Source organism: Ochotona curzoniae, unplaced genomic scaffold (assembly GCF_017591425.1).
Source record: "Ochotona curzoniae isolate NIBS_2020 unplaced genomic scaffold, NIBS_Ocur_1.0 contig_3332, whole genome shotgun sequence".
NCBI classification, from domain to species: Eukaryota; Metazoa; Chordata; class Mammalia; order Lagomorpha; family Ochotonidae; genus Ochotona; species Ochotona curzoniae.
Window position 1 is genome coordinate 578,520 of NW_024465816.1, and position 144,179 is coordinate 722,698.

General features: G+C 41.4%; 1 protein-coding gene across 1 annotated transcript; it reads right to left on the reverse strand.

Annotated features, from left to right (window-relative positions):
- Positions 1 to 12,038: 12,038 nt before the first annotated feature.
- Positions 12,039 to 67,167, reverse strand: KL (klotho). The gene is made up of 5 exons (XM_040979893.1): positions 66,373 to 67,167; positions 20,481 to 20,991; positions 18,775 to 19,043; positions 13,482 to 14,583; positions 12,039 to 12,373 (listed from the first exon to the last, which is right to left on the reverse strand). Exons 1-5 carry the CDS (start codon positions 67,165 to 67,167, stop codon positions 12,039 to 12,041), a joined length of 3,012 nt encoding a protein of 1,003 aa, XP_040835827.1.
- Positions 67,168 to 144,179: the final 77,012 nt, after the last annotated feature.

A 144,179-nucleotide genomic window follows, 5' to 3' on the forward strand; every position in this document is an offset into this window, starting at 1 on the left:
CCTCCCTCCCTCCCTTCCCTCCTTCTCTTCCACATTTTAAATAAATCTTAAACTTCAGAACCTGGTAGGGTAGCCTAAGTGTCTGGGGTCCTCACCTTGTATGAACCAGGATCCCCTGCAGATCCCAGTTAATGAGCTGGCTGCTCTGCTTCCCAATGCAGCTCCCTGCCTGTGGCCTGGAAAAGCAGTGAGGCTGGCCCGAAGCCCTGGGACCATGCACTCATGTAGGAGACCCAGAAGAACCTCCTGGCTTCTGGTTTTGGATAGATCAGCTCAGCTCCAGCTGCTGTGGCCACTTGGGGAGTGAACCAGAAGATGGAAGATCTTTCTCTCTGTCAATCCTCTCTGTAAATCTGCCTTTTCAATAAAAATAAATAAATCTTTAAAAATTGCTTTGAGTATATATTTTCTAAAAGCAAAGATTGAAAATGAAATAAAAAGGTACCACTTGCTCTCTCTCTCTCTCTCCTCTCTCTGCAACTATGGTTTTCAAATACATAATTTAAAAAAAGAAAAGAAAAGAAAGAAAGAAATATATTTGAAGAAGGAAGTGACCTATTCCAGTGGGGTTTAATGTGAACCAAATGGACACAAATCAAAAAAACAGCCAGGTTTTATGGGAAATTTTTCAGCAAAAATTCCCAATAGAATAGTTGCAATAAGTATCCAAACAAAGGGTGGATGTTATATATATTGGAATGGAAAGAATCGGACAAATTAGCGAGAGAATAGTGGGAAAGGAATCACAAAGAAGAAAAATCAGAAGTATTCTCCTTCAAGCATATCTGGCCACAGGCTGGGTAGATTTCTGCCATGAGACACCCACTAGGAATTTAATCAACAACTCCAACCATTCACAGTCATTTTATTATGATACGATCATTGCGTAGCATGCATCCAAAAAGAAACACAGAACTTATATTCCAAGATATTTCGAATAAAGGTATAGATTATTTGCTTTTACATAATATTCTTAAAGGTTTCCCAAAACAGCAGCGCAAATCAGCATTACGTCTCAAATGTCAGACACTTTAAAACATTAGAGGAAAAATGTAAACAGAAGATAAGTTGATTTTGATACAAAAATTGTTCTTGGAAGTTTCAGCATGATTTTTTCACATTAAGTATTTGCCATGAACTCTTTAAAAGCAAGAGTAGTTCTAAGTAGGCTAAGGAGAGCTTTTCCCAGAATTGAATTAATTTTTTTGCAGACTTCAAGCAATTCCCCTTCAAGACTATCTTCATTTTGTCTTCATTCTTTGTGTATTTTAGCTGCATTCTTATGAATGAATGAATGTCCCATTAAATGTAAAACTCTTTGCATGTGTTCATATTGTCTATATTATCAGTAAATGTGAACATAATTTTAGATGATTAGGCTATAGATTTGCCACTTTTCAATCTATTTTATGAACTCATACTGAATGTATGAGGCAATTTTAAAAGTTTCTGTAGAGTTACAATTGTTTGAAATCTATGGAGACGAGGAGAGGCTTCAAGAATTTTGTGGAAAATACATGCAACAAAATTATAGCAGATTAAAACATCTTTACACCAAAATCAACTTCTCTTTGATTTTGTTTTCCACTTTGAAGTCCCACCTACTTTACCAGAAGATGTCTGAGTGTATATGATAAAATGCTAGTATACTGGGAAGTGAAGATACGGTGCAGTGTGCATCTCTGGTCCCAAACAAAAGAAGGATGCCAATTAAACTGTCAGTTACACCTTGACAATAGGATGCTAGACTTTTCTTTGTACTTACAAAGCCATGATGCACTCAAATAGCAGAATATTAAACTTGTAGCTGTTGGGCTGTATTACTGTAATAATATGGGAGAAACGGTAGGAGGGATAAACAGAGAGGGAACTGGAGGAGGCTCTTCGTTCAAAGCCTCAGATCAGCTCAGCTCCAGCCATCGCAGTAGTTTGGGTAGTGAACCAGTGGGGATGGAGAATCTTTCTGTCTCTCCTTGTCTGTGCCTTTTCACTAAAAAGTAATCAATGTGAAAGAAAGAAAGGAAGAAAGAAAGAAAGAAAGAGAGAGAGAGAGAAAGAGAGAAAGAAAGGAAGGAAGGAAGGAAGGAAGGAAGGAAGGAAGGAAGGAAGGAAGGAAGGAAGGAAAGAAGAAGGAAGGAAGGAAGGAAAGGAAGGAAGGAAGGAAGGAAGGAAAGAAGGAAGGAAGGAAGGAAGGAAGGAAAGAAGGAAGGAAGGAAGGAAGGAAGGAAGGAAGGAAGGAAGGAAGGAAGGAAGGAAGGAAGGAAGGAAGGAAGGAAGGAAAAGAAAAAGAAAGAAAGAAAGACGGAGGAAGGAAGGCAGGGAGAATCCCTGTACCTACAAAACAGTGTCACGGAATATAATAAAAATATTTTTCTAAAAAAAGCTCTTGAGTCAATTACTCTTCTATATATATTTTAAGTTTTGGTTCTGGCAGCCTTGAACTAATGAAATCTGTTAGCTTTCTATGGCATGCTGCCCTTTCCTATCATTTGAACAGACTATGTGATTCTTTTCTCGCTCTTGTTATTCCCAAGAGAAAAAACTATGTCCATCCCTCAGTCAAACTGCAGAGGACCCTCCTCACCTTGCTGTTCAAGGTGGTCTGCAGGACAACAGCATAGTGGGCACCCACAGGAGGTTCTTAGAAACCCAAGAACTCAAGTTCATCCCAGATGTATGAGTCCAGAAATGGCATTTTACCTGAGTCCCTGGGGAATTCATACAGACATTATAGTTAGAGAAACGCTGTTTGAGATCATTAGTTCTCCAGTTGGACTTCCAATTGTAAACACCTTACAAACTGAACCCCACACCAGAGAGGCTAGGTTAATTGGTCTGGGAAAATTTTAAAGTTCCCAGGTTTTTCTCACATGCAACCAAACTCAAAATCCACTACTCTTGATGAATTAGCATCCTCTCTGTTTGGACAAGGACAAAAAGACGCAGCGGGTTGCATGTTTCAACATATATAGCACATTTGCAAGCCAATTAGATATGGGAACACCAACGCTGTTGTCTGGATTTGAGGGCTGTCTTCTCTACAGAGGAGGCTTCTTCTTCCAAAATCCAGGTTCTCTGATCCTCTGCTCAGGAGCCAACATGACCCTTGCTCTTTCAAGTTGTTTCTAGTCTCCTGTTCCTCTCCCGTCATAGACCTGCTCTGACTCTTGGACACACTTGAATCCTCCTGAAGCCTCCCTCCACTTTTCTTTCCTCTCTTCATCCACTGGGCCTGCTCTCTTAAGCCCATAATCCATCCTTAGTAGCCTGAGGTAACTCTCCACAGCATCACCACTTCTGACACAGTCTTCCTGATGCAAACTGAAAAAGCTTTACCTCCACGCTCTTGCATTTTGACATTCCAGTTTCTGACTCAGCTTATTGACCGTCCTCATCTTACTGTGTCCACTGAATCTGCTCTTGAGACTCTTCAGTACCACCCTACAGCAATCCATGAACAGGTGCAGCTGCCATTGCCCCAAAAGTGCTTCAGAAAGTAGGAGCTGTGAGAAAAGGCTGGCTCTCTGCACTTTGACAGCAGGTCCCAGGACATCTGTCTGGCTGCTGCTCCATCCCACAGCTCACCCCAGCCTGCAAGCACCCCAGCTCCTTTCTGGTTTCCTTTCTGTCCAGCCCTGCTGGACTCTTGAAGCTCTTCGTCTGATGGTCTACATGACTTCATTCTGCCTGTTACTTGGATCGTTACACACCATGACGGGTTTAGATAAAATAAGGACATTATAGACTGCTACCAATCTGGAATAAAGACTTGCTCATTTTTAATCTCATTGACCTTTACTAATAGGATATTTTCAACTGACCTGTCAATCTTCCCCTAATTATGGTTCCGTTTGCTCCTCTCTGCCTTGCCACTGCTGCCCCCTGTCAACTGAAATGCTTTGAAGCTTTGGGTCTACTTATCAAAGGACCCATGACACCATCCTTTAAAGGGGAAAAGGTGATTTTTAAAACCACATTTCTTACATGCAACGCCATGGCATTGGAAGAATTTGCTATGCAATAACTAAGGTATAAATTAGCCAAAGCAAGCTAAAAAAAAAAAAAAACAAGCTAAGAAATACCTTAGACAACACAATGAGTAAAGTTATAATTAGGTAACAATTGCTATAGTATCAAAGGGAAATAAAATCTTACAAACTAATTGAGAAGATGAAAGGAACAGAAGATCATGCTAGTCTAGCATTTACTGTTTTATAGTTTATATAAAATAGAATCATTTATCATTAACTAGTTTCACCATAACATAAGCATATTGAAAGACTTAGATTAGAAATTCTATCAAAGGTTTTTGAATAATAAATTTAGTTAATGAACCTTCCATTATTTATGAACTAAATAATACATACACAAATTTTAATTTTTTATCCATGTCATTAGATTGTTTCTAATGAGCAGATGGTACAACATAATGATAAAGAAATATCTTCTGCCAAATTATCTTTGGGTTTTTCTCAATTCAACATTTACAAAATCTGAATCCAAGAAAACAATCAAGTATTATTAAGTAAATGTGAGGATTAATTATACTTTTAGTTGAATTGGGTATTCTATGAAAATTCTGCATTCAAACACACAAAGTAATGGGTTTTAGGATGAATCATTTGATTGTCATCGTCCCATGTTTTATGTTAGTGAGCTCTAGATATTTGACTTACGAGAAATCTCACACACATTAAGAGTATGTGAAGTAAGTCTAGAAAAAAATATGTCTAAGTTTGTTACCTTATTATGTTCAGTGCTAAGATCAACAGTATCACTCCCATTTCCAAGATGAGCAGGTGGAGGTAGATTCAGCCAGGATTGAGTTACTCAAAGAGCACACAAATGTGAGAGTACTGGGAACATGGGTCAGGCTGACTAACACTGGGTCAGAAAGAGGGGTGCAGTATTGGCCTCTATGTCCTTTCCAATGGTCATAGGTCATATCATGAAACAGGATTTCAGGATAATTCAGGTTTGCTGGAACTCAGTACAGGCATTTTATCCTTCATTCAAAATCCTTAGTTGTTTTCTTGACCTCATTCTCTGCGATGTGAACAATAGCATTTACTACAAATGTATGAAAAACTAATACCCAGGTAATGTTCTGCAACTATCAAAACTAACAATATTTACTGGCTACAAAAATGGAAAGATGTGGGACCAGTGATGTGGCATAGCAGCAAAGTCACTGCCTGAGATGCTGACATTCCATATGGATGCCAACGCGTGTCCCGGCTGCTTTGTTTCTGATCTAGTTCCCTGCTGATAGCTTAGGAAAAGCAGCAGAAGATGGCCCAAGTACCTGTGCCCTTGCTGCCCACATGGAAGACTAGCACAAAGCTCCTGGCTCCTGGCTGCATTCCGGTTCAGTTCTGGACATTGTGGCCATGTGTGTAATGCACCACTAGATAGAACATCTCTCTGACGCTCCCTCTTTTGCTACAACTATTTAAGTAAATGAACAAATCTTTAAAAAAAAACAATTTTGGATGAAGCCTGTGTTGTGAGGTAGTGGTTAAAGCCACCACTTGCAATGCCCGCATTCCATATGGGCAACTAATTCAAATCCCAGCTGCTCCACTTCAGATTCAGCTCCCTGCTAATGTGCCTGGGGAAGCAGCAGGAGAAGGCCAAGTGCTTGGGCCCCTGTCACCCCCATAGGAACTCCAGATAGAGCTCCTGACCACTGACTTTAGACTGGTCCAGCCCTGACAATTGTGGTCATCTCATGAACCAACAAATAGAAAAATACCCCTTTCTCTCTTAGTTTCTCCTTCTCTCTGGAGCTCTTTGAAACTGACTAAATAAATCTTTTTAAAATAGAAAAAACATAATGGATCTGGAGGAAAAGACTGTATGTTCCAGAAAATTACAAATGTTTGGAGGTGATGTGGGAGGTTCCTCTAGAAATTAGCTCTCTCTTTTTATTTATAAGGAATTTACCAGAGTTGGAAAGAACACTGACTGATTAAGAGCCAACATGAATATAGAAAACTTGCAAATTGCCTCCCTTAGGGATCATTCCAGAGCTAGTAACCATAAACTTTTTTTGCTCCTTATTCTAGAAATGGAGATAATAAAAAGTTACCCTATGTAAGCTTATCATCCCTTGCTCTCACCTAGAATTGAGCCATCTGGCATCTAACACATGTGATTTATTTTTTTTAATTACCAATTTATTTGAAAGACAGATTTCTAGAAAAATAGAAAGAGGAACAAGGAGAGCTTCCATGTTCCAGTTTACTGCCCATTTTGGTCTGGGCCAGACCACAGCCAGGAGCTGGGAGCATCTTCTGGGTCTCCCACATGGGAGCAGAGGGTCAAGTCCTGAGCCCTCTTCTGCTGCTTTTCTAAGTGCATTAGCATGGAGCTGGATGGGAAGTGGAACAGCCAGGACTCAAACTGGTGCCAATGAGATGCCCACACTGCAGGCAGCAGCCTAACCAGCAAAGCCACAGCAGCAATCCCACACTTGCCTATTTATGATGGAGAATTGTCCCTGTGAATTCTGTCTCCCAACAGGGGTAACAGCAATGAGTCAATTCTGTATATTCATTTATTTCTTTGTTAATTCTTGCATGTATGAAGTTAACCAGCAATACTTATTGAAAAATATTATACATAAAACACTGTGCTAAACAATGAAATAAATAAACCTGACCTCAGATTTCCTCTTTAGATCTGTAACCCTGCTGGCCAGGAAAGACAAAATCATCCAGATGACCCTCTTCTTTGGACAGAAATTTCCAGAATCATTGTTCAGTAGGCAATGTTAAATGAAGGTACCATCGAAAATATAATTATTCTACTAATGAACAAGAGGGTTGTGATAAGGTGCAGCCAATTGATAAACTCCCCTTAACAGTGGGCAGATGTGACTCCATCTTGGTTCCTTGATTAAGCTTTGATCATAGCTAACCCCAGCTAGCATGCTTGCCAGCTGGTTGGCACAAGGTGTGGTCTGAACTTAAGCCGATTGGATGGTTTTATTACTCACCAAGTAGAATGTGGTCCACTGATTGGATGGCTTGAGAAAAAATTCCTGCCTGTTCTGTACCAACGTGAGCTTAAAAACCCATGCTCCAGGCCTGGTACAGTGGCCTAGTGGCTAAAGCCCTTGCCTTGTGTGCACCGGGATCCCCTTTGGCCACCGTTTCGTGTCCTGGCAGCCTTACTTCCTATCCATCTCCCTGCTTGTAGCCTGGGAAAGTAGTCGAGGACGGCCCAAAGCCTTGAGACCCTGCACCTGAATGGGAGATGCGGAAGAGGCTCGAGGCTCCTGGCTCCTGGCTTCGGACAGCTTGGCTCTGGCCATAGCAGCCACTTGGGGAGCAAATCAGCAGATGAAAGATCTTCTGTCTCTCTACTATATATATATATATGACTTCCTAATAAAAATAAATACATCTTAAAAAAACACGCTCAGCTGTGCGGTGTGATGCTTGTTGGAGTGTAACAGGAATTAGCCAAGCTGCTGTTGCCAAGCTTGGCTAAAACATTCCTCCTTACATCCTACCCTTGTGTTGGGCGTGATCTCTCTCACTCTCTGTAACAGGGTAATTTGAACTAAGGTCTGAATTTGAGGGGGAAAGAGTATTTCAAAACATTCATGAAAAACTGAATTAAAAGATAGGCTTATTTTGGTAACAAAAAAAAAATTAAGCCAATGCACATAAGGCAAATTCCAAAGGTTCACTGGAAAATGTATATTGTGTGAAAAATTTTAATTTTTCAAAAAAATTTTTGCGCCAAAAAATTCTTATTCAACATCCCCACAACCCTCACATGTAAAAAAAAAAAAATTGAAGCATTTTATTTTGTCTTTGATATGGAAAAAGTAGGTTGCCAAAACGTTCTACCTCACATGGATATTTAAAAACCTTTTAATAGTTTGCCTTAACTATAAACTTACATATGAATTATTTGCATAGATTGTAGATGTTAGGAGATTCTTGAAAAGGAAAAGATGATTGTTCTACTTTGTTAAATGTTTTGGAAGTTTACTTTGGAAGCTCACTGTTAACTTACTTAGCAGACGGGCTGTCCAGTCCCACAGCTGTTGGCAGCATGTGACAACTGACTCCTGATAACGTAGCCACTCCACACTGAGCAAGCAACGTGCTGCGTGTAGAACACACAACAGGTTTCTAGGCCTTTAGCATAAAACAGCACATACACCGTGCCAGTAATTCTTCCACCTGTTCCATGTTGAAATGAGAATATTTTCAAGATATTGGGTGAAATTAAAGAAATCTTAACAAAATAAATTAACTTCACTCGATGCAACAAATCCAAACTGACCGTGATATGTGGGCACTGTGGTACAGCACGTTAAGCCACCGTTTGGGACTGCTGTATTCCATGTGAGACTATGCTTGAATCACAGCTATTCTAAGCTTTTGATCCAACTTCCTGTTAAGGCCCTTTGCGGGCCGCTGGATGGAGTTCCTGCCCCAGATTTAGCCTGGCAGAGTAATTATGTGCTTTAGTAATTACTTTAGTAATTATGTGAAAAGCAAACCGGCACATAGAAGAGTTCTGTGTCTTTCTCTTCTTTGTCAAACAAATAAATAAATAATATCCTTTAATATGAAATGTGTGTCCTGCGTTGTATTTCTGTTGGGCCGCACTGTTATAAATAATGTATAGGATCGTTTCCAAGGCTCTAGTAGATTCCAGTTGTTAAGTGTGGAAGACAAAAGTAAAACAGTAAATATCCCTAGTGAATCAAAATGACCCTTGTAAATCAGGGCACAGTGAACTGGGGCAAAGGGCAAAGGGTCCACTTGGGACCAAGTTAACAAGCTGAGCAGGACAGATGAAAGCATGGGAGGAAATCACCGAGAGGCCTCTGGGAACTGTTGGCTTACCACTCGCAGAGTTGGTCTTCTTGTGTTACACACGGTATAGGCATTCCAGGTCTACCTATGTACAGCCATAGAAGAAACCCTCCAAATTCAGAGAGGAAGGAATTAAAGAAAAGCGCTGGAGTAGAAGGAATGTGGTGCTGATATGACAGGGATGTGTATCAGCCCTTGCTATGTATGTACTCTCCAATCTGCTTGCTGGAAAAGCCAATCCCCAGTAAAGTGTTGATGGAGGAGGGCCTTGGCAAGGTAACTGGGTTAAATGAGAGGTCCCATGGCGATTCCAACGGCTTTAAAAGAAAGAGAAAACAAGCTAACAAACTTGCTGTCTTGCCACGTGATGCCTTCCTTCATGCTACAAAGCATAGGAAGGCCCTCAAAGGGTGCCACCACCTTGATACTGGGTATTTCAGCATCCAAAATTAGGAACCCAATAAGTTTCCATTCTTTACAAATTACTCAGTCCATGATATCCAGTCAGAGCAACAGAAAACAGATTCAGAACCCTCTTGGACCAGAAAGACTGTCATCTTAGCCCTTTCCCACTGCCTCCTGACTTTTCCAGGCCTGATCAAAGAGGCACCTCTCTCCTCTCCTTCAAGATAACCTCCTCCAAGTGTCCACAGGCAGGCACAGTCTACGTGACACTCTTTGTTATCGTTAGCTGAGTAGTGTTGAGATGTCAGTTCTTGTCTATGGCCATACCACCCTGAACGTGCCTGATCTTGTCTGATCTCGGAGGCTAAGCAGGGTCGGGCCTGGTTAGTACCTGGATGGGAGATGTCAGTTCTCTTCTGCACTTTTGCTTCTCTGTTTTGTCCCTTTCAGCTCTTCCTGTTTTGCTCTCCAGCTCAACCTCAAGGACTAATCCAGGGCATTTTTCCTGCCTCCATTCTGTAATCTGGCAGGCCACACTTTCACAGTCCTACCTATTTCTTCACTGCTCCAGCCACATATTACATGTCTTAATCAATTCACACTTAAGACAATTTTTTTTAAATTAGCTAACAATGTATCATCTAATTATAAAAAAAGACAAAGTAGCAGGTAAATTTATTAGCATATTTTACCAAGGGGAATTACTTCTGTCTATACTTAAGAAGGAAAAGTAAGTGCAACAAGAGGATTATTTTGAACAATACTCAATTCACAATAACTAATAAGAAAGTTGCCAAGCAAGTAGAGTACTTAAATAGGGACACATTTCCTGTAGAAGAATTCTCTACAACTAAAAGTCATGCTTTGAAGACAATGATGAGGCAAACCATATAAATAATTTAGAAGTCACATAATTATAGATAGCAGAATCCAATATCAACAATGTAAAATAAAATACACAAAAAATTTTAATAGTGGATACTTCTGGGTTTTTGGATTACAAGTAATTTAAATTTTTTTTTCTTTACATACAGCCTGTATTTTAAATTATTTACAATGAACATATATATTACTCTTATGATCAGAAAAAATATACATAAACTACTGATTTTCTAGTGTCTGATTTTTACAAGTCTCATTTTAAAAATACCACCCAAAATCTTATCTTTCATGGAAAAAAAAATCATACCACCTGTAAAGATGATATATAATACAGTAGGGTGTTTAATCACATGCCATGACCGTATGTCAGTGAGCTCAATTTTGTGTTGGGTTGTTGGTTTATCTGGTTTAACATGAGAGTGGTTTCTCTACAGAACAACTTCAGAGCATAAAGAGGTTTCCCTGTCCAAAACTCAGAAAACATCAGCCAGATTTATTTAAGGGCATTAAAAGACAACTCCTTATTAGCCCTTTTAAGAAATCAGTAGCATGTTTCAGTGCAGAAGCTCAAAGTAAAACTAGTTCAAACCTCTCTCACAGAAGTAGCTATAAAAACATGAAATTTACTTTGAAGACCACAAAGGAAATCCTCCAGGGTGATCAGACATGACTGCTCTTGAGTCTATTAAAAATTAAAAAATAACAGAAAACTAGCATTCAAATAAAATCACAGCCTGGGCTAAAGAATAGAAAGTAGAGTCACGCTTCATGGAGCAAGCCATTACTCCATCCTGATTCTCTCTGGAAATGTCCTTTGATTTACGCCGAGGTCTGCTCACAATAAGTCAGTATAATCAATTAATTACACTGTGATTCCTAACAGTAGGCACTTCGGCCTCCTCTCCTCTGCCTGGAGCCACTGCAATATACTAAGCTTCACAGTGACTTTTACCTTTGAAAGAGCTCAGCATCACACAATTCAATCATTTTTCTGCAAACATTTATCAAAAGTTTCTTCTGATTTGCCCTTGAAAAGGCACCGGTGAAAAAAAGCCCTTCAGGAGCCAGAGTTTAGAGAGCACCTCAAAAGTCACATCAAATGTAAGTTTCTATGATTGGCTCTCTAATTATATTGTGAATCATATATGCAAATTCTTATTAACAGCATGTGGTAGAAACACTACTTTAAAAAGCAACATTTTCACCTCGACCTCCTTTCACCTCTGTTTTCAACTGTCTTCACTTACTCTTGGAAAAATTTCTTCCAAAAAATGTATTAAAAATATTCCTACTCTTGGGGGCTCGTCCTTAGCAAGTGCCAGGATCCCATACAGGTGCAGGCACATAACTTCTGAACCACTTCCAACTCCAAGCGCATGGTCTGGGAAAGCAATGGAGGGTGGCCTACAGCCTGTGGGTCCTGCAGCCATGTGGGAGACCCAAAAGAAGCTCCTGGCTCCTGGCTGCAGATAGGCTCAGCTCAGGTCTGGCCATTGTGGCCATTTGGGGAGTGAACCAGTGGATGGAAGATCTTTCTGTCTTTCCTTTCTGCAAAATCTGCCTTTCCAATGAAAAAATAAATAAGTCTTTTAAAAAATATTCCTATTCTTATAATTCAAAGTTTTGTACAAAGGCTATTGGATATGGTTAGCATTTCCATGCTTTTATTACAGAGTATGTTACAAAAATTGCAGTGCCTGTAAGTTCTTTAATCAGCAAGAAGAGAAGGGATTCAGGCACTACTCTTCACATTAGTCAGTATTTTACAATCACCTAGACCCATCTCAAAACCTCTGTCATATCCCACAAAGGGCTTTTCTATGAAGTGTGCAGTTGGACAACTTTGAGAGGTGCAAATGGTTAACAGCACAATCATCTCCACACACATGAAGAGGAAAACGCTCAAAACTATTTGTAACTTCTGCTTTTCTTTGAGTAGTAAAAAATCAGAGAAAGAGAAATAATAAAAGCTAACAATAGAAAAGCTAGGAAACCCAGTATAGACTTCCGGGTGTGAAAAAAGCCACACTCAGTGCACACAGTGAGTTGTTCTGGACAAAATCTCCCCTGTGCTTCCGAGCCCGGGAAGCCATTGCTGTCGACAATTTTCCTGTAATGTTTCATGGATGGTTTGGCTTCAAACTGGTTTGCAGCGTAACGATAGAGGCCAAACTTGGGAGCCGAGCGGTCGTTAAATGAGTATGCAAAGTACCCGCGAAGATCAATTCCATCCAATATATAGGCTGGAAAACAAAAGGACAGGGAAGGCGTTACTGAAATACCTTGCACACCACACATCACTTTTATGTAGCCTTGCTGCATCAAGGGAAATCTCGGTATCTTTTAATGAAACTCCAGACTCAATTAGATTTCCTCAGAAAAGGCTTCTTTCATGCAAAGACAAATATTGAATTTCCGTTAGCGGTTGGTTCTACATAATTAAGCCTGCTGTGATTCAGTTAGGTTAACCTATGTGCCCATCACGCAGCTCGCATCATTATGGGGCCAGCAAAAGCTGAAGACCAGAGAGCCTGTGCTTTAATAGGTTCAGAGAAGGTGCTAGAGACTTCTGGCCTGCCACTTTCCTTATCCCTGGGGAAATAAGGAGGAGGAGACTTCAAAACATTTATGGAAAATTGAAACAAAGCCAGGTTTAAGGGGCAGGGGGTTGGCACATCAGTTAAGATGGCCATATTCCATATCTGAGTGACTGGGTTCAAGTGCCAGCTCTGCTGGACGCCAGCTGCCTGCATGTGTGCCCTGAAAGGCTGCGGCAATGGCTAAAGTACCAGGACCCTGGCGACCCACAATGGATACTTGAACGGAGTTCCTGGGTCCTGACTACAGCCCAGCCTGCTTTCCAGCCACTGTGAGCATTTGGGAAGTAAACCCACCAAGAGAAATTTTCTCTTTTTTCTCTTGCTTTCCTCCTTGAGCACGTGTGTGTGTGTGTGTGTGTGTGTGTGTGTGTGTGTGTGTGAAAGAGAGAGAGAGAGAGAGAGATGGAAGGAGAAAGAACTGCCTTTCAAATACATAAACTTTTTTCAAGAAAGGGATATGTTTATCTTGTTGCATACAAGCGTTTCCGTCTATAAGACATATTTTAAAAGTCCATAGAAAACACATATCATAAAACATGAATTTTTAGTTCATTTGCATCAAAATAAACTGATTTCTGAATTCCACTTCCCACAGCGCTTTAAGGCACTTCCGTATGGGGTACCCCTGGGGACTGCTGCGCCGTGGCAAGGCGTGCATCGCTCTCGGGTCCAAGCATGAGCGCACGCCAGCAGGCAGATCCGTATCCTGGTGACCCATCTTCAGGAGTTGGCTGCTTGCTGAGCTCCTTACCTTTGAGCGCTTCATTTACATAGTTGCGAATGTAATACATCCTCAGCTGGTCTTGTTCCACGTGCGGGTCATCATCAATCCCGTTAGCAATGATATACACGGGGAGATCTCCGTACTTGAGCTTCAGCCAGTTCAGTATTTTTCTTAAGCCCCAGGGCACCACAGCCACCTGCCCGGGAGAACTGAGCCATGTGATGTCAGTCATTTCCTGCACTTCCAGGTAGTCGTTATATTTTATTGGATCTTCTTTTTCCCAGTCTACAAGGATGGTGGTGTAATGGCTTACAGCCAAAAAGTCAAAGGAACCCTGGATTAGCTGTTTTTCCTCTTCGGTGAAATACGGGAGAAGAAAATTGTTTCTTTGATTCAGCCATTCTCTCATCACGCTGGGATAATCTCCGGAGCCGAAAATGGGCTCGGCTAGCCAGCCAATGTCAAATTCCAGTACTCTCTCGGCCACCTCCTTGTCCTTCTGGGAGAAGGGGCAGGCGGGCTCTATCCAGTCCGCCTGCAGGGCTATGGATATTCTGCCCTTCTGGGCAGGCCTGAACTTCTCATTGTACTCATGCCAGGCCAGTGCGTGCGCCTTGAGCAGGTGGTGCCCTGCCCTGTAGGTCATGTTGCGCGTGTACGGTTCGTTCATGGTGATCCAGAACTTGACACGGTGGCCCAACTCCTGAAAGCACAGCCGGGCATACTCCGCAAAGGCCAGGGCAGTGTGCGGGTTCTCCCAGGCACCCTGCTTGGCTAAGGGAGGCGGCAAGCCCTGGTAGGGTGCCGCAGGTTGCCATAGGGCCACCACGGGCGTAATGTTGGCACGCACCAGCTCGCTGACCACGCAGCGGTAGTAGCGCAGGACCGTGTGGTTCACCTGAGACTGATTGCCCTGGGGGAGGACGAGGGCCCAGTCCAGGGAGAAGTGAAAATGAGTGACATGTATTTCCTGGAGTAAGGCTATCTGGGGCCTGATGGCAGCGAAGTCCACACAGTATGATTTCCTTTTCCTGGTCATAACCCCGTCCAGCTTAATGAGCTTCTTGCTGTGGTGGACATCCCACAGGTAAACATTGGGGTCTGTGAACTGAGACAAGGTTGTGTCTACCTACGAAATGGAAACGTTAGCTGTACTTTCTCTGCAAAAAGTGATTGGATGCAATAATTTCAAGACATCCCGCCAGCAACAAAAGCAAAAGCTACAACTTTTCTGGTGGTGAATTTTGAACTTCCTAGGTTCCAGAGGAGGCAAGCCTTTTGCTTTTTTTGTTTGTTTGTTTTTGTTTTTGTATGTGTTTTAGGTTTACTCAGAGTTCAAACTCTGAGGCTAGTACTTCGGTGTTAATCATCATCATCATCATCATCATCATCATCATCATCATCATCATCAGAGTTAGGTCTCTCTCAGTGCCCACACTCATGATTCATTCACACCTGGCATGTGGTGCACTAGCAAGGTGTCTAAGATAAGAAGTCACACAAGAATCAAACTTTTAACCTAAGAATTAAAAAATAAAGCAAAACAAAAAAACCACTTGACAAAGGCAAAACATGGAACCCGAGTGGGAGTCGGAAAAGGAATGTTTTGGAATCCAGTGTTGATCCATAAACCGTGAATCACATCCTTGGTGATTTTGCTCTAGGTAGTGAAAGTGCTAAATAAGCTTCTTTCCTGCCTCTCATTGCCTTTGGGGTCAATGACAGGATTTAAACCTTCCATCTGGTTGATGGTGGAAACTACAAGAGGGAGGGGCTGGTAGTGTGGTACAGTTGGTTAACATGCTACATGTGGCCCAGGCATCCCATTCGTGTGGGAGACCCGGGGGGTCCCATCTCCCACCCAACCCTAGCCACTGCAGACAGTGGGAAACTAAACTAGGGAACAAAAACACCTATTCTCTCTCTCAAATAAATGAAAAGTTCATGGAGATGTTTATTATGAAAAAAATGCAAATTTCTAATGTTATTTTGGCACCAAAATAAACTTCTCTTTCAGTCCTGTTTTCCACAAGCATTTTGAAGCCTCATCTGTATCCACTCCCCACATGAAAAACAAGTGTTTAAGAAAAGTGGGCAAACTGTAAGAATGAAAGTTTCGGTCCATCTGAAAGCCAGGCCACCTAAGCCAGCTCTAACTTCTTGCAATAATCAGCCTGATGAGGTTCCTAGGCTTGATTCCCTGGTAAGGCAGAAGTCAGGTATATCTTGGGTTTGAAGCTCCAGCGGTTTTGCTGCCCTTGGTGATGGAGGGCACAGTGGAGTGTTGTAAATACACTGCCATTTCTTTGGAGGAATAAACACTGAGTTTATAAAGGAAGCAAGGAATCAGCGTGTCAGAGGGAAATGGCTTTTCCTAAAGAATGGGGCTGTGTAGCTCACCCACGCATGTACTTCCCCTGGTGCTGTGTGAATGCTGGCATGGATATTTTTCCACCGCGATGCAGGCACAAATCATGTTTCCTCAGCCTTGCAAGAGAAAATATTTACATGCTCTTTCAGAGTAAAAGTGGTAGAGCTTGGAGGGATTTTCTGGATTATTTTTATAGAGCTCTAAATTGATTAAATTCATAACTGTTCGGCCATAATTATTCCAAAACAGCGTTTATTCAGCCTATCACAAAACAAACATTCTGAAAAAGATCGGACATTTAGAATTTGCATGGAGGCACATGCTAGCCAACCTCCATTAATCTGTTGACTTAGTTTTTTACTAAGAGTTGGGCCATTTAGAAGGAATGGGCATGGAGCATGTATTTGGTATGTTTTGGAAAGAACTCTGTCTGAACAAGGACTGATGTTAAAGTTCTATGTGCTCAGTTTGTAGTGCATTCTGTGGCTATCTTCACTATGCACACTAGTGGTTATGAGAAAAGAGCCAGCTGGGAAATTAGTAAAATGGCTCTCTACAGATGAACTCAAGGTCAGACTTGACGCAGAGTGTGTCTTAATGGGACATGAGTCTTAAAGTTGTTAAGATGAAATGCATGCTTCAATCAAGATCATTTCAATGGCTTATGAGTCCTCGGGATTCTGATATACAATGTGCTAGAAGTGTAAAGGGACTACTTGTAACTAAAAACACATACCTTGGCACTGACACAGCCAAGGACTCAGGTTGACTAGCCCATGGGTGAGTGAGCTGGGCGGGGGTTGCTGCCCACAGAATACAATGATTGGTGTGAAGACCTCAAAAAGGAAAGCAGCGGGGCAGCCCATTCCACGCAGAGAACTTGCAGAGGAGTACCTGTCCTCATGGGTCTGAGGACAACTTAATTTTGCCCATCCTGAAGGAAACTGGTGAGTCCTGCCAGCTGAGGGACAAAGACGAGGAGCTAAAAGGTTGGGGAAACCTGACAGAGGAGCTCTGGGCTGCTGAGAGACCATCCCTTGATCAGAACCTCAAACCACTTTGGATGGCAAACACAAACCTCCCATTTGATTCAGTTATATATTTCACTTCCTACCAGTCTCTTTTATTCCTCAAGGGAATAGGACATACTGCTAACACTTTCTCCATAACCATCAATTTCCAACGCAAACACATAGCCCCTCGGTTGGGGAGCGGAGGGTAGCATAATGTTTCTCTCTAGCACTTCCCCCTTACCTCTGTGCTCTGCGTCTGAACAGAGGAGCTGGCCCTGAGATGCCTTACACACTAATGAGGAGCCAGGAGCTACCTGCAGATGCAAGCTGCTCTCAGGAGATACAGAGCAGGAACTCCTCAGGGACAAAAAAAAAAAAAAAAAAAAAGACAGACGAACTTCAGCAGGGAGCCACAGCAGGATCAAGAGATGGAACAAGCACCAGAGACCCTCTGACACTTCCTTAGCCCCTGTGTTACTGTTTGGTCTCTGAATTCATGCAGGACTCTAAACCCCTAACTCCTAACTTCTAACAGGCTGGAAATTGAATCCACCATGGTGCCTAGGAAGTAGACCTACACCAAGGTCCTTAGATCATTATGGATGTGCTCGCCCACAGTAGCTCTCCTAAGAGAGTTTATTAAAAAGCCAGCATTTGGGAATAGCTGCTCTCTGCTTCCCAGCCGAGCTTGTAATCACCTATGATACTTGACCATTGCTATCAGCCACTCATGGGAAGCTGAATTACTGCACCTGGCCAATCTTGGACTGGAACATCTTAAACCGTTGAACTAAATAATGCTTTTCTCTCTGTAAAGTAAGCTGCCTCGGCATTTCACATTATGAATGAAAGGCTGATTCATGCATCTAAAAATCGGAAGGAGGAAAGGATTTCAGGTGGTGTCATTTTCCCTTCCTCCTTTCCTCCTGCTCCTCACCAAGCTCACTTTGCCGCCTCTAGGCCTATGTGAACTGTAGATCCCACCTTGGGAAGCAAAAATTAGGAGAAGGTGGCTCCCCTTAGCCCTGGAAGGAGGTGTTGAGACCAGGCATGGAGCAAGCAGGAAAATCTCACACCGAGCCAAAGAGAGCCAAGCCTTTCTGTTGTGCTTAGAAATATTTGCAAACACATTTTATGCCATCGTTTAAATTGAAGCCCAGGACTGTCTCCAAAACAAACTGCATGCTCTGAAAAAGACACAAGAATAATTCAAAAGAAAAATTATTAAGCGTAACGTTGACTTATGTCCTTAGAAATAAAAGACTTCAATGTGATATTTACTAAAAAAAGATTAAACCATTTCAGCTAGAAAACAGTTCTTTAGATCCAAGCACTCTTCTGAAGCTGTGATTTGCAGAAACAATGAATTGGCTAGAAAAACTCAATATGCTAAATCTCACTTTTTAACTACGAATTCTGAACTTGGTCTCTGTTTTGATCGTTGCTTTCACATCCTGCGTTTACTAGCTTCCCCCACCACCACTGCCACCACTAACGACCATCAACAACAACTACATACTCACTTACCATCATTTTCTGCTTGAAGTGCACATGAGTCTATTGAGAGTCAATTATATATATATATACGTATATATATAATTATATATATAATTTTTGTGTCAAAACACAACTACTTTAAGGGAGGTTGAAAGCTATAAAACAAAAAGTGTTTTCTGTTTATTGGTTTTCTATTGAGCATTCCATGTTTAAGATTTATTTCCCTTTGGGATCTAATTTAAGGTACAAGGTGAAGTCTGGAAGATCTTTTGAAAGAAGGGCATTGTATTCCAAATTTGTGCACTTAGAGTGCTTTTAAGGAAGCTGTGTTTGGCTCAAAGAAAGAAGAGTGTGCCATGACAAGAGCCTAATAAGGAAACACTACTTACTAGTGATAGGGCTTGGTGAGACTGAAGATTGGTTTTGTCAGCTGACTTACTTGAATGTAGTTGTCAACAACTCCCCAAGCAAAGTCACAGGAAAATGTCCCTTCTAGGGGTTGATTTTCAGGTAAAGGAGGGAAGCCATTTTTCTCTATCAGGTTTTGGTAGAACAAGGCTGAAGACTTTGGCAGCAACTTCTTGTCCTGGCTCTGAAAATCAACATAGTAGAGTCCGCGTCTGATGCTGTATCCACGGTGCCACTCAAAACCATCCATGAGGGACCACACTGTGTACCCAATGACATCAACCCCATCCAGCCTGAGAGCTGCAAAGGGAAGACAAAACAAGAGCAGCGTGACCTTCAGTGATTACTCACCTTGTGATGGATGTGAAGGGTTCACAACTTAAAAACATGAATTAAGCTTCATGCTTCTTGCTTAAAATGCCAATGATTTTTCTTATGGACTAAAGGTTATCATCAAATCTAGATAATTCCACTAAAAAAGTATTCACAATAATAAGCTATTTTCCAATTTGTTTTTATTGAAATGTCTTAGCATGGAGATGAGACAGTTCCTTGTTTCCAAAGGGTGCTCTGCAAAACTGAGAGACACCTTTCAATTTCTGTCCTAGGCACTTGACATTGTGCCTTATGCAAAAAAATGAAAATTTTCTTTTAATAGTACTTTTGGGGGTGGATAAAACTCTGTATAGCGCACAACACGATAGTGTGGTGGTTAAAGTCCTCGCCTTGAACACACCAGGATCCCATATGGGCACTGGTTCTAATCCCAGCAGCCCCGCTTCCCATTCCTGCTTGTGGCCTGGGAAAGCTGTCAGCCATTGAGGACAGCCCAAAACCTTGGGATTCTGCACCTACGTGGGAGACCTAGAAGAGCTCCTGGCTCCTGGCTTTGGATTGGCTCAGCTCCAGCTGTTGCAGCCGCTTGGGGAGTGAACCATCGGACAGAAGACCTTCCTCTCTGTCTCTCCTTCTCTCTGCATATCTGCCTTTCCAATAAAAAATAAAACAAATCTTAAAAAGAAAACTCCATATATACAGCAAAACTAATAAACAAGTATTTCTTTATTGGATGTTAATGATATCTGCCTTTATCTGTCTGTCTTAGTTAATTCAATATGATACCTTTCAGTTCTAACAATTTAACTGCAAATTGGTTATTATAGCTGAATAATAGTCCAATATATGTATATGTTTATATATGTATTGTACAATATATACTACATATACCTATAAATACATTTTATTTATACACACATAAATATGCCTATTCATCCAATGATGGATTTTTAGGCTGATTCCATATTTTGACTATTGTGAAAGTGCTCCTATAAATATTGCAGGGGAAAATATGTCTCTTAAATACAATGAATTTATGTCTTTTGAGTGAAGTAAATGCTTTTATTTGAGCAAAACAGTAAGGACACAAAAACATGTACAGAGAACTACGGAGCCTGAGATTTGTTGTATGCTTTAGCTTAAAAAGCTAGACTAGCAACCCTGAATGTAACAATAATATCCAGTTTTCAAGTAAAAAAAAAAATGAGTTCTAAGAATTACGTACGTTTTCTGGGGCCGGGAATAAGTCAGGTGTTACATAACTGTATCCCTCCCTTTTCGAAAATGAATTTCTACATTGTGATTAGAAACTATAAATTTACCTAGTTTCCTAAAGATAATCTTATAGCTTATTTTTCCAGGGGACTTCAACAGGAAATATAAATTTTACCCGAATCCTACCTTTTAACGTTTCCATTATGAACTTTTTGAGGTAATACATATACTTGGCATCATCTCTCTTGGTGGTCCCTGAGACAAACCAGCCATTTTCCACAATAAATATCTGAGGGTGATTGTATTCCAGGTCTATCCAGGAAAGCAACTGCCTCAGGCTGGGAGACTCTAGTTGACGGAACTTCATTTGAGGATCCAACAATTGGAAACTCAAAGTTGGTCCAAAGGAAAGAGCAAAAAAATCAGCTGTTCCTTTGATGAGCTTTTTCTCAGATTCAGTAAAATCAGGCAGAAGAGATGAGAGATTCTTCTTCATGCTCTCAGGATAATCTCCATCAATAAATAGGGGCTTGGCAAACCAGCCTAGGACAAAGTCAAGAGACTTTTGACATTCTTGGATGTTGTGATCAGTCATTCTTCGAGGAGTGATCCAGTGGGAGCTGAGGGCGATAGACACCTGGCCTCCCTGGGTTGGGCGGAAAGAAGCATTGTAGAGATGCCAAATTTTGGCATGAGCCTGTGAAGAGAACAGCCATGGTGGATTTAGTTTTGATCGTTAGGGGGAATGTGATACATATTTTCATCGCCAACTCCACTTTTATCTGTTTTTCATAAAACTTAACCGAAGGACTAAACCCAGAATGTGAAAATCAGCTGGAACCAATAAATGATTTTGGATGTGGATCACCTCACACAGAGTTGCTACCATGATTGGACTTGTTTTGCTTGTTTTTCAGCAGTCACTGGAAAAATATGAATATCTTGTGTTGACTGTACAGTTATTACTCATATTTTGAAAAGTAATGAAATTAGAATTTGTTATACTATCTTACTCCTTAATTGATTTTGGATTATGTAATTTTAATTACTGGGCTCCATAAAAAGAACCAATCCCACATCTGGAATCACACCAGGAATTTCTAAATAGGATTATGTTGTTGTTGTTGTTGTTGCTGTTTTAATCCTAAGAGACTGGAAGTTTTTTAACTGACCCAAATTATTGGAGTCGATTTAATATTTCTTATTCATCTATCATGGCTAAAATTTAAAGACTTGTCCCTGTAATCTTTGTTCATCATAAATATTCAGCACAATAAATTAAAGGGTCAATTCTGATTTGTAAGCCACTTTCCAGAATTCTGTCTGGCATAGGGCTGGCTTCCCACACACTGAGACTTAAAGTTCAAGCTAACAGCAAAAATCAACTAAATAGTCTGCAAAGAGATCATAATCAACCAAGAGTTTCCTTCATCCATGAAGAGCTTAGCTTTTATAAAATCAAAGTAATAGTCCCAGCAAATCTCACTGGCTTCCAGTGTTCTTATTTTCATATGTTTCCTTTTGATTGACAAAGTTTTATTCTCCCCTTACCTGTATTAAGTTTCCATTTACTTTTGAATTCTTTGATTTCATTTTCAGTAATTTCTTACAAATTTGAGTGCTATTTATTGGCTTTTTATTTCCATAACATATAATTTTTGAAAACTCTGTTTTAATTCTCTGGCTAACTATGCATATTCCCTAAAATGATCATTCCAATTTTTATTGCATTCCCTGGTTTGAAGAGGCTCTGTTGCTCAGTGATCCAAGTACCCTTTTCATCTTCTCTAAATACATGTCTCATGGTTCATTTCAGCACAGGCGTCCAAGAATGGCCTCATCACCATTCTTATGAGCATTTCAATGGGATAGGGTAGTTTATGTCTAGCTTTGTATTTTTAGTTTCTTAGTGAATATCTACCATGTCTCATTTCTCTGAATATATCCTTTGCTTGACATGAATAGCTAACTCCAAACTAAGAAAGAAATATGGAATAAGATATTGATCAAAACAATGGTTATCGTCTAAGTGATCCAAGAAGCCAGGGACTTAATTATGCCGCACTGCTGTCAGCTCTGTAAGGCCTGCTGCCCTTGGGTATCTTCCTCACCCCCGCAACCTCCACACTACCCATCCCCAATGAAAGGAAAGCTTGTTACACAGGAAGGTGAGGGAGAAGTCCAGGTTGCTACTCAGGAATAATACGTGGTCATGAACAACTCCTTCCAACCTGGAAGACCTGCAGGTGACTCAGAGGAAGATTAGGGAGGAAATGGGGAATGATCTGGACCACCAAGAAAGGTACACACAGTCAGTGATGCCCCCACCATGTCTCAGTTGTAGACCTGACCTCATTTTTTAAGCTAGGAAGGTAAGTTCAACTTTCCTTCTCACAGGGCTACCATGGATAAAATGAGATCATTCAGGTAAAAATCCTAACATCGAGTTTGGGACAGGAGGATCTTCTCATGGGAATGTTTATTCCTTCTCTCACAGGATGACAGAGCAAAAAGGATAAACATGACAGGTAAAGGAAGCACCGCCTGCTAAGGCAGTCAGTCCATGGCAGCGATGCGATGTAGCGACAAGACCTGGGCTTCACACCCTAATTCCTTCCTGTGACCCTCAGTTGTTCCCCTCCACAAGTGAGGATGGCATCTCTCCTCTGTGAAGTTGCTGTGAAAATTAGAGAATGTGATACATGCAACAATGTCTAAGAAGCAGTTGATTATTTTAGAGAAGGATACATGTGCAGCATTGGAAAACAACCTGCATGTCATTAGGTTTAACAATTCATTCCACTCCAAATCCCTATTGGATGGGCTGTGTGACTATGTTGTACAGCAGCCAGACTTGGCCACCCTGTGCACAGCTCTCAAAAATCCCACCCACCCTCCCACTTCCCTTAGGTGTGTGTCCCTTATCTGGATGCTGTCCAAATCTTACACATAGTCGCTCCCATTATTTGCTGCAGGTAATGACACATCCCTCTCCAATCTAAGATCCCAGTGGACTTACTTCCTCACCCTGGCACACATTCGAGCCTATTGTCTGTGAAACTGATTTGAACTCTGAGTCATCGCCTCCTGATGAGGCAGTTCATTCCACTTGCAGATGGTGGATCTGAGAAATCAAATATTAGGAGGCAGGCTGTGGGAGTTAAGATGTTGCAACAACTGAGAATGATTAATGATTAATGAAACGGTTATGGATGGCCTTTCATTCATTTTAAAAATTTATTCCAGGTATGTTAATCTTACAAGCTTATTGTCTTAAGATAGAGATTGAATAAATCTATTAACAAGGGCTCAAGGAAATAATTAACTGAGCAAGAATGTTCACCTTAACATTATTTCTAGTTGGAAAGCAACTGAAATGTCCAGTATTGAAATACATCTCAACCATATGGGAATATTTTAACACATGGAAGTATTACTATTTGAGCATCATAAATGATGCAAACAAACATACAATTGTTTGCACAAAGTGCTTCTAACATACTAATAGGCTCAGGTTACACAATGGTAAGGAAAGTTTAAGAGCATATGTATTAAGAAAAACATGTGCATAAATCTGGGAGGATTTCTAATTTGCTGAAAGGCCTTTTATGGAAAGATTATGTGCCGTATATTTTTCTTCATTTTACCTATCTACATATTTTTTTTTCATTTCCTACCAATACCATGTATTGCTTTGGCAATTAAGACATTAAAATTCAATAAAAGAAAATGGTTCAGAATAGCAGGGTGGCAGGCTGATTTATTAAAAACTCTCTGATTTAGCTGAGTCACCCATTTGCTCCCAAGCTTGACCTCTGGTCTCTGCTTTATAATCCAAGGCCCAGGGAAACCCTACTGAAGTCCTGCAATTCCTAAACCTGCCACACTTCCATTGATGCAGCTCCCAAAAGGTGTGTTTCCCATTCCACCCACCTTCTCCCACACTTGAAATCTCAGCTCAGCTACCACCACCTCCAGGCAGCCTTCCTGGTATTTTCTTTCTCCCCAGTCCTAGCAGCTAAATGTGTCTTAGGCGTTTTTGCACCTGACCTCTTTCAAAGATCATAATCGTATCTTATTGCATTTACGTGACTGTTTAGATTGTAGGCACTTCAAAGACACTGCCTGGGCCAGTTATTGCTCTACACCCAGACTCTCCCTAAGTATCTGGGACAGATATGGAGGAAAGAAGGCTAGCACTAAAGTCAAAGAGATTGAAATAATGGGTACAGGTGAAACATTTTTGTGGGCTGAAGCAGAAAAACTCATATTAGATACTGGCTTTGTTTTATTTTAGAATCCATGAAGGACAACTTTCAGGCACGTTTTTGAAACAAATTAGTGGGAACCTGATATGGAAGCATCTGAGAATGATATTGCATTGTCTCACAGTGTGTTTATGAGCCAGTTGAGGTATAAGTCATTGCTATTTGATGTTCACCTAGCTTCCTTTCCACCCTTGATGTAGAGTTTGAATGCAATTTCTGCAATATCTAGGAAAACTTGGAGATTATATTTCTTTCTACCAATCAGCTAGTGTCTTTAAATAATGGAAATCAAGGAAAATATTCTTCATTTCTGGCACTTATAAACTTTTTATCTCTAGCTAAATGGTAAGCTCACTGTCACTGTTATCCTGCACAGAATCCAACACAAGATTTCACAACCATGTGGTTTCAGAATTGGAGAATGAAGGGTGACATGAGCAGTGAGACTCACATCCAGTCCAACTTTCCACTCTGGGTTGTATTCCAGATCTGGATGACGGAAAAGAAACTACAGCGATTTGCAGCACTACCATCAACTTGAGAAGGGAAAAAAAAATCAAAGGTGAAGGTTGTGGAAGCAAGTCTATATCCTGGAGAAGAGAAACCTGCCCCAGCAAGACCCAGACATTTATTTGTATGCAGATTTTCTGAGTTTTTAGCTGTTACTGCATGAAACAAGATCCCGGGAGGCTTAGAAAAAGGCTGCTACTCCTCTGACAGCTGAAGGACAAATGTTGTGTAGAGCTGAGAACACTGAAATTCCCAGGATAGAAAGATGGATGAACACTTCAAGCATTTAGCAGAAACTCAGAAAACTACACCTGCAGTATAAAGACAGAACTGAAATAGACTAACTAATAAAAGCAGAGGCAAGCCTGACAAGATCAAGTAAACTCTCTTGCGATGTAATTCTCTGGCACAACAAAAAGCCAGCATTCTTTAAAAGAAGACATGAGTTGGACTCTATAATGTGTGATTCACGTTGTCTAGGATATAATAAAAACTACTAGATGTCTGAAAAGAATGGTAGAATGAAATATTTACTTAATAAAGAAATAAAGAATTCAAAATAGTCAAAGCCAAGATGCCACAGATAGTGGAATTAGCTCAATATTTTAAAATAGCTACTATAAATAAGCTTAAGAATTTCAAGGAAAAGAGATAAAGTGAACAAATGAAAAAAAAATAGCACTTAATTGGAAACTGAAACAAAAAAAACCCTGAAAGTTACAGAGCCAATAAAAACTTCAAAATATTTTAAATGTGATTAATGATATTAATTCAAAGAAAGTTTTAAAATAAGGATACATTTATAATGTAATTTCTAAAAATCCACCAAAATATTAAAGGTATATCCAGAAAGCCAATACCTTAAAAAGTGAACTACTAAAAAATACTTTATTTTTCCAAAAAGAATTAAGAAGAAAGATTCAAAAGCCAGATTGGATAAATATCAAGATGCATGAATGAATCCAATCATATCAGTCAACACTCAAATAAATTACACTAAATGTCCCAACTACACAACAGTTGTGTCAAAGCAGATTTTTGAAAAAGTGAACTCTAACTACATTCTACATATATACAGAATATATATAAATATATATTGAGACATTATATATATAAATATATTTGTATATGTTCTATATATTCTATATCTACATTCTCTCTATACATAAAAAACACAATGAACATGAAGTTTCAGTTTGAAAGAGAAAGGACAGAAAGATAAATCATACAAATAGTAAAGTTGGCGTTGGGATAGCCAACTTAAGATGGGTTAAGATGCTACTTGGCATATCCACATCCCGTATGAGAGTATCTGGGTTTAAATACTGGCTCTGCTCCTTTTTCTAGCGCCCTGCTAAGACATCACAGGACATAGTGGACAGTGGCTATGCTCTGTCCAGAGGCATAGTGGACAGTGCTATGTCAAGCACTTTCATCTGCCACCTCTTTGGAAGCCACGTTTTAACTTCTGGGCTCCTGCTCTTAGCCTGGCCCAGTATTAGCTAGTGCAGGTGTTTGGGGAATGAACAAATAAATGGAAGATGTTTCTCTCTCTCTCTTCCCCTCTCGAATTGTCTATCTTCATTTAAATAAAATAAAATAAAACTAACTGGCAGAGCATATCAATAACGAATCAGATTTCAAGACATGTTATGTTGAGATGACATTTCATAATGATGAGTCAATTAATCAATAAGCACACAGATACACACGAACTATAACAATAAAGATATTAGAACTTTAAATTCATATAGCAAAACTTCTTAGGGCTGGGCATGGTGAAGCACCAGGAATTGTGGTTTGAGTCATAGTTACTCGGTTTCCAACACAACTTTGTGCTAATGTACCTGGAATGCAGATAATGTCTCAAGTATTTGACTCCTGCCACCAGTACAAGAATCCTGGGGGTGACTCTTGGTTCCTGTCGTCAGCTTGGTCGCACCTCAATTGTTGTGGTTATTTGAGGCATGAACCAGCAGAGAGATTTTCTCTTTATCACTCTTTCAAATACACAAATGAATCTATCTCTTAAAAGTTCATGGAATTATTTTCAATTGACAATTTGGGTTAGAGATTTTTAACTCTTCTTAGACTGAAGAAGTAGCAAAATAAGTAATAATAATAGCAATACATTTGTAGACTGTCTCAATATTGTCAATCAACCTGAAAGCTTTAGGCCAACACTAAATATTTTTGAAGAGTATTCATATATACCTTCAGAATGATCATGAGGGGCCTGTACAATGGCTCAACTAGCTAATCCTCCCCTTGCAAGCACCAGCATTCCATGTGGTTGCTGCTTCACGCCCAGCTGCTGTATTTCCCATCCAGCTCCTTGCTTGTAGGCTGGGGAAGCAGAGGAAGAAGAACCAAAGCTTGGGACCCTGCAACCTCATGGGAGACCTGGAAGAAGCTCCTGGCTCCAGGCTGTGAATCAGCTCAGCTCTGGCCACTGTGGCCACTAGGGAAGTGAGAAAGCAGGTGCAGGTTCAGGATCTTTCTGTCTTTCTTTCTCTCTGTAAATCTGCCTTTCAAAAAAAAAAAAAAGTAAATAAATCTATACCTGTAAGCAAAGATCATGAATATAGATCACATGTTGGCCCATAAGATGAATTTCAAGAAACAATCAAGACAATAAAACTTACAGAGAAACTTTGATGAGATGCAACTAAATTACAAACAAGAATACACTAGAAAATTCATTAACTGTTTGGAAATCAAACACACATTTCTAAGGAATCTATAACTGAGAGAAAAAAAAATCAAACAGAGAATCAAAAAACATTTGAAACTGAGAGATAAAATACCAATCAAAATTTGTAAAATGAAGCTAGAACTAAAATTTCCAGGGCTTAAATGTTAATGTTACAAAATGAAAATATCTGGGCCTGGCGGCATGGCCTAGCAGCTAAGGTCCTCGCCTTGAACGCGCCAGAATCCCATATGGGTGCCGGTTCTTATCCCGGAAGCTCCACTTTCCATCCAGCTCCCTGCTTGTGGCCCGGGAAAGCAGTCGAGGACGGCCCAAAGCTTTGGGACCCTGCACCCATGTGGGAGACCTGGAGGAGGTTCCTGGCTCCTGGCTTCGGATCAGTGCAGCACCGTCCATTGTGCTCACTTGGGGAGTGAATCATTGGACAGAAGATCTTCCTCTCTATTTCTCTTCCTCTCTGCATATCTGAATTTGTAATAAAAATAAATAAGTCTTTTAAAAAAAGAAGATGGAAATATCTAATAACTAATTATCCAAACTTGCATATTTAGATATTATTAAGTTTAAAATGAGTAAATTTGAACCAAAATAATAGGAATAACAAAATTAAAGCTAAAAATGGTGAAATAAAATGAACAATAGACAAACTTAAAAGCACAAAGGCTGTTTGCTTGAAAATATTTAATGAAACTGACTCATTCTTACTTTAATTAAGGAAAAAACCTAGAAAATTTAAGTAAAACTATAGAAAATAAAGCAGGAGTTATTGCTGTACATTTTAGACATTGACCTGACAAAAATAAATCATGAAAATGTTTTGCCAGGCCCGGCGCGGTGGCGCAAGTGGTTAAAGGTCCTCGCCTTGCACGCCCGGGATCCCATATGGGCACCGGTTCTATCCCGGCAGACCCGCTTCCCTTCCAGCTCCCTGCCTGTGGCCCGGGAAAGCAGTCGAGGACGGCCCAAAGCTTTGGGACCCTGCACTTTCCAATAAAAAAATCTGCCTTTCCAATAAAAAAATAATAAAAATAAATCTTTAAGAAAAAAAAAAAACCTTTTGCCAAGGGCTTGTCAACTTATATAAAATGCATGTTTAAAAAAAAAAAAACATAACTTGTTAAATCTGAAACAAGAACATACAGAAACTTTTCATTGATCTATACCGGGTATATAAACTGAATTTATCATCAAAATTCTAACAAAGAAATCTCTAAGCCCAGATCATTTCCTTGGTGAATTCCATCAAACATTTTAAGAAAATGCAAGTTCCCCAAATGCTGTGTCAGATAAGGGAGACGAGAACACTTCCATCACAATTTTTGAGGTTAGCTTCATATAATTAAATCTAATATGAAAATCTGAAAATAGAATATTATAAACAAATTAAAATCCAATATCCCTAGAGCATATATGCAAAATTAGGAAGTCAAACTCAACCATATATAAAGACAACACAACAAGAAAGACAAAATGTGTATACTGATATTGGACAAAATATAATTTAGGTCAAAAATTGTTAGAAGACACAAGAAAGTACAGAAGAGTTTGGTGAAAGCACTGACCCATATCGAAGATGTAAAATTATGAACACAGAGAACCCCAAAACGTACAAAGAAAAACCTGACAGCACTGGAAGAATAAAATCTACCACTCAAAAATATTTGTTTGAAAATGTAATACCTCACTTTCAATAAAATACCAACAGAAAATACCAACAGAAAAAGTTCTTCAATTTGATTATCTTTCAACGAGAGCTGTTACACATGGAATATTCCGCAGAACAAAAGCAAAACAGGGGCCTGGTGCTATACCTACTGGTTAAAGTCCTCGCCTTGCACACACCAGGATTCCATATGGGCGCTGGTTCCAATCCCAGCTGCCCCACTACCCATCCAGCTCCCTGCTTGAGGCCTGGGAAGCAGTTGTGGATGGCCCAAAGTCTTGGGACCTTGCACCTTCGTGGGAGACCTAGAAGAGGCCTCTGGCTCTTGGCTTCAGATGGCTCAGCTCTGGCCATTGCAGCCTCTTGGGTTTGAATCACTGGACAGAAGATCTTCCTTTGTCTCTCCTCCGGTCTGTATATCTGCCTTTCTAATAAAAAAATAAATAAAATAAATCTTTTTTTTTTAAAAAAAGCAGAAGACACTTCTCTTAAGTCTGTGTGAGACACTGTATATAGATCATGCTAGTTCAGGAAACAAATCTTAATCAATTTTTTAAAAAACTTAACTCATAAAAAGCACTTTTTGTCATTACAGTTTAATGAAACTAAAAATCAACAGCAAAAGGAAAATTGGATAACCGATAAGTATAATTAAATTAAGCAATGTACTCTTGAAAAACCATTAGGTTAAGGGAGAAGGTACAAAAATACTTTCATACATTTTTAAAACTAAACAAGGGAGGGCACTGGGAGGGGTTGGGGGAATCCCAGAGCCTATGAAAGTGTGTCATATAATGCAACTGAATTAATTGAAAGAAAGAAAGAAAGAAAGAAAGAAAGAAAGAAAGAAAGAAAGAAAGAAAGAAAGAAAGAAAGAAAGAAAGAAAGAGAGAAAGAAAGAAAGAGGGAATGTGAGGAGTCGGAGGTCAGACAGGCTAAGGGGCAGTCAGGGTCTCCAGTCCCCGCGAGGTTACCAAGTTACTTTTGTTTGAAGAGCACTTTCTCCTAGTTTCACCTCCAAATGAGGGAGAACAAAGAGACAGAATCAACATACCAGTTCCCGCCCCTTAGAGTGATTGTTATGACAAAAACAAGGAGCCCTAGCCTCAAGCAACTCCCATCTCAGTTACTGAGTCGCACTTTCACCATGCCCTCAGGCTTTTCCTTCCTTGGAGCCCCCTCCTGTCCTTAGGGATAGAGACCTCTTTCACTGTCTTAAGTAAATCTTGCTTTGCATTCCGAAAGAAACGAGTCCAGGATATTTTGCTTCCAATCTAGTTTCCTGGGAAGCAGCCCAGGATGGACCAAGCGCCACGGTCCCCTGCTGCAGGTGTACAACAGGTTTAAGTATCTGGCTCCTTGCGTTAGGATGGCTTAGCCTTGGTGTGGCATTCACTTGAAAAGTGAATCCACTGACAACATTTCCCCGTATTTCCCCCTTTTTCGCTTGGTGCCTCACTCTGCTTTTCAAGCAAGCAAACAAAAAAATCTTTTAAACAAATTGTTATTGATCTTCAGGATGTGTTTAAGTCTTGCAGTACATCCTTGGTTTGTTTGTCTAAAATCAATTTTTAATATCTGCTCTTACTGCTATAAACTTTCATCATAACACTGCTGCTTCTGGGTCCCATCGTTTTTGCTAATTTATATTTTAGCTTTAATTTGTTGCAAGAAATTATTGCGTACTTTTTAATGAACACTTAGTTATCAGAAGGATGATGTTCAAAGTCAATGTGTTTTAAAATTTTATATTTTTACTATTTCTAGTTTTATTTTAAAAGATACATAATTCGATTTTGGTTTGTAAATTTACTTAGACATGACATGCAGTCTAATATGCTCTATTATACAAGATATTTCATCTGCTGATGAGAATCATGTTTACTCCGTAGCTGTTCAGTGAAATGTTTTATAAATGTCTATTAGGCCCATTTGCCCAAGAGTATGGTTGAACCCTCGTGTAGCTTTGACTTTTCTATCAGAATGATCTGCCCATTTACCAGAGTGGGCGCAACCATTGTATTAGGGTCTATCTCTCCCTTCAAGTCCAACATTTGCTTTATTTGGATAATACTGTGTAGGTACACATGTATTTTGACTAGTTATATCTTGCTGAATTAAACGTAAAAAAAAAAAAAAAAAAAAAACAAACTAAATGAACAAGTAAGAGATGTAGCATGCCAGGATTCAGTAAAACCAGTACAGAGGAAATTTTCATCAGTAAATGGCTACACTAAAAATCAATCATTTAATCTTCCCTCTTAAGAAAATAGAGAAAGAAAAACAAATTAAATATACAGCTAGTGGAATAAAGGAGCTGGCAATGATTAGATTGGATTAAAAAAGAGATATTAGAAAAATTACAAAATCAATAAAACCAAATACCAGTTCTTTTAAATTGATAAATCTTTGCCTGAGCTGACTAATCAAAAAAAGAAGACTCAGAAATTTAAAAAATTAAAATTGAAAGTGGAGGCATTCACTACTGACTTTCTTAGTATATTTATTTCTGTAATGAAGATTATGAAAAAATAACATGACTAATTGATATCCATAAATTAGGTAATACAGATGAAATGGACAGGCTTGGAGACAGTTAATATATGGAAATCATAAATGACCACCTCCAGAGCCAACATCCCATATGCTTAGTCTTAGCAACTGAGCTTCTGGTATGACTTCCTGCTCTTATGCTACCCACATAACCCAAGATGGAGGTCTGGGGTCTGGGCTTCACCTTGGCCCATAACTGGCTGTTCTGTTATTTGGGGAATTAACCAACTGATGGAACAGTCACCCTCTTCATCACTCCCTTCAAACTAAACAAATAAATAATAAATATTTTAAAAAAAAAAACTCATGATCATCTCAATACAGAAGACAAAGTCTTTGGCATTTGACAAAATCCACAGGGCTTTCTTTGAAAAAAAAGTTTCAGGAAATTAGAAATAGATGGGAATTTCCTTAAAATGATAAAGTACATTATGAAAAAATGACAACTAAATAGCACTCAACAGAAAGGCTGAAAGCTTCTCTATTGGATCAGAATCAAAAAGGTGATGCCCATTTTCATTATTGCTGTCCTACATTGGGCTTGAAGTCCTAGCCAAAGCAATTAGCCTAGAGGAGACACAGAATCCAAAGCCATGAGAGATTACAAACAAATCCAACAAAATGTCAAAATACAAGATCAACACACAAAACCCAGTTGCATTTCTCTGCAACAAAAATGAGCTAAACAAATACTTAAAAAAACAATTCCATTTATAATATGTTTTTAAAAGGGTGATATGCTTAAGAATAAGTTTGGGGGGTTAAAAAAAGAATAAGTTCAGCTATTCTCATAACTTCTATTCTACTTACATAAACTAAAAAGTAGAGTAAAAAGCAAAGTAGAGAAATAAAAGGCACAATGATGGGGCAGCTGCCCATGGGAAGCATGATTTACTATGTAGATTTCCTAAGAGCTCTTAAAACAGCTATCACAAATAATAAGTGAATTTCACAAGTCTACATAACACAAAAAATACAATATGCAAAAGTCAACCGTATTTATCTACAAACAGCAAATAATTGGAAGACACATTTTGTGCACAATGCCATTTGTAATAGCACCAAAATCTTAAAATAATTAGAAATAATGAACAAAAGATTACAAGATTGCTACAAGGACTTCTACAAAGCATTATCACAAAAGCTAAAGCAAATCTAAGTAAAAAGGAAAATAGCACTTTATAGATCGGAAGATTCGATAACTCTACAGTATTAGTTCTTCCCAATAGACCCATTGATTCAAAGCTAACTTTGTAAAAATTGACAAGTTGATTCTAAAATATGTGGGATAAAGGATACAAAACAGTTAACACAACTGAAAAATGGAAGAACAAAGTGAAACATTCCCCATTGCCTGATTCGAAGACTTACATCACAGTACAATAAGCAATGCAGAGTGATACTGCCAGGAGGATAGACAACTAGGTCAAAATGCGTGTGATGGAGCATGCTCAAAACACAGACATCCTACCAATAACACATGGAATTATCTTTAAGCTATCCATATGAGGTATATATAAACCACTAACGAGTTTCGTGTTTAGATTTGGGACCCATTCTGAAGCTATCTCATACCACGGATGCAAATATTCCAACATCTGAGGAAAAAAATCTGAAATCCAGATACTTTTGGCTCCAAACATTTTAGATATAGGCATCAAGCCAGACTATCATCTTGCTAATCAACAGTAGAGGAGAGATAGATAAAAAATTTGCATGGCCTTTTAGAAGGGAAAGGTCATCAATGGCCAGGAAGCACAAAGCTCAAGGTCAACAACAGGGAAATGCAAATCAAAGTCACGATAGGCAATCAAAGGCACTAAACTACCTACAATTAAAAATACAGGCAAGGCCCAGTGCAGTAGTCTAGGGCTAAAGTCCTCACCTTGCACATACTGGGATCCCATGTTGGTGCCAATTCTAATCTCAACAGCCCTGCTTGCCATCCAGCTCTCTGCTTGTGGACTGGGAAAGCAGTCTAGGATGGCCCAAAGCATTGGGACCCTGCACCCACGTGGGAGACCAGGAAGAGCTTGCTGGCTCCTGGCTTTGGTTCAGTGCAGCTCCAGCCATCGCAATCGCTTGGGGAGTGAATAAGCAGACAAAAGAACTTCCTCTGTCTCTCATCTTCTCTGTATATCTAACTTTCCAATAAAGAATAATAAACCTTTAAGAAAAAATGCAGGCAACAAACTGGTAAGGACATAAGGCAACTAGAATTTTATGCATTGCAGGTGGAGGTATAAATAATTCCTCCACTTTGGAAAACTACTTGACAATTTCTTACAAAGTTAAATGTAGGTCTTCTCCATAATTCTTCAGTTCAATAAAGGTAAATGAGTCCACAAGAAGACTGGGACAATATTAAGATTAGAATGTTTGTAGTGGTTTACTCATAAGGTCCAAAAACTAAATTTGGTACACATGCCCACTACCAGGAAAATGCATCATCAGTATGGTTTATTTATACAATGGAACAGTACTCAGTATAAAAAAATGAACTGTTCTTTTATGGAATGTTATGGATTTTTAAAAAATGCTATAAGGCAGAGAAACATGGCTCAAAGTGTACACTCACAAAATTATATGATCCCATTTACATAACAGCATAAAATTGGCTTATGGTGATAAGACTGTAACATCAGTTGGGCCCGGTAGCATGGCCTAGCAGCTAAAATCCTCACCTTGAACGTGCTGGGATCCCATACGGGCACGGGTTCTAATCCCGGCAGCTCCACTTCCCATCCAGCTCCCTGCTTGTGGCCTGGGAAAGCAGTCAAGCACGGCCCAAGGCCTTTGGACCCTGCACCCATGTGGGAGACCCGGAAGAAGTTCCAGGAAGAAGTTCCTGGCTCCTGGCTTCGGATCGGCATAGCATCGGCCGTTGCACTCACTTGGGGAGTGAATCATCGGATGGAAGATCTTCCTCTCTGTCTCTCCTGCTCTCTGTATATCTGACTTTGTAATAAAAATAAATAAATCTTAAAAAAAAGAAAAGACTGTAACATCAGTCATATAAATAAGTGAGAACTGACCAGATGCCACAACAAGACCTGGCATCATGGTGTGGTGGGTAAAGCTGCTACCTGTGGCACCGGCGTCTCACATAGGGGCTGGTTTGAGTTCTAGCTGCTCCACTTTCAGTCCAGCTCCCTGATAATGTGCCTCGGAAAGCAGCAGAGTGCGATCCAAGGGCTTTTGCACTTGTACCCACATGGGAGACCTGGAAGAGTCTTCTAGCTCCTGGCTTCTGACCAAACCAGATAACAAATGAAAATAAAGCAGAAACAGAGGAAAGTGTCAAGGATGGGAGATGACAGTTTAGACAGATTTGCTTGAGGACGGGCTAAAAATTAAAGGATGCTGAATAAGACTAGGGCAGGTGAGGTCAAGGAAGAGTATTTCATGCCAAGCTGGGCAAGTGGTTAAGAGTATGGACTCTGCTAGACTTCAAATTCTATACCCTTAGTGGTTGTGTAACCTTGGATTTTTTAAATGTATAACTTTTATATCCTGGTGTTTCCTCTTTTTTAAAACATAAATAGCAGCAACACCATATGATCATATACTTATGGGGGTTAAAACTCAATGTATGAAAAGCAGAGAGACTGCTTCACAGCACGTGCCACATAAGGGTTTATTATTCAGATGTAGTAGTCATATATTTTAATTACCATTTTTTTAGGCCACTGGCTATTATGTGAAGAGCAAATTCTAATAGAACAAGCAGCAGAAGATGATATCAGGCAGCTATTGCAATGCTCCAAGCAAACAATGATGGTGGTTTGGGCCAAAGAGCTTATAATGAGAAATGGCCAGACTTAGGCTCTTGTTGAAGGCGGAAGCAGTGGAACTTGCTGATGAATTGGGTGTGACATTGGAGAAGGAACTGAATCAATTACCACAGGAAAAGCAAGAATACACAGGACTGAGGAGGGCACTCAAGTTCTCCTTGTATCATCTTTTTGTTATCTCGACGAATATGTTCTGTAGATTGCTGGATGCGCAACTCTACATGAGAAGATATGGATGGACAGTCATTCACACATATTCCAGGGACAATACTGAAAGGACTGGGTATTTTGTTACCATTTTTCAGATTAAAAAAAAAAAAGCTGAAATGAAATAATTCTTAAGGGATTAATTTAATCCTATAAATAATCTTGATTAAATTCATTGAGACCAGCGGTAAAAGAATTGAAATACAGCCCAAATACAAAAAATTAATTCAAACAGTTCCTTGTATCTACCCCTATCCAGGAAGAGCCCCTCCCCACTCTCCTAATATTGCTTCAGTTCTAAGACAAAGATGCCTTCTTGTAAACAAGTCATGTGAAAAAGGATGGAAAATTTTCATGAATTAACAGAGATGTGTTTGGTTTGGCTTAGCATCCTTTTTTCTTCAACTTCAAGAACAGTATCACAAGTTTGAGGATTTCTCTATAAAAGTCACTGCAGCCCTACACTCTTCTGTAAGTGTGCCAAAACATTTTCAAATTCCACTTTTTATGAGCATATATAAATATTTGTATTTGAGATGACAAGACACAGAGAGAGACACAGGCAGAGTTACCTTCTGCTAGTTCATTCCCCAAATGACCTCAGTAACTAGTGCAGCACTGATGTCAGGAGCTGGGAATGTGATACAAATGGATTCAGATACTTGAGCCATCACCATTGCCTCATAAGGTCTATCTTAGCAGGAATTTGGAGTCAGGCTTCTAACTCAGGCACCCTAAACACTATCTTAACTGCTAGGCTAAACGCCTGTTTCTATTTCCAGGAGTGTCTTTAAACACCTGTGGTAGAACCCCTTTGGAGCCCATCTCTTTTGCAAAGCAGAAAAATTTCTCATTACCCCTCACTCAAGGCTCTATCCATTTTAATGATGACCCACCATCTGTTTCAGACTTTTTTCAAGAAGCACTGTCCAATTCACTCCTAAGATGATCTTCCACATGTATTCAATCGAAAAATTCTTCTGCCAAATTCAACTCAACTCCTATTTCCCCTAGCTATGCTTTTCCCAAACTACGCTGAGCATGTACAGCCCGAGGAAATCGCATGCTTCTTCACAGATCTTCATCAGTTGGTGATGCTTCATCAAGCGTGTACGAGGAGCAGGGCCAGGCATTGTGGTGCAGAAGGTTAAATGGCCCCTTGGGACACCCACATTCCACACCAAAATACTGCCTCTGCTTCTGATCCATCTTCCTTCTAATAAACCCCAAGGCTTGATGACCCAAGCACATGGAAACCTGGGAAAGACTGGGATGGAGTTCCTGGCTCTTGGTTTCGGCCCAGGCCAGTCCCTGCCCTATTTGGGGAGTGATCAAATAGATGAATATGCTCATGTGTGCTCTCTCTCCCCCTCTCTTCCTCCCTGTCATTCTGCTTTTCAAATAAAAAAATTACAAAAAGAAAGAGTACACAAGGGTACTTCAAAAAGTTTGTGTAAAAAAAGAAATCAAGGCTTATTTCAATATATTTTGAAATCCGTGAATACAATGTTGTTCTGAAAAAAAGTCATGGAAAATGAGTTATAAAAAAAGAATGACTGGGCTTCATATAGTCTGCAATAAAGTAAACTTACCTTTTAATTCCATTCCACTAAATTGTTGAAATTCTGATGTTCTGTATGCTAACTACAACTGAGTTGAATGAAGATGACTTAAGTAACCTACAACATGGCATTAGCCAGTCATTACTTCTTCCCATCAGAAACTTAATTAGCAGCTCTATGTGCCAGTAATCATTCTTGCATTACCTGAAACAACTTGGCAACAACAGAGACTAACAAAAATTGGTTAGGAATGAGTAATTAAGTGGAATAAATTACTTGTTACTGGCAAGTTGTTATCATCATTTTATACAGTGTAGGTAACTACAAGTAAATCATATACAGTAGTGGATTATTTATAGAAATATATATACATATACAAAATAAATAGAAGTAGAACAGGATTTTAAATTATTTGTACCATATGTCAATATTTATTATTTATTTTCAGTAAACTATGCAGTTTTTTTACATTCCTCTATAATTTGAGTTTCTGACTTTTATACAATGCACATGAACTTCTTTTCTAATAAGAAATGAAAGAAACAAAATTTAAGGTGTGGAGAATTTTCGAATTATTAACCACATTGTTTTTTCTGTGCTAAGAGTGCCTGCTCTGTTTGTTTAACTATGCTTTCACTTTTTTTCCCACTGGATGGGTGACAGATTATTCTAATTCATTCAACATTTCCACAGTCAACAACTTTCTTATTCATTTTCTGATTCATTTACTAATGCCCTATTTTTATACCTTTCAATTGTTTCAAATCTCATAAATATGGAAGAGTAGCAGTCTCTTACAATATGACCTTTTAATTTCTGCAGAATGTTTAAAAGATTCCTAGAATATCAAAATTATTAATAGTAGTAAATTTTAGTATTTAAGGTATATTCTTTTTTAAAGACTATTTATTGGAAAGTCAGAGTGATAGAGAATAACAGAGTGGGTGAGAGAGGGAGAGGAAGGAATGATGGAAGGAAGGACACAAGGAAGGATGGAAGGAAAGAAGGATAGAAGGGTAGAAGGAAGGAAGGAAGGAAAGAAGGAAGGAAGGGAGGGAGACAGGGAGGGAGGAAGGGAAACTCTTGCATTCACTGGTTTGTGGCCCTAAAAGGCTGAGGCAGCTGAAGCTGGGAGATGAAGATTTCATACTATCTACTACACAGGGGACAGAGACAAAGTACTTAGTCAATCTTTCACTGTTTTTATTATTATTATTATTATTATTATTAATTACATTGCATTATGTGACACAGTTTTATAGGCACTGGGATTTCCCCCATCTCTCCCCTAACCCTCCCCCCACGGTGAATTCCTCCACCTTGTTGCATAACCACAGTTCAAGTTCAGTTAAGATTCTTTCATTGCAAGCAAATACTAAGCATAGAGTCTAGCCTCTTATTGTCCGGATAAGTTCAACAGCTTGTTGTGGAGGCCTTCTCTGGTCTGAAGGTAGAGCCAGCAGAGTATCATCCCGATCAATTAAAAGCCCCAACATAACATCAGCAACAATTTATAATGTTATGGAATTAATTGACATAGTATTGAGTAACCAATAAGTTAAAAAAAATGCAAATTCTGAACCACATCCAGTGACTATTTCACTGTTTTTTCAGGTGCATTAGCATGTAGTGGCATAGGAAGTAGAGCAGCTGGACTTAAGCCACATTCTGATATGAGACACTGGCATAGTAAGCAGTAGTTTGATGAATGGAACCACAACAGCTCCCCCAGGATTGGTTTTTAACCAATAGATCTGGTTGATTCAGTCATGTGTCACCAAATGATTTGTTTTTGGCCAACTTGTATGTCACCAAATCATCAGAAGTGCTTGAAAAAAGTCCAAATAATTAAGCCACACATCTGAGTTCTTTTCTGGTCTGTGCCACAGCTAGATCAGTGCATTTGGAGCAATGTGTCTTTAAAATAGCCCCTCTTGTGAAACTTGGCTGATGCTGAGAGAGAGCAATGGGGAATCTGAGCTTAGCAAAGACACAAGAGATGATCAAAGGATAGCCGGTTTGATAGGGAAAAGAATAAATAGTTTGCGGCTTTGGATAGATAAGTTTACAGAATATGCTTCTAGAATAAGAAATTATTTATAAGTTGTCTTCATTTGATAGAATAGATCGTGATAGATTAGAATAAGTTTGTGAGATAGTGATGATGCAAGGGATATGCCCCAAATCCCTCATTGCAGAATAGATTTCTATGTGAACAGCTGAATGCTGATAACTAAAATGGTGCTGCCAAATCATAGATACAATTAGGGTCCTGGATAAAAGTAATACTCATTGGGAAGTAAAGGAAAAGGAAAATCTGAGAGATAGTTGGAAACATGGAATGGGAAGAACATGGTGAATTAGCTGCATGCTGCTCACACACTCATTCCTGGTGAGCTTGGCTGGGCTCCACTAAGCACGTCCTCTGATCTCATCTGGCTGATCTCCGACGGGTAAGCCGCTAAGCACTATGGCATGTGACTTTCCAACAGACTGGCCTGGGCATTTCCTCACAACAATTTCAGGGCAGCAAAAGAACAAGGAGGAATCCACAGGGTTCTATCACCACATTGGGTGCAACAAGTCACGTAGCTGAGCCCAGACTCCAAATAGGGTTGACTCTGTCTCCAGAGTGGACAGCATTACAAAGCTGCACGATAAAAGGCATGCATACAGTGAACAGACGGGGAAATTGGTGCCTATACTTTAACTAGTCTACATTATACTGCATTCGATCTGGATTATAATGAAGTGTTGAAAGTGACTGTATGTGTCAACCTAAAGAGGCAACCGAAAAAGGAGAGGATATTTGAACTCTAAGGCTATATCTGCAGATTCAGAGATCTTTGCTGATTTTTTCCAAATGACTAATTGGCTAGACAGCTTGGTTTCCATGCCAAGGAATTTAGTCATTTATTTAACAAATACTATTCAACATCTGGTGTATGCCAGACAAATAAGTGCTAGGAACATAAAAACAAACAAAATCCCAGGCTTAAATGTGTGCTATAACTGACTGCATACTTCAATAGAAAAACTGACCCCAGTATTCCTGAAAACATTGATGAAAGCAAAATATCCCAATATTAATATCTTTGCATCTAACCACCCACCCAAAAAAGCATTAATACGGTCCATTTCATAACATTCTCACTTCAAATTTTGTTAAGCTGTTCAAGGTGAAAGCTATATGTACATACAACTGCTACAACCCTTTCTTAATTTCTCCAGAAGAATTCTGTTTGAGATTAGGTGTCCTTTAGAATTACAAGAAATAATAGCACCTGCTATTTTTGAAAAATGAACAGTAAGACAGAGGAACTTCACTCTGGTAAAACGCATAACCAAGTTTTTTCATTTAATAACTGTAAGCGCATAGCTCCATAATTAGTTCACTAAGCATCCATTATGTACTAGATTCTAGAGACACTGAAACTGAGGAAGGCACAATACCTGCTATCAAGATATTTTAGGGTTATCCATTGTTTTTAGAGAAAGCCTTCTCACCCCTTGGAGGTAATGATTACTTGCAAATACAGTTCCGAACATCTGAAGTCCCTGGAGCAATTCCCCAATTCTGTATCCTTCTCGTATAATCTCTTTTCTTCATCAAGTCTGTTGTAAATGGGGTTTGAGAAATGACAAATACAGTAGTACACAAATGCAGTAGAGTTGCAGGTCTAATGTGGATCTGTAAGAACTGGTCAGTGAAAGGCTTGTTCTAAACAAGGTAAAAGCCAATGAAGGTTTCTTAACATTGTATTTTTGTTAAAGTAATTTTGTCTATATTCTTTTCTGAAGTGGGCTACAAAAATGGCCTTATTCATTTCATTTGTTTTTAGAAAGAAATTTTGTCAAATAAGGAGGACTTTGTTAATGCATGTTAGATAAATATACCAATAAGTCAGAGATTAAATTCCTTCATTTATTTATCTATACAGCACTAATAAACAACAGTTAAATTATTATATTTAATTCAAATCACACTGCTATCAAATCCTTGCAAATCATAATGGCAGATTGTTAACAAAATACCCGGCTGTGACCAGAATCCAGTTAGCCCATTACTCACAACGTTATTATTGGAAACACAGAGGCGTTTTAATTCCTGGGGGTTTATCTGTTTTCCTAAAGGCAGCAACATGAAAACCACAAGGAAGCAGGTAAAAAGGCACATGTCTTGATGAAGAAAAGGCACGAGATAAAGAATTCAGACAAGTTTGATCTATTCACAAGATCAGCAAAAACATTCTCAAGTTCATTAGTCAAACAGGTCTTGTCAGTAAACCCCCATTACTATAATCATCAGAGTAATTTAATAATACCCTCATGAAGCGCGACTCTTTCCCAACAAAACTGGGACAAGTGTTTTTCTTCCATAATGCCCATCTTTCTTTCTAAATGTTCCACCTCTGCCTCCTCACTGGACGTTTCTGCTTCGAATTATCGGCCGCACAAGCTAACCAGCTCTCTAAAACTTTAAGCTCATTCACAGGCTGGATTATAGCTCTTTGCTTTTGAATTAACTCCATTCCCTTAGCTGGAAAGAGCCTTTTTTCAACCAAAGAAAAGGTGGCATGTGGATGTCAGAGGGCTCCAGCATCCTCAGGCAGGGTAAGATTATACGGAGATTCAGTATGCACTTTGGAGGAGTAGATGGCAGAAAGCAACCTGCCGGTCCCAATGCTCTTTCCCATCTGCTTTTGGAGTAGCAGGTTCTCCTTGGTCTAAGTTTAAGCCCAAGTTTTCCACACTAGAGGTTGTGCATGTCAGTCCATCCTAGCAGAGCCTCAGACATTCTGCAACTTAAAATTCAGCACATTGGAAGCGATCAGAATGCACTACCTACAGGAAGGACCACCATTGCTTCATGATCTTTTCTATCAGTCGTGTGGATGTCCACCTGCAGAATGCAATTCTTAACGTTACCCAAAGTCAAGCATGTCTAAAAGTCACAGGACATTTTCACTGGAGTATTTATTGAGCGTTTAGTATGTGACTATCACAGGCCCAGAGCACTGGAACCAACAGTGAATGCATCAAACAAAACCCCCTACCCTCAGGGAGCTTCCACTTTAACAGGACGTGGGACCCTCATGAGCAACAAGAGAAATAAAAACTGTAGGTCAAAAAGGATGTTAACAGATGATAAATGCTACAGAAAATAGAGTGAGATAAGAGACTTGGAGTACCAAGGAAAACGGAGGAGTTTTCTTGGTTTTTTGTCTTTCGGTGTTGTTGGTGATCACAAAACCCTTCATTTTCCTTTAATTAAATAGGCATTCATACTTGTCATTTCATTGATATCTACAGGACAGAAGCACATGTGCTTCTATTTCTGTTGGGTAAACATCATTTCCCCTGCTAGCAGCTTCATGCAAGGGAACGCCTGCCCTTAAGGAATATAAATTCTCTAATTCACGGCAAACAGAACAGCAGCACACAGTTCTGCAGCCCTGCTCCTCACCTCAACCCTGGTCCCCCAGAATCACAGTCAGAGAATGGGACCAACCAGGCGGCAGGCCTGCTCAGAGATCTGGGCTCAAAAACGCACCAGTAGCCCTTCTACCTCATCTCTAAGTCAAGGAAAATTTTTTCTTACAATATCCCTTTGTGATCAGAAATAATCTCCACAGATTATTCTTTTTTTTTTTAAAGATTTATTTTTATTATGTTTTTATTGGAAAGACAGATATACAGAGAGCAGGAGAGACAGAGAGGAAGATCTTCCATCCGATGATTCACTCCCCAAGTGAGCGCAACGGGTCGATACTATGCCGATCCGAAGCCAGGAGCCAGGAACTTCTTCCTGGAACTTCTTCCGGGTCTCCCACATGGGTGCAGGGTCCAAAGGCCTTGGGCCGTGCTTGACTGCTTTCCCAGGCCACAAGCAGGGAGCTGGATGGGAAGTGGAGCTGCCGGGATTAGAACCGGCGCCCATATGGGATCCCGGGCATGCAAGGCGAGGACCTTAACCACTTGCGCCACCACGCCGGGCCCCAGATTATTCTTTATCATGAAACAAGCTGGTCTCCTTGGGCTTTGGCTGAATTCAACAAATATTCTCCAACGTGTGCGGATTAACACCATCTAAGCCGCTTGGCCTTCCCATACTGAACAACTGTTAAATCCAGAGAATTAGTTTCTGCCTGGGGATTTCTAAGAAAGACAGCATTTTTATAAATAGCCACCAGGATGCCAGAGAGGTTTAGTTAGTTATTTTTTTAAGATTTATTTATTTTTGTTGGAAAAATAAATTTGCACAGAGAAGGACAGTCAGAGAGGAAGATCTTCCATCTGCTAGTTTACCCCACAAATGAGTACAACAGCTGATCCAAAGCCAGGAACCTCTTCCGGATCCCCCACGCTGGTGCAGGGTCCCAAGCAAGGTCTTGGGCCATCCTTGACTGCTCTCCCAGGCCACAAGCAGGGAGCTGGAAGGGAAGTGGAGCAACCGGGACATGAACCAGCGCCCACACTGGATCCCAGTGCGTGCAAAAATGAGAACTTTGGCCACTTGCTCTGTTTCTTCTCTCTAGAAACAAAAACCCTAGACCAAAAACTCCTATTTACAGAATTCACATGCCATATCTACAGAATTAGCCAGGGTCAGGGTCCCTCAGAAGTGCCCCAGAAAGTTGTCTGTCCATCGTGTGTGAGGCTGGACTGCTGGGAGAAGCAGTTTGAGGCTGGGTAGTGCCAGGGTGCGCCTCAATGGAGACAGTTATCTGTGAGCACAGGCTCAAGGGAGATAGAGGCACTGGTTCTGTGGTTACTGGGGAAGGGATAGGAATGGAAAACCTCGCAGAGAGAAGAGAGTAACAGGCCCCAAGGCACAGGAGCGAGACCTGCAGTGTGGCTGGGAGGCAGGGAGAGGGCAAAGCCGAGGACCCTGCTGCTTCAATACCCGTGAGGATACTTCCAGAACAGGGGGCTGCAGCACTGAGGGCTGCTGGCTTCAGCTTCCTTTGGGATCAAAGGGAACTTTCAAAAACTGCAGGGCTTGAACATTAAAGGAGATGAAAAAGAACTTTTTAATCAGATTGTGAACGACATGGTTTCTCACTCCTGCATCTGCATTGTTTCTCACAGAGCAGCAGTAAACAGCCATGCATCGTCTGTACTGCAAATCCTCAAAAGGGATTCTTGGATTTCTTTAACCTTTCAGAAATGAGAATTGCAAAGGAAAACAGAAATCGGGTTTTAAATGCATTTTTTTCATGGCTGCTACTTGAGTTCCTGTGCAATCAGCATCTCATTAAGCAAATATTTACTCAACAGATTATGACCCAGGGCATTGTGAGGGGCCGAAGCAAAGGTCCGCAAAGTAATGATGACACAAAATTGAAAGCCAAAGTGCCAGAGGGTATAGTTTTTTCTTTTTTTTTTTTGAAAGTTCAATGCTCATTGAAGGTGGGGGGTGGGGAGAAGATTCCTTTCAGCTAAGGGAAATCAGAGAAGTCTTCATGGACGAGGCTGTTTTTAAAACATACATTGAGGGCCCGATGCAGTAGTATAGTGGCTAAAGTCCTCACTTTGCACGCACTGGGATCCCATGTGGGCACCTGTTCATGTCCTGGCTGCTCCACTTGCCTTCTAGCTCTCTGTTTGGAAGGGAAGCAGTCAAGGTCTGGAAGAGTAGTCAAGGATGGCCCAAGACTTTGCTTCGGCCCCTGCACCCGTGTGGGGTGCTCAGAAGAAGCTTCTGGCTCCTGACTATGAATTGATGCAGCTCTGGCTGTTGTAGCCACTTGGGTAAAGAATCAGTGGGTGGAAGATCTTTCTGTCTGTCCTTCTCTCTGTAAATGTGCCTTTCCAATAAAAATAAATAAATCTAAAAAACATACATTGAAATATGATGTTTAGGTCCTGGGGAGATAGAACAAGGCATTTCAGGTAGATTCCAACGGCAGCTGAGAACACAAGGTCAGTCAGTGAGGACAGCAGTGCTGGTCTCTCATCAGCAGTACCACAGTCCACCCTGCGTGTGCTCCATCGTGGACACTCAATACAAACAAAGCTTTGAGTGATGGCAGACCACAGGCAAACTGGTCCAGTGAGCTCTGCCCTGTTCCTGATCCTTTACTAACCAGTTATTTAAAGCCAGGGAGTCTGGTTAGTAACTTCAGCAGGTATATTTGGGCATTGCTTTTTATAAAACTGATCATGATGAGCCCCTGGCTGTTCGTGGAGGTTAAATAGGTTGGTGGCAAATTGTTCTCCATTTACAGGGCTGATGTGGAGAAGGAGTCGGAGGCAACCTGGAGAAGAGACACTCAGCACCCACAGGAGGGGTCAGACACCTGGGCTTTGATGCCAGCTCTGTGTGGCCCTTGGCAGCCACAGAGAAGTCAGTTAAACCTTGTGCATCTCTCCACAAATTTCCCTAGGACTTGAGGAACTGTAAAGCATCAGTCAATGTCACTTGATTTTTAAAAATAATTGAATTCATTTTTTCATAGAGCTTAAAGTCAAATAGTACTAACTACAGTAGAACTTCTCCACTTTCACCATTGCCCAACCCTACCCGCCACCCCAGATAATCGCAATTAACCTCATTTTCCCCCTTGATTGACACCACTTTCTTAAATACTATGCTTCCTGTGAAATTTAGCAATTCATTAGAATAATGAGAGGCTAGCTCTTTTACATCCTCCAGTTTTCTTCCTTTATTCTTCCAAATGTCTGCTCAAACTTAACTCATTATCAGGGTTTATGTAACAACTCCTGTATAAATGCTGTCCATCACAGAACCAAAGGTACTATATAACTTCGCTTTTCTGCACATTTTTGCATAATCACCTCATTAGTACATTTGCATAATATTCCATATGTGGTTTTTAAAAACGCTTTGATTACTCGCTATCACACATTCTGCCTTGCTATTGATTCTGCTGAGTCTTTTGTTCACATTGAGCCCTCCCTTCCCTGCTAGAACTTTCTACTCCCCTAGTCCAATCTGTACTAAATGCTGTCTCGAGTTGCTATTACCCTAGATTTTTTCTTAATGTCTTAAGAATTGTAACCACACTTTTTCCAGATCCTGTCTGTTCCTACTTCAATCACAATTTTGCTCGCACCTACCTTCCATGAGCTAATTAGGAAACATGGAAAGTAAGCGATCTAAATCCCTACATATCTTTATACTCGTTGTGCTAGAAACTCTTTGAAGAGGAAGTTCATGTTTGCAGTTCTGAGCATTTAACAACACAATTAATAAAATGATGTACGGGTGCTGATGTTGTGGCAAAGCAAACTAAGCTGCCACCTGCAGTGGAAGCATCCCACGTGGCTGACAGTTCCAGCTCCACTTCCATTCCAGTTTGCTGCTGCTGTGCCTGGGAAAGCAGTGGAAAACAGCCCGAGTGCTTGGGCCCTTGTACCCGTGTGGGAAAGCTGGCGAAATCTCCTGGCTCCTGGCTTCAGTCTGACTGAGCTCATTGTTGCAGCCATTATGGAAGTGAACCAACAGATGAAAGATCCTCTCTCTCTCTCTTTCACTTCCTCTGTCTCTGTAGTTCTGCCTTTCAAATAAATCAATACATCTTTATCATTTCCTGTTCATTACTCTGTACTACTTTGGAGGTATTGTTTTTATTCTACTCTTCAAAAAAAAAAACTTTTTTTAAGATTTATTTATCTTCACTGGAAAGTCAGATTTACAGAGAGAAGGAGTGACAGAGAAAAATCTAACATCCGCTGCTTCACTCCCCAAGTGACCACAATGGCCAGTCCGAAGCTCGAAGCTAGAATCCAGGAGCTTCTTCCGGGTCTCTCATGTGAGCACAGGGTTCCAAGACTTTGGGCCATCCTCAACTGCTTTGCTAGGCCACACACAGGGAGCTGGATGGGAAGTAGAGCAGCTGCTACATAAACCAGTGCCCACACGAGATCCCAGTGTCTGCAAGGCTAGGACATTAGCCACTAGGCTACTGCCCCGGACCCTCGTCTTCAAATTTTTGCTGAACATTTTAATCCAACAATCTCATCGTAGATATTGATAAATGTTTTCGTACGAGCAAGGTGTTTGGAGTAGCTTAGGATGCTGGTTGGAATACACCTATCCCATGAAGAGTGCCTGATGTGGAATCCCATTTACACTTAGGATTCCAGCATCTTGCTAAGACACATCCTGAAAGACAGCAGGTAATGAACGCCTCACACACTTGGATCCTTGCTATCCATTTGAAAAACCTGCTTGCCTTCCCAGCTCTAGCCTTCAGCCTGGCTCAGCTCTGGCCAAGACATTGGAGGTTTGGGGCAGTAAGCCTGCAAACAGAAGGTTCCTCTCTCTCACTTGTTCTCTTACTTGTGTGTGTGTGCGCGCGCGCACATTCTTGCAAGTAATTTTTAAAAGAACTTTTTTCATATTCTGTCATTCTTTTTTAGTTTGTATGTCTAATTTCCTATATAATGTCTTTCCCGGTTTGCTTTCCTATTTGTATATTTTATTCCTGTGTATTTCCTGTTAAAAGCTTTCTTCAACTATCTTTTAAAGTTAATTTTCTTTTTAATATTGTTTACATAGTTGAGAGGAATGCATCCCATGTGGGTTTCTGTTAGGGTGGGGAGGGTAAGGTATGGAGGAAGGTGGGTGGGGCAAATGCTTCAGGTTTTTTTTTTTTTTTCTCCTGCATCCACAGGCAGAGAAGGGGAGGGAGAGTCCCCAGTATGCATCTGGGCATGCCGTCCACTGCACAGGCATCAGCAAATGAGGAGGCCCAATCCCAGGGCATACACTCCAAGGTCAGACCACATATCCTTTAATTTTACCTGTGGCTGGGGTCTGAGTCCAGCAGTGTAACTGGAGAGTTCTCCAAGAAACCTTGCCTGGGGTGACCTCAGGCAGGTTCAGCCTGTCACTTGCACCAGCCAACACACATATCAGTGGATACAGCTGTCTGGTCAGTTCAACCCCTGCCCCATCTCTCAAATCAGTGGGTGCTACAGCACAACCCAGGTAGCCTGTCACATACCTGGTCCTCATGTGCACCAGGTGCTCTGGCCCAGTTGGGGAACCCTCAATGACCCTCACCAGTTCCACTGCCAGCCCAGAGACTGCATGTGCCAGCTTTTGCTATGGTCTAGTCCAGCCCAGCCTGAATCCTATCCAAATCTTGTGCACACCCATAGGTGCTGCAGCTTAGCTCGGCTTAACCCACCCCAAGACCCTGTCCTCACGCTTGCCAAGAGGTGCTACTGCTTGATTCAGCTTGGCCAACCCAAGCTCTGCTTCTTGTCTACACCAGTAATAAGTACAGCCAGGCATTCTCCCAGGCCCAGACCTTGCACCTGTCAGGGGGCACTGCAGTCCAGCTTGACTTGACTTACACCCAGTTTTGGCACTTGTCAGGTGGTGCTGTAGCCTAGCCAAACCTGGTCTGGCTGCAGACAGACCTGTCCTGAGTCATGGTCCTCATGCTCCCCAGTTGGAACAGTGGTCCAGCAAGGAAATCTCTAAGATTCAGTACAAGGGCTGCTCCCAGCCATAGATCTTATGGTGTAGGCAGGTGCTGAGGCTCAGTCTGAGACGACCTGCCCCCAGTCTCAGTATTCTCCAGCAATGATACAGTTTGCCTCAATCCAGTCTGCCTCCAGTCCCAGCTCTCACCAGCAGGTGCAACAGCCTATCACAACTAGGACCATCCCCTAGCTCTTATGTGAACTGATGGATATTGCAGTCCAACCCAGCCTGGCTTATGCACATACCAGTATGTGCTGTGGATTGATCCTGCCCAGCCTGCCACCAGACCCAGCTCACACTTTTGCCAACAGGTGTTGCAACTCAGCTTGATATGACCTGTTCAAAGACCTGGCTCTTCCACTCAACAGTGGGACCTGTGGCCTTGCAAGGGGGTTTCCAAAATTTTCCTGCCAGGCTGGCTCCCAGGAATATATCTGACATGTGCCAGCAGGTGCTGCTCCCCAGACTGATATGGCCCGCCCCCAGTCCTGACACTCACTGGTAGCTACTACAGTCCAGCCCAACTGACATGCATCCATTCTGGCTCTCACCAATGTCTTCCATTCTCTTTTTATGTATGACTGTCCATTCATAATCAAGAGAGAAGGCTTAAAAACTGGTAGGTGCTGACATTGTGGTATAATGTATAAAGCTGACACTTGCAACACTAATAGCCCTATGGGTGCTGGTTGGTATCCTGGCTGCTCCAATTCTGATCCAGTTCCCTGCTGACATACCTTGGAAAGCAATAGAGGATGGACCACATGGGAGACTCGGAAGAATTTGCTGGCTTTTGGCTGGGCTCCACCAGGCCCAGACTAGAACCTCGTGGCCACTGGAGAATAAACCAGCAGATAAAAGATTGCCCAAATCCCCAGACCCGCTGTAACTGTGATTTTAAAAGGAATAAATAAGTCTTTTAAAAATAAATTGTCCAAATATGATAAGCATGCAGGCACGTTATGGAGGGAAGGCTGTACCCTATGTCAATTTGTCAACATTGCAGTCATCCCATTATAGGTGGGGAGGGAGGCGGGTGTCTCTACTCCTAGTGTTGCTGGATGAGGTTTTACCTTTAGAACAATTCAAGGTTTTCAGAGAAGAAAAGTCTTCACTTTTGATATGTGAAAGACAAATGTTATCAGCTTACAGGAGTGAAAAAGCTGTGGGAGGTGATAGAAAGTTTGCAGCTTCATTTTCAACTTGGCCTGTGCCCTATCCCTGCCCAGTTCTCTGTCTAGTGTTCCAAACTTCCACACTCTTCAGTTTCTCCAGGGCATTCATAAGAGCCACATGTTATAAACTCTAAGTCCATAGAGAAAGTTCCTTTGTCCTTTGATGTATTTTCTTAGTTACCACTTAAATATCAGGGACACTCATAGAAACTCTTGAATTTCTAACTTTGGAAAACTCAGAGAACCTGGCAGAACCATACCTTGTCCCTCCTGACAAAGAGTTGGATCTATGCTCAACAAAAACCACATTTCCTGCTTCCTCATGTCACTCAGCAAAATGATCCATTTGTCCTTGCTAGGAATTAACCCTTCCCAGGAGCTTTCCCAGAAGATCACAAATGTATCAGGAAGTCAGCCCACAGGTTACTCTGAGCTTCCTTACTAAAACTGCATCTGCATGAAAAACATCTAGGGTTATAAACTATATACAAAAAGTTATAGATTAGACTCAGATGATAATATTTAGTTGATTGACTATATATTTACACACACATACATAGTATATTTCTTTTAAAAAATATTTATTTATTCTTATTGGAAAGTAAAACAGAGAGGAGAGAAAGAAATATCTTCTATCTGTTGGTTCACTCCTTAAATGGCTGCAACAACTGGAGCTGAAGCAATCTAAAGTGAGGATCCAGAAATTTCTTTCAGGGTTTACCAAGTGGGTGCAAGGTCCCAAGGCTTTGGGCCATCCTCCTCTGCTGTTTTTACAGCTCACAAATAGGGGCTGAAAGGGAAGTTGAGCACCTGGGACACAAACCGGTGCCCATATGGGATCACAGCACTTGGAGGTGGAGGATTAGCCAGTTGAGCCAGTGCGTCTGACCCCATGATACATCCCTAAAGCCTACTTATTACCCTAGCATAATACAGCTGATTGGAAGGTCAACATTGCTTTCTGAGATCACAGATTATAGCAGTTCTCTGATTTCCTTAATTCACTGTATCTGGATCTCTTGGAGAACTATCAGTTCTGCCCATGACTTCCAGGTCTTTCTTTTTAGTGTTCTTATCTAGCATGAGGCACTATTGTAATTATTGTCCCCAATAGCTTTGATTTGGTTACCACTTGCCCTTCTATTGTAACTATTCCTTCTTGAATTTGGGTTCCTTGGCAAGAATACCAGGAGTCTGAATGCCATTGCAAATCTGTCATCCCCAAGGGTAGCCTAACAAAATAATTTGCACTTATAATCACAATACAGCCACCAGTTACCCTGAGAGATCATAGGAAATGAGATGCTTGAAGGAAAAAACCATTGTCTCGAGTTAGAAGTGAAGCAAAATAGGTTTCAGAAACAACAGACTCAGAAGCAAAATTACATAATGGCTAATAAAAGCACACCAATATGTACACACCTCGATTTACAGTCTGATGAGGCTCAACAGATTCATCTGAGGTTGAAGACATTGTTCTGTCAAGAATATATCCAGAACAGTCAACCTGCTAAACATCAGAACTTCGCCTAGCCTACTTCAAATGTGCCAAAACACTTCAGCCTAACACAAAGTCTATTTTCTAGTACGTGTTAGAAATCTCATGTAATGTATTATATGCTAAAGCTGTTGAATGTGAGGAACAGAATGTGTATATGGGTACACTTCCACGCCGTCACAGAGTAGATGCTGTGGAAATCGAGCCATTGTAAGTCAGTGACCATCTGTACTGAAGAAGAGAATAGATACAGAAGACAACGTGAATTTGTAGATTAAATCTGCTAAACTACCTTGGGATAGTTTTCATTAAATTTATTAATAATTTAATTTAATTATTAAATTACATAGCTTATCTGATAACACAATGTTCCTATCTCTGTATAGAATAATCCTAATAATTGACAAACCTCATAGAATTCTTGGGGTCAAGGAAAAAGTGCATACAAGATAGCACTCTTTCTGCTGGAAAAGCTACGTTTTGACAGTATTTGTTAAACAAAAATGTACTCTGTTTATCAAATGCCAAACACTGACAGATGTTAGAAACATTAATTACCAGAAGGCCTGTACCTAACAGCAAGTGACTTAACAATTTCCCACGGGTTTCCTCATTGCCCTATTTCTTTTTAACTTCCTCTCACCAAATGGATGAAAGCGCAAAAGGCATTAATCTGAAAACGCAGAAATTCTCCAAAGTTTGAATTAAAGAGTTTTATAGACTAGAATATGCAAACTGCATGCTACAACTAGCAAAAACTAATGTCTAAAGTACTAGCACAAACACTGGTTTCAACCAGACTAGGCAGGGCTACAACACCTGTGCGCCTCATGTGGACCAGATCAGGGAAAAACCAGGCTGGGCTGATTGTTCCTCCTGGTGCAATCTACAATTAGAGTGGGTGAGGGTTGTTTGGGCTTAGCCGCAGCATCAGCTGGCAGAAGCTGGCACTGGGGGCTAGTGCTGTCAAGTTAAACCACAGAACCACCTGGAGAGTGCATAATCTGGGAGTGGGAGTGGCCTGGGAGGGAAATAGTGGGCTCCTCCCTCTTTGGTTACCACCCCCCACAGGAGGGCATGGGAACTAGGACAGGGGCTGGGGTGGCTAGACAGACACCCAACAACATCCGTGAAGGCTGGTTAGTTGAGCTAGTTAGATGGAACAAGGTTTTAATACCCATTGACATGTGTGAGAGCCAAATGGGATGTGGGACAGACTGGACTAGTCTGTTGTACATACTGGCAAACCAGGGTAGAGGGTGGGCCTGGTGGGAGTTATTGTGAGTCGCTCCAACTAGGCTGTAGCTCCCACTGGTTTATGTGAGGGCCAAGTATGTGCTGGGCAGAACCAGGCTAGACTACAAACACCCATTGGTTCCAGTGGAAGACAGGGATGGAAACAGAACCAACCCAGCAACTGCAACCACCAGCTGATCGGGGTGATGGACTGTGCTGGGTGCTGTGCTTCCTCCTACATACAAGAATCTGGTCTGAGAACACCTCAGTCAAAGTTTCTTTGGGGATCCTTTCAATCGAGCTTCTGGACTCAGAACTCTAACCATGAAAAGACAGAGGACAGAACAAGTCAATCAACCACCTCAGCTGTATGTTGGCAATGAAAATACTGGGCAAATGGACACTCTACGATGGACTATGTCAATCAGTGGATTCTCCAAAGACCTCATCATGCTTGCAGTGGTGAGAGTGGCAGCAATTCAGAACTGTTGAACTATCAAAACCACTCAGCAAAGACCCTCGGGGCATGCCCCACATCTGGGACCTGGGGTGGGTGGGAGACTGGGTGGGGCTTCTCCCCTTTTACATCAGATATATATTATGAAACAATAAAAAAATAAAAATAAAAAACAAAACACTGGTTTCTACATTTTTATGTTCATTTAATGCTCATAGTGTAAAAGGTCAGATACATGGTCCTCAACTTCAGCCACCTTCTCAGATCCCTTCCTCAGGGTCTTTTCTCCTTGCTGTTTACATGTCTGCACACACTCACTTCAGGCACTATCCACCACTCTCCTGTCATGCTCCATGAAATTTCAGTTCTCAACAGTTGAGTTACTCAACTGTTTAGAGTTTATCTAATATCCGTTGCTGACATTATCCTGACTCACAACTCGATTAACTTCTTGGAAGTTAATCATTGTAATGTTTTTTTGTTTGTTTGTTTTGTTTGTATTTTCATTTTCTTGGTTTTCTTCATGCCTGCGGCAAACTCTTCCCACAATTTCCAATGGCTTTTCAGTACAAACTCTGAGTATGTTTTTTGGAGACACACTTTGGCCCTCTTCCCCCATTCTGCACTGGCTGCAGTCTGCTGCACAGCTGACTTCCAGGGCCTAACATCACCCTCACCTCTCTGCTTAGACCCACTATCTGTGTACCCTATGTGTTCTTCCTTGTGATTATCATCGTTTTAAATGGAGGTTAGCCTCCAACAACTTCATGAGAAATGGTTCAAGAGATAGTGAATGATGAATTAGTGATGATTTGAAAGCATCCAAATCTATGTTGGAAATGATTCCCATTCCCTTCTTCTGACTGGCATCCCTTGTTAGTCTTTGCGGTAGCTTAGATGGCACCAGTTGCTACCCTTTGGGATCCACTAGGGCAATTGGCCTTGTGTTGTGCTTCTCATAGGCTAGTCCCCTATAATGGAACTTGGCAGGGATACCAGTGCAGGCCTGTTGCCACAAGACACGAATTATTTCAACAGGCAGCATTGCCTCAAGGACTCTCCATGTCCCAGGTGGGTCTTCCTTTGACCTGTACTGCCACAGGAGTCTCTTCCCACTAATTCTCTTCTATCTGATCCTCCTTTCTATCAGCTCCATTCAGAAGTCAGACAGCATCATGACCTATGGTCTCACCTGCCTTCTCTGGATTCTCCCCCGACCCTTCACAACTCCCTTCAGTGCACTTCTTGCACATCTGAATAACTCCATCTTGACATTTATGTGGGTTTGGAAAACCCTTCTTGGAAGAATGCCATTCTGATATGTTGAAACAGATTAGTCCCATGGCACAAATGGTTCCCTCAGTGGAAACATCATTTTTTAAAAGATTTATTTATTTTTATTGGAAAGGCATATATATAGAGAGGAGGAGAGACAGAGAGGAATATCTTCCATGGTTCCATGGTTCACTCTCCAAGTAGCCGCAACGGCCGGTGCTGCACTGATCCAAAGCCATGAGCCAGGAGCCTCTTCTGGGTCTCCCACACGGGTGCAGGGTCCCAAAGCCTTGGGCTGTCCTCTACTGCTTTCCCAGGCCACAAGCAGGGAGCTGGGCGGGAAGTGGAACTGCCGGGATTAGAACTGGCGCCCATATGGGAACCTGGCGCATTCAAGGTGAGGACTTTAGCCGCTAGGCAACTCCGACGGGCCTGAAAACATCATTTTTAAAGAGATAATAACCTGGGTATTCCCATGCCTGCAAGGAAACAGGAAACTTATGCTTCATACTGAGACTATTTTGTACTGAGACTCTATAGAGAGATAATGAGAAACTGGGGGCCATTAACAATAAGTTAAAGATGGGCCTGGCGCGATAGTGTGGTGGTTAAAGTCCTCACCTTGAACACACTGGGATCCCATATGGCACCAGTTCTAATCCCGGCGGCCCTGCTTCCCATCCAGCTCCCTGCTTGTGGCCTGGGAAGGCAGTAGAGGATGGCCCAAAGCCTTGGGACCCTGCACTCGTGTGAGAGACCTGGAAGAGCTCCTGGCTCCTGTCTTTGGATTGGCTCAGCTCCAGCCGTTTGCAGCCACTTGGGGAGTGAACCATCGAATGGAAGATCTTCCTCTCTGTCTCCCCTCTTCTCTGCATATCCGCCTTTCCAATATAAATAAATAAATCTTAAAAAAAACAATAATTAAAGAGTTAAAGGACCTATTTAAGGACCAGAAGTTATCAATGGTAGTTGACAGAGAGGTCTTTATCTCTTGGAGTGATGGAGTTGACACAATTTAGAAGTGAACCTGGGGCCAAACAGAATCATTAGGATCCAGGTAAATTTAAATGCTCAGCCACACTGATGTATATGCCAAGGTTATAGTGCTGGCTGGAAAAACTTGGGACTCAAAACATAGGCTGTGGTTGCCCTTACGGAGGCTAGCTTTCAGACCCCTGGGATTCCTTGGAGCTTAAAAAGTTGCCCATCCTAACTAGTAATGCAACAAGAATCCACCAGGGGCGGGGTGGGTTTTGGGGAGGGAAGGAGGGAAGGAGGGAATTCCAGAGCCTATAAAACTGTGTCACATAATGCAATGTAATCGATAAGAAATAAATTAAAAAAAAATTTTGCCCATCCTTCCCACTAAGGCTACTTTTCTCTGCTGAAGAGATCTCACCCCTCAATGACAACAGAAACCCCTCTCAAGAGTTGACACATCAATAACTAGGTTAAATCTCAGTATAATACATTGGAACATCTGGGCCTTATTTCCCAGGAGTCCCAAACTAAGCAAACACACCCTTCACCAAAGCCACTTGGGACGTGCTAACCAGAGGCTCCAGTTTCACTAAGCCACTCAGTGTAGATGCTCCTCTCCAGACCAGGGCTGGCAGTGGGAGGTGGCCACAGAGCTGGGCTTGTCACCATCCACGAGGACTGTGAGATCCTAGGGGGACTTGACTGCTTCTGATATAGGACACTTAATTTACTTTGTACTCACCCAGATGCAACATACCCCACAGCCTCTGACCATGATTGAACCTAATGGTCAGCACTAGAGTCATGGGATTAAGTTCCCTCTTCATGTGTGTGGTTTCTTGAATCAACCCACTACTCCATACTGGAAAACCAAAGGGATGAAGTCCATGGAATGGTAAAGATACAGTCCACAGGGTCCTCTTCCTCACTCTTCCCCTTACTCGTTATTTGAGCTCCAGACTTCCCATTAGCTTCCTTTTGGCATACCTAACTTCTGTTGGATCTATAATATTTTTTTCATTTCATACTTTATAGTTTCACCGCCTTATTGTGTCTTGCTTGATACAAACATCCAAACTTAACACACTCCACCTCCCACACATTCCCAGTAGAACTCTCTTAGACAGAGATTATCCTGGCTTATAGCCACTCTCAATAAGGAAACCATAATAGCATAAACTGCACTACAGCCCAAGTTCCAAAGCCGGTCTACAAGAAGGAATGAACTAAAAAACAAAGTTATGATACGTATTTGTTTATCCAGCCTTTTTTGAATTAATACATTTTTATTTTGAAATTTTGAATTATGTGGTACAATTTTATATAGGCTGGGATTCCCCCCCAAACTCCCACCCCCTGACAAATTTTCCCATTTTGCTACAATGTTGTAGTCCTTCATAAGGAATCCTAATTCTTTCAGTCTCTTATTTAAGTGTAACCCCAACGTTGTTGGTATAGACAATCAGACCAACCAGCATCCCATTGTCTACACATGTCCAACAGTTTCATCGGGAATTCATCTGTCATCTGGAAGCAGGGATGCATGTTCCATTATACCCTCACATCTGTAGATGATAGACACCAGTACTCCATCACTATACATTTCCATAACTGAGAAACCATGAAACAAGGTCAACAACTGGTATGAGTTAGAACAGCAGCAGCAGCAACAACAACAACAACATCAACAACAAATTACAGTACCATGAAAAAAAAATGCGCCACTGAGTAATCAACACATGAGTGACAAAAAGGAAACAAAAGTCTCTTGGGAAAAAAAAATGTCACTGTGTAATCCATGAGCCAGTGATGAACTCGACAAGGGAAAGAAATTGTTTGGAATAAACAAAAGTGAAATAAAAAAATATCAAAACACCTGGGATACAGCCAACCAAACAAAAACAGTATGGGTCAGATTATTGAAGTTACACTTTCCAGCATGGAAAGTGTTTTCTCATAAATGTTCTCTCTCATATAAGGAAAGTGCCTATAAAACTGTATCACATAATACAATGTTAATAACAATACAAAAAAAAATAAAAAAAAGAAAGTGCATCCAGTCTTTTTTTAATGCTTAAATAAGAAAGTTTCTGATGCACATGTATCTATCCAGCTGCTTTTAATGCTTATTTGCTCATTTTTATTTGAAAGGAGAGGGCAACAAAGTGGGAAAGATAAATAAAGAGCTATCTTCTACCCACTGGCTCAGTCCTCAAATACCCATACCCACAACAACCAGGAATGGGCCAACCCAAAGACAGAAGCCAGGAACTTCATCCAGCACTCCTTCATGGGTGGTAGGAACACAAATGCTTGGACCATGTTCTGTGGTCACCCAGGCTCATGAGCAGGAAGCTGGATGAAAAGCAGGAGCAGGGGCCAACACGGTGGTCTAAAACTAAAGTCCTCACCTTGCATATATTGGGATCCCATATGTGTGCCAGTTCATTTCCTGGCTGCCCTGCTTCCCATCCAGCTCCCTGTGTGTGGCCTGGGAAATCAGTAGAGGATGGCCCAAATCCTTGGGACCCTGCACCTGCATGGGAGACACGGAAGACGGTCTGGGTTCCTGGTTTCGGATCAGCACAGCTCCGGCTGTTGCAACTACTTAGGGAGTGAATCAATGGACAGAAGATCTTCCTCTCTGCCTCTCCTCTCTGTATAGCTGAGTTTCCAACAATAATACATCTTTAGAAAAAATAAAGGACTAGATCCCAGTTTGGATAAGTTTAGCTGTAACCATGTAACCACGTACGGAGTGAGCCAGTGGACCTTTCTTTCTGTTCTTCTCTTTGTGAATCTGTCTTACAACAGATAAAAATAAATGGGTCTTTAAAAAAACACTTACTTTGTTTTATTTAGTTTAATTCAATGGGTCTCAATCTTTCATGTTAGATGGTTATTTAAGATGTCTATTGATTTTTAGCTGTCCATTCGTATTTAATACTGGCAAACAAACACTTGTGCATTGCAGGAGCTGTGAAGTGGGTATTGCTTTTGATTTTCAATTCCACAGTAATCATGTGTTTTAATCATTTGGAGTGGAACCCACAAGATCAGAACAGGAGAGGTCTTTCCTCATGAGTTCATCATCTACCTTGGAATAGGCTTTTTAAGTTTTCACCTAGATTGTTGATCACTCTGAGAGCCTGGGGGTGGACAGGAAGAATGGGGAAGTCTTTGCATTTGTCTCACACATGGTATTTGTGCCCTCACATGTGACCACTATAGCTTGGATATTAGAAGAGCTGTCTTGCACCCAGCATTGCAGTGTAATGGTTTCAGCCACTGCCAGCCATGGCAGCATCCCATATGGGCCCAGTTCATGTCCTATCCAGCTCCCTGCTAATGAACCCAGGAAAGAAGCTGAATATGGCCCAAGAATATGGGTCTCTGCATCACCCCACTTGGGAAAGCTGGATGAAGTGCTTGTTTTTCAGCTTTGGCCTGGCCCAACCCTGACTGTTGAGATTATTTGGGGGAGCAGAGTGAACCGTTAGAGGGGAGATCTCTCCCTCTGTCTTTCCCTTTCTCCCCATTTCTGTAACACTGCCTTTCAGATAAATAGAACAGATTTTAAAGAAAGAGAACAGGTAAACCCCCAAAAACTCAAAGAGAAGAGCTTGATCCTCAAAGTCTTATATTAATAGTAATTGGGTTGAAGTTACTTGTTAATGGATTAGGATTAAGAATTAGTGAAATTATGATGTCTGGAAATGGGGCCTTTGGAAAGTAACTGTATTAGATTAAGCTGCTAGCTTGGGGCCCATAATCAAATCCTGGTGGCCTTAGAAAGAGACATGTAGATATGGGGGGCGGGGTGAGTGTAATTCTTTAGCTTTCTGTATCCCCACGTGAACTTCCCCCCACAGGCGCTCTGCCACCTAACACCCTCATCTGATGGCAGATCAACGCAGCCACCTCATTTTGAATAATGAATCTGCAAAAATCTGAGCAGAGAAACAAAACAAAACAAAAAACACCTCTTCCCTGCCTAGGTAGTCTCAATGAGTGATGGTGAGAGAAAGCTGACTACTCCAGAGCCTGACGTCTTCAGTCCAGACACCTTCCATGTTACTCTCTGCACAAACTTCACATCTCCTGAGGTAGAAGACAAGCAGATGTTCAGTGGCAAGGACTGCAATTAGTGATCTAAAAGTCCAGTTGTTTCTAAAACAGATTTTGACCAATTTCCCATTTTAGCCACTCATGCCCTCTAGTTCCAGGCTCTCTAGACTGGTTACTCGCTGAGCCTTCTGAAGATTCTGCAACTATCAAACTGTTCTTGGCTTCTCTCACTGCCAGAGAAGCAGCCCACTTTCTGGACTGTGAGAAGCCCATAGCATCTGTCCTCTGCTTTTCAGGTTCGGAAGTTTTGCTGCTTCTCCGCTTCCTACAGCTTTGTGGATCTCCTCCTCCTCCTTCTTCTCTCTCAACAATTCCTTCACTCAAGGCCCATGAGGTTTCCAGAGCTAACACAGTCGCAGGAGTGAATACAATCTGCCATCTTTTTCCAGAAACTGTAATAAGTATGGTGCACAGAAAAATTGGAAAAATCTGGATAAGCAGGAAAAAAAAAATCATCTCTAATGCCAGCACCCTGAACAACGAACCCATTGTTAATATTTCTTTCTGTTGCTTTCACATTGTGTGGGTGTTTCGCAGAGAGGTGTTTTGTGTCATTCACATAACAAATATCTCTCAAAGTCCTATGAGGCTCTGAGTGTAACATGGAAAGCAAGGTAAACATATTCTAGGTCTGCTGAAGGAAGAGAAACAAACCGTTTCAACAGAATTTTATTGGAGAGGTCCTACAGAATTTCATGGAAGCAGAAATAAGGCTTAGCAAGCCTGGTCTTGGGTTTGACAGAGAAGGGTTGCTGGGATAAATAAGAGACAGAAGACTGGGGACAGTATTGTGGGCAAACCTGCAGAATCCAAGAGAAGCCTTTTGTCTCCCATCTGTGTAGAGATACCTGGAAAGGCAACCATGGCTGGAAGGGGTGACTCTGGCAGCCCCTGTTAGTTAAAGAGAGGCACTGGCATCTTTCCCTACCAAGCATCATGCGCTGCCATGGAGGCAGGAGGCGAGGCCAAAGCCACTTACATAGCAAACCTGGTATCCCAGCACCAAACCTACCCAGCAGCACCAAGAAAACACTCATGATATAATCCCCCTCCCATGGGTCCGCACCATCCAATGCTGTTGCATTAACAAGTACATTTGGAGGGAACAAGTATTCAAACCACAGCAGCTATTTTATATAATAATAATAATAATATTAATTTAATAATAATAAGAAGGTGGGGGTAAATCTCAGGCAAAGAGACATCACTTCACATTTTCATTTTCTGTCCCCTGGAGGAAACCAGAATATTATTTGCTTTACAAACCCACAAAGATTATCCATACTTTGCTGGGGATTTATTTTCACTGTTCTTCCTAACTCTTTAAAACTACTTCCCAGATATTGTGGGAGAAAGTAGACAGCTAAGTATCCAATTTGCAAGGAAAAAAAATGGACACATCAAAGACAACAGGGACTATTTTACAACCACATTATTCACTTACGAAAACTACACTGGAAACTTCTCATTCACTATGGGGAGAAGAGTGACAGGTTATCCTCAGATCAACTTTGTACCCAGAACACATGAAACATGAACATATAAAAGGTGTGTCCTTCTGATTCAGCTAAATACAGGTTACAAGTATAGTTGTCTGATAATTTTTCTTGAATATTGGAGAATTCAATGAGTACATACATTGTTACTACCAATGGATTTCCCTTTACCTTCCAAAGCACATACTCCATTCTTCCTTTACTTTGAAAATCTCCCTTTTGCCTCAAAAAAGTGAGATAACTTTTTAAAAGTGCACTTTTTTAAAAGATTTTTTTGTTGTTGTTTTTATTGGAAAGGCAGATATACAGAGAGGAGAGACAGAGAGGAAGATCTTCTGTCTGATGATTCACTCCCTAGGCGGCCTCAACGGCTGGAGCTGAGTCAATCCAAAGCCAGGAGCCTCTTCCGGGTCTCCCACACGGGTGCAGGGTCTCAAAGTTTTGGGCCGTCCTCAACTGCTTTTCCAGGCCACAGGCAGGGAGCTGGATGGGAAGCGGGGCTGCCGGGATTAGAACGGGCGCCCATATGGGATCCCGGGTGTGCAAGGCAAGGTCCTTAACCACTGCGCCACCGCGCCGGGCCCAAAGTGCACTTTTTTTTTACACAAATTGATTATATCACAATTGTGGTTCAGAGCAATGATATTTTTTGAAACAATCAGAAGGTTTCTGTGTGTCAAACTGCTGACTGATGACCTAGTCAGGCAGTGTAGTCATACATAACTTCATTTTGCACTTGGCATTATTTAAATGTTCGATAATTTTCATTATCACTCTTATTGAATTTTAAATAATTGGCATTGGTAAAATGTTGCTATGATTTTGAAAGTAGTAGTTCCTTTTCTATTCTATTTTTTTTTTTTTTCTCCTTGGGGCCAGCATTATGGCAAAACTACCACCAGCCATGTCATGCTGGCATTCCATAGGAAAACCAGTTTGACTCACAGGGCTCCACTTCCAGTCCAGCTCCCTGCCAATGCTCTGAAAAAAGGAGTAGAAGATGGCCCAGGTGTTTAGGCCCCTGCCACCCATGTGAGAGTTGCAGAAGAAACTCTTGCTCCTGGTGTCCGCTTAGCCCTGCTCCAACCAATGATGTGGTCATCTGGGGAATGAGGCAGAGGATGGACGATTTTTCTCTCTCTGTAACTCTTACAAGTTAGATAAGTAGACAGATTGATTGATTAATTAATTAATTAATTAATTTTTATTGGACTGGACTATAACTTTTACAAACACATTGCGTTCAGAGATTCAAAGAAGAATGATTCAAGTTCTTTGGAACATATTGTAACTCTCTCTGATTAAATGTATACAGAATCAGCAGTATTCTATTATATACATTACCTTTCAACCCAGTTGGCTAATCTAGCCAAATTTTTTACAGACTTCCTGAAGGTACATAGCATAATTTGAGTACACCTAATATATAATAAACTACTAATTCCTTTAGGAATGAAGATTACAAAATCTCTTCCCAGATAAACCGTATAAATAACACCAGACTGTGACTTTACCCCATGGTGAAAACACCTGCATAGCACTGAATGGGACTATAAGCTTTTAGCTGGAAGTCTTTATCAGAGAATCATATGTTTGATGATAAAGTTCAAATTTGCAGAGAAAATGTGAGTTTTTGACTCTTTATGAATACTGATTTTTCTACTTCCCACCTGAGATTTGGTGTTCTCTGTCAGAAAATGGCTAGTGATATTGGTAGCAGAATAAAGCATAGAAACATGAGTCAATGGGGGCAAAATTAAACTCTTCAATAGCCAGAAGCCACCCTCTGATCTCCAGCCACAAAACTGTCCTAAGTCAGATGAACAAGCCTTTTTCACTAAGATAATTGCCCAGCTGGTAGGCTGGTAAGAGGGGAGATAAGCAGTGAACCAAGCATGTGATAGGAGGCATCCCAATGAAGTGTGGCATTATGGGGCTCCATGGAAGGGAAAGATGGCATTCAGGTGTGGGCCCAAAGCAGCTGCTTCTTGAACAGGCAGGGACCCTCCCCTGTCTGCAGGTCATACTCTGCCGTGTCTACCAGGAAGACTCGCCATCAGGACACACTGCAGGGGGTATGGCAGCAGCCAGGTCACCAGCTAGGAGGCAGATTCTCCTGGTGGTCAGGACCCCAGCTGTGGCAGTAGATGATAGAATGGATTTGATTCTCTCCACATTCAGAAGGTAGGGAGAGCTGTAGGATTTGTTGAAAATTAGAAGTAAGATATCAGAGGAAGACAAGGGTTAAGAATAAGAATCCAACAAGAATAGAAAATGCCACGAGAGAGATTGGGAAAACAAGGGTTTAGTATTAATAGTGTCACATTTGATGCGTCTATTATACATTAATTGGTCTAGCCAAGGCTCGAACCCAAGAAAAGTCCCACTGGAGGTTCAAAGTTTGAAGTCCTTTGGATACAAAGGGTCACCTGGAGTGAACTAGAGGCGAGCCCTTTTTACAGGCAAGGTGAGGACCCAAAGGCAAAGAGATCTGGAATACTCGCGGGGTATGCAGGGAGAAACTACAGGTAGGGGTCTGGAGGCCAAACTGAGGGAGTGCATCAGGAAAGAGGGAGTGGTGGCTTAGAGCAGCCTCACACACAACTCAGCTGAGTGCGAAGTCGAGGCTCACACCTCACACCAGTCATGGTCCCACCACACATTAGTGCTCAGATTAACCTCCCCTAGCCCAGCTTTCCTAGTTGTCTTTTCTGCAGGTCCCCTGCACAGCTATGTGCATGAACTTCCCAGGACTGGGGTTGGGATGGAAGGGGACTTACCAAGAAGGTGTAGCCTTCTCTGGGTTATAATCAGAAATCCAGGCCACAATCTCAGCAAGAAAATCCTTCCTTCAGTTTCTCTCTCCTGCACTGCACCCCCATCTCTCTCACATACACTCCCAAACACACTATTTTGTCACGTTCACACCAAGATTAAGAACCTCAAAGTGATCACCCATGCCTCCATTCTAAGCACCCCGCCCAGCTGCAGTCCCTGGGGCCTGCCACCTGCAGGTCATCAGATCATAACTCTGAATCCCTGGGAGGCCTCCCCTGTTCCCAGAGGAGTCCCCTAGCCCACTTGTCAATTAGGGGTGAAACAGAGAGGAATGGAAGGTGTGCTGGCTTCTCCATACTTCATCAACATCAGACCCGCAGGCACAAATAAATTCTCTTCAGTCCCAGTGGCTTCTAATTGTGTGGGACAGTAACAGCCAATCTCCATTTGAAGTTTCCCAGTGCTAATTTCTGCCATATGTGACTTGTTTTTTAGGTAAGAGACAGCTTCCCTACACCCACTTCCTCCTTCCACACACCAAGAAAGAACATTGGAAACAGAATGAAAAGATCTTCTGGGATCAAATTAACGAATCTCTTTTGATAAACAACTTATTTCTAAGTAAAAGCACAAGAGTGACTGAATTCCAAATCCAAGCACATTTAAAAGCAAAATTAATATTTTACAGCAATCAACATTGTTTGTGGCATCAGCAAAACCAAGTCAATTATCCACCAGTTGCTAATTTCTTACAAATACAAAGTCCACTGCATTTCTGGAAAGGATGCTGAGTGTTTGGCACAACTTTAGTTTAATGTCTCATGAAAGTAACTAGAAAGTTAGTCATAGGGTCAAAAATAAGCACGAGAATCTAAAATCTGTTGATTATTTAAAATACCAAAGTACCAGAGTCATGTGGTTCCTTATCTTACAAATGAAACGACCATAACTCACTATAACAAATGACTTCTGTATAAATACAGAGTCTATTTGTACTTTAAAAATAGGATGTGTATGATTTAACTCTTCAGCAGTGACTTCCCAGGCATGCTCTGCCACATCTTCAGCAGGTCCACTGGTCTCTTTTTTCTCACATCTATGGGTGATTTGTTTATGTTCTTCAAAAGGTGTAGCATTTCTCTCCACAAAAATAACAGCAACCATAAACTGCTGGTGTTTATGGTGTTTTCTTCTTCTTTTGGTTTCCCTAAAAGGATTGACAAACTGAAAAAAGCTTAAGAATCATTTGCTCAAAAGTACCCTTCTGAGAAGACATACAAGATATCGCCAAAATCGCAATTTGTCCATCAAATGAAACCAACCTCTTTTTATGATGGGTAGTAGCGGACAGGTTTTATGGAGCTGATGTACAATCTAATTTAGATATTATTACATTACCAGCATCTCAGAGCCCCTACGTCAACTTAATAATCCAGTACTGTTCTACCTCAATTATCTATGGCTTTAATTAACACTGCTTAAAAATAGTCTTTCTCTTGAGCTTGTTCAGAATACATGGCTTAATTTTGAACTTGAACACTGTTCTCCCAATAGCTCCACAAGCCACCAAAACAGTATATCCAAACTTGCACATTGAAGCACTTTTATTAAAATATTTATACATATACCTAAGATACCCAGATCCAAAACCCTGGACAAAATGTGCCAACTGACATCACAACACTCAGGAAAGATGACAAGCACAGAAAAAAAATGATTGAGAAATAATTTTAGCACAAAGATATTTCCTGAGCGAATGAAGACTTGCACGAAGGTGTTAAAGGTGTTAGAATGACTTTCATCTAGTGAATGAGGAGCCCTTAAACTGGACAGAGCACTACGGGAATACAGGTGTCACACGGCCAACGTCATGTTTATCTTCTTGTGCCTGGCATCTCCATGTTAGCTTTGTTCATCCACCTCCATCCTTTCCCTGCGGCTACCACCAGTTTCCTGTGCTTACCTGGGAACTCACAGAGAAAGAAATTCTTTCCCTGCACTGAACAAACTGACTCCTCTGTCCTAGGGATGCATGAGCTCCCGGGGGCACTCAGGGCCTCACACATTGCCGGCTTCCCCTCCCAGCCTTAATTCCGCCTCCTCCAAAGGAGGTCGGAGCTGGCAGTTTCCCTGAAGGCGTCAATCCTAGGTGAATTCACCAGTGTGCTCCAGGGAGACCCCATCTGAGCTGGAGACTCTGGCCTCCCCAGTTGGCCTTGGCACTTCCAAGGGTCGTGCTCTCTCGCGCGCTCTCTCTCTCTCACTCACTTTTTTCCCCTCTCTCTCTCTCTCTTTCAGCGGCGTGGCCCCCAGCACTCACCAGGAGGAGATTGTGCGCCACCAGGTACCCAAGCCGCGCGCTGCCCTGGACACCAGGGGCCAAGCGCCCAGTGGCATAGCCGTGCCAGGCTACCACGTAAGGGTTGTCGATGGTGATCCAGTACTTGACCTGGCCGCCGAAGTGGCGGAAGCAGAGCTCGGCGTAATCCCTGAAGTGGTCGGCCAGGGAGCTGTTGGCCCAGCCGCCGTAGGCGTCCTGCAGGCGCTGCGGCAGGTCCCAGTGGTACAGGGTGACCACGGGCTGTATGCCCAGCTCCCGCAGCCGCTCCAGCAGGCGCCGATAGTAGCGCAGCCCCTCGCGGTTGGGGGCGCCCGCGCTGCCATTGGGGAGCACCCGAGCCCAGGAAATGGAGAAGCGGTAATGGGTGACCCCGAGTTCGCGCAGCCCCTCTGTGTCGCGGAAAACATTATTGTAGCCGTCGCTGGCCACGTCTCCGGTGGCGGGCGGGGGTGGAGACTGGGTGTCCGACGGCAAGGGAGTGTTCGGGGGTGCCGAGGGGTGGTGGGTGAATGTGTCCCAGATGGACGCGCCCTTGCCGTGCTGCCGCCAGCCGCCCTCTGTCTGGTAGGCGGCGCTGCCCACGGCCCAGAAGAAGCCGTCGGGGAAGGTGTCATGGAGGAGGCCCGCGGCCTCGGGGGACGGAGGATGTGCGAAGCGGGCCCAGGTCTGCGCGCCATCGCCCGGCTCAGCGCGCAGGCGGCGGCCGCCCAGGGCCAACAGCAAGAGCAGCAGCGGCGGCGGCGACGGGCGGCGCGGCGGGGCGCAGGCGGGCATGCTGGTGGGAGCCAGGCGCTGGGGCCCCGCGCCGCGCCCATTTATGCCCGAGCCCGCCGCTCCCGCCCGCCCCCGCTGGCGCGCCCGGCCCCGCTCCGTGAGGGCCCCGTGGCAATAATTACCTGCAATCGGCGCCTCCCTCGGCGCGGGAACCGGGGGCGGGGATGCCAAGGGCGAAGGGTACTGCGAGAGGGGGCGCGATGGCGAGCGCGAACAGGGCACCTGTTCCTCTCTGATCTAGTGAGCAGTATGGGCTGCCCGTGCGGCTCTCAAGTTCTCGCCGCCTGCCCTTTCCCATCAGCTCGCGGGAGAAGCAGAGGAGCCCAGGTACCTCGAGGTGGGAAAGCGATACACCAAGTTTCCCCCGGCTTGGACGTGGGGTCTAGGCCCAGCTTTTGCAGAGCCCGCCGGGGAAGAAGCACCTGATTTCTCTTTCCTGCCATTCGGGAGCTGGATAACCTGCAGGTTGTCTGAAATTCTATGAGGAGAGTGAGACAGGGGAGCCCGGTTGGACTTTGCCATGTTAGAGGCATAGACTGCAGAAGGCTTGTCCCTTAGCAGGTGCGCCTCACTCTGACCGAGCCGGAGAGGGAGGTACCCTTCTCCTCCTCCTCCAAGGATCCCGGTCTCAGAAGCCTTCGGGGAAGACAAAGTATACTTCAGAGTTGTGTTGGGACTTTGCTTTATTCTCTCTTGTACTGTCAGCATTCTGTAATCACTCCAAACCAGTATTGGTTTTAAACGAGATCTCTAAGAATTCCCCGGGGCACCTTCAGATCAGAGTTGTTGGTGGGATGGGAGGGGGAGATTGAGAAACCAACAAAATCCCCGTGGAAGATTTCTCTTTGACTAAATCGCTTTTGTCTTTATTATCTTTTGCATCTGTCTTCGAAATAATTAATTTTCAGCTCTGAATTAGTAAGTTATTTGTGCAAAACTGCCCAAACCTGTTTTGAGTGAATGAGACAGAGGTCTTCCATCTGCTGGTTCACTCTCTAGATGGCCACAACAGCCATCTGGGCTGGATCAAGCTGAAGTCGGGAGCCTGAAACTCCATCCAGGTCTCCCGTGGATAGCAAGTAAGTCCTGGCCATCTTATATTGGAGTTGGCTGGGCAGTGGAGCACCCAGGAATCCAACCAGCGCTCTGCTGTCGGCTGCCTGCACTGCACGAGTTGCCTCTTAACTACTGTGCCAGTTTGCAGGCTGTGTGCTCTTATTATCAGGATAGCTCTATCCCAAGATTTCAGCAGAGGCTTGGGCAGTGGCCTGCCGTACGTAAGATATAGAATTCAGTGCTTATATGATCAATTGCTATTCCTGAGATCTGGGCCGACAGTACTAACCAATCACTTTTACTGGGCCACGGTGTGGCTTTAAAGTGTCAGCATTTCAGTTCCTGGGAAGGCAACTGACTCCTTCTCTATGGATTCATTCATTCATTTATACATTCCACAAATATATGTGAAGCACCTGTGATGTGCAAGCACTATTCCAAGTGTTGAAAATAAAAAGTAAATAAAATGATTTGCCTTCTATTCTTATGGAATAAGGAAACTCAATTTTTAAAAAAAAATCATCTGAGACTGATGCAGTCTGTATAAGGGAAAGAAGACAGAGGACTTGCACTTTACACAGTGGCTTGAGGCAGTGTCTCCTGAGGAGTCCGAGAATGCTAACCTCAGGTTACAGCTCTTATTCTGTGAGCTGCTGGAGAGGCAGAGGAGGAACATTCCAGAGACAGAGCTCTGAAGGTGGAGCTAAGTAGGCTTGTTTCAAGGAATCCGGGAAGCAGCGTGACTGGACCCAAGTAGAGCTCGGTGAGCGATGGAAGAAGACAAGCAGTGAAGGACACAGAGGGCCCGAGGCATGGGAGCGAGTGTGTGCGCACTGTACGTCTGACAGGTGTTAACATCCTAAGTGGAGAGCTCACACTACTTAACAGCCAGGAAACAAATAACCCAGTGTAAAAATGAGAAAAGGACTTGAATAGATTTTTCTGCAAAAAAAAAAAAAAAAAAGACTCACGGATGGCCAACTGAAATATGAAACAATGTCCAACATCACCAATTGAGAAATACAAATAAAAACCAACGTTAAAGTGCCTAATATCAACAAATATAAAAGGAGCTGACAAGGTGGGTCTGTAGGTTAATCCTCTCTCTGCAGTACCCACATCCAGGCCCTTGTTTGTATCCCAACTGCTCCACTTCTGATCCAGCACCCTGTTTATGGCATGGGATAGCAGCAGAGGATGGCCCCAAGTCCTTGGGACCTTATGCCAATGTGGGAAACCATGAAGAAACTCCTGTCTCTTGGCTTTGGATAGGCTCAACTCTGGCTGCTGCAGCCACTTGGGGAATAAACCAACGGATGAAAGTTATCTCTGTCTCAGCTTCTCACTCTCTTTCTCTCCTTCTTTCTTTGTAAAGTCTGCCTTTCAAATAAAAATAAATAAATCTTCAAAAAAAAAGATTTAAAATGTTGGCAAAGACACAGAGAAAATGCATCCCTTATATACTGTTGGTGTGAATATAAGTCGGTAGGGTGAGGAAGGGCCTCAAAAAACTGAAACTAGAACTGCTGTGTGACTCATGTACGGCACAGCTGTCTGAGTTCCATATTGATGCAGCACTAGCGCCAACAGCCCCAGTGTGGAATCAACCATAGCCCTGGTAGTGGATGAATGGGTAAAGAAAAGGCACTGTGGATACATAACGGAACGTTAGTTATAAAGGAAGGAACATGAATGAAGATGGAGAATATTATGTCAAGTGAAAGAAGCCTGGGTAGAGAGACAAACATGAATCTTATGTGTGAAATCTAAAAATCTCGATCTCCAAGAAATAGAACAGAATGGCAGTTTCCAGGAGGTGGCAGGAGAGAGGGGAATATAAAATTTCAGATAAAGAGAAGGAATAAAGTCAGGAGACCCACTGCACAACATGATGACTTGAATTAATACTATATTGTTATCTTGATAGTTACTAGGAGATTTTAAGTACCCTCCCCATCAAAAATGATATGTGAAATAATGTATGTGCTAATTAGCTCGGTTTAACCATTCTACGGCATTTTAAAACAATATTGCATGTGATAAATTAAAATTTGTATCAGTGAAAAATGCAAATTAATTAATTTTTAGAGACTGGAGTGGAGGGACTGGTTGTCCATTTTCTTAACTACTGCATTCCCAGTCCCTCGAATAGTGCTAGGCACAAACCACTGATTTACTTAAAGGCTAAATAAAGGCAGGGCTTTGCTTTGGGGTCATGATGAGACCTACCTTCATCTCTGTACAGGACAGTTTCATCTACCTTTGTATTTACTGTTCCCTTGAACAATAGATTTTCACCACCAGAAACGCATTGTAAGTACCTGTTTTTTTGTTGTTGTTGTTGTTATGTGTTGCTTCCATTGTTTTCTTGTCTCCAATTCCCTTTGCAAATTTCACTCTTCAAATCTCAGATATTGTCATATCATTTCTGTGGAAACTTCAGTGGCCAGTTCCATAAAAGTAAATTTCTCCCTCCTCTGAATTTCTTGTTATCCTCATCAAAACAAATTAAGCAGCTGTCTTATTTTCAACTTTCTTGACCCTGACTCTCTCTCTCATTGCCAGTGAGAGCAGATTGTCACCTGTGTTTTGAGGTCTCTAAACACCTCGCAGTTGTCTGGTCCTCGGTGTTGCTCAGTCAGATCGTGGCTGTGGATGGGAACACCTGCTCATAAAGGGAGAATGTGAGGGCTAAGCCAAGGGCTCCTGGGGTTGGTGCTGTGAGGGAGGTCCAAGGAACACATGAGTCTCCTCTGCTTCCCAGGGCTAGGGAGGGCTTCTGTGGCTATAGAAGCATACAGGAGGAGCACAGGTGAGAAAGGGCTGGAGGAACAACTGTGGATGGAAGAGGGAAAGATGAGCAGCTTGGCGGCCATGTTTAGGTGGCTGAAAATCCACAATGTGACCAAAGTCACTAAGCAAAGTGTAGATGTCCTTTGCAGATACCTTCACCCACACATTCCAAGTACAGTCAGCAAGTCACCTCTTATTTGTGGGAAAACAAAGCATTAGAAATCCCTTTCAGCTGGCTGGAGGTGGTTGTAAAAACCACAGCCAAAACAAAAAACAAACATATGAGGAGCATCAGTAGCAGTCATTCACACTTTAGGAGTTCAGGACTTAATAACCATGAACAAAACCTGATAAACAGAAAGTTCTGGAAATAGAGTTTAATTGTTATGTCATCTTTTTTCATTCTGCTGAATTAACTATCATCTGGGAATGTCTGCTTGTAGATGCTCATGGCTTTGGTGTCAACCATAGGAGATGGGTGTGCTTCATATACCTCTGAGATGGATATATTTCAAAGGTGAAGTATTTAAACAGTATGTCCTGCCTTTTAATAACTGCTGTAAAAAATGTTTTTTTAAATTATTATTTTACTGTCAGTTAATTTAAAAATAGCCATAGATACCATCTGCCCTCAGAAGACAGACCACGCATCAATAAGTGATACTTTGCCTCAGTTGTTTCCCAGCAGCACCAGGAAGCCTTCGTAATGAGATGTTAACAAGCTACCACCTTGCAAACAGGCTCATCTCTAGCTCCCAGAGGGATGTGTGATGCTATAGGCTGATTTAGTCACTTTTGACTTCAGCTAAAGTGGTACAATGTGACTATGTGGAGCATTTTTTCATTGCCGAAGTGTCATTGTTTGACATTTATTGAAAAATAAAAATATTGCATCAACAGAATAACACGAGTCTGTTTCAGCCTACTGACTGATTAATCCTACAAATAATGATGGTACATACTAACTTGTGCTACGACTATTTAAGAAGATACTGCAACAAGTTTGTTGCACTTTTCAAGTGAATTTACACAAAACTTTAGGTACTTCAAATTTATATGAAACAATACAGAGATAATCACTAGTCAAGGATGGGTGTGATTCCGTGAGGATTTTAGTCATTTGACACCCAGGTAGATGTGCAGGGACTGAATCATCACATCTCAAATAGGCAGGTAAAAATATGAGCAAATGGGCTTGGTGCAATGGTTCAGCCTGTTAAACTGCCAATTAGGATCCCTGCATCTGACATCAGTGTACCTGGGACTGAATCCCATCTCCATTTGTGATGCTTTGTCCTACTAATGTGCATCTTGGGAAGGCAATGGATGATGAACCCAGTATTGGAGCTTGGATTCAGTTTCCTTCAGCCCAGGCTATAGAAAATATTTCAGGGAGTTAAAATATTCTCAGGGAGGAAAAGACTCTCACTCTCTCTCTGCCTCTCTCCTGTTTAAATAAACTAAGTAGGATAACTCTTAAAGTGAACATATGCCACCTGCTCTGTCTGGCACACCTCTGAAAAGCCCAAAAAGACGTTTCAGGAAGTGACACTGAGATTCTGAATGGTGACTAGCAAATTCCTCATGCACACAGATTTCCAAAATCACCAAATATTTCACACACTTACACAAAGAACCAGGAAGGCAACAGGGGCCCGTTCCTCTTCACTGGTATATTGCTCTTACTGCTTATGTGTAAGTGAGACACAAGTAAAAGCAATTTACATTTCAAGAGCTGAATTTCAAATCTGGAAGGACCCAGTCCAGCTCAGCAGCCACTCTGACACTGCAAGTGGTGAAATTATAGAGACAGACAGTCTTGTAACATTTCAAATCAGTTGATTTGGTAGTAACACAAAGGATTTGTAGAAAGAAGAGATACTGGAACCTGGAAGACCACCATTAAAGCAACTGCAGATGTTGAATTAAGGAAAACATACCCATCAGGATGAAAATGCCCAGGGAGTGAAAGGTGCAAGGCGATACAAAAGAAAGCATTGCATATGAGAGATGAGAAAAGGGAAAATTAAAGATGGCTTAAATATTTTGAACTTATTTAAAAATAAAGACGATAGAGCCAACAATACAACTGTACATTCGAGGAGGTATAATTTGAGCAAAAGATTAATTCAGAAATGGAAGTTCTGCTACTTTGGTCTAAGCCACTGCTTGGGATACACAAAACCTCCATCAGAGTGCCTGGGATCAAGTCCTGCCTCTACTTCCAACTGAGCTTCCTGCTTATGCTCCTGGAAGACAGTAAATCACAGTTTAAGGATTTCAATTCCTGCCACACACATGGGAGACCTAATGGAGTCCCAGGCACCTGGCTTCAATCTGGCCCATCCTGGCTGTTATAGGTGTTTAGGGATTCTTCTTCTTCCTCTTCTTTTTCCCTCTCTCTCTCTGTCATTCTGATCTTTAAATAAAAAACATAAATGAACGTTAACATATGGGCATTTCATAATTATAAAAAGGTTCACAATCTGTATGGATCAAACAACAGGTTATAATGCTATATGAAAAATATCTCTCAAAAGATTAATTAAATGTTAAATATTTTGAGTTTGAAGTGTCAAAGATGCAAATGTAGACACAGTATCAAAAATCTTAAGGTAGTTACAGATTGAAGACTTGGAGCAGAAATTTTGATATCAGGATAGAGAATAAAATGATGGTACTGAAAGAAATAATTTAAAAGTCAAGTGTTGCACCTTAGTATATCTCTCCAATGGGCACAGAGAAAGGCATAGAATAAGAAAGAAAATCCCTCCCTCAAAAAAGAACTCCACAGAGGGATGCGCAAACACAAGGTGTTTTTCTAGTTTAAAAAATCAGCATAGCATTTGAGAAAGGACAGTTGGTTATTCTTCTTAAGAAAAGATATTTGATCTGGTGTAGATCATATAGTGTCTTTGGGGACACATTTACGTATATATAAATCAGGTTACCATTTAATCCTTGCCGCAATTCTTTATTAAAGTCCTGCTGCTCTGCTTGCAATACTGAGAAGGCAACGGGAAGATGGCCCAGGTTTCGGGCTCCTATCACAAATGTAGGAGACCAGCATGCAGTTCCCAGCTCCAGAAGTGATTCAGCCTAGCTATTGTGGCCATTTGGAGACTGAACTAATGGATGCCACATCTCTTTCTCTCTCTCTCCCTCCCTCCCTTTTTGTCACTATGTCCTCCAAACAAATACATAAATGGATCAACAGGAAAAATAAGAGACATATCTATTTCCAATGAAATTGAAAGGTATTAATGGTAGTACTTCAAAAAGCTCATGAAAATTAAAATATGGGTTTATTTGGATGTAAAAGGTTTTTTTTTTTAAATCCATGTGAACAAGAGATCTGCAAAAAATTTCATTCAAAATTAATATGAAGAAAGTATATGTGGATTTCAGTTAAGGGGAGACACTTACCTTTTAATTCCATTTCTCAGGGAACTTTCTGAAGCATCCTCAGAAATGAAAAGGAAATAAAGGACTGATACAGGAGTTGGCTGAAAGAGATACAACTATGAAGTAAGTGTTTTACTTGGCATCACTACAGAAGAAATCAGCATCTGTGATACTATGCCAGCAGCAGAGCGAAGGAAGCCTGACACAGACGCAGTTACACACTGGTTTTCTACCTTTACTCAGCACAGTCAGGGACTACTCACACCCTGAACTCTAGTCCCTCCTCTAGCTGAAAGCAAATATCCAACACCAACTCCCTCCAGCCTTCAATCTGGAGAGAAATACTCCATCCAGCCTCACTGGAAGGCTGTGATCCAATCACAGAAGTGTACAATAAGTCCCCTTCCCCCTCATCTAACTGCCACACCAACAAAGCTGCTGGGGATTGTCGCGGAAGCCTCAGACATGACCTAAGAAGGTTCTGGAAAACCAAAGTTCATAGGGGTGACAAAAACAAGGACAATAAAGAAAGCCTCAGTCTCTGCCCCCACAGAAGGGTGAAGAATGGTCCCTGAAGCACAGCTGGCTAGCTTGGCAGAAAATCCCCCTGCAAAGGCCCATCTCGCCTGCTTTTCTTATCTGATACCTCATGCCCAGTGTTTAGTAGCAACAACAACAACAACAACAACAAAAGGTCATGCTAAGAGGGCAAAGAAAAATATCTAAAGAAACACAACAAACTTTAAAGCCAGATTCCAAATTAAAGAAATTAAAACAAAAGAAGCATTTCTTCAGGGCAAGCAAAGTTAGTTCTATGTGAATGTAAATGTTAGAGAATCTATACTGAGGGACTCTAACATATTCCTTTATTCTACCAAAAGATAGAAACTTTACACTAGAGGACTGTGGCTACAGCTATATTGCACGATCCCATGAATGATTCTGGAAGTGATACCTGAATTTTATTTTAAGCTGTGGTGGCATAATGTCAAGAAAAAGAGTTGGAAGAAGAAAAGGCCGACAGCATGAGGATGGATGATTTTGTTTAATATACTTTCCAACTCTACTTGACATTTCCACTTGTGTTTATGTTCGAGGAAATGCATGTCACTGCATCCTGGGTCAGTGCGCCAAGAGTTAGCTCTGGCTAGGAGGAGACCAGAAGAGCAGGCGTGAAGGCTGCGAAGGGAGTTAGAAGCAGAGATGATGGTGTAGACGGGCACGTTTTGAAAGACTGACCGAACTGAGCGGGATGGTAGGGAACAGCAATAACTATCTCTGCAAATGAAGACTGATCCGCTGGAGGAGCAAAGACCCCCCCCCCCGAAAAAAGAAACAACTGAAAAAGCCATGATAGTGAATTTCCTCAACAAAAGATGATGGGAACAGAGCTGAACAACAGGATGGAAGCAAAGTGGCTTGTGTTTTTAAGGGAGCTGCCATGTAACTCACACTTCGCTCAAAGACTTTATGCAGTATTTTGGGGTGTCTAGGTGCTGGCATTTAAAACTCCTGTGACCTGTTTCATGAGACAGCTATGCTCCTCCTAAAAGACAAAATCGAATTTGCTATTTCTTTGTAGGCGATCAGGCTCCTGTGCTGATTGAGGTCGGCAGTCGGGTTTTGGATAGCCCAATTAGCATCCATTAGGCCACAGACTGCCACCCTGTTCCTGACCACAGCCTTGAGATTGGTGTCCTGTGTCACCAGGGGCACTGGTCGGAACAGAATGTGAATTAATTAGTAGGACTGTTTCTGTAGCCTATAAAAACAGCACAAAGCACAGCGTTCCCCGAAAGTGACTAATAAAACCCGCGTGTGGGCGCTGCACCCTTGACAGCCAGCGGTCCTATGGCCTCACGCTGAGGTATTGTGTATGCTGCTGCTGCACCACGGGGCCTCTCTCTCCCAAGGGAGAACCTAAACACCATGTGTTTTCAGCAACAGCCTCCCACGGCTTTGCTCTCCACAGCTCACTTCCCACAGCATGAGTCTTAGACTGCCGGCTCCATGCTCCTCGCCCTCATTACCGTCCCCATCTCTATCCTTGGTCTTCTGGTCCTCTCCAGGGTGACGCACAGATTTGAGTTCTGTCAGCCAGGACCCGGTCCCTGCTCTCTTACCTGCCTTTTTTAGTACCCACTCATAGTTCAGCTGGAACGCTTCAAGGCACCCTGTCAAAATCATCATGTTTAAAATAATGAAATGCCCAAGCAAGCAATTAATATAAGAACACCCAGCGAAAAAATACAAACACGTAAAGACTCAATATCCTTAATGATAAAAGAAATGTGAATTGCGTGAGAGTGGCCCAGGAAATTGCAGAAAGAACTTATATTAATGTTATTACAGCAATATGTTACTGGAATAGAAGGAGTGATAAATCAGTGCAACATACTAAAATGCGCAAACAACCCTGGTTATATGAGGTGATTCAACCTAAGCTAAACTGTGAGGAAAGGAATTTTAAGACTTGGATGATGACTTTCATTCTGAAAAAACAGTGGTAAAATTATATCCCAATTCATACTGTACTACCAAGATATTCCTAATCAATTAAAAATTTCTAGGTGTATCAAAAGTTCAGAAAAATGTTTAATAATATTTTTATAGTCTTGGTGGTAAAGGAAACTTGCCCTGCGTGAACCAAAAGTTTGGTAGCATAAGAAAAGACCTATAGGGTTCATTGAAAATAAAAAACCCAGTCATAGAACTTTACAAGTGACAGACTTGGAAGAAAGTATTTGTAAAGGGCATCACGGAAGTGTTCCCAGGAATAAGAATCCATTCAGTAAGAAAATCATCAAGATGCATGAACAGGCAAGTCACTAAGAAAAAAATGGCAATACCCAACCATTGTAAAACAAAATGAACTACCGAACTGATAAAGAACAACAGAAAAATATGTTAGGACAAAGATAAGATTTTCATCTAAAAATGGAAAAAAACTTAACAATAAGTGTTTAACTATATAGGAAAATGTACATTTTATGGAATGCAGATACTGTTGGTGGAAATGTAAATGGATAAGTCATTTGTCTCTCCTTGGGAAAAAAAATACAATAGTATGTCCTTAGTCAGGGTGGACAAACTCCACAGTGCCCAGTGGACACTTGAAGAACAAACAGTAAAGACAAACAACAACACAACCATATTAACAATACTGGTAGAACCCCATGTAAACTTAGTCTCTTTCAACGTTTTTTACTGGTCATTTCTGGAATTTTGTATTTAATAATTTGCAACTACTGAAGACTGCAGGTTACTGAACCCTCAGAGGGCAAAGCCAGAGATCAAGAGGAAACTGTCTTATGCTTCAAAAGGTTCCCTTCGAGGACTCCACTGCCACAGTGGAAGTGACAAATGCATGAAGACGTGCTACACAAAAGCCCAGAGTGATGCTGTGTAATAACAGATGGCAGAGAAATCTCCAGGGGCCATCAGTATGGGAACGTGAAATAATGTCGCAAGTTTAGATTTTTCAAACCACCTGGTTGAAAATATTCTAAATGTTCATCCGGAAGCATGGAATTGGAAGAGGAGATTTCCTTCATGTTTTTACTGTATAAATACTCCTTATAATTTCCCCATGTGGAGAGAAAAAAAAAGGAATAATGTAGGCTGGATAATCACATTGGGATTAATTTGGCTTTGTAGTTCCTGTAGATACAGACATTCACAAAGATGGATGTTATTTGCATGGGAACAGTCACTGAACTCACTGTCTCTTTTCTTCTGCAACACCACAGGGAAAGCTTAGGCATAATATCAAGGGAATTCCAAACACGGAGCCCATGTTTTACAAAGGCACTGTCAAAATAGACCCAAGAGTGGTCACAGAAGCCAGAAAGGCAAGAGGAAGAGAGAGGTACAGTGTCAGGAAACACATCCAGGAGCCACTAGTCCTTGGGCACCTGCCCAAGTCACTGGCAGGTACAGGAGCGGCAGTGGCACCCAGCCTCCACCAAGTTTTTAAAAACACCCCATCCTTTTTGATTGATCTTTGCTGTGTAGGCCAGCCACAGTGGGTTCTGTCATGTATAACCCACAGGGACTATGGGGACAGCCAGCCCTCTATACCTGTATGTACTGCAGCCCACAGATTCAAACCACCTTGATTCAGTTATCCGAAAAAAGCTGTATCTGTACTAAACAAATATGTACTTTTTTCTTATTATCCCTCAAGCAATTATTTGCATTGAATTCACAATATATTTGATATATTATATAATCTAGAGATGATTTAAATTATATATGGAGACTATGTTGGTTCTATGCAAATACTATGCCAGTTTTAAAAGACTGATTTGTTTATTTGAAAGTCAGAGTTATAGAGAAAGGGAGAGTCAGAGAGAGGCTCCTCCATCTGCTGATTTATCCCCGCTATGGCCTTATCAGCACGGACTGGACCAAGTTGAATCCAGGAGCCAAGAGCTTCATCCAGGTCTCCCACATGGGTGGCAGGAACCCAGTCACTTGGGCCATCTGCCTTGCTTTCCCCAGGCTGTTAGCATGGAGCTGTCGAGGACGTGATCCCGTGCCCATGTGAATGCTTGCTATGAAACCACAGCACTGGGCCCTACACTGAGTCATAGAAGAGACTTAAACATCCACAGATTTTGGCATCTGAATGGAATCCTAGAACCAGTCCCCCAGAAGTACAGAGGAACAACTGTACTAATCCTGTGGCTTCAGCCAGCTGAGTGCCCCAACTTAAGCAAAACACAATCCTATTCCTAGAAGGCAATCTAGGAGTCGACTGCAAACTCCTAATGCCTATGCATACCACTTGCTATGACAGGGAAGGAAAGTGTGAACCATTGCATACAACAAATCAAATTTTATTCCTTCTATAGCATCTGTTCCTGAGTACCTTCAACTGGACGGTCTTGGTTCTGTCCCCAGGAGACAAATTGAGCCACTAGCCTCCAGGTTCTTAGCATTTGAAAGAAGCATACATCAATCTCTCTCTGTGACAGCTGCTCAGTGAATACTGGTGAAATGGATAAGAAAGGGTAGTATCTCTGCTTGGATGCTCTGGTGACTGCAGTAGGTTTGATTTTGTGACTATAGATTCTTACAGGGCCCCTTCTTCCAACTACTGCTCTTCTCAACACCTGCTCCCCAGGGCAGGAGGAAGGGAGAGGCTGGTCCAGCACCTGGTGGGGACACATGCCCCTGGGGATGCTGGTAAAGGATATTCAGGAGGTAGCGCTGGGAAGGTAAATGGGTGACTTAGAGAAAGCAGGAACAGAGAAGGCAGTGGAGGGCATCCTTAACTCAGACAACACAGTAAGCTGACTGAGGCTCTGTACCAGGAGAGCTTACAAGACAGAGTGTAGGAGAACAACTGGAACTGTGTCATCAGACTGGTGTACAGGCATGTGAGTCTGTCACCAAAACCCTCTGGGGCAATTAACCATGTGAGTTGCAAAAGACATTAGTATGCTCAGGTCTAGAATAAAGCTTACTTACCAGGTCAAAATTTGGAATGTACTTAACATTCCATTTGGGAAAAACAAATGGCTGATCAGTGGTTAAAAGAATGTTATTGATCACCTACCATTGCACACAGATGAATGCTCCCTTCTCACCAAAGCTGTCCACATCCTAATCCCAACCCATAAAAATGGCAAAAGGACTCTGCAGGTGTGCTTAAGGTAGGACATTATTATTAGTGGTGGGGACATTTTTCTGAATTACCTTCACTGGTTGGGAAGTGGAAGGAACAGAAAGCAATGCAATCACAGGAGTCTTTCTAGGTTAAAAGAGAGAGACAGAAGGAAAGAGTAAGAGAGAAAGAGAGAAAGACAGAGAGAGAGAGAGAGAGAGAGAGAGAAAGAGGAAGAACTATGAGATTCTGCAGAAGGAGGAGCAGCGATCAGGGAAGCAGTCATGGTTGTGTGAAGCCAGGAGTCCCAGGAAGTCAACAGACCACTGGAGTCTCAAGAGGAAACAAGTGAGTTTTGTCCAGTGACCTCCAGAAGAGTAATGTCATCAATCTATGCTACATTTAGGCCACTACCCATGTGGTGATTTTGTAAAGCCGACACAGGAAATTAATACATCTGCTACATGCTGGACACAGCACTATGTTTTGAACATCAAGCAGTGAAACAACATAAATAAAGCCTCTACCTTTGTGTCATTTGCATTCCAGTGAAAAGGAGACAAAGGAGGAGTGAAATTTTAAACAGGGCAATCAGTGGGGGCTGCATAAAGAATATAAGCAGACCTGGAGGAAGTGAGAGTGAGCTGTGAAGGTGTCTGGGCAAAGAAATAAGAATAAAGCAGTCAATGGGGGCAAAACATGCAAAGGATCAGGTCTGATGCAATGACTCAGTGGCTAAATCCTCCCCTTACATACGCTGGGATATCATAAGGGTGCTAGTTTGGGTCCTGGCTGCTCCACTTCCCATCCAAGTCCCTGCTTGTGACTTGGGAAAGCAGTAAAGAACGACCCAAAGCCTTGGAACCCTGCACTCATGTGAAAGACCTGGAAAAAGCTCTTGGCTCCTGGCTTCAGATCATCTCAGCTCTAGCTGTTGGAGCCATTTGGGGAATGAATCAGCAGACAGAAGATCCTTCTCTCTGTAAATCTGCCTTTTCAATAAAAATAAATCAAATATTTAAAAAGAAGGCAAAGGACCTTAGTTCATTTTGTATTGCTGTACCACATACCTTAAATGGACGGGTTTATGAACAAAACCGTTTGTTTTGACTCACAATTCTGAAAGACTATACCTATGATAGTCTTTTTGCCTACAGAGTCCTGGCCAGAGACGGAGAATGAGTTTAGGGATGTGTATGTTTTCTGGTCTCCTTCATTCTGTCATAGAGCTCTACCCTGATGTCATTACCTAATTCTAATTCCCTCCACAATGCCCCATCCCCAAACATCAGTCTGATGGTTAAACTCCAATCCTCTCAATACCTCACAAATAAGAATTAATATCTCACAACATGAAACCCCGGGGATACACTCAAACCATAGTAGCTAATATCATAAATTATGTATTCAATTAACTACTGTGAGATATTCAAAATGCCATGACAGTATAATATGTAATGACACAGAAGGAAGTTTGTGACATGTTAATTGCTTTTAAAATGTATATAACTATAAATAAAACATAAGCCGGTGATATTTTACCACACACACACATCCATACATACTGTATCACAAAAGTGTGCCAAGAGTATGCCTCTAATGACTTTTCTTTTTATTTCATTGTATTTTGGAGCATAAGAACGCACAGCTGCATGAAATATGAAAAAATTGCCTTGTCCTCAGATGTATCCTTCCCTCATTTCTGGTCCTTTCAGTGATGCTAATATTCTCCTATCTCCAGGCTTTCAACCACTGAATCATGTTTTATTCCCCTGCCTCCTCTATCTTAATATTTCATCATGTTGGCTCTTTATGACAAAAGGCCTCTTACATTTGTCTCTTCCTTTTTCGGCACAGATCTAACATGCTTGTTAGCCTGAGCTCACCATTGCCACAGCTTCCTGATTGGCTTCCCTGCTTCAGTGTTTCCCCACCCTAGCCCCTGATGTTAACCTTGTGATGCTTCCAATAGCCTTTGAAGCACCTCCTTACATAAAGGCCAAGACTTGGACTCTTCACCTTGGCATTGAGGCCTCTGCTCTATCTGGCTCCATCTGCTGTCCACATATAATGAGAAACGCAGCTGCTCAACCAGCTACCTTCCTCAGCACCCTGGAAAGGTCTCCTGAGCAGCCTGTTGGCCCAGCTCTGGTCATGGACAATAAATCAGGATCAGGATGGATGACACCTTTTCTCATAAATGGCTCAATTAGTCACTCTTGAAAGGGTAACAGTTGAGGTTACATGAATGACCATATTTCATTCATGACAAGAAAATGTGACAACAGGAGAAAAATGAAAAGGAAAATAGCAAGGAACGCTATGGGAAGGCAAGGGTCCAAAAAGGTCCCTCAGTGCTCCCCACTTCCTGTTTCAGACAGCTTTCTTCATCTTCCAGGCAACCCTAAGGACTTCCCAAACCTGTGGCATCTCCAGATCCTGCCTGTTCCAACACAAACTCCTCTTGATGGAAGACTTCAGCCCTTGGCATATGGCTCTTCCCTCTGTCACTAATTTTGGCACCTGCGTAGATGATTCAATATTCACATAATAATGTTTCTCCAACATTCTGGCTTCTAGATTCATTTCCAATCCTACCTCCAATCTCTTTAGATTTTTTCCCACAGACCCCAGGTCAAACCCTTGACTTTATGATCACTGACAATATCATCATTACAATCTACAGCTGGTGTCCAACTCTTCAACTATCACTGGCCATCTTGCATCTCAATACCTCTTCTTCCCTGGAAACATCTCATCACTTGCATCCTAACACTTCCCTGGCAATGATTTCTTGACTCTCTGAAGACCAGCAGACCCTTCACTCTACACTGCTTTCCACTACCAGCTTCCTGATGATAGCCGTGCACTCTGTTCCCTCCTTAGAAAGTTTAGATTCCTTTGTCACCATTTTCATAACCCTCTTACATTCATTCTCAGTAATATTATCCTTTTTCCTTCAAAATATTGACCTAGAGGAAAAATATTCAGACTAAGTCCAGTTTTCTGTCCACTCCTCTTCTCCTGAACAGCTATATAGGACTAGAGAAAAACTACACTATGCTGAAGAGCATAATTAAATGAATTGCACAAAATCCAGATTGACCTTCAGGCCACCCAGCCACCCTCCAACACCTGTGAACGTTCTCTCTAACTCTCTACATTACACTTTCTTCTTTTTTTTTCCTAACTTCAGCATTGGCAAGACTAAAGTGAATCAAAAGCAAATTCCTCAACCTCCCCACAACAAATCTACCATCTCACAAGCTTCAGGGTTTATATATTGTGCTGTCATCAAAACCGTAGAGAAGCTATCTTTCCACATCTCCAGTGCCAGGTCTTCCTGTTGCTGAATTGTCTGGCACATTCTCTCATGATAATCAAGACCTCCACTCTTGACATTATCTCTCTTTCCTCCTCACGCTTTTCTTCTCTGCTGGAGACTCAGTTCCATCAGTCTACACAACACTGTTCTGTGAGCAGAAAATCTCTTTGAAAGAATGAGCTGAGTGCATGAAGAACTGTGCTGTAGTAATAATATAGGGGAACTCAGTGAGGGGAGAGGGAATAGGGGAGGGATAAGGTAAATCCCAAGGCCTATGGAACTGTATCAGAAAATGATACTAATAAAAGAAGTACAATTTTTAAAAAGAAAAAGAAAAGAAAAATGAAGAAACAACCAAGAGAATTGGAGAAAATCATTACACGCTACATACCTGATCGGAGACTAATATCCAGGATATACAAAGAGCTTCAGAAACCTAGGGATAGTGTAAAAAAAAAAAAGTCAAGAAATGGGAAAAGGACATGAACAGACGTTTCTCAAAAGAACAAATTCAAATGGCTAGCAGACATGAAAAGGTGCTCAGACTCCCTGGCAATCAAGGAGATACAAATGAAAACCGCATTGAAATTCCACGTAACTCTACTATCAGAACTCTACTAACAACACCTGCTGGTATGGATGTAGTGAAAAAGTTTCCCTCCTTCACTACTGGTGGGAGTACAAGCTACTACACTCACTATGGGGATCAATTTGGAGAATGCTTAGAGAATCACAAATAAACCTGTCATATGACACAGCTATCCTGTTCATGTGAATATATCTCAAAAAAATGAAATCCATGTATGAGAATGGGGTCTGTAATCCTATACTGATGGCAGTACAATCTACAATACTAAAGACATAGAAACGATCGAGATGCCCATCCAAATAAGAGTAGTTTAAGAAACCGTGGTACATCTATTCCACGAAACATATCTCAACCATTAAAAATAATGAAATTATTCAATTTGCAATTAAAAGGTTCCTACTAAATGCCATTATGCTCAGTGAAATAAATCAATCCCCAAAGGACAATTAGCACACATTCACTCTGATACAAGGCAATCTTTACGCAAATTACAAGATCAATAACCCTTTCAATACTGTTTTTGCTGGAATTCATGGGTGGTTTTTTTTTTTTAAAGATTTATTTATTTTTATTGGGAAATCAGATATATACAGAGAGAAGAGGACAGAGGAAGATTTTCCATCCAATGGTTCACTACCCAAGTGACTGCAATGGCCAGTGCTGTGCCAATCCGAAGCCAGGAGCCAAGAGCTTTTCTGGGTCTCCACGCAGGTGCAGGGTCCCAAGGCTTTGGGCCAGCCTCAACTGCTTTCCCAGGCCACAAACAGGGAGCTGGATGGGAAGTGGAGCTGTTGGGATTAGAACCAGCACCCATATGGGATCCCTGTGTGTTCTAAGCAAGGACTTTAGCTGCTAGGCTATTGCACCAGACCCGAACCCATGGGTTTTTGTATTGTATGTGTTTTCATTTCATCAAAATTACTTTTCTCTTATTGAATTTTTCACTGACTTGTAGAAGGAAAGAAGGAAGAAATGAAGGAAGGAAGGAAAGAAAGAAAGAAAGAAAGAAAGAAAGAAAGAAAGAAAGAAAGAAAGAAAGAAAGAAAGAAAGAAAGAAAGAAACCTCGGAGTCCATTTCCTTTCCATTCTCGTTCCCTGCTCCATCTTACATATCTTAAATGGAACATGTGGTTCCTAGAAAATCAAAGGTGAATTATGTATGGGACATGCCTCATCTACTCATTTGATGACTCTACATGAGCCTGACATCCTCCCTAAGATTTGGTAAATTACCAGAGCCTTCCGTTTATACCTTGATCCAATCAGCCAGCTCCCAGACACAAAGCCATTTCCTCTGGAAAGCATCCCATTAATGTTTCTAGCCAATTCCCTAAAACCAATAACATGGAAATTAAGAAAAATTACCATGTCACTATACCCATTGGTTAATTGTCAATTCTCAATTTAATTGATCTCCCCAAAGCATTTAACATAACTGAGTCCTCTTTTCTTTTTGAAATAAAAAACTTGAAAATTAAAAACCTGGTACCAGTGTTTATTTTCTCTCCTTCACAATCAATATTCAATCCACTAGCAAAATCTATTGTACTACTTATACAACACATCCCAAATCTGTCTGTCACCAAAACATCCTCATTTCAGAAACCATTGTCTGGAGAATCAAGATGGCAGAACAGGGTAAGGACATGTTTAAACAGACAGAGCAACATTAGCCAAGCTGAAGCAGAAAGGGCACATTCCAGGAAATAGGAGAGGACAGATTGATGGCAGAGGGACACCTGGAGACTGATGGACATAGGAGAGCAGTGGAGACAATGGTGTGGTGTTGCAGTGACCAGATACTCCAGCAACATTCAGCAAGCAGCAATCTGAACTGCACTGGCAGCCAGAACTCCACCAGCAGCCAGGTAGGAAGGGGAGTTCTCTAGGAGCTCAGGGTGTGAACTGAAAGAACTGCCTGTCCTGCTGGTCTGTTTGATTTGAGCAGAGACAGAGACAGATCTCAAACAGGTGGTGCAGGAACAAGGTGGATTTCACAGCCCAGGCCTCCAGCAGAGCCGAATCGGGCACCATCTTGTGTATGGAAGCAAAGGCTATAGGAGAGAACTGTGCATGCACTAAGCTGGGAGCGAATTCATTTCTGGCTCAGTGAATTGCAATGATGTGGCATCTTATAGGTTCCACCAAAGATAAGTCCAGGTAGCTCCTAGATCTAATGGCCAGGAGATCAACAACTCCACAAGTGAAACATCAGGTGTCATTTTGTACAGTGTGGCAAAGGCTTTGAGACTGCACGAACAACAGTGAGCTGTGCATACGCTGAGCAGGAAGAAAACTCATCGAGCTCAATGCATTGCACTGGTCCTACATGGAAAATAATATCAACTGTGGCATCTTACAACTCAAAATAGATTTGGGTGGCCCTCAGAGCTAAAGGCCAGCCAGTTCTGGCAAGATTAGTACCAACAACCACCTAGCTATTTAGGATACCTTGTGTAATTAATAAATTAATGAAGGAAGTAGTAAAGGAGTTTCTCTAATCTGGAGAAAGAATTGGTAAACAACATCCAGGAGGAGCATAGAACAGGGTTGAGCACAGGCAGGGTTGAACAGAAGCAATCTTCAACATGACACATGATAATGAAACTCTCTTCAATCAAACGTAAGGAAAAGATCCTGAAATGTGTACATGGGAAAAAAAATCAATTGACATATTGAGAAATAGCACTTAGATTCAAAGCTGACCTATCACAAGAAATTCTACAGGCAAGGAGAGAATGGAGTGACATAGTCCAGATTTTAAAAGCAAAAATTTTTTGACCCAGATAGCATAACCAGCAAAGCTCTCCTTTGTCTTTGAAAATGAAATAAAATTCTTCCACAGTAAAGTTAAAATAATTTGCCTCTTCCAGACCTGCCATACAAATGATACTTCAAGACGTTCTCTTGACAGAGAAGAGGAATAGCACCCACCAAAACCAAAGGTAAATGGGAAGAACATCCCAGTAAAACAACAATAAACCATCCATTGCTAAAATGACAGGACCAAATTATCACCTATACATGTTGACCCTGAATGTAAATGGCTTAAATTCATCAATCAAACAATATAGATTAGCAGACTGGATTGAAAAATAAAACCCATTTTTATTGTCTGGAGGAGACACACTTTACCAACAAAGATCAACAGAAACTATGTCTCATGGATTTTGATTTTTTTGTTAGTTTCATCTCTTCAAAACACTTATTAAATTCATCATGACTCATAGATCATGCAGAAGCATCATTTTTGTCAAATAGGTTCTTGACTTTCCTTTTCATTTCTTCAACATGTCATTTAACTTCATGGTGTTGTAAATTTATTTTTTTCTTCCTATTGTTGATTTTGTTTTGTGGCTTTTCACTTGTGGGATGTATAATTACTGTGTAGTGGAGACAGTCATGTCCAGATGTGAGGATACGGTGCAGTGTGCATCTCTACTTCTGGATCGAGGATGGACTCCCAGCGAAACTGTTGGACATGTCCTGACAATAGGATGCTGGACTCTCTGCCATTGTCCATGCCCACAATGATAGACTTATGACTATTCATGAGGAACTATACTGTTGTAATGATATGGGAGAACTCAGCGGGTGGGGAAGGGAATTGGGGAGGAGGTAAGGGAAATCCCAGGGTCTATGGAACTATATAATAAAATGATAAAACAATAATAAATGAACAAAAATGAACTACTGTCTGTATGCTAGACCGCACTGCAGCAACCACCAAATTAATTTCTGCTTCCATTTGTCCTACTTGATTCCTTAAGTAGCAACCACAGTAATCCTTTTAAAATCTAAACTTGATCAGTTTCTTCTCCATGTCTCCGGTGGCTTCCTATGATGCTCAGAGAAATTCTGAATTCTTCATTTGACCTGCTGGGCCCAATAAGATCCAGACTGACCACTCTTTTGGACCTCATCCCCCACCATTACTATTCCCATGCAAGTACTCTCAACCTTTCTTTGCTTCCTTGTTTTTTTAATTGTTTTCACTTTATTTGAAAGGCAGAAAACTGAATTGTTCACCTGCAGGTTCACTTCCCAAGATGCCTGTAATAGTTAGGGCTGGGTCATACCAAAGCCAAGGACTAGAACCCAATCTGGATTTCCCAGGTAAATGTCAGGAACACAAGCATTTGAGCCTTCAGTGGATTCTTTCCAGGAAGTTGGATTGGAAGGCACTCCAACTGGGGATGTGAGCACCCTTAAAAAAATGGCATTCTGACCCTTGAGACTAAAGCTCATTCCTCAGTTCTTCTTTATAGAACAGGTGCACCCACGACTCAGATCCTTCATCCTGCTGTCCCTCTCCCCAAAATGCTCATCATTAAACATCCACACAGATCATTCATTTTCTACATTCAAATATTGACTTAGATGTCATCATGTATGTTGCTCTGTGGTTAAGACACTTGAATGCCATTTTCGAATATCAAGGTGATAATGCCCTGTCCCTCCACTGGTGCTTGGCATGTAATAGACATGTAAATATCTGTCACATGAATGACTCAGAAAACACACACAAATCTCAGCAAAACTAAAGATTCCGGATAAACATCACAAGTGTCTCACCACGGTTCTGAGAGTAACACATCACTACCTGTGAATACCAATTTTTAAGAAAGTATATATACCAAGATGATAACCATCTCTGAATGGTGTGAAATTAGGCAGTAAAAGTAAATCCTAATAGAATTCTGTAGCATCCCCATCAGCAAGAAGGCCCTCACCAAATTTCATGCATTGACTTTGAACTGCAAGGAATAAATATCTTTTCTTGATAAATGATTCGCTCTCAGGTACTCTATTATAGTGACAGAAAATAGACTGTGAAAACCCCACATCATGATTTTATCTCTTCAGGACTTCCAGACTTTCTCAGCCAAAGTTAAGGCAATGACTGCAGAAGGGTAGCAAATGAATGAAGGAACGACTGGGTACCGGTTCAGCCTAGCTGGGGCCTGAGTTGCCAGAGATGTTAATATCAGTGTACAGGCTTTTAAGCTTCAGTGTACCTGTAGAACCTCAGAACATCAGAGAAGCCTTAGAATGCACATCTATTAGAACTAGTCTCCCCTCATTCCAAGTTGACCAACAACCCTATTGTGATGGGGAAAAGAAGAACACAATGAACAAAGTGGGTGGCTTTGTTACAGAAACTTTTCATGTTAGAAACCAGTTCTCAGAGAACATAAGTTGAAGATCAAATGAAGGAATGTTCAGGTGTAGAATTCCCCCATGAGTCAGTTGTAAGGGAAGGAAAATGATGAAAAGAGACAGGGTTGGGTAGGGATTCAATCTCAGCCTTACTCCTTATTCCAAGTTCCTGCAGATGTGAACCCTGGGAAGCTACTGATGACAGCATAAATGACTTGGTCCCTGTCACCCATGTGGCAGATCCAGATTAAGTTCAGGGCAACTGGCCCATCCCCAGTGAACCAACAGGCGAAAGATGTAGTTCTCTCTCCATCTCTGTTTTGTGAATAAATTAAAATTTAATATGCACTTTGTAATCTTTACAGATCCTCAAAACTTTGCCTGAAATTTTAATGTGTAAGTTTTCTGTGAACACCTTTATCTATGTATCTATGTATCTATGTATCTAACTATCTATCTATCTATGTATCTATCTATCCATCCATCCATCCATCCATTTATCTATCTATCTATCCATCTATTTGAGTGGCAGAATGGCAAAGCGGGGTGAGGAAGCGAACTCCCACTGGCTCACCTCTTAAATAGCCACAAAAGCCAGATCTGAATCAGAGCAAGGAACGTGATGCTGGCTTCCTGCATTGTTGGCAAGGGCCCAAGCACCTGAACCATTCTCTGCTGCCTTCTCGGGTGCATTAGTAGCAAGCTATGTCAGAAGAAGACCAGCCAGAACTCCAAGCAGCATTGTTGTATGAGATGCTGGTATTACAAGCCACAGCACTGATCCAGTTAGTGACAAGTTAGATTGTCATAACTTTTTCACTGACTCCAGAAGACCCAAAGAATATTTTAGATAATTAATTATGTCTGCCTTGAATTAAAATGTGATTTGCAAATTTTTTTATATTTGACTCAATTTTACTCCTGGATGTTCGTACCTACATAGTTACAACTTCAGTAAATAAATAAATAAATATGTATGTATGTATATTTATTTATTTAAAATACACTTGTATTTAATGCTCTTAAAATACAAGTGTATTTTAAAGGGAACTGACTAATATCCCCATTTTCCCAAGTTAACAAGGCTGTTTAACTATTTTCTTCTCTAAGTTAAACTAAGATAAGCTATGTCTATTAGCCGCATTGTTTTCAGACTATATTATCTAGGCTGTTTTACAGTACCCACTTGACATAATAAAATTATTAATTTAGTAGGCTTTGAAAATTGCCTCAAATATTTAAATAAGCATAGCAGTGACATAAAATATATGGAAAAGGAAATTAATTGGCTTTAACAAACTGTTTTGTTCAATTGAATTAGCATTAAATTTTACATAGCTTGAAAAAGCATACAATGGCTTCATACTATGCAGTTTACTACGTTAACATAACCAATTACATCTAACAGTGCTGGAAAACTCATCAGACATTCATTCCACAAACATTTGTGTAATATCCACTATGTGTCTGGCATCTGAGAGAGTTGCTAGGACACAGATGAATCAAGATAAGCCCAACATCTAAGGTCTACTAATGGGGCAGAAAACAACAGCCTCACCTGCTTCTCTGAACCACCACTCAGCTTCCCAAGCACAGGGCACAGGACAGATCCTCCCACTGATTAGATCATTTAGAAGTATCTCAGATCATCCAAGAGTATCTTGAGGCATTGGAAATCTGAGTGGCCAGATCCTATCTCCATTTTAACATGCCTCCAAATAAGCTCCCCCAAATCCTTTCTACTCCCAACCCAGATGGTGGAGGCTGTATCCCTTCAGGAGCAAGTCTACAACCCTTCAAGTCACCCTTGCCTTTTCAGCTGTCCTCAGACCACAGATCCAATCTGCTTGAATTACTTTGAATCCTACAATCAAACAATATCCAGAAGCCAAGTTGTTCCCACTTTGGGTGCTCTGTTCTTGCTTCCATCTGCACAAACAGAATCTGGGACCCTCAGAAGTGCACAGAATCTGACTCTCAGGTGCAGTAGCTTTACTACATTCCTAAATATTTCGCACTCTTGCTCCCTGGCCCTCGTCTTCTGCTGGAAAGGCTCTAAGGAGGACTAAGGATGACCAGAGGAGGTTGTGAAGGTGTTCCCCAGGCCAAGTGAGTTCCAGAAACCACGTATGAGGACACACGGCAGTGGAGAGAACAGCCTTGCTCCAGGTGCAGCATGGTCTCACCTAGGCTCCAGTGCTATACTCTGGAGTTCATAATCCCCAAGCTCAAAAACCCATTGAAACGCAGAATTTGGCTGCTCCCTTAAATTCTCGTTGAAGTCTGCAACCCCAACCACAGGGCAATATCAGAAAGCAAAATAATTCCATCATACTCGCTGCCTTTTTCCTCACCTTACTGTCCCTGAGCCCTCAGAAACATGACTAATTTCAACACAGACAGCCTCCAGAGAAATATGTCTCCCGGGATGTCAAACACACAGATAATTCTTGACTTAGAACAGCTCAACTGATGACAGCTCAATTTACAACTTTTCAACTTTATGATTCCCGGAAAACCACACGCCTTCGGTAGAAACCATACTTTTATCTTTTAATCTGGCTCATTTCCTGAGCTAGCACCATGTGGTCCAATCTTCTCTTGGATGTTAGGCAGTAGCAACACCCACAGGTCCCTGTCAGCCTCACAGGCATTACACAACACAGACTAGGCTCTGCAGCGTGCCAAGTGGCCACTCTGATTGTTGGAAGTGAGTGGATGCAGTGCATTTTAAATTTATAATGTTTTCAATATTTTCATCTCAATTTACAATATTTTCAAAGCAAGGAATACCTGCACATTCCTGCCTGGATGGGTCAGCATCCCAAGGGACAGCCAGGTAGCCAACACAGAGAAATTCAGAGTTCTGCCAGGATATGCTACTACATGTACAGGTGTATCTACACCCATGCATAAGTTTCAACAAGATAACTGGAAGTAAATGCACCAGAGTATTAATCACAATTTCCTTTGTGGAGCAAGATTGCAAATTATCTTTACTTTTTCTTTGTTTTTATCTTTTATACATTTTCTGCTGACCCCAGCAATTTTCCAGATGATAAGTTTTACAGTCAGGGGAAAAGGTAGCTAAAAACGTGTGTCAGGTTTATAAGACAGCCAGTCAGCTGCTCTTTGATTAGCCAAAGTCAAAGGGAAGAATGAGAAAAGCATAGAGCTTGGTGCAACTCTCCACAGTCTGGGGGTAACCTGAACAGACCTAATTTTGATGGAGCCCGTGGGATGCCAAATCAGTATGATTTTCACAGTGAGACCAGTGCAGTGCATTGAGCCCGAACTGACTTCTCCCCAGCTTAGCGCATGCGCAGCTCGCTGTTGGCCCCCCTCCCCGGGTCTTTGCCACACAGCTCAAAATGGCATCTGATGTGGCACTGGTGAGGTTCTGGGCCATGAAATCCATTCCATCCCCACACTCAGCCAAAAGGACTCTACTTCTGCTCATGATTAGATTAAAAACAGTGGGACTGACAATTCTATAATAGTTTGATTCCTCTCCCACATTGCCAACAATCTCCCCTTCCCACTTGACCACCAGTGGAACTCTGCCACTTGCTACAGCTCCGCTCCACCGTCTCTGCTACTCCTCTGTATCCATGAGTATCCAGGTGTCCTTCTACCTTTGGCTTGTCCACTCCTATTTTTCAGGTATGTAGCCCCTTTGCTTCTCCATTTATCCCTTGCTATCTTTGTTAAAGTATTCTCACTTTATTCCACAATCTTGCTCTTTTTTGGTTATATTTATTTTGTGTAACATTTTTTTCTCCATAGAAAATAAATGAAGGAAGGGAGGGAGGGAGAAAAGGAGGGAGGGAGGGAGGAGGAGAGAGACAGAGGAAGGAAGGAGGAAAGGAAGGGAGGGAGGGAGCAAAATGGAGAGAGAGAGAGAAAGAAAGAAAGAAAGAAAGAAAGAAAGAAAGAAAGAAAGAAAGAAAGAAAGAAAGAAAGAAAGAAAGAAAGAAAGAAAGAAAAAGAGAAAGAAAAAGAAAAAAGAGAGAAAGAGAGAAAGAAAGGAAGAGAGAGAGAAAGAAAAGAAAGAAAGAAGGAAAGAAAGAGAGAAAGAAAGAAAGAAAGAAAGAAAGAAAGAAAGAAAGAAAGAAAGAAAGAGAAAATTCAAGGTTGTGCTGTGCATATTAAATAAGTTGTGAGACTAATGATTCGACAAGGATATAAGTGTGCTTTTGAATGACCATTTGCAATGATATGAGCAATCTTCAAAAACATTGTATAGGGCCCAGTGTGATAGCCTAGTGCCTAAAGTCCTCGCTTTGCACGCCCCGGGATTCCATATGGGTGTCAGTTCTAATCTTGGCAGCCCCGCTTCCCATCCAGCTCCCTGCTTGTGGCCTGGGAAAGCAGTCGAGGATGGTCCAAAGCCTTGGGACCCTGCACTCTTGTGGGAGATCTGGAAGAAGCTCCTGGCTCCTGGCTTTTGATTGGCTCAGCTCTGGCCATTACAGTCACTTGGGGAGTGAATCATTAGACGGAAGATCTGCCTCTCTGCCTCTCTCTCCCTCTCTGTATGTTTGACTTTCCAATAAAAACAAATAATTTTTTAAAAAGCATTGTGGAAATGCTTAGTATTGACAAATATGAAAATTTTTAAACTTTTATTTCAAAATAAACTTGTTTTAACTCCTTGAACTTTCTGAAATCCTCCCAAATATGCAGAAAAATTTCATGCAACAAGCAGAATATTTTCCCATAGAACAAGAAAGAATACAAACGCACCCATTGAGACAATGCAGATGGTTCTTTAAGGCTGATAGGAAATGATTTAGTTTAGTACAGTGTATAATTTAAGTTCATTATTTGAGCTATTGTTATAGAAAGTTACTTATTGAGATCAAAATATAAAGAAATTTACAACTCATTTTAGTAAAAATAGTGTTCTATGAAAACATACAGAATAAAAATTCTGATGATGATCATTCTGTATGCAAAAACTTCCCAGCAGCTTAGAGCGGGTGAACAATTCCTCCAACTACATCATACTGCAACATGAAAGAGAAAGGACTGTGTGTCCAAGACAGGAAACAATGTGGAGAAACTGCAAGAATGAACTGGTCTGTGTCTTAGAACACCCATCCAAAGAACACAGAAAATCTCATGCTTTCATTTCCTTTCTGCTCATCCAGCCCAAGATAAATGCCATCTCCTCTATGTAGCCCCCTAATCGCTGTATAATATGCTTCTAGCAACACTGAGGAGGAACAAACCAAGGTGAGTGAGAATTTGGTTTGGAATTTTCACTAATCTCTTCCAGAGCATTTAATGGCTAATAATGAAAATAGTGTCTCAGGAATCCAGTATACCTAAAGTGCTTTCTCACGGTGGCAGCACCTGAGTAAACCACTTTACACAAAGCTTGTCCTCAGCTAAGGTCACCAAGCCCCAGGAGGAGAGGTGCTTTGGTGTCCTCAGCTGGTCTCCACACCTCCTGCAGCCTCCAGTCCCCCCCAACCCACCCCAGGCCCAGCGCTTTCTTCCTCTGTCTCCTCAGTATTCACTTACAGGACCTAGGGCAATGCCTTGAAGACTTACCAGGTTGCAGTATCCTTTCTCTTAAGATAAACCTCACAAATTAACCAATTTCGGAACCAGTGACTTACATCTGAGAAGGTCATGGAAGGCATGCAGACTCCTTCTCCTTGCTTTAGCCCTACCCCTTACAGAGGTGCCTGGAGGATACTGTGAGCAAAGACAGAGGGCCTTGGACACAATGAGCTAGAATTAATCACCATCAATCCCTTTAAGATTCCTTAACCCATTTCTGATCCTTCTCCCAATGACGGTTCAGCACAGTGCTGTACAGTAAAAATAGAATGGGAGCCACATATGTAACTCTTACTTTACCAAGAGCTACCAAGAAACAAGTAAAATTACTCTTACTAATATACTTTATGTAACCCATTATAATCGAGGTACAGTTGATCCTTATTTTCCTGTACTGCTATATGTACAAGTTCACTACTCACAAATATTTATTTGTGCCTGCAGAGTCAACATTTGTAGCACTTTCATCTACAGACAAGCACAGAGAGATTTAAAAAAAATTTTAAGCTGCCAAGCACACACATTCCTAGCAGAAGTCGATGGAGGCTGCCCTCTGCCTCTTGTTTCAACTCTCCCACAAATGTCCTTTTTGTGGTCTATACAGTGCCATCGTTATTTGCATGTCCTGTTCGTGACTTTGCCATTTAAAATAGTTTCCAAGCATTGTATTGAAGGGTTGTCCAGTGTTCTTGAGCACAAGACAGCTGTGTCATGCCTTGGAGAAAATTCATGTGTTAGCCATGTTCTGTTCAGGCAGGAATTGTAACACCACCGAGTTAAGTGTTAATGAATGTACAATACTGATCGAATCAGGTGTCTTTAACCAGAAACACATGTACAATGAACTGATCAGCTGATGAAAATCTTATGCCTAGAAGCTCACAGGAGCCCAAGATGATATTTCAGAGGAGCAATGATTAATTTGCTAAGTCAGCCTTCATAGTGAATTTATAACTACCACGTTAATGACAGTAAGTTATATGACCCTTCAACAACTAATATAGGACATACTAATAACCTCTAGCATGTAGTTTTTGAACTAAGTCTTCCAAATATAGTATGAGCTTTGTGCTTAAAGCTCCTTCAGGGCACAAGGATCCAGGCTATGATTTCACACAGCAATCGAAGCCATCAGGCAGAGCTTCTCCACCTGTACTGCCCACAGATCTGCTCCCCTGCAGAGCCATGGACCACCATCTTCACCCTTTCTCCACGGAGGTTGACTCTCATCCCTCAAGGCCTTTCTTTCCTATGCCTTTGTCCTCTCTGTACTGACTGCTTACCTTCAATATATAAATATTCTTGCTTTCCCATATTTAAAAAACAATTCTAAAGCATAATTTATAAGTCTATGTATCCCTATAGCTTTTGTATATGACTCCAAGATGGAGTCATTCTTCTGATGTTTCATTTGTTCATTCATCTGTCCTCTTAACTGGCCTAGCCTTAGGGCAATGACAAATTACTATTCAGATTTTATTCAATCAATAAATATGTTCTATATTGAGCAGCTTCTAGACACGTGGCAATGTGAAAAGATCCAAGAATACTATGGTGAGCAAAAATAGACATGCTCTTGCTATAAAGAAATCTGTACACTAATCAGTGAGTCAGATGTTGTTCAGACAAACCTACAAATAAACGAATAAGCAGAAGCTGTGATCAGTGTTTGGAGAGCAGACGTCACAGAGATTTGAGTGCTTGTAATAAGGAGCCCTGATCTAGTTTGAAAGATCAGACTCACCTAAAAAAGGACAATTGAGCTGAGTCACAGCTAATCCACCAGAGACTATGTTCAAAGCGCAAAAATGAAACCTTGGAGAAGGCAGGGAGTTTACTGCATCTCTAAATCATTAGTACCTAATCAATGCCTGATGTGGAGTAGGGCCCTAACAAGTTTATATGAGTTAATGGACACTGTAGGCTAAAAAGAGGAAAAAGGGAGGAAATGGGGTGATAAAGCAAGCATGCTAATGCTGTCAGAATAACACATGCAAAGATCTCAGGGACCAAGGCTGCATGATGCATACAGGGGACTGAATGGCCAGTGTGGAAGAGTAAGCAGCGTGAGGGAGAGGTTGGGATGAGACGAGGACAGAAAGACAAGCAGGAGCCTACCATGAAGGTATCACCAACCACCTTGGCCATTTTTTAATTTGACTTCAGAAACCAGTTTTTAAAAGGGGAGGAAGGACAGTATGTGAGATGAGAGATCTGACCTCAGCAAGCCTAATGTAGAAAACTGGATAGATTTAAGGTTGGGTCCTGGCAAGAGACAAGAGATAATAATGCTTGTTTGAATGGTGATGGTCTCTTAAAAATGAGGTTATGTGATAGACATGAAGAGTATTTGAAAGATCACATCAACAGGAGCTGTTTGAATGACTGGATAAGAGAAGTGACAGACAGGAAAAGTCAAGGATGGCCACTGAGGGTCTGGATTGTGCCCATGAGATGAACAGAAGAGCCCTCCACACAGAAAATCCTGTAGGGAGAGCAACCACCGTAGGAGATATGTTATGGCTTTGGTTTTGACCATGTTTGATTTGGGGTGCTGTGGGTTGGAAATTCAAAGTCTGGGATAGAGAAATAAACTCGATTCTGTAGTATATGACAGATGCTTAACAAGCATGTATCACCAGAGGGCTATAGGACATGTGGCGTTTGCTGCTAACAAGTAGAAATATTCAGTTAGATCTTTGAAGTGCAATTTTCCATAGACCACTAACTATACAAATAAGTTAAACAACATTTAATCTTCCCTAAATTCATCACATTATTTTTATGTTCTGGCTTATTTTAATTATATTTCTTTTTTAATGGTTTCTAGCATTACTTGAAGTAAAAGCTACATTGAGAATCTCATTTATTATACATCAGGTTGCCCTACCAGCTAAGCACTTAGAAGATTCTTTTCTCCAGTAATTAATTTTTATTTTTCTCCCAGTTCTTGTGATGTACACATTTTTCTGCCTAGGATTATGAAGTCTCTTTTCTTTGTGTTCATAAATCACATTTTGATTCAGACGCGATCACAAAATGGAAATGCAGATGAAGCATTCAGGAAAAAAAATAAAGGCTTAATAAGTGTTTATCAAGCAGAATTGAGTTGAGAGGTCACAGGTACTTTTGCCTTTAGTTCCATTTATTTTATTTTCTTTGATCCCTGGAGCTATTTTCTCTTTACCTCATTGAACACTCTAGGATGTTGAAAGCTTTTTCTTGGCATGAGTTCTTTTACAATGAGTATTTATTGTATCATGCAGATACAAGTATAAATAGAAATGTGTTGTGCATCTTATTGTCTTAGTCCACTTTGTGCGGCTACAAACATGTTTCTCAAACTGGATTGTTTATGAAGAACAGACATTTGTTTCACATGGGTCTGGAAGCTGGAAAAGCCAAGGTCAAAGGTCTAGTAAGGCTCTTCTTACTCTGTCATCTCAAGGTAGAAACGCGCGCGCGCACACACACACACACACACACACACACACACACACACAGCAGGTCACACTCTCAGCCTCACACCCTCATCTAACTTACACGAGCACAGAGTCCTCAGGATCCAAACACCTTCCATCAGACCCCACCTCCCAGCATTGTTTCATTGAAGATTAAGTTTCCATCACACAGACTTGGATGGGTGTGGTGGAAGCACTCAAACTATACCACTTGCTCTGTATCTTATCTGATTTTATTCAGTACCATAACTTTCAGGTCTATTCATGGTGCTGTATGAAAATAAAATCCGATGCTTACAACTGGTGAGTGGTCTTTCACAATTATTCATGCCTCATCTTCTACCCATCCTCCTATGACAATAAAGACTTCGTTAACCTATCAACACAGACGATAGAACAAGAAATGTCCTTGTATACACCTCTTTATGGGCCTGTAATAAGAATACCATAAAGCATATTCCAAGATGGCATGGCTGGGCCTTAGAGACACAGTCAGTAAATTGGAATGGACTGTAGGATATGTGCTCACTACCTTCAGATAGCTGTCCCACCTGACTCACCCACCAGGGAAGGAGGACTGTGCTACCATTACACCTTCTCTGACCATAGGTATCATCCAGCTTTCTGACTATAACCAAGTTAAAGGGTATAAGCTTTCATCATTTAATTTTTTAGTTTATTATTTATATTTATTATTTAATTTAATTAAGAGTTTTCTTTTCTTCAGACTTTGCCCAGTCTTTCCCTTTGCCTAGTTTTCTTTTGGGATGCTTTATTTTTATGGATATGAAGAACTCTCTGGAATTTCAGATATTATACCCTTGAAATACATCATGGAGCAGAAGTTTGCAGCCGTATTTAAGACATTGCTTGGGTCTCCTGCATCCAGTCCCTATTTCAGCTTTCTACTGATGAGAGCTCAAGTGGCTGCTTCCTGACCATGCATGTGGGAGACTTGGATGCAGTGCTAGGTCCTGGCTTCGGGCCTGGCACAGCCCCAGCTGCTGTGGGCACTTGGTGAGTGCACTTGATCTTAGCCAAAAGGCCAAGAAGTGATGGCACTTGGTGAGTGAACCAGTGGCTGAAATGTATGTGTGTCGCTATCTATGTGTGTCGCTCCCTGACTATCAAATATAATAATTTAAAAGAATTTGTTAAATAAGCCATAAATTTACTGTTAGCTATAGTGCTCTAATTTTTACCTTATGTAGATATTTTTAAATGGATTAACTTTGCCAACAATAAATTCTATATCTTCTATAATGCTTGTTCATTCTCTTCAAATAATTTTCTCATATAATTGACACACACAGGAAACTCTAGCACATATTTAGCATTCAATGCATATAACTCTTGTGATTGTATTTAATTCAAACATATATTTTTCATATGAAATTGTCTCATATCACCTCAATAGTATAATTGCCTTATGAGACACTAAATGATTAAAAATTGGAATCACTAAACTTGCCTTATCAACAAACATGATTCAGAGTTATTAAGTAATATTATAAAAAGACAATGAAGAAATAAGAGAGACACATTCGCAGCCCACTTTATCAATTCATATGCAGCCTTTACAGATGCAAAGTTTAGGTACACCATGGAAATTGCAGCATCTTCAACCTTTTAGAAAGACTGGGTACTGTCTGGCATAATTCCAGCTCATCTGAAAGTATGTTGCATTACTTTCCTCCCTCTGTCACTTTCTGGTGATCCATTTTTCTTCATTCTAGCTGTTGGGAGTCACTTTCATATTATAGAAGTTTGCAGGTGATCTGATTCCATCCTCCCTTTAAATTCCCCAGACAAATGCTGTCACAAACAATTGCTGGGACACACAGCCTGACATGAAAGATGGAAGTGTCCATGAGAAAGGCTGTCTAGTTCACCTCGTCCCAGGGGACTGCCTTCACTCTGCACCTGTTCTCTCATAATCAAAATGCTCAGGGTGGTGGCTGAGGGGGCTGGGGGTGGCTGATGTCATACAGAGAATGACAGACCTGTGCGTGATTCCATGCAACACCCCAGAGTCATCCCACTGAAGCCTTCTGATTATCCTGCTCCAACGTGCAAACAATTGGGGATTTTTTTTGTAATGTTTTTTCAGAAGCTTACCTCAATCAATTAAACATGAGGAAGCAAATGAATTGAACATGATGTCAGAAAGGTTTTTTTTAAAAAACTTGATTTTCTATTTCTACAATTCCAGAAATACTCTGATTAACCATGAGTTGCATGCATTATAAAATATCAGCAGACAGCCAAATATAAATCTTCTCTTTATGTGTGGAGGACGAAGTCACATTGAACTTCATAGATTTTTTTCATCATTAAACTAGCTTCCATGTATATATTAGTTACTGCCCAATTCTTCTGCATACTTTTTATTAAGATCAATATTATTTTTTAAATGTACTTATCTAATTATTTATATATTTGAGAGGCAGAGAGAAAAATAAATTTGTTCTTAACATTTTTATTTATACAAAAAGAACAAATTTCATATATTCCATGTACCCTTCCTCTCTGCCGCCTCTCTCATCCCATTTACTATTTTACTCCTCAATCTCTGTAGAAGCTAGGGATGAGTCAGGCCTACCCAGGAAGTCCATCCAGGTCTCTCTTGCAGGTAAAGGGACACAAGTACTTGAACCATCAGCTGCCAACTCTGTGGATCCATAGTACCCGGAAGCTGAGTTCTCAGGCACTGGAATCTGAGCACTCTGACATGGGATTCGGGAATGCTAACCACTAGGCTACATGCCCACTCTGCCTAACAAATTTTTACACACAAAATATTATGATGAAGTTCATTCAGTTTCATCACCGTTCAAACACTGGGAAGTCATTCAACTCAGCAAATTTCTCCTGAAGGCTATGTGTGTAGCTATTCTGCTAGAAGCATCTCACAGGTTGAAAATCCCCTATTCAAAACAGTTGGGACCAAAGATGTTTTGGATTTGGACTTTTTTAAAAAATATATATATATATATATATAGTAACATTTGCAAGTATTTAATGAGGTTTCTTGGGGATAGAACCCAAGCGTTAACACAGGTTCATTTATGTTTTATATACCCTTTACACACAGTATGGAGTTTATTTTAGACACTAATTTTAATGGTGTTTAAGCAAAGTTCAATGGTGCAGAGTTTTCCACTTGTAGCTTTATGCCAGTGCTCAAAATGTTTCTGATTTTCTGATTTTGAGCACTTAGGATTTTAGATTTTCAGACATGAATCCTCAGCTTGTACTTACTTCCTTTGTTACCAAATAAACAAAAATCAAGCTAAACAGTTCTGTGAAGTTTTAGTGCCTTTCATATGATATTCAGCGCTGTGACCGTACGAATCAAAATGTAAAAGAAAAAGCTCAACATCAGCAATGAAGTTGGTTTAATGTATTGAGAATGTTTTCTTTGTGGTTTTATAAACTTTTGCCATCTGTTCTAGAGTTGTAAGGTCCACACACTTTCTTGCAAGAAAGATACAATGCATCTGCCAATTGTGTCTGTAAGAGCAGCTACAATATAAAATCAAAACCAAACAAAAATTCATAAAGATACAGAAGGTTCAAAACCAAACTGAAATCACAAAACTAACATGTTAACAACTTTGCTAGAAGTATTTCTCACGGTATGTTATTTGCACTATGATTTGTACTGTGTGGGTGAAGGTATTCATTGTAATTATGCATAAATTTTTAGTATTTGTTACACATAAATTTTCCTTCATTGGAAATAAAATTCTTGGGTTTAAACATTTGGAGCCAAAATAAATTTGTTTTTTAATTCCATACTTTGTTTACTCATTGTACAGAAATTCCCTCTAACTCAAGATGGCAGGTCTTTCTTGTTAGATTTGTGTCTTTAAAAGATTAAATGAAATCCTTCCATACTTTGGAAGGCAATGTATGGTGCTCAAAGTTCCCTGGCTTAAATGTTATTCTCATACAAAAACACCTGGCAAGGTGATTCATATAATTAATCATTGTGGGACAGCATGTTAAATTGCTGCTTATGGTGACACCACACCTGGGCTCAGAGTGCTGCTTCAGAGCTGGCAGGTTCTCATCCAGCTCCCTGGTCATGAACTTGAGAAAGCAGAAGATGATGGTCTAAGGACTTGAGTCCCTGCCACTCACACGAGAGACAACGATGGAGTTCGTGGCTCCTGGCTTCTCCTGGCCCAGTCCTAGCTGCTGCAGGCATTTGAGAAAAGTGAACCAGTGGGTAGAAGATGGAAGATTCTCTCTCTGCTTCTTTCTCTTCTCTCTTCCTCTTTTCTCTCTCCCTTCTCTCTCTCTCTCTTTCTTCCTCTTTGTCTTCCCCTCTCCTTCCTCTTTTCCTCTTTATTGACCTCGGTCACTCTGCCTTTAAAACAAATAAAACTTAAAAAAAAAAAAAGCAAACCAATCCTACAACCCAGATCATTCCAAAACCATATAGCATCACCAATGATCAGGAAATAATTGTACAGATTAAAAGCTCTTTTCAGTGTTTTTACTTTGTATAGAATCCTAAAGTAAGCGAGCAGTTTCCACTGCTTTTGAATGAATACAGACCACATTTTTCATGACCATTACTCAGACACTTGAAAAAGATGTTTTATTATTTATTTGACTACAGTGCGACACAAATGTAAGCAAACAAAGAAAACATAGTTAATGTTTTATATTTATGCCACTTCAAACCTCTCAAATCGAGGGCCACTTGACATTGGCGGGCCCCTGGCTCTGGAATTGGTTGTCCTTGCTCTCCACATGTTCTAGAGGGTACACAGCGTGCAGGGAGTGGGTGGCAGGATGCAGCACAGAGATGACTTCACTCTGGAAGCTTGGGAGCAAGTGAAATGTTTTCTCTCCAGCTGGCAAAACATCGAAACAAACATATATTTTGTTCCTGACTTGAATTGTTCAAATGAGGCTCATTGCTTTTAATCGTCATAATCAGAATGGCCAAGAATGTGCTTTTAATCTTCCGAATCAAATTTCCTTTTGTTTTACAGGCAGGAAATGATAATTCCACCCCCCCCCAAAAAAAATCTGTGCAAGAGAAAGAAACTATTCACTCCTATAGAAAAATAAAAACCTATATTATGGGGCTCTGGGGATGGGTGTGTGTTTAGGGAGGAAGTAGAAAATGAGGATCTTCACTTAAACGAGATAAAATAGCTCTCAATGTAAAAGAAAGATCTAAATAGGAGTAGACATCTCTGTAACACTTTTCCCACAGTTGCCCTTCAGACAAACACAGTGATAGCATCATTTACCTTAACAGGACACAGGAGCTATCCCTTATATCACCTTGTGTCATTTTCCACAGCCAAAGCAAGCTCCCATGGGAGGCAGAACATTTCTTCCAGGGACATGGAATCTGGTGCTGTCATACTATGTTATCAAGAAAACATGGTGATTGGGTGGACTGCCAGCTCTTTCACACCAGATATTCCAGGATGATAGATGAGAGAAATGAAGTGACTTTCTGAGGCTCTGGAGCTACAGAGGGTCCAGGGGTGCCATACAGCACCAACATGGTGTCCCCATATCACCAGTGCAGAAACCACTGGTGAAAACTACAAAGGGATAACACAGCAGCCATACACCTGAGTATTACCAACCTCAGAGAGGGCTGCCCTACAGCCTCTCGCCATCAATAACACCCAGACTCCCTGTGTGAATTAGACCTCTCCTCCCCTGCATGGAGCACCAAGAGAAATGGCACTGCTGAGCTCAACTAAGTCCAGTGACAGCTCATTTTCAAGCACAGAGATCCTATCTGCCTCCTATTTTTATAATTTAAAAAAACAGGTTACGTCAAAAAAGATAGGCTCCTAGTATGAAATGGTGCTAGTACTGTGGGAAATAATATGGCAATTCCTCAAATTAAAATACAATTACCATTGGCTGTGATTGAGTGTCCTCTCCCAAAAGTCATACACCCAAAGTCATGGGTGTTGAGATGGCACTTTGGGAGGTAATCAGGATTGGCTGAGATGAGAAAGATGGGGCTTATGAGAGGAAGTGGAAGAAAAATGCAAGACACGGGCTGATGTAATTGCTCCACTGACTGATCTTCCACCTCCAAGAGAGGCAGTCCATGTAGGCACTGGTTTGTGTCCTGGCTGCTCCACCTCCCATCAGCTCCCTGCTTGTGGTCAGGAAAGCAGACGAGGATAGCCAAAGGCCTTGAGCTCCCGTGTGGAAGACACATAAGAGGCTCCTCACTACTCACTCCTTGCTCCTCGCTCCTGGCTTTGCATCAGTTTAGCTCCAGACATTTGAGGAGTGAACCAGGGGTTAGATGATTGTTCTCTCTGTCTCTCATTTCCAATGAAAATAAATCTCAAACAAAAAAAAAGAAAGAAAAAGAAAAAAACTCAAGGTATCTCACTTGTTATGTCTTTTGCTCTGTTTATGATGCAGTCACAAGGCACTCACCAGATACTAGCCATGATCTCGGGCTTTCCACACTTCAGAAGGGAAATGCACTTCTTTTCTTTTTTATTACTTTATTATTATCATCATCATCATCATTTTATGATACAGTTCCATAGGCCTTGGGATTTCCCTTCTCCCCTCCCCTAATCCTCCCCACTCCCACTGAGTTCCCCCATATTATTACTATAGTGTAGTTCTCCACAGTCATGTGTCCGTATTGTGGGCTTTGACAATGCCAGAGACTCTAGCATCCTATTGTCAAGATATAGTTAACAGTTTCATTGGGAGTCCATTGTTGATCTGGAAGTAGAGATGCATACTGCCTTGTACCCTTATATCTGGATATGATAGTCTCCATTTATAATTAGTATACTTCCCCTTAAATGAAAAGCCACAAAACAAAATCAACAACAGGAAGAAAAATAGAAATTTACAATGTCATGAAATTAAAATAACATGCTACTGAATGACTAATGTGTCACTGAAGAAATAAAAAAGAAAAACAATTATTCGATTATAACAACAAAAAATGGATTAAGACATGTGATGCAGCAATTCCACTTCTGGATGTGTACTCAGAGGTACTGAAAGCAAAGCCTCAAAGAAATATTTATCGACTCCTATTCATAGATGCATTATTCACAATAACTAATGGAAGCGATCAATGCCCATCGCTGGATGAATAGATACACAAAAGTTTGGTCTCAGTCAGCTTAACTAGAGTGAAATTTTGACTTACACTAATGGATGAGTCTTGACATTATGTTCTGTGAGACATGCTGGACAAAATACTGCAGATCCCAGCACATAAGGTGTTTGGAGCAGGCAAATCCATAAAGACAGAAATTGGCAAAAACGAAAATAGGAAATATTTAATGAGTTTAATGAATCCAGAGTTTCACTTTTGTAAGGCAAAAAGAGTTCCTGACATGGATAGAAGTGAGGCTTGTGTACAATTGTGAAGATACTCAATGCAACTGAGTTGCATGCCCAAAAATCATTAAAATAATAAACTATGTTTTAAATATATTTTACCACAATAAAAAAAAACATGCTCCAGTGAGATCATATCCATTCCTGGCAATATAGAAAAAATATTGACAACATCATCACATGCCCTTAAAAATTTTAAGTCTAAAAGTTAAAAATTAGGCTTTAAGTCTCCATCCCACTGTAAGACCCCATTTTATACCACCATCCTAAAATTTAATAAAGAGCATATAGTTTTGTTCCAAAACTATAACATGTTTTTAATCATGTAAAACAGTCCAAGTATAGTCAGGGGAAGAAATATGATCAAGTTAACCTGATGACTTTCCATCCACGTTTTATAGCCCAGAATTGTACCCGTTAGAAACAAGTGCCCTAGACACACTTCCTTCCCTTTGTATTATACACGTCAGCAGTTACTAACAACAAAAAAACAGGAAGTGCCAGGGTTGACATTCAGCAAGAATAACCACATAGTTCATCATATATATATAGATATCACACCATGTAACAGCAAAACTATAGCTATATAGTCTTACTTTGCAGGTTAAATTTTCTAGATACAGCAGTGCACCATTTTATAATGTTCTGGTCAACAACAGACCACAAGTATAACAGTGTTGCTCTAAGATTATAATGGAGCTGAAAATTGTCCATTGCCTGGTGGTGTCATAGCTGTGCTAACACCACTCATGTGCTTGTGTGATACTGGTGTAAATGAGCCTTTCAAACTGACAGTTGTAATTGTGTCCAGTACAAAATACTTGATAAAGATAAAAATAATTGTAATAGGTGTATAGTATCATTTCTTCCACTAACTTTGAGTGTAAAATAAAACTGTGAAAAACAGCCAACAGTAACCTCATGCATCAAGAGACCATGTAAAGCAGTTGGCTCACATCAGCTATGTTTGAATAGATCCACCTTCTTCTGCTTCCACAATGCTACACTACCTAATGATACAATTCTCAGTGTGTACCCTTGTTAAGGGACACAGGAGTGTCACTTCAGTAAGGTTATTGGCAAGATTCAGAAATATATTCTTGGGTTGGAGTTAATTGGCACTAGACACAATAGCCATGCACATACATACATGCTTAAATAGATACAAGGAGAAAGTTGGATTATTCTGTTTCCCTCCAGCCTGTTTATACAAATATGCAATCCTTGGGAGCTAAGAAATAATGTCCCTCTGCTCCAAATGCTCTTAATGAGCCATGGAACACTCAAGATACCAATCTTTCAGTTGTGTCCAATTCAGCTGCCTGCTTTAGACACTCTCTATCAATTCCCCCATAAAATATTCTTGTTGTGTAAAGTCAATATGCTCAACACAGGAAAAAAAAACTGTTGATTAGTTATAGTTTAAGATTCTCCACCAATAACTTAATAAAATAAGAGGAACAGAAAAATCCATCAAGGCAGACAAAACTTATCAACCTGTTATCAATGTAGCTGAATGCATCATTGACAAATATAGTTCTGAGAGTTTTATTTTCCATTTGTATTTTTTTCCCACATTTCCATGTCTTTTACATTTATTTTCCTCTGATTCCAAGGATGTTACTGTGTTTTAGATGAGCTACTTAATATACTTGGATATAATTTTAAGTCAAATGATTTTTAATTAATAAGACTAGCAAGCAAATCAGATGAATTCATAAACTAGTCCTGCTGGGGGCACCTACTTAAATTTCATAGATTCAGGCATTACTCAGCTCAGGTATAGTAATTTAATTTGCTTCTGTAAAACCAGGAAATTATTATTCTCAGTGAGCTGAAGTCAGATTTTGATGTGTTTTTCCTTTGTTTTCCTGTGTCTCTCTTTTCCTTCCATTACCCCTGCTAAAAGGCCAAATCTGTTTATATGTGGAATGTTGAGACTCTCCTTCCCTTCTGGAAACTTCCTTGGGCAAGGATGGGTCTGAGTTCCTTAAATAAATGTTCCATAAGAGCAGAATATGTGGTTGGAATTCATTTTTCTATCTAAAATCTCAGTAGTGGTGCCTACCCCACACTGTCAGGCTCTGGTTTGCAATCTATATTTTTTCAGATTTTTTATTTTGTTTTTTAAGGTAAAGAAATCCTGTATTTTGAACTCCAAATATCTTACTCCAAAATACAATATTTCACCATAACCTCTATACAGCTAATTATTATATTACACCAATAAATGTGTATTGAGGATTGCTGGGATACCAACACAAGAAGATTTAAAGTAAAAACAGATGGTATCCCATCCTCATGGAACTTGCTACCCATGTGAGAGACATGACCTTAAAGCCAAGCATAAATATATACATAGGCCTTGATTCCTTTTGTTACCAACAATTTTCTTAAAGTTGTACAAATATGCAATTTCTTTGATTCATGATTCTAAATCTGAATGAATGATGAAGAAATGATACTCAAACTCTCCAAGCTATGTTTTACCACCAAAGTCAGTAACGCCACATTCCTTTAACTACTAAGACTACCATCAAGGCCTTTCCCTCTTGCTGCCATTGCTGGTGGCAGTCTAGTCATCATCTGCTGGTGTGAGTGTGAAATGGATGTTTCAGACCCAATATGCATCCCTATGTGTAACAAATATTAATTGGGTCAAATAAAGGTTCTTTTACTCCCCCAAAAGAAGACTTCCATCAGAAAAATAAATTCTGGGTTCCGTAAGTAAAGCTATCAAAATCTTTCTTGAATAAGACATACATATAGATTTATCAGGCACAGTATGTGTGTATGTACATATGTTCAGTTATAATAAGAACATCACATTTCCCATCCTCATGTCAGTCAAACCAGTAGAAGCTGGTCTTGGTTCACTTCCCAAGCTCATACAGGTCAATGACTTGGGCCTCCTGATGGGTCTTCCTGAGCATCCTAGTCCCCTAATGGTTGCTATTGCAGCCCCTTGAGCATATTTAACAGAGTAAAATATGGTTCAAACTCTGTGATCACAATATATAAAACTGAATATTAGAGAAGAGATGGAGAGGAGGGAGAGAGAGAAGAAATATTTAACTATTCACCTGAAGATGCATACCTAGAACATGTATGGAACTAAAAATGCTTATCAAAAATCTCAAATCATCTAATGTAAAAAGGAACAATAGATTTTAACAGATATTTTTCAAAGGAAGACACTCCTGTGGCCAAAATGTAAATGAAAAAAAAATGCCCAACATCACCAATGAAAATGAAAATCAATACCACAAGGAGATATCATATCAATCCAGTTAGATTGGCTATTATCCAAATCACAAAAGACAGCCCTGCTGTTGGCAAGGATGTGGTGAAAAGGGAAATTTGGTATACTGGTGGAAATGTAAACTCACATAGCCATTGTGGAAAGCAGCACAGAGAGTCCTCAAAAAACTAAACATTGAACTACCATGAGATCCAACAATTCCATTACTGGGAATATATCCAAGGGAAATGAAATTTGTCTGCTGAAGAGACATCTTCATTCCATGTTTATTGCAGCACTATTCTTGCTAACTAAGAAATGGAAATAACCTAAGTGTCCATCAGCAAATGAATAGCTAAAAAGTGTGTATAGGTAAATAATGTATACACACACACATATATATGTGTATGTATATGCAATAGAATCCTAGTTGATCATAAAAAATGATGGAGGAGTAAACTCTGTGACTCAGTGGATTAGACTAGCACTTGCAATGCTTGTGTTTCTTATCGGAGTGGCATGTTCAAGCCCCAGCACTGCCCGTTCCAGTCCAGCTTTCTGCTGATGCATTCTGAGATAGCAACTGATGGTTCAAATTCTTGGGTGGGAGACTTGGATGGAGTTCAGCTCCTGGCTTCAGCCTGACCCAGCACAGCTGTTTGGGACATTAAAGGAGTGAACCAGAGGACAGAAGAACAACCTCTCTCCACCCCTCCCCTCCTCTTTCCCTTGTGTCTCTGTGTATTCTTCAGTTTGCAAGTAGATGACAATAAATTGACATTTTTGAAATTATGGAATTTTATGCTTGTCGTACAACATAGATAGAATTATACAGGTTACTGTGCTTAGTGAAATAAGCCAGGCAAGAAAGGTGGGTACCATATGATCATGTTCTTATAAGGAATCTAAAAAAGCTGATCTCAAATAAGTTAAAAGTAGAATGGTGGTTAAGAGAGGCAAGGGACAGTAGGGCAGGAGAGACTAAAGGGAAAGGCTAATGAACTAATGTTCTAACCAGATGGGGTTAAGTTCTGGTATTTTGTTACACAGTAGGTTTACCATGGATAATTATAATATCCTGTATGTTTTTCTTTGAAAAAATCTAGAAGAAAGGAATTTAAATATTTTCAGCATAAAAAATATTAAACTTTTGAGGAGACACATATATTAACACTGACTTGAACATTATGCATTATATATATATACATATACATATATATCACATATAATATAGCACATGGTATGCCATAATTATCAACAAGTTTTATGGGTCAGGTAAAACATTTTTTAAATCTAATTTAAAAGGTGTGACTGCCAAAGAGATAAAAAAAAAAAAAAAAACCACTGCTGTCCGAGAAAGATCTGGATGCTTCTCCAGCATCTTCTGCTGCTGAAGTTCACCATTTCAGGATCTCTATGCTCTTTTTGGCAACAGTGCTTTCCCACTGACCAGACGTCCACGTGTAAGATGTCTGTTAAGTACCTTCTAGGCTCCAGGTATGGTGCCAAGCACTTACCCACACTAATTCACTTCATCCTCACAACAGCCCTGCGGGGTAGGCAGGAAGCACATAGCCCCATGCTCAACAAAGAGGAAATATTCACTGCATATTGGTTGAATAAATTCTAGAACACACTAGGGTGGAGTCCCCTTAGGTCTCCACAGAAGTAACCAGAGCACCAGGCTCACACATGGATTCTTTTACCCAATTTTCCTGCTAACACAGACAACAGCAGCCAGTTAGTGGAATCCATGACTGAGTACATAAATAAATTAAAAGAGAGAAGTGCAACCCATAGGCAAACCGGATGCTGTTCCAAAGCTTTATCTAGCAGTTTATAATGCAAAAAGTTTTTTTCCTCAAGGCAAGCTTTCTCTCTGACGATTTTTCCTATTGCTGTGCCTGAATAAAACATTACAAGTTCTTTATTTTAAAAAAAAATTTGAATTTAATCTGTTAAACAGAACCAGCTTTTGGTAGATTTTTCTCATCATCCTCCCTGCTGCTATATCCCCTATATCCAGAAATGGACAAAATGGGAAAATCCAGTTCAAAATATTTTCTTTGCATGGAAGAAAATATGCCCAAAGAAGAAAGTCTTGATTTTTTTTCCTAACTGATTGCAGAAAGAAATGATAAAACTGGTTGTTTTTGCATTTGTATAAACACAATATCGTATTTATGGATTTTCTTCTACCCACCTCTATTAGATGTCTCACAGAGTTATCAGTTACATAGCAAGGAAATTCTATTATTGCATAATGTCACAGTGACATTAAATGGCAGCATAACACATGCAAAAGTATAACAGGAAGGGAAAATATTAACAAATGAGTTCATCTTGCTTGTCAGTGACCCGGGGCTTCAAAACTCCCATTCTGTAGCAATAGGAGCAACCATTGCTCGCTATAATAATGAGGTTCATGCACAGCCAACAACCACCTTAACATCTACAGTGCTGTGGGCAAAGTAGAGTTCCATTTTCTTGAGAACGGACTCAGTCCACTATGAACTTGGCCTTTTCCCCAGATGTTCTCTGAGGTCACCAGACCCTGTTAACTTTCTTCTCATATTCCTTTAGTGAATCAGAGGCAGGCAGGTCTTCAAATTTCCAAAACTCATTATGAAACTGTTTGCTGTCCAGGGAGATGGTGCAGGTTTGCTTGCTGCTCACTTGATTTCTGACACTGGAAAATAAGGAAATGTGCTAACAAAAGAGAAATCTTTGATTTCCATTCAAGGCTGATTTGTTGGAAAGAAATTCATTGTTTTACCGACTTACATTCTTCAAAATGCATCAGTGTGTCTCACAGGCTCTTGGCCCCTCTAACGTTTGACAGCACTTGATTTGTGCACTAATTTCTGTCATTCCTAGTGACAATGGCTCTCAGCTGCACATGATTAGATGAAACACTTGAGATACATCTCGACGGAAAGGAGGCAATGCCTCTGAGCATGGACAATAAGCCAGATGTGGGGCCAGATGCTCTCCATGCACAAAAGAGGGTGACTCCATTCGATGAAGTCGATGATGCAGATTTCCAGGGTCTAAGTCAGCGTTTCACAAGCCATGGCCCATAGGTCTCATGGGTCAGAAACACCTCAGAACTCGTCAAGTGAAGATCTCTGAGCCCCATTATAAAACTTCAAACTTCTTGAATGTGGTCCTGGAGTGTGGATTTTAACATGCTCAGTTGATTTTTATACAATGAAATTTCCTAGAGGAATAATTTACGGCCTGCTACTAAGGAGAGGAGACCAGGTTCCTGCTTAAGCCAGTGGACTTCCGAATCCCTGTCTTCCTTTCAGCTCTACTGCCTCCACATTTTATGAGTATGATGAACTTGAGATACAGAAGTAACAATAATCATCGTAGTTAGCTTTTTTTGTTGCATGACTATTTATGGAAAGCTGAAGTAAAATTAACACTATCTCAGTAATTCTCTCAACACTGAAGTGGGGTCAAACATTATGTTAATTTTTAAATTATGCCAAGTTAATGTTTCTATTTTACAAACTGAGAATTGAAGTAATCGTTTTAACCCTTAGCTGCCTGTATCTAGGGTGGTATTCAGAATTAGCTTCAGGGGACTATTTCAGTTGAGGTAAAGCAAGGTAAGTTCTAGGCAAATGAAGCTTTTGGGAGAGACTCCTCTGTTGTCTCTCTCAAACAGCCATTCCTAAACTCCTCCAAGGCAGAAATTTTAGATACTTCACTGGTCCAACTGGAAAGCCTACCCATTTAACCATTATCCTGTGCTGCTTCATGAGGTAGACAGTGTAATTTCTTTATAGCATAGTTAACTCATTTGATTTCATCTCAATTCCAGCAATTCAGTCCCACGGTATTTGTAGAGAACTAAGGTGTAACAGGTATGTATTGAGCACTGGGTGAAATGGGAAGGTAAATAAGATGAACTTTTAAACTTCACTAACAAAAGAAAGGAAAGCACGGGTGCTACCACAAAGATTGCAACACACAAGAAAGTAACTAGGAAGGAAAGGCTGATTTGGGCTGGAAGAGCTCATGCTTCTCACAGCTCTACCTCTACCTGCCTCTACCTGCTTCACTATTCATCTCCCTCACCCCAAGATACCTGGATAGACAGGCCAAGGTGCTGTGATGAAGGGTAAGGTGGAAAATGGAGAATGAGACCAGGAAGAATCTGTGCCTTGGAGTCCTGCGCACGCCAGGACTGTCTGGTCTTTCTTGGTGGATTCCAGCTCTTATTTAACAAGGAAAGAAGGATGCCGTTCCACTTCTCTACTTCTAACAACAATCACAACTATCACCTAAACCTGAAGCTTAGCTTATCACCCAATGATCAAAATATGCCAGCTATAACAATATTTGCAACAGAGTACACTTAAATTTTAAAAATTATAATGCCTTGTACTGCAAACTAGTACCTGTGTCCCATTATCTAAAGTTGAATATTTGGAGAAACAACCTCTAAATGTTCCTATTTAAGCTTTGTGCTGCAATGAACAAATAAACGTTAAGGGAAGGGAGAATGAAAAGACTGAAAAAAATGTTTCTGTCATTAGGCCTAGCACACTGTGGCTGGGCCATCTGGAAAACCACCATTTTTGTTGTCAGTATTTCTGAAGACCTGTGGTTTATCTTCCTTCCACTGTTCCTTCTTTTGTCTTTTTCCCTCAGGGTTGATGACAGGGACCGTAGCCCAGACAGATGGATAGAGCATCAAGAATCACCTTCTCGATCATACTGAGTTCTACACGCTCTGTTACCTCAAAGCTGTTGTCTAAAATACTTCGCTGTTAACTTATGCTGATAGAAAAGTAGTGAAAAGAATGTCAGACTTCTTGTCCAGTCCCACTTTTAATGAGCTTAGAGGTCAGTGCTTCATCCTAACAAGTGACACACTGCTGTTGGGATCAACCACAATGCTCACCAAACTGTAGTGATAATTTCAGCCTTGAAGGAGGCAAAGATAATTCTGATGTTGCTGTACTGCACTGCACACAAAAGCAGAATAAGTAAAAAAGAAATACACATGAAGATAGGCAAAAAAAAAAAAAAAGGTGAGAGAAAAGTACAGGGTGCTAGGATTGACCAAACACGCTGTGCGCACAGAGGAAAATTCCCAAATGGTCTCAGAAAACAACCTTTCTAGGTGACTCCTGACAAGCCCAATTGCTTTCAAGTTGCATCGAGGCTGCAAAGGGCTTTCCACACCAGCTGAACTTTCAGCAGTCTATGGCTTTTCAGAGAACATTCTTACGGAGTGGAGTCACAGTAAATTTGTCTCAAGCGCCACACAAATGAGTTTGAAGGCACTGGCATTTATTGCCGCAGAAGGAAATACATTAGATGCAAGCTTTGGAGTTAAATGTTCCAGACCCAAATTATCTAATTTTTATATTGGTGTACAATTGTCAGTGTAATTTTATCAGTGAAGCAGTGTAGAGTACTGGGCCCACTTTAAATCAGCCGGGCATTCATTTCAGTAGCAGCATATGTTATGAGAAAATATTCAAAATGGAGTTAGTATAGTCAAAGTATAGTCACATTAGTCATAAATGAGATTTAATTAACTTCAATTCACAAGAACCATCACACACCAAAACACACATCATAGCAAAAACCAGAGTGGAAAAACTATGGAAATCATAAGACGAAACACTTCCTCTAACTTTGGAGAGATAGACAAGTAGATAAGGAGAGTCACAGATTACTGGAGCAGAAATCTATGAGTAAAAATCTACACAGGAACAAATGCAAGCTAGTAAACCCTAAACTGTAATTGATGAATTGTTGGAGGCACAGCATGGAAAATAGAGAGAAAGACTTAGGATGGGCAACCAATATTAAGAAGAGAACATAGCTTGGTTAGAATTACCTCTAGGAGCTCTACTACATTTTCACAGTGAGTCACGAGGTGAATATCTAACCTAGAAGAATGGATACACCAAGTTGACTGCCCATGCAGTCACCATGTTCCACATGCTTTTCAGTAGTGGAAACTGAAAATCACTAGGGAAATTCATAGTCCAGGGCCACAGGTTTACTAAAAGACTGAGAGGTCTAATCAATGCACTAGAATGCTTCCCTGCTCCACACCTTACCACCATATTACTAAAACCAAGGTACCCTAGTTGCCGTCTGTTCAATATATCTTTCCTAACTTTTAACACTGACAAACGATATATACAAAGCATACTAAAAGGCAAAATGCAAGGTCTTAAAGGACAGAGCATAAAAAATTAGAATTACCAGATTAGGAACCGAAACCAACTGTGCTAAGATCTCTAATGGAAGAGACAACCGTATGCAGGAACAGAGACACAGAAATTCTGAGAAAGAATAAAAAATATCAGAAATCAAAAGAATTGTAAAAGATATGAAGAATTTCTCTGGGTTGATTTGCAGACTGGACATTGCTGAAAAACAATTGTAACATACACTTAATAAGTATAATGTATACTTAAATGGCCATGCAAGAAGAAAAAGAGGCAATATCGGAAGCAATACTAAATGAGAATTTTCCCCCAAATTAATATCAAACACCAAACCATAAATCTAGGAAACTGAGAGAATTTTGGTTAGGATAAATGCCATAAATATGACACCCAGGCATACTATATTCAAAAATCAAAGAAAAATAAAACATCTTGAAAGAAGTTAGAGTGGGGGAAACATTTTACCTTTACACAACCAAAGTTGAAATTTATACCTGATGTTGGACCAATACCAGGGCACCGCAGATTAAGTCACCACCTATAGAAATGGCAATCCATATGGGCACCAGTTCACATACTGGCTGTTGCACTTCCAAGCTTGCTCCCTGCTAATAGCCTGGGAAAGTAGCAAAAGATGGGCCTCTGCATCCAGAGAGACCAGAATGAGGTTTCTGGCTCCTGGATTTGACCTTGTCCAGGGCCTGGCGCAATAGCATAATGGTTTAGGTCCTCGCCTTGAACGTGCTGGGATCCCATATGGATGCCGGTTCTAATCCCAACAGCCCCACTTCCCATCCAGCTCCCTGCTTGTGGCCTGGGAAAGCAGTGGAGGACAGCTTAAGGCCTTGGGACCCTGCACCCGCATGGGAGACCCGGAAGGAGGTTCCTGACTCCTGGCTTCGGATTGGCTCAGCTCCAGCCGTTGCAGTTACTTGGGTAGTGAACCATTGGATGGAAGATCTTCCTCTCCTTCTCTCCTCCTCTCTGTATATCTGCCTTTCCAACAAAAATAAATAAATCTTAAAAAAAAAAAGAATGAACAAATGGATGAAAGAGCTCTCTCGTACTCTCTGTAACTTCACTTTTCAAATAAATAAACAAACAAACTTTTTTTAAAAGATTCATTTTATTTTTTATTGGAAAGGCAGATATACAGAGAGGAGAGACAGAGAGGAAGATCTTTCATCCAATGATTCACTCCCCAAGTGAGCGCAACAGCCGATGCTATGCCGATCTGAAGCCAGGAGCTTCTTCCAGGTCTCCCACGCGGATGCAGGGTTCCAAAGCTTTGGGCCATCCTCGACTGCTTTCCCAGGCCACAAGCAGGGAGCTGGATGGGAAGTGGAGCCACTGAGATTAGTTCGGCACCCATATGGGATCCCAGGCATGCAGACGAGGACCTTAACCACTGCGCCACCGCGCCGGGCCCAATAAACAAACTTTTTTTAAAAATTACACCAGACTCCTCAGAAACCATGTAAGAAAGCGGAGTGAAATATTATAGTGTTGAAAGAAAAAAATCACGGGCTTATAATTTTGTGCCCTATAACATTATACTTCAAAAACAAGAAATAGACTTTCTCAGACACACAAAAACTAAAGGAATTTGTTGCCAATGGTTCTAACATGTAAGAGATGTTAAAAGCTCTTTAGATAGAAGGAAAAGATATAGTTCAAAAATTTAGCTCTAGCCCAGGTATGTCTGAGCAATGGAGTGGGTATCTTACTCTCCCAGCCACGTTGCTGTGGCTGGGAGAACCCATGCCAAACCACGATTCCTGCTGGGGAGCCCAGCTCCTCATCTACTGCTGCTGGGCAAGGGGAGGGTCCTAGGCTTGTGGGAAGGCAGTGCACCGACTGGCACCGGGCTCTGCTCGCTGGCCGCCTGGCGGCAAGCTCTGGGATCTTTAGGGTATCAATTACTGCCTAGAGACATCCATGGATAAGGCCACTGTACATGTAGGAGAGGGATGAATCCTGAGGAACACTTAATGGCAAAGCCACCGTACTTGCAGGTAAGTGAGGGGACTGGGACCTGGTGGTTTAGAGGGGAGAGATCTGAAGATCTTTATGGGACATACTGATGTACCAGCCCACTTGAGAGTCCTGGGTTGGGCTTGTTAGCATGGAACATGGCTGACCATCACATGCCAGCACACACTTAAGCTGGGCTGAGGGCCTGTCTGGCAGGGCTAAATCCCAGTACCTGACAGTGAGTGCTGAATGAGGGAATGTCACATTAGACTGGGCCACAACACCAACTAGCAAGCAAGAGGACCAGTTCCAGGGTTGGATTCTATGGGACTAATGGGCCCAACCCTATGGAACTACAAGTCCCACCAGTTAGGTTGAGAGATGGAATTGTGATAGGCTGAGCTAGGTGTGACCATGTAACTCACCAATGCTCACTGGTGCTGGGGCTGGGAAGAAGTGGAGCAGGTCCAGGCTGCAGCACCTGCATGAGCACCGTAAAACAGGGTGTAGAGTGACCCAGGCCTCACCAGCTCATATAAAGAAAGCTTGGGATAGATGGGGTAGGCCATGCCGTGTAAAGGTCAAGCACCTGCTGATACGTGTGAGATCTGGGTCTTGGAGTGGCCCAAACAGGGGAACCTGGGAAACTCTGCTAGTGGGTCATATCTGCTGCTGATGAGCATGTGGTTCAGGCCTGAGTGTTGGGCAAGCTGGGAAGGGTAACTCCATCCATCAGCAAGAGTGTGAGTTGGGTTGGGATTCCCACTGGTGAATGTGGGGGCCAGAGTGAGAGCTGTGTTCTGTTCTGGATATGACTGCAGTGTCCCCCACCACAAGTGTGGACTGAGGCTGGGTGCACCAAACTGGGCTAAACTCTAGCACCCACTGGTGCTCTGGAGAACCAAAGTAGGTGTAGGATGGGTTAGGCTAGGCTAGGTCTCTGTCCCTACTGAGCCATGTATGATTTGGGCTTGGGTGTGGACCAGGCTAGGCTGGGCTGAAGCCACCAATAGTAAGAACCAGAATGGGTTGAAAGCTAGTCAGAAAAGGCTTCTGTTCCTGCTAAGGCAAGAAGTGGACTAAGTAGTACAGGTCCATGGACCCACCAGTATGTGCGACATCTGGCATTAAGAGAGGTTCTGATGGAGGAGCTTGGGGAACACCTTTGTTGGGACACAGTCCCTGCAGGTGAGCACGAGAACTAAGAAAGGGACCAACCCAGACCAGGTCAAAAAACGGCACCCACAGGCTTACCTTTAGCTCAGGTCTGGGATGAGATAGGCTGGGCCAGTTCATATCATCTGCTGGCAAATCTGAGAGCCAGAATGGTGTGTTGGTCTTGCCAGGTCCGGCTGCAATATCAGCCAGTTCACATTAGGGCTGGGACTGAGGGCTGGCTGGGCTGGGCTAGGCTGTCACCCCCACAAGCGTGAGCTGGAACTGGGGGTGGGAGGGCTGGACTAGGATATAGTACCCACTGGCAAATGCCAAGATGAAACAGGCAATGCCAGACTGGGCCACAGTGCCCAACCAGTACACATGAGACCTGGGGCAGAGCAGGCGAACCTGGTAGGGAGACTGCAAGGAGATCCCCTGCTGGACCACTATTTCCACTGGTGAGCATGAGAGCTGGGATGGGGGCATACTAGACATGGCAAGACTACAATACCTGTTTATTTGCATGTAAGCTGGATTGGGGACAAGCCAGGTTAGGTGAACTGTACCTACTGGTACATGCATAAGCCAGAGTGGGTATGGATTGATTGGGTTTTGCCACAGTATCAGCTGGCAGATGCTGGCACTAGGGGGCAAACTCTATCGAGCTCAACTGCAGTACTACTTGGAGAGTGCAAGATCCAGAAGTGGAAGTAAGCCCATTGGGGAAAGAGTGGACACTTCCTTGTTGAGTTGCCACTCTGACTGGGGAGCATGAGAACCAGGATTGGGACAGGCATGGCTACAGAGTGGCACCTGCCGGAACATGTGTGGGCTGGATGGTGGGGCTAGTTGGGTTGAACTAACCTTCAATGCTCATTGACAAGTATGAAAGCTGAATGGGATGTGGGACAGACTGGACCAGTCTGCTGTACATACTGGCAAGCATGGGAACCAGGGCAGGGGGCGGTCTGGTGGGGGTTATTGTGGGTTGCTCCTAACAGGCTACAACTTCCACTGGTTTGCGTGGAAGCCAAGTGTGTGGTGGGTAGGATTGGACTGGACTGCAACACCCATTAGTTTGCATAGAAGACAGGGCTGGAGCCAACTGACCCAGCAATTGTGTGAAGGCCTTTTTGGGAGAGACTATGCTAGACCCTGTATTGGCAAACACACACAAGAATCAGGTCAGGGACCACCTTAGATGAAGTTTCTTTGGGAATCCCCCCAACTGAAACACTGGCCTCAGAACTCCAACCATGGAGAAAATGGCAGGTTCCACAGGCTGACCATGGAATGCATGCATCAAAGCTGGGCCTCCTCAGTGGCTTAGATGAAGCAGTGGACAGCATATCCAGAAGCACATGGAGGATATGGCAGTACACTGGAGCCTGCAGAGGACACCTGGCAGCATAACAGAGGATGAAGGACAGAACAAATCAATCAACTCTCCTAGCCAGGTGTTGGCAGTGAATACCGGGGCAAACAGAGTCTCTAAGGTGGATTTAGTCAGCCAGTGGATTCTGGAGAGATTTCATCGTGATTGGAGTGGCAAGATTAACAGCAATACAAAACTGTTGAGCTATCAAAACCACTTGAGCAGGAGCCTCGGAGCATGCCCTGCATTGGGGACCCCGAGATGGGTGGGGGCCTGGATGGCTTCTCCCTTATCTCTCCTCTCCCCCGAGACACAGGAAGGAAAGAAGAGAATGTGAAAGCAGTGTCTCACCCACTTTCCTCTAGTCCTTGACCTTTCACACCTTAATCAAATATGTAAAAATTATAAAAAATTTATACCACAAAAATATTAAAAATTCAGCTCTCTATAAGGAAAAGGTGAATGTGAATATTTGAGATTCAATCTATCAAAATAAGAAGGTATTTAATCATTTTTCTTACAAGTTTATCTAACATGGTAGTTCAAAATATCAACAGATAATTTTGAACAGATAAGCAAAATAACAATAGCAAGAACATATTCAATCATTCTACCTGTGAGTAAAATAAGTGACAACAATGACATCACTCCTGCGTTAGGAGGGAAACATCAAGAAAACTATTACTGTAAGGCATCTGCCCCATGCATTAAGCTGTGCAGTGTTATTTGCAAGAGGACTTGGATTATTTGTAAATATATTTTGCAAACTCCAGAACAACTCTTTTAAAATGTACAAAAATAAAAATGAGAATTCAGATAGGTTTTACTGTGTCAAGTAAGTTAAACCAATAAGTCATAATTTTGCAAAACAGACAACATCCAACACAGGTGAATTCACTGGTGAATTCTACCAAAGATTTAGAAATGAAATTGTTTCAGTACCCAAATCAGACAGATATTGTAAGGAACTAATATATAAAAAAAATAATATAGAACAAGCTCTCTCATGAACATATGCATAGTTTCTCGACCAAATATTAGCAAATTGAATCCAACCGTGTATAAAATGTATTTAAAAATCATCCCATATCCAAGTGGGATGTATTTGACATCTTGTGGCTGGTTTAACATCTGGAATTCAATATAATCAATCAAGTGAACATCATATTCACATGATCATTTCAATAGATCCAGAAAAATTATTTGAAGAAATCCAATGCTCATTCATGACTAAAACCACAACAGCTCTCACCAAACTAGGAATATGGAGAAACTTCCTTAATTTGAACATCTATTTAAAAAACAAAAACACTATAGCCAACCTGGTGAAAAACTAGAAACTTTCTAGATAAGATCAGAAACAAGACAAATAAGGATATTCTCCCTTATTACTCCCGTTAAACATCATAGTAAGTAAATACAATAACAGCAAGAATCTTTGAACAGGAATAAATGAAACCATCTTTTACCAAAGGACACATGACTACATAGAAAAATATAAGAATCAGCAACAACAAAAATCCTGGACATAGAAGCAATTACAGCAAGGTTACAGGTCAGAGTGTTAATATATAAGTCAATTACTTTTTTATTTACCAGCAATGTACAAGTGAAGTTTGAATTAAGTTCACAATGTTGTTTATATTAGTACCCTCCAAAAATGAAATATTTAGATATAAACCTAACTAAAAATGTACAAGACCTGTATGGGGAATTCAAATTAAAGATAAGAAGCAAACAGACGGGAAAGTACTCTGTTAATGACAGGAGGACTCAATGTTGTCCATATGTCAGTTTTTCCAGTATAAACTATAGATCAATACAATCCAAGTTATCAATACAATCAAGAAACAAGTTATTTTGCATATATCAATATTTATTCTCAAGTTCATACGATGAAGTAAAATATTCAGAACAGCCAACATAATATTGAAGGAGTGAGACAAAATCAGAGACCTGTCACCATTCAAGACCTACTACAATGCTAACGTTTAATTAGCAAAAGGAGAAAAAATAATTTTTAATGGAATAGAATGGAGAGCTATGATACAAGCCTATACATACTAGAAAAATCTAAACAAACACTACCCTTGAAGAAGATGTCAAAATGACAAGTTAAACTAAGAAAAATATGTTCAGCATCGTAGTATGACAGAAATGCAAATTTAAAACAATAATAAGATTCCACAACACACATATTAGAATGGCAAAAAAATTTTTTTTTGAACTATTGATCTCCAGATGCTGGTGAGGATGTGGAATAACATGAATTCTAATTCCTGAAGGGGATGCAAAATGTTCCAGCCTCTTTAGAGGAAGGTTTGGCAGATTTTTCACTATCAAACACCCTTACCATGTGATTGAGCTAAAAGTCTCCTTGGTGTTTTCCCAAATACACTGAAAACATATATCCACACAAAAACCTACACAGAGTATCCTGTGATCCAATTATTGCACTGTTTACATACCCCAAAGAATTGAAGGCAGAGCCTTAAAGAGATATTTTTACACCCCTGTTTATGATAATATTAATCCCGACAGCTAAAATGTAGAAGCAACCTACATGTTCATCGACTGATGAACAGTTAGATAAAATGTGATACGTCTGTGCAATGGAAAGCTATTTGGCCTTTTTAAAAGGCATGAAATCCTAACATAGGCAACAACACAATAAATCTTGAGGTCATTCCCTTGAGGCTAACAGAAATAAACATGCCATAAAAGAACAAGTGCTGTGCGAATACTTACACAAGGCATTTTGAATAGTCAAAACTACAGGCACAGAGAGCAGAGGGTCGTGGCCAGAGGTTGGTGGCAGGAGAAATATGGTAGCTATTTCTTTAGGGACACACAGCTTGGGTTTTCCAAATGCTGGAGACAAACGTCTACGACGGCTGTATAGTAACATGAATGTACTGAATAGCAATGAGCTGTACATTTAAAAAGTTAATATGGCAACTTTCCTGGTATTTTGCATTTTACTACAAACATTAAAAAAAAAAAAAAACTGCATGGGGCTTGGCCTAGCGCTGCAGCCTAGCGGTTAAAATCCTCACCTTGAATGCTCCGGGACCCCATACAGGTGCCACTTCTAATCCCAGCAGCTCCACTTCTCATCCAGCTCCCTGCTTGTGGCCTGGAAAAGCAGTCAAGGACGGCCCAAAGCCTTGGGACCCTGCACCCACGTGAGAGACCGGAGGAGAGTTCCTGGCTCCTGGCTCCGGATTGGCTCAGCTCTGGCCATTGCAGCCACTTGGGGAGTGAATCATCAGACGGAAGACCTTCCTCTCTGTCTCTCCTCCTCTCTGTATATCTGACTTTGTAAGAAAAAATAAATCTTCAAAAAAAATTGCATGTGTGTATTTATGAGAGGTATTGTTCATAATTGCCTTAAAAGGCAGCCAAGACATGCCTCAACAGGTGAGTGAATAGGTACACGTGGAATATCTAGATAACGGTATTAAGAAGAGTTATCAAACCATACAAACACATGGAGATAAGGAGATCCAAGATGCCTGAAAACGAAAAGGGCATGCTTATTTTGACCATAGGAAGGTAACAGAAGAAAAGCGAAGGAAGTACATTCCTCCAGGGAACAATTATAGAAAAGTTTGCAGTGGAAATTCTACAGAAAGAAGACAGCTGCCGTGGAGCCATGTGGACAGTATATACACACAGCACTCCCCGACTGCCTTGTAGTTGACAGAGGGATAGGTCCCCACTTGGGAAGGTGAGGCTGTCCCCTCCCCTGCCCTGACTCTACCACAGACACCTGCTCTTAAGTTGCCAAGGCAGAGCACCCAGAGGGAGCTGGCTCTGGGAATGTACAGGGCAGTCCACAGGGCTGACGGTGGGTCTACTGTTCGTATGCCTGTGCGAGACATGCACATTCTGACTGTGGGAATTCTACAACTTCCCGATTGGACGTGTGATATAGTTGGGTCCCTGAGCAACCAGTGCGTCTGGCTTGGGAAGGTCAAAGCACATGAGTAGCGAGGCTGGGTCAGTGCAGACCATTCTGTGTCCATGCTTGTGTGACTCACGTGCCTGTGAGGGTGGAGTGTGTAGACACTGTGGGCTGACCCCAGGCGCTGATCACCTTGGCAGACAGGAAACATGACACCAGCTGGAAAAGACAAAGCCAACTGACCTCTGTGTGGGAATGACACGATCCTGTATAGAAAGGAACCAAAAGACTGCATTAAGAGACTATTGGAACTCATAAGAGAGTTTGATAAAGTTGCAGGATAATAAAATCAGCAACAAAAATCAGTAGCCCTTACATACACAAACAGTTCTATAGCTGAGACAGAATTTGCAAGACAAGACCATTAACAAAAACTACACAAAAATAAAACCTTTAAATACATTTATTCAAGAATGCAAAAGATCTCTAAAATGAAAATTACAAAACATTAAATAGAAGAAACAAGAAAATGGGAAAATCTTTCATGTTCATGGATTAATATCTAATTAGCATTATTAACATCATTAAAATCATCAAAATCTTCATAGTGCCCACACTAATTTCAGATTCAGTGCAATCACAATAAAAATGTTAAGGATATTCTTCTCATGGTAGAAAAAATAATGTTAAAATTCATATGTAAACACAAGAGATGCTTAACAGCTAAATCAATCTTACACAACAACAACAAAGACAGGGGTCTCACAACGTCTAATGTAAAGAGATACCACAGAGCAACTATGATCAAAATATCCTGTGCTTGCACGAAACAGACATGTAGACCAATGGAACAGAATGAAAACCCAGAAATTAATCCACGCACCTCTAATGAACTAATCTGACAAAGAAGCTAAAATAAATCCCTGGAGAACAGATTGCCCCTTCAACAAACAGTGCTGGGGAGATTGTATCCACGCATTCAGAAGGACAAAAACAAGACACCCCGCCTTGCACCTTATGTAAAAATCAACTCCAAGAGGACCAAGGTCGAAATCTGTAGTCGATACCATCACATTACTAAAGAAAAGCACTGCAGAAAATCTGCAAAAATCGGCATAGGCAAAATATGTTTTGAAGTAGGACCCAGAAGCATAGGTTACAAAACCAAAAATAAACAACTGGAAATTACATTGAGCCAAGAAGCTTATAATGCAAAGGAAATATTCAACAAGAAGGCAACTGACAGAATGAGAGAAAATATTTACAAACCACACAACAGATAAAGAATTAATATCCAGAACCCAAAAAAGAGCTCAGGAGAAATTCAGCAGCAGCAAAACAGAAAATACAGTTCAGAAACAGGCAACGGACCCGAAGAGAGAATTTCCAGAGGATAACACACAAATAACACTCACTGAAAAAATCACTCAGGAACAACAGCCACCAGGCAAACACAAATCAAATCACAGTAAGTTTCACTTCACCGCAGTTAGCACCAAAACATTAAAGAGCAATAAATGTAGGGGAAGGTACCCTAATCTACTACTCCTGGCAGGATAAACTAGTACAGCCAATGCGGAAGATGGTGTGGAAATTTGTAAGAAATCTGAAAATAAACCTATCCTATGACCCAGCCATCTCACTCTTGGGAGTGTCCCCAAAGGAAATGGAATCCACATAGAGAGTTCTCTAAACCTCCATGTTTATTGCATTTCCATTCATAATAGCTAAGAGATGAACTCAACTCAATGTCCATCAACCGATAAAGAAAATGTGGTAGATAAAACAGCCATAAAAAGTCTGTTTAGTCAAGAATACAGCCATTAAAAAGAATGAGATCCTATATTTTGAAACAAAATGGGCGCAACCTGAATCCATCATGCTTAGCAAAATAAGCCAGTCTTTTTTTTTTTTTTTTAAGATTTATTTACTTTTCTTACAAAGTCAGATATATAGAGAGGAGGAGAGACAGAGAGAAAGAGCTTCTGTCCGATGATTCACTCCCTAAGTAACCACAACGCTGAGCCGATCTGGAGCCAGAAGCCAGGAACTTCCTTCAGGTCTCCCACATGGGTGCAGGGTCCCAAGGCTTTGGGTCATCCTCGACTGCCTTCCCAGACCACAGGTAGAGAGCTGGATGAGAAGTGGAGCTGCCGGGATTAGAACCGGCGCCTGTATGGGATCCGGGAGCATTCAAGGTGAGGACTTTAGCCGCTAGGCCACAGCACACTGGTCCCAAAGCCAGTCTTAAAAAAAAAAAAACAAGTATGTTTTTTCTGATATGTAGCAAGTTACACAGAATACAAAATATGTGTAGCAATGCAATGAATGATTTCTAACCCTTGTTTATATTTTTGTGGGACCATGGTCTTCTTTGCACTTCACTTCCTGAATATTATAGTTAGTGGTTAATTAAGCCTGTGGACATAAAGTGGATTAAAATTATTATGCTTTGTAAAAAAGAAAAAAAAAACAGATGAAAGAAGAGAGTGAAGGGAGTGAGGGGATTTGACTGGGGTGAGAGAAAAGATTGTCTGGTTGTCTTTGTGGAACTGCATCTAGCAAATCCATAAAAGGTGTTTTCTTTATCAATTTTTTAAAGAAGAGAAAAAACCATAGAGGAATCATATGTGCATATTGCTCCGTGGAAAAAAACTATCCAAAAATTCTGCTTCTACTTGATTCCAACTGCAGTAATATTCTGAAGAAGACAAACTATGTAGACAATTTAAAAAGAGCCGAGGTTGGCAGACTTGAAGGAAAAACACAATCTTGAAGGCAGAGAAACTACCCTGGATGATCCCATATTCATGGAGAAATGGCACTTTATACTTGTCAAACCCCACAAAGCATCAGGAGAGAACCCACCTGTTAGATATGGGCTCCTGGGGATAGCAATGTGTTAAGGGCAGGCTCAGAATTTGCAACCACATTATACCGCTAGAGTCAGGGTTTTGATAGTGGCGGTGGAGGGTTGCGGGGAAACCTGTTCACACACAGTCCCAAGGACTCTACCAGAATTCTCTGTACTTTGTCCTCATTTTGCAATGAACTGAATATGTTCTGAAAAATTAGGCTTTTTAAAAAATAATAAGAAATAGATGCTCTATTTGTACCTAGAAAGTTATGAAAAGTTTTGCCCAAGTTCTCTTGCATCTCTTTGGAGCAACTCACAGCCCTGACCTCCCCTTCCTCCCATGGCTTTTGTAACATACAGGCATGGCCAGATGTTGTAATGTAGTTTCTAAGCCTTTGCTAGCATAGTGCCTTCTTTTGTAGACTTGCTGTCGATGCACACCTCAAATGCCATCTTTCTCCCCAAACTTCCTCTGCCAGGAAGCACATTTACTTTCAGTTTTCAAAGACAACAGCTTGTATGTGGATGACTACCAAGTCAATCATCCAGTTCTAAACTATTTCTAAAACCCACCACCATATGCCAGCAGATGTTGCTTGTGGAACCCTCCTGTGGTCTTGAATGAGCCACATCTTTCAAGCTCATTGCTTTGTTTTCAAAACTAGCAACTCTTCGTGCCTAGAACAACACTGCTCTCTGCTCTCAGTCTCCTCTGCTTGGAACCTTCTATGATTCTTCTTAAAAAAAAAAAAAAACATTGATTTTTATTGCAAAGTCAGATATACAGAGAGGAGGAAAGAGAGAGGAGGATCTTCCATCCATTGAATCACTCCCCAAGCAGCCGCAACGGCCAGAGTTGCGCCAATCCAAAGCCAGGAGTCAAGAGCTTCTCCCAGGTCTCCCCCAGGCAGGTGCAGAGTCTCAAGGTTTTGGGCTGTCCTCAACTCCTTTGCCAGGTCACATGCAGGGAGCTGGATGGGAAGTGGAGCTGCCGGGATTAGAACTGGTACCCATATGGGATCCCAGAGCATTCAAGGTGAGGACTTTAACTGCTAGACTATCATGCATGACCTTGAATCTTCTCTCTTGATCCCCACTTTGAATCAACCGCGGAGTTCTATGAAGTCACCTGCTTGTTTCCTGCCCTTCAATCTCAGCCCACCTCTAGTAGACAGGCATTCTCTGCCTTTGCAGTCATTCACAGCTTCCTGTCCTACACTGGTGTCTCTTCTCTCCATCTGTGCTTTCCGTTTAACACCTTTGTTTCTAGAAACCTGTGTCTGAAACCCTGTATCCACCAACACCTTCCCACAGAGATCTTGGCCTGCTCGGAACCTCCTAGAATCCATCACTCTTTCCACTAATTAGGCTTCTACCATATATTTCCTTATATTTCTGGTTATCTTCTTACCTACACCCCCTCGTACTTAGATTTTAATGCCAGAGTTTGTGGTTATCTGAAAATGTCAACACATAGATAAGCCAGGAACCCACTGCAGGATCCTGAGCCCTTTTGCTTTTTTTACTTCCTAGCGACTGTAACTGTGTGCAGACAGTGCTATAAAAACCACTCATTGGGCCTGGCACAGTAGCCTAGTGGCTAAAGTCCTCGCCTTGCACGCACTAGGATCCCATATGGGTGCCAGTTCATTTCCCTTTAGCTCTGCTTCTCATCCAGCTTCCTGCTTGTGATTTGGGAAATCAGTTGAGGACGGCCCAAAGTCTTGGGACTCTGTACCCACATGGGAGACCCAGAAGAAGCTCCTGGTTCCTGGTTCAGACCAGATCAGCTCTGGCACTGTGGCCATCTTGGGAGTGAGTCAGTGGATGGAAGATCTTCCTCTCTGTCTCTCTTTCTGTCTGTATATCTGCCCTTCCAATTAAGAATAAATATTAAAAAGAAGAACACCCACAAGGATGGATCAGGCATGAATTCACAGATCAGTGAGAACCCAGAGTCCGCTGGCCACACCCAGTATCTCATGCTGCTCATTCATTTCTGATTTTCCTACAAGAGCCTTAGGCGATTCCTGAAGTCATTTTCCACTTCATATACAGTAGTTTATTCAGTTCTGGCATTTCTGGCAAATGCATGCCTCGTAACCTCCATTCTAACCTTCGTTCAGTCACTGTCTCCTCCCCTGCCCAGTTGCTGAGCCATTCCTTGCTCTCAGCCTCAATTTCATGTCATTTTCTTCTGCTGGCCACAGTCTTCCCAACTCCCATTCATGTAACACATTACATTTGCTCTATATGTGACAAACTCTGATTACCCCTTAAAATACAATAGGATACTTGAAAAAAAAATCATGGAAATTTGAATTAGAAAATAACTTCATTTTCCTACAAGAAATCTTTACAATCCAAGGCCCATGTCCTGGCAACAGGGGTTAGCTGTCACCTGTAATACTGGCATCCCAAATGCGTACTAGTTAGAATCCAGCTGCTCTACTTTTGATCTCATCCGATTCCCTGCTGATGCACTGGAAAAGCAGTGGATGACCCAAGTGCTTGGGCCCCAGCACCATCAGAGGAGACTGGAATGAAGTTCCAGGCTCCTGGCTACAGCCTGATCTAATCCAAGTTGTAGTGGTCATTTAAGGGGTGGACCAGTGGACAGAAGATTTGTCTGTGGTGTGTGCGTGTGTCTCTCTGTAGCCATGTCATTCAAATTTATAAATTATCTTTTTTTAAAGTTTAATAGCCACACATAAGCCTTTCATAATATGCACTTTCCATTAACTCTTATTTTTTAAAGATTTATTTATTTTTATTGAAAAGTCAGATATACAGAGAGGAGAGACAAAGATCTTCTGTCCGATGATTCACTCCCCAAGTAACCGCAACGGCCGGTACTGCGCCGATCCAAAGTCAGGAACCAGGTGCTCTTCTGGGTGTCTCACGCAGGTGCAGGGTCCCAAGGCTTTGGGTAGTCCTCTACTACTTTCCCAGGCCACAAACAGGGAGCTGGATGGGAAGCGAAGCCACTGGGATTAGAACCGGTGCCCATATGGGATCCCGGTGCATGCAAGGTGAGGACTTTAACCGCTAGGCCACAGTGCCGGGCCCCATTAACTCTTAAAAGTGCCTTCAGGTGCACAACCATATATTCAATTCTTTGCATTTGCAATTCTTACCAAAAAGCTTCCCTTATTCTTGCCAGGCAGACAATTTGAGAATACTGTACAGATTGTAAGACTGAATTCCACTTCAAAGACTTTGTCCCTCAAGCAAGGTGTCCCTCTACCCGATATGCTGGTCTCCCATATGGCCTTCACTTTATTAACCCTTATGTATATTTGTGTGTCTTCATCGCTTCGATGAGTAAATACCTCTTATCTGAGGGAAGATCCGGGTAGATAATATCATCTTTATCTCATTGTACATCGCTATCATTGAGCTTCCTAAACCCAGACAACCTATGTAGTCTGCACAGCCCAGGAGGCCTCCCCACCCTGCTTATTGAATTAAGCTGTGATGGGAGTCCTCCTCCACTCAAAAGGGTTAGCCCATCTCTATAGAGCAGTAGAATTTCACAGTATCTTATTGGGCTTTAGTCAACCTGGCAGTAATATCCAATCTCATGCGTTCGCATATTAGGCAGCAGGAAACCAGGCAGTCATTAGATGCTTTCCAAGATGCCAACAGCTGAGTTTTGTAGCATCTCAGCCTCACAGGGTGCCCCTACTCCTGGCAGCAGTCTCTCTACCCTGGGCACTCAGCAAGTGTTTGCTAAAAGCATTTCTGTCACCTTCCCCAGTGCACTGCCCTCTAGCCGATGGGCATGCGCTCAGCTCTGCAGAGCTCTGCTAACAGGGCTCTTCTGAGTCCCTCTGCAGACGGCCTTGGATGAGTGGCTCTTGAAGCAGCTTCTCAGACCCCTAGTCACTTCCAGAAGGTAGTTGCTCCTGATATATACAAACTACAGCTGGGTGTAGGTCATTTTTATATATCATATTCAACCCTGCCTTTTCCTATGAACTCCTGGGCCTCTCATTCACACTTGTGCCAGGTTTCCTAACATCTTCTCACCAGCACTTTTGCTTCCTGTATTTGTTACCTTCCACCTTGCTATGGCAGAGTAGGGTAGCGAGTGAACAGACAGCCACTGCTGCCTCTTTCACCATCTGTTTTGTTTGTGCTCCTGGTTCACCCCTGATCTGACCCTGTCAGGGCTCCCTGAACCATGGGAACTTCAAATGTGCCACCTCTCTCATCACACACACAGTTTCTACATGTTATCCCATGGATGGGAGATTGATAAAATCGTGGGGTTTGAAGGACCCCCAAGTAGTAATATGGATTATCCCTCAGCCAGTGTTCTCTAATTCATTCAGGCTGGCAGGTAGACATTGACCAAATAATATTTGTTCCATATGATACTAGACGCTGAGGGTTTGCAAAACAATGTAACCCAAACCTTTCATGTAACAGGCATCCATTGCCATGGCGCAGGACTCCTTTACTTGATTCCCATTGTGACATATATCTCCTTTTCTGACAGTGGCACCTACATTTCTTTTTTTAAAATATTTATTTATTTTTATTGCAAAGTCAGATATACAGATAGGAGAATCAGAGAGGAAGTCGTTACAAACAGGAGCATTCAAGGTGAGGACTTTAGCCGCTAGGCTATGGCACAGGCCCCACCTACATTTCTTTTGGTTAGTCACTTGGCACTCATCCACACTTCACAGGGTTTAGAGGAGGACTGACATTTCCCCATCCACAGGTCACAGAGGTCCCTGGAGTAACTGCTCGGGAGTTCTGATCCATCAGAAACACAGTGCCCACTCAACGACACTGTTTGTAAAAATCTGTCAGTTTTAGGTACCTTTTACACTCATGAAAGTTATTAAGGTTAGAGTTTTTGGTTGTGTGAGTTATACGGATGCAGTTTTAAGATTTAAAGTTAGAGAATTTATAAATATTTATATCTTGTGCAGGCAATAGTCCCATGAACAAGGGTTTCAAGGACAAGGATGGAAGTCACAAAAGGGCTCAATAGCATGACCTCCCTCTCATCAACCCTGACCTACCAGTACCCTCGCTGCAACCCTGCCACCAACAGAAGTTAGCACTGGGCCCCAACATGGCACCTTCCCCCAGAGTTGCCAAAATTGTCATATGGGTCGTCATCTACATTGGAAGTAGTGACAATTTCTTTTGCCTGGTTAACAATATTCCAATGTGGGTTTGCCTCGGTTGCTTGCAGGGTCTCTCTTGGCACTACTATTTTGAAGGCTCCAGAGCATTTGCTCCGCAGTCTCACGTCCCACCTCACATCACACCCAATGTGCCATCAAGAGGTCTCCCTATACAATGAAGAAGATGTGGCAGTAGGCCTGTCACCATGGAACTCACTGGTTTCTCAAATGCCATGCACACAAAAGGGATAGTCTTAACAGTGACAGAATTGTCTTCTGAAGGCATTGTTGAGGTGCAAACTAGAATGCAATCTCCTTCGGTGACGAGGTACACAGGGCAGTTTCTATGCTAGACCAATTAACAGTCCGCAGTGCTTTGTCCCCACTGGGGAAAACGCACGAATCTAGGAACCCGAAGTGGAGTGGGGTAAAGAGAGACCTTACCTTATCAACTTGTAGACATTTTGCCTCTGACCCCTTCTCCTCCCTGAGCTACCAGTTTTGGGTTTTCAGTATGAAATATAACCAGTGGTGGATACAAGAGTTGCACTGAACTTTCAGCTCATTCTGTCACCCAGGTGTATTGGCTCCATATGACAGGGAACCAGCAGGCAGGAGGAGAATCATCCTTCGGACAGAGGCAACAGACCTGAATCACCAGAAGGAAGTCAAGTTGTTACAAACAGAAGCAGGAAGAAATATGTTTGACATCCAGGCAAGCCACATATCCAATCCTGGCCAACCTGACAGTAAGTGGACAAATGTAATATCCACAGCCTCAGAAAGGAGTGCGAACATGTCTGCACCCCTCAGGGATGAGCATATAAGCTCCACCCACCACATAGCCCTAGGTACCAAAGTACAAGCTGAAGCTGAGCGGGCTCAAAGAAGCACAGAACATAGGAAAGAGATGGTCGGTCAATTGTCCATCCCACTGCTGTCCAACTCACCATTGTCCATCTCACTCGCCTTCCTCTTCTAAGTTTTCCCCAGGGGAATAAAGAAAGTTCTACCAGAGTCCTAAAGGACATATTTCCAGAACTATATGAAGGACAAAGGTACTAGTTGAAGTGTGAACTATTGTGAGGATTCTTCTTCCTGGCCAGGAGCACCATCTGGATGGAAGAGCTTATTTACCCGGCTGTTAGGAAAGTTGTCAGATATCTCTTAGCTGTCATCATCTTCATGAATGATTTAGGCTGAAGAAAGATATCCTGTCCAAGTCATGTCCCCTTTCCAGAAATACACATGTACAGGGGCAAGTCAATATGACACAACTCTAAAGTATCATCCCAGCTTCTGCCCTCCCAAGGGCTTGGTTAAGTTCTTGCTATGACTTCATCGCTGCCAAATCTCTCCTACTTTCTGGTCCTGCTTCTTTCTCTTCAACCAGAGTTTTCCTTCATAAGAATTCTCTCGAATAAATTCCTTCATGTTAATCTCTACTTCAGTATCTGCTTACTAGAGAATCCAGCTTAAAATGTTAGCCTAGCCCCGTGAAGATGCTGGAGGCTGGATCAACCTGCACGTACCCTGTAGAACTGAAACTAGTGCAAGAGACTGAAAGTGGCATTTGGGCTCCTCTGAGTCTGGGCATTGACCACAGAAGCTTTTAGATAACTTTGATTACTTTCCTCAAAAAAAAAAAATTAAAAACGATTATCCAAAAAGAGTTTTACCACCACAGTTGGGACTGGAGACTAAGATCAGGAGGACTTTGGAATGCAGGAGATGGTCAAAGCCACAGCCTTCATCGAGGAATCCCAAGCAAACTGCAAGAGATGTGCTAATCCGTTTGTTTTAAAAATCCTCTGCGTAAGGCCAAGGCAACATTTTCCTCTTGGCAGCAGTATTAAAAACTTCAGAATGCTCAACATCTGGAATGCTGTCCTTTTTTAGAGCCTAAATCTCTTAGCATGTAGGATAATTGTCTCTTCTATGATTCTTATTTAAAAAAAAAAACTTTACATTCTTGATCATATTTATCTCCCTCCACATTTTCAGACAAAATCATCTCTAATCCCTTCAGTTTTATCTCAGCAATGCAAAAAAAACTTTAAGAAACCTACCAAAATGAGTTAAAAATTAATTCCAGGAGACAACTTCAGAATTCCAGGAATCAGTGAAGCTTGACAGGCCACATGAACAACTTGGGTGACCTTTATGGGGTTTTTTTCTCCAGCTGATACTTTTCTAGTCAACAGTCAGCACAGATGGTGAGCTTATCCTAGGCCTATGCTTTCCAGAACTCTTGCCTAATTCTGTTATTTCTAACTTGGAAAAGAAAGATCATCCATCCTCACAAGAAAAATCTTCAGCAGAAAGCTAGTCCAACCCTTTTTACTCAGGACCATGCACTCTGTGTCTATTTGAATGTATTTAAGACAATGCAAAGGCAGTGACCCATGTGCAACTATAGAGGGAACAAATGCTAGACTAGAGGCCTGAATTCAAATACCAGAATTGGCCCCAAAGGGTATGACCTGGGTTAATCAACTTTCTTAATTGGTTATTAAAAAAAAATGGGCTAAAGATGTCAGTGGCCTCTGGAAGTCAAGCAGTCTTATGGTGTTGCATGTAGTTGTATGTGCTTTGAATTGGCCCTTCAGATATTTACACACTGGCACTTTGGACCCAAGTGTGTGGTAGTGGAACCTTTAAGAAACGGGACCTTGCAGAAAGTACTTAGGCCATTGGGGGAAGGATCAGTTGCTTTCAGAAGGATCAGTGTAGTTCCCATGGAATCCCGGTTTGTTCTCATGAGAGTAAATTACTATAAAAAGAAAAAGACCCATCCTTCCCCCTGGATTCCTGTCTCACTACATGATCCCTTCCCTGTGTGCTTTTGCCATTGTGACACATCCTCCATGAAGCTCCCACCAAAGACCCAAAAGACAGGGCAGCCCAATCTTGGACTTCCAGCCTACAAAATTATAAGTTAAAAAAGACTCTTTTCTCTATACAGTGCTCACTTCAGATGTTTTGTTACAGCACCCAGTGTGAACCACTAGAACTTCCCATGACAATACATCTTTCAGGACAAGCATATGGAACTGACTAGTCCTCTCCCTCTCCACTCCACCTTACTACACGCACACACACACACGCACACACACACACACACACACACACGCCCACACGCACACACATGCACACGCGCACACACATGCACACGCACGCACACGCACACGCACACACATGCACACGCACACACACACGTACGCACACACACACACGCACACAACTCATTTGTTTATGACAATGATCCTCAAGTTTTTTGGGCTGAAGAATCAACCAAACTGAGTTGTGATGGGCTGTAGCTGCTGCTTCCTGGGCCTCTTGCCTAGATACTTGGGTTTAGCCTAGGATGGGGCTCAAGAATTTGCATCAATACACTTCCCATGTGATGATAATGCAGGTGTTTCACCAACTCCACTGGACATGGTGGGTACAAACTGCATATTGTTGAATGATTAATATTAAGATTCTGATATCCTTTAATTTCCCCACCCTAGATCACAGCTTATTTTCCAAATGTGAGTCCTCATTTCTACCACCTTGTAAAATTCTAGAAAGCTCTTGTTCATGATGAATCAGTGGAAATTTAGATGATGGAATTTGTTCTGATCTACTGTCCTATCTTTTGTTATACTACCAAGTACTAGAAAAACAAAATTTTCAACAACTGTTTATTATTTTCTCTCTTCTTTGATTCTTAAAAACATGTTGACACCCCAGAGAAGCTAATATGCATTTATTTCAATTGATATTTTGACAAAAAATGCAATTAAATAAATCATTCTATGTATCTAATGTTTTAATAATTTACAAAATTTACTTTGTTGCCTTTAGGGAATGTTTGTTTATTTGTTGTTTGGAAACTCAAATTTGAAAGCCCTGTTCCAATTCAAAATGTCCTGGTGCATCTTTTGACTATTTTTGAAAATACAGTTTGTGTAGTAGTGTTAAGATTTCCCAGCTTAAGTGTCAGCATGATGGACTTGTGAAAGTTCACAAAAGATCCGTTGTAAGACTAGAGCGGAGGTCAATGAGGAGGGGAGGGAACTTAGGGAAGGGAAAAGGAGACTCCAGTGCCTATTAAACTGTGTCATAAAACAAAATTTGAAAAAAGATTTCCCAGCATAAGAATGAATAGAAATAGAAATGAATAGAAAACTGAATGGAGAGTTGTTTACTCCTTGAAATGGGGTGTCATTTTTATCTTTGCATGTGGCATAGTGGAGCCTGGCCCATGGTGTGACCCTAGAAGGGTCCCTTGCTGCCAGTCTGATTGCCTCCATTCACTCCATGCTCAGCAGCCAGATAAACCTTTTAAAACATTCATCTAAGATCTGGCACAATAGCCTAGTGGCTAAAGTTCTCACCTTGCATGCGACAGGATACTATATAGGTGCCGGTTAATATCTTGACTGCTCTACTTCCCTTCCAGCTCCCGGCTTGTGGCCTGGGAAGACAGTAGAGGATGAGGCAAAGCCTTGGGACCCTGTATCCACATGAGAGGCCCAGAGGAAGCTCCTGGCTTCAGGTCACTATTGCAGCCACCTGGGGACTGAATCAGCAGATGGAAGATCTTTCTCTCTGTCTCTCCTTCTCTCTGTGTATCTGACTTTCCAATAAAAATAAATAAATCTGATTTAAAAAAAATAAAACATTAGTTTTCTCTGTCCCCACTCAAAATATGATGAAATCTAGTTTCTCCAGATGTGATGAATTTTGAAGATATGGCCTTTGAGGCAGTGATGGAATTATTATATTCATATGTGTCCTCCAGCCATATCATTTGCCTGTAAGAGAAGTTTCCATCGCCAAGCACCCTGTAGCATGTTCCTCCTTTGCCCAGAACACTTTCTCCCTTTCTCCTAATGGGATCAGATTCCCCCTTGCACTTGGGTCCTGGCTCACATGCTCCCCCAATGAACACCATCACACGCCATTACTGTGGCAAACCCTTCACTACAGTTGGCACTATAAGTTAGATACACATTTATTCAACTGCTTGCTTTGTGTCTATCCCTCCCATTTCATCGTGATTGTAGGAACACAGGAGCCCTGTTTATATTCCAGGGCTTCACACAGCACCTAGCAAAGAGCAGGTGCTCAATAATAATAGTTGAACAAATAAATGACCACAATGTACATCCACTGCTGGGCCTGGGGTAATGACTGGGTCAAGAGCTACAAAGAAAAGGGAGACATATACAGCTCTAAGTACAGGAGGGAACTCAGTCAGGGGCATGAAAGCAGACCCTGAAAAAACTTCTCATCACAGTTGATGAGACACTCCTCAACTACAAGAGTTTGCAAATACTGACTCCATTTTCCCTCCCAGTATACAGTCTGAACATGAGACCCTCAGCTTAGCACAGTCTCTGACCTTGACTTTGGCACCACTTTCTGTGACCTGCCTTCCACCAAGTATTGTCCAGTAACCCTCAAACTTTCACATTCCTCAGCCTTTTATGCATCTTCCAGTCACTGATTCTCCCAGCCCTACTCCTTTCTTCAGGCCTCTTAGGAAGCACATTTTCTCTTTGAATTTGTCTTTGTTCTCAAATCCAACAGAAAATAACAATCATTTGGAGGGATTTCAGATAACATACCCAGACCTAAACCTCCAACGCTTCTGAAGTTTATCCTAGAAATTATTCTGAAATTCATCTGAAATTCCAGCTGTCATTCATCTGCAACAAAACACACAATCTTAAAGGGGCTGAGTTTCATAGTGAATTTATTTGGATAGTTTAATAATCTCCTAATATGAAGATGATATCAAATTTGACAAACTCAGGGGGAGGCTATAGATGTATGATAGTAACAAACACTTGTATGTTTATCTATGATTGATTACATGCCTTTCCAGCACTCCCATCATTGATTCTCCCAAATTACGAAGGCAACAGAGGACATAATAGTCATTCATACTCATGGACAGGAAAATATTAATGAGTTTCTTGTCTAGGATACATATTAGAAGTGGTTGTAAGGCCATGGCTGAAACTTCTGACTGTAGCTGAACCTGGCATCAAAAGCCGTTGTCTGCGTTTAAAACCACAACCTAGTGCATCCTCAATCCCACACTAAAGCTGGTGCTAAATCAATCTAAGTAATATGGTTTGGAAATGGTCTGAGTGTACTTCCCTAGGGTCCACATGCTACAAGCTTGGCCACCATGTGGAGGTATCTGGAGGCGGTAGGACCTTTAAGAGGTGGAGCCTACTGGGAAGTAAGCAGGTCAATGAGGACGCTGCCTTCTGCAGGAGGTGATAGAGTTCTCATGGGACCTTTGTTAGTTAGACTCAGTTAGAGAGAGTTGTTATAAAGGAATGAGCCTGGCCTCTCCCAGCCTCTCTGGCTCCTTGCCTCATCCTGTGAGCCCTGTTGCCCACACTCTGCTATCATGCCCTCAGCTGTTCAACGCTATCAGAGGCCAAACTATTGGAGCTGCCCATCTTGAACTGTGAGCTCAGTGAACTCCTCTTCCTAAGTAGGCAACTTCAAGAATAGAAGGCAACTAACACAGTGGTCTAACTGAAAAGCATTGGATTGTTTTTTCTGGTACAGCTATGAGCCAGGCATACTGGGAGCTGGGTACGGAGCGAACACGCACAGCAGAGAGAGTGCTGTAGGAGAGGCAGAGACGCATCAACAGCAGGAAGTCCAGGTTCATGGTGATCCTAAAGTAGAGACTGGGAACATCTCTTTTTAAAGAGTATTTCTTAACATAGATGATCTTTAGGCTAATATGCAAAACATAACACCTTTCCAATAAAACTAAATAATCAGAAATGTCTTTTAAACATGGATTTATTGCTGCTTTGTAATATCAATGAAAGAACAAAAATACAGAAAGGCTCGAGAGAGTTAAATAACTTTTGTTTTAGAGTTCTAGACAATTTGTGACCTGTGTACCCGGTGCAAGCTACTTTACTTCTTATTTCTTTACCTACTGATTGAAAATTACAACAGTACCTACTCCACGAAGTTATCGGAAAGAACAAATAGGTTAACATCTCCAAAATGCCCATCACAATGCCTGGCAGACAGTAAACCTTATTATCCCATGCAAGTTTGGAAGGCATGCCTCTTTACTCATTATTGCTGAATTTTATCTTCTACTCATCATGAGCCCTGAAGTTGCCTTTCTGCTTTCCCTGAGACACAATCAAAATCGCTTGCAATTTAATATCTACAATGAATTTAATTAAAGTTCTGTTAGCGTCTATCTCTACTAGACCATTAATGAGACTGTTAGCGAGAATGTAATAAAGATTCCCCAAGCAGCCCAGTAGACAGTGCTATTAATCATTATTTGCTTCTTCAGCCATGCTCATGCTTCATGGAAATCCCTGTCAATTTACTCATTTTGGAAATAAAAGTAATAATAGCTACCTCAAAGGGCTGTAGTGAGGATTCGAAGAGATACCATAACGTCAAGTGTTACTTCAAACCTCCCTGTTACTGGAAAAAAAAAAAAAGGAGTCGGTTACGTTAATAGGGACTGTTTCCAGTAAACAAAGAGCGTGTTCCATAATGCTGAGGCTCAGGGACCCTGCTCATTTTATCTCCTGTGGATGGTCTGACTTTCAACAATACTCTGATTACAAATAACATTTTCTAGCAAGGAAAGACCCTTAGGTCCACCAGCTCAATGTCTAACTCCAATCAGAAATCCCAGACAAGTTTGCTACTCAAATGATGATGTTTTATGTAAGCAATAACAGTATTACCCCAGAATTTGGTAGAAATACAGAATGTTGGAACCAGCACAGTGGCTCAAGTAGATAATCCTCTACCTCCAAGCACCAGCATCCCATACGGGCATAGTTCATCTCCTGGCTGCTCCGCTTCCCATCCAGCTCCCTGCTTGTGACCTGGAAAAGCAGTCAAGGACGGCCCAAAGCCTTGGGATCCTACACCCACATGGGTGACCCGGAAGAAGCTCCTGACTTCTGGCTTCAGATCGGCTCAGCTCTGGCCATTGTAGCCATTTGGAGAGTGAATCAGCAGATGGAAGAGCTTTCTGTGTCTCTCCTCTTCTCTCTGTAAATCTCTCTTTCCAATAAAAACAATATTTTTTAAATTTTTTAAAAAGAAATTTGGAATTTTGAGTCTTGTAACACGAGAAATCTGCCTTTGATATGGTTATTTATATGTATATTCAGCTTTTAGAATAATTGTCCAACTCAATACCTTTAATGGGTGACTTAAGAAGCAATAGCTTTACAAAATATGTGGAGCAGAATATGAGGGTGTATTTAGGTGATGGTACCCAGACAAAAAATTCAAATAGCTTAGAATTCCTTTCAAGAGCAATGAACTTTAAGGCAACTGTTCTAAAAACAGATAGCCACTATGCTTGTAAATTCTCACCACATTCATTTTTACCTTGAATCAACCTTTTTTATTCTTTTTTGTGCCCCCTCTTCCACTTTCTGTTCTCTGGGTCACTTGATTTTCCCTGTTTGCTTTCTAGTTCCTGCTTGTGGAATTAGACACTATAATGTCAGGAAGGTTTAATATTTACCTCACTCTCAAACCAGTTCCCAAGTGAGTGAATCAGTGCAGCAGCCAGTCCCTGTACGTACAGGAGAGGTACCTTGCAGACCCACGCGTACTACAGTCTGTAAACCCGTGACTCTGAAGTCCAGCCAGCCCCAGAGGACAGAGAGCAGTCTGGGTCCATCTGGGCTCCTTGTTCTTTTATGGCTATCTGTTCAACACTGGCCTGCAGAACCAAAATCTACCACTACCGTTTGGTGATTTCATAGGTGAAGATCCCAAAGATGGAATTTTCTGAATTCTATGTTTTTTTTTCCCAGGCTCTTCCCTGCAAATTATCTAAACATAGCCCTCCCCTTTTCTGAATTCCTCTAAATTACATACTTTTTGGAATGTAAAAATAAATAAAAAAAAACTCTGGGCCAGCATTGTGATAAAGTGTGGAAAGTCTCTGCCTGTGACTGGTATTCAATAAGGGTGCTGGTTTGTGTCCCAGCTGCTCTGCTTCTATCTAATTCCTTGACAACATGCCTGGAAAACGCAGGAGAACCCAAGTGCCCCTCATATGGGTGATCCAGAAGAATCCTCCTGCCTTCAACTTGATCAGTGTGGCCATTTGGGCAATGAAGCTGTAGATGGAAGATATCATCTCTTTATAACTCTTTCAAATAAACACTGTATTCTAAGGTTAAAATATATTACCTCAAAAGCTACACAAAAAGAAAAGAGAGAAAAGGAAAGGAAAGGTGGGTGGGACAGAAAAAGGGAATATTTTATTCTTAGAACTATAACCTACAAATCACATTTAATCCGTTAAAAACTATTAAAAACAAAAAAGATAAAATTACATCGGTACAGGTATATAAAAAATATTCCAAGCAAATTGCCTAAGTCCTAAGATCAAATACTATGGATTTTCTAAAAGACAGTTCTACTAAATATTTGACTTGCTTTATTTTATTGCAGGAGTTAAATTGTAACTGTAATAAAAAAAATGAGCTGAAAATTTTGCACATCCTTTACATATACTGCGACATCAAAAAGATTAAGATCAAAGTTAAGTTTATATATATATATAAAACTTAAAAATGGAATAAGTACATTCAGCTCCAAGTACTTTAAAAAGAAAACACTAGCTGAAAAATCATCACAGCCTTCCCCACTAGATTAGAGCCTGCTCAATGAGCAGAGACCATGTCTTCTACACTCTTCAGAAATGCACCCAGGGATACTTAGAGCCCCAGAGGAGCTGTGCATCCTGTACACCCAGACTTCTTGAGTTTCTAGTCTCTCAGCTTCGAAATGGAAACAACCATGGAATAAAACATCAAAAAAGATGAACGCCTAGGAAATGTTCCCTAAGCTCAATAAATACCATTGACTGCTCAAAGAGATGGCATCACCATTTGCTCAGCTCTCTTTCCCAGAGGGAAGCAAGAAGGCAGTAGAAGGCTGCTCCCATGATAAAATACAGGCCCTGCTTCCCTTGGCATTCCCATTAATTTCTCTTTGTGCTTCCAACAATGTATGTCTGCATAATAGCCTTGAAAATGACTGAGGAGAGCTAGCCGTATGAAAAGTAGAAAATGTCTAGTACAACCAAAGCAACTCATCTCCATTTTCCTGTTCCCTGAAATGGAGATGGCTTGCCTCCAACATTAAGTCCCCTCCCTGTGTGAGAAGAGTATTTGAACTTGGGAGCATGGGAGTGTGGGGGGAGGCTAGAGATGGGATACCTGATGAGACAGTAAGCTTGAATGAGATCGAAGATAATTAAATGGTACTGAAATATCTACATGCCTTCTGAAAACCAGGAGCAAACAGCAATCGGATGTGGCTGGCAGATTGCACCTTGTTGCCTAGCACTGGTTTGAAGTGACTGGGAGTTGCTAGGCAACCATCCTCCAGGGCTTGGTGATCCAGCAAAGAGCAGACAGATGCTTTTCCTTTGCTACTCTGCCACCCCTCACAATTTTCTCATCTGTAAGATTCACACCTGATTCATGTTTCCTCTGGACTTTTTTTTTTTTCTGTTTAGATAGGGTGCTGCTATGTGTAGGATTGCCTGTGCTACAGCAAGCCTGGATGCCTACAAAAAGAATGCCTCCCAGCCAAAAATAAATGATCCTCTAAAGATTAAATCCTTTTGAGACTGAGCCTGAACTCTGAAGTGTAAATTGAGAATCTGAATCATTTCTCCTAGAAATTATCAAATCACCATCTGCATCAAGGGCAGATTGCTCTGGGTATTGATTGAAATGTCCTGGGACAGAACACAATTGCCCAGGCTTATTCTCTTGGCCCCACATTATTGGGGCTCCAGGTGCTTTTCCCCAGCAGGGAGCTTCCTGTATCTGCTCACAAGATTTACTACACTTTCTAGCAAATCTTCTCAGATCCCATGAAGAAGCCAAGTGCAAATAGAAATGATTGAGAAGAGCTTACTTATACCCTAGGCCCCTTTTCCTGGGAGCGCTGACATTATTAGAATGCAAGGTGGAATTTCTACCAAAACAGCAGTCTTTCTTCCTCCATTCTTCCCTTGCTGCCTTTCTGTTTAACATAAATCATATCACAAAAGGGGTGAGTGTAAGCGCTCCAGGAGCTGCTGATGACAAAAGATAAGAACATATTCACACTGATGTTGTTGACCAGACACTATTAGAAGGAGCTGCTTACTCCAGTGTTGCCGGTTCTTAGATTTAGTGGGGCTTTCTGGGTTCATGAGATGGTGATTCTCATTCCGAGCATGGTGTTGCTGTTTTTTTGTCTCCTGTTTATTTGGTGATTACAAGCTTTCAAAGTGTTTTCATATCTATTACTCCGCTGTTCATTATCCCTGATGCTATGCTGCAGGTAAGTTAATTACAAAGCTTTAAAAAGGAAACCACAGAGCACTGAGGGAAAAACATTTGATGTACAAACTCAGGTGAAAAAAAAAAATGGTGCTGTAATTACAGCGATTTGATGCTGCATCAAGGTTTGTCAAGAGGACCCTTGTACTCGAGTCTAAGGTAGTTTGTGTTGGCTTGCTCTAGTCCTAGCTCTCCTGGTTCCTTAAAGTTCTTGCTTGTTATGCCACAAGTGAGGCATGGAATATGTGCACAGCAATGGAGCCTGTGGCCCCAGGGCTCCCAGCAGGCATTTCCTCTGTGGGCTACACTACTCTCCTCTCTGATCTCTGCCCCATCCTGTCTTGGGGAATCTCCTTTTCTCTCCTGACTGCTCCACTGTGCCTCCATTGGAAAGGATCTTGAGCTATGTGTTCAAGACCTCATATTTCAAAAATCGATGCAGAACAACTCAACAAATTGTGCAATGGAACTCCATCCAGATCCCTCCCATGGGTCGTCTTATACTGCTTTCCCAGGTGCCTTATCAGGAAGCTGGACAGGAAGTAGAGCTGCCAAGATACAAACTGATGCCCACTTGGGACTCCAGTGCCAAAGGTTAACTTGCTGTACTACAGTGTTGATCCCCGAGTTTTGGTCTTCATCTCTGACTATATTCCTGTGGTCCCCACAGTGGTCTCATTCTGCCCCATCATGGAGCATCCCTTCATTCTGTTGGTTCTCAAACTTGTGTTCCCAGGTAACATCTCTTTGGTCAGATTAATTCTTGTCTACCCAACTCATACTTAAATTTTTAGAAGTCCAAGAGACATTTCCAAAGCAACATATAGAAAACAACTTCCTTAAGCACATTGAGATATAATACCACTTTCCATCTACCTCGTTGTCCACAGGCTTAGGATTCATCGTTAATAATCTTTCTTCTGCTCTTTTATAATCTCAATCACTGATCAGGCTTGACAATTCTTCATGTAAAAACAGATCCTATTTCTGCCCATCTCCAGTGGGGATTTTCCCTGTGATCTCTCACCTGGATTTGTGGGCTGCCACCTCACCCATCTATCCCTGATCTATCCTTCACATAGCAGTCACACGAATTTTTTTAAAGATTTTTTTTTATTGGAAAGACAGATTTACAGAGAAAAGGAGACACAAAGAGAAAGATTTTCCATCCACTGGTACATTCCCCAAGTGACTGCAACAGCCAGAGCTGAGCTGATCCAAAGCCAGGAGTTAGGAGCTTCTTCTTCTGGGTCTCTCATGTGGGTGCAGGAGCTCAAGGATTTGGGTCATCTCTACCTCTTTCACAGGCCACTGGCAGGGAGCTGGATAGAAAGTGGAGCTGCCAGGACATGAATCAGTGCCTTCATGGGATCCCGAAACATGTAAGACAAGGGGTTCAACCACTGAGCCATCATGCCAGGTCCAGT

What these genes read in the sequence shown, in the direction of transcription:
- KL (XM_040979893.1), bottom strand. Translation starts at nt 67,167, where the DNA reads ATGCCCGCCTGCGCCCCGCCGCGCCGCCCGTCGCCGCCGCCGCTGCTG. An exon ending in TGGCGCACAATCTCCTCCTG is followed by an intron (nt 20,992 to 66,372) that starts GTGAGTGCTGGG and finishes TTCTCTTCACAG; the next exon opens with GCTCATGCCAAAATTTGGCA. An exon ending in CATAATGGAAACGTTAAAAG is followed by an intron (nt 19,044 to 20,480) that starts GTAGGATTCGGG and finishes TTCCCTTTGCAG; the next exon opens with CTCTCAGGCTGGATGGGGTT.